Source organism: Electrona antarctica (genome assembly GCF_951216825.1).
Source record: "Electrona antarctica genome assembly, contig: scaffold_25, whole genome shotgun sequence".
Classification (NCBI taxonomy): domain Eukaryota; kingdom Metazoa; phylum Chordata; class Actinopteri; order Myctophiformes; family Myctophidae; genus Electrona; species Electrona antarctica.
Window position 1 is genome coordinate 2,437,257 of NW_027637034.1, and position 131,403 is coordinate 2,568,659.

General features: G+C 43.1%; 18 protein-coding genes and 1 long non-coding RNA gene across 19 annotated transcripts; 1 reads left to right on the plus strand and 18 right to left on the minus strand.

The window, feature by feature from the left end:
* The first annotated feature begins 7,520 nt into the window (after positions 1–7,520).
* Positions 7,521–11,055, plus strand: LOC306919447. The gene is made up of 2 exons (XR_013789528.1): positions 7,521–7,703; positions 9,146–11,055. It is a non-coding gene; the product is annotated as an uncharacterized lncRNA (long non-coding RNA).
* A 5,868-nt stretch (positions 11,056–16,923) lies between these two features.
* On the minus strand, positions 16,924–24,535 carry LOC306919381 (cysteine/serine-rich nuclear protein 3-like; the record flags this gene model as incomplete). Its single annotated transcript, XM_079532171.1, has 4 exons — positions 16,924–16,957; positions 19,878–20,215; positions 20,471–20,642; positions 23,454–24,535. 4 exons carry the CDS (start codon positions 24,533–24,535, stop codon positions 16,924–16,926), a joined length of 1,626 nt encoding a protein of 541 aa, XP_079388297.1.
* A 2,592-nt stretch (positions 24,536–27,127) lies between these two features.
* LOC306919382 (cysteine/serine-rich nuclear protein 3-like) lies at positions 27,128–28,249 on the minus strand (the record flags this gene model as incomplete). The annotated part of the gene is made up of 1 exon (XM_079532172.1): positions 27,128–28,249. One exon carries the CDS (start codon positions 28,247–28,249, stop codon positions 27,128–27,130), a length of 1,122 nt encoding a protein of 373 aa, XP_079388298.1.
* Positions 28,250–35,996: 7,747 nt separating this feature from the next.
* LOC306919383 (cysteine/serine-rich nuclear protein 3-like) lies at positions 35,997–39,650 on the minus strand (the record flags this gene model as incomplete). Its single annotated transcript, XM_079532173.1, has 3 exons — positions 35,997–36,002; positions 36,553–36,559; positions 38,707–39,650. 3 exons carry the CDS (start codon positions 39,648–39,650, stop codon positions 35,997–35,999), a joined length of 957 nt encoding a protein of 318 aa, XP_079388299.1.
* A 2,592-nt stretch (positions 39,651–42,242) lies between these two features.
* Positions 42,243–43,364, minus strand: LOC306919385 (cysteine/serine-rich nuclear protein 3-like; the record flags this gene model as incomplete). The annotated part of the gene is made up of 1 exon (XM_079532174.1): positions 42,243–43,364. The coding sequence occupies one exon, from the start codon at positions 43,362–43,364 to the stop codon at positions 42,243–42,245; it is 1,122 nt and encodes a 373-aa protein (XP_079388300.1).
* Positions 43,365–46,156: 2,792 nt separating this feature from the next.
* On the minus strand, positions 46,157–47,077 carry LOC306919386 (cysteine/serine-rich nuclear protein 3-like; the record flags this gene model as incomplete). The annotated part of the gene is made up of 1 exon (XM_079532175.1): positions 46,157–47,077. A coding segment is annotated over one exon (921 nt), but the record flags the coding sequence as incomplete, so codon positions are not given.
* Positions 47,078–49,709: 2,632 nt separating this feature from the next.
* LOC306919387 (cysteine/serine-rich nuclear protein 3-like) lies at positions 49,710–50,792 on the minus strand (the record flags this gene model as incomplete). The annotated part of the gene is made up of 1 exon (XM_079532176.1): positions 49,710–50,792. One exon carries the CDS (start codon positions 50,790–50,792, stop codon positions 49,710–49,712), a length of 1,083 nt encoding a protein of 360 aa, XP_079388302.1.
* A 2,791-nt stretch (positions 50,793–53,583) lies between these two features.
* LOC306919388 (cysteine/serine-rich nuclear protein 3-like) lies at positions 53,584–54,504 on the minus strand (the record flags this gene model as incomplete). The annotated part of the gene is made up of 1 exon (XM_079532177.1): positions 53,584–54,504. A coding segment is annotated over one exon (921 nt), but the record flags the coding sequence as incomplete, so codon positions are not given.
* A 6,508-nt stretch (positions 54,505–61,012) lies between these two features.
* On the minus strand, positions 61,013–61,933 carry LOC306919389 (cysteine/serine-rich nuclear protein 3-like; the record flags this gene model as incomplete). Its single annotated transcript, XM_079532178.1, has 1 exon — positions 61,013–61,933. A coding segment is annotated over one exon (921 nt), but the record flags the coding sequence as incomplete, so codon positions are not given.
* Positions 61,934–64,725: 2,792 nt separating this feature from the next.
* On the minus strand, positions 64,726–65,646 carry LOC306919390 (cysteine/serine-rich nuclear protein 3-like; the record flags this gene model as incomplete). Its single annotated transcript, XM_079532179.1, has 1 exon — positions 64,726–65,646. A coding segment is annotated over one exon (921 nt), but the record flags the coding sequence as incomplete, so codon positions are not given.
* A 2,593-nt stretch (positions 65,647–68,239) lies between these two features.
* LOC306919391 (cysteine/serine-rich nuclear protein 3-like) lies at positions 68,240–69,361 on the minus strand (the record flags this gene model as incomplete). The annotated part of the gene is made up of 1 exon (XM_079532180.1): positions 68,240–69,361. The coding sequence occupies one exon, from the start codon at positions 69,359–69,361 to the stop codon at positions 68,240–68,242; it is 1,122 nt and encodes a 373-aa protein (XP_079388306.1).
* Positions 69,362–72,153: 2,792 nt separating this feature from the next.
* LOC306919392 (cysteine/serine-rich nuclear protein 3-like) lies at positions 72,154–73,074 on the minus strand (the record flags this gene model as incomplete). Its single annotated transcript, XM_079532181.1, has 1 exon — positions 72,154–73,074. A coding segment is annotated over one exon (921 nt), but the record flags the coding sequence as incomplete, so codon positions are not given.
* A 4,027-nt stretch (positions 73,075–77,101) lies between these two features.
* On the minus strand, positions 77,102–78,223 carry LOC306919393 (cysteine/serine-rich nuclear protein 3-like; the record flags this gene model as incomplete). The annotated part of the gene is made up of 1 exon (XM_079532182.1): positions 77,102–78,223. One exon carries the CDS (start codon positions 78,221–78,223, stop codon positions 77,102–77,104), a length of 1,122 nt encoding a protein of 373 aa, XP_079388308.1.
* A 2,605-nt stretch (positions 78,224–80,828) lies between these two features.
* On the minus strand, positions 80,829–81,950 carry LOC306919394 (cysteine/serine-rich nuclear protein 3-like; the record flags this gene model as incomplete). The annotated part of the gene is made up of 1 exon (XM_079532183.1): positions 80,829–81,950. The coding sequence occupies one exon, from the start codon at positions 81,948–81,950 to the stop codon at positions 80,829–80,831; it is 1,122 nt and encodes a 373-aa protein (XP_079388309.1).
* A 2,591-nt stretch (positions 81,951–84,541) lies between these two features.
* Positions 84,542–85,663, minus strand: LOC306919396 (cysteine/serine-rich nuclear protein 3-like; the record flags this gene model as incomplete). The annotated part of the gene is made up of 1 exon (XM_079532184.1): positions 84,542–85,663. The coding sequence occupies one exon, from the start codon at positions 85,661–85,663 to the stop codon at positions 84,542–84,544; it is 1,122 nt and encodes a 373-aa protein (XP_079388310.1).
* Positions 85,664–88,254: 2,591 nt separating this feature from the next.
* LOC306919397 (cysteine/serine-rich nuclear protein 3-like) lies at positions 88,255–89,376 on the minus strand (the record flags this gene model as incomplete). Its single annotated transcript, XM_079532185.1, has 1 exon — positions 88,255–89,376. The coding sequence occupies one exon, from the start codon at positions 89,374–89,376 to the stop codon at positions 88,255–88,257; it is 1,122 nt and encodes a 373-aa protein (XP_079388311.1).
* A 2,591-nt stretch (positions 89,377–91,967) lies between these two features.
* LOC306919398 (cysteine/serine-rich nuclear protein 3-like) lies at positions 91,968–93,089 on the minus strand (the record flags this gene model as incomplete). Its single annotated transcript, XM_079532186.1, has 1 exon — positions 91,968–93,089. The coding sequence occupies one exon, from the start codon at positions 93,087–93,089 to the stop codon at positions 91,968–91,970; it is 1,122 nt and encodes a 373-aa protein (XP_079388312.1).
* LOC306919399 (cysteine/serine-rich nuclear protein 3-like) lies at positions 93,086–96,802 on the minus strand (the record flags this gene model as incomplete). The annotated part of the gene is made up of 2 exons (XM_079532187.1): positions 93,086–93,104; positions 95,859–96,802. 2 exons carry the CDS (start codon positions 96,800–96,802, stop codon positions 93,086–93,088), a joined length of 963 nt encoding a protein of 320 aa, XP_079388313.1.
* Positions 96,803–99,393: 2,591 nt separating this feature from the next.
* Positions 99,394–100,515, minus strand: LOC306919400 (cysteine/serine-rich nuclear protein 3-like; the record flags this gene model as incomplete). Its single annotated transcript, XM_079532188.1, has 1 exon — positions 99,394–100,515. One exon carries the CDS (start codon positions 100,513–100,515, stop codon positions 99,394–99,396), a length of 1,122 nt encoding a protein of 373 aa, XP_079388314.1.
* Between the last annotated feature and the right edge of the window lie 30,888 nt (positions 100,516–131,403).

Below are 131,403 nucleotides of genomic sequence, written 5' to 3' on the forward strand. Positions count from 1 at the left end.
GGTTCACAGAAGAGGAACATGAACTGATGGAGCAAGAACAGATTGAAGATGATGAACAAAGTGAACATGAATGTGAACAGACAGCAGACTATGATGGACAGAATGCAGAACATGAACATGACCAAGCCAGGTATGACACTAACCATGACAGTCCTGAATCCCCTCAGTGTGATCCAGGCAGGAGGCCAGTGCGAGACAGGAGACCACCCAGGACACTGACATATGAGTCTCTTGGTCAGCCATCCTACCAGCCAATGGGGTCAGTCAACAGTATTGGACCTGGGGGACCACTAACATTGCCAGCATGGGGAATACAGTCAGGCCCAACACCACACTTCCCACCATATCCCACACACTACCCAATACTGCCATACACTGTCATGATGCCATACACTGTCCCTTCCTTTGCATACTGACTTACACACAGACATGTACATACAAGGTTTGATTTGAAAAGAAAAAGTGTACATTTTGAGAAGAGTATTTTGTATTTTGAATGCCGGGAGTCATTTTCTTTGTCGGGGAGCATGTGACCCACCTAGAATGTAGTCACATTATTGTGTTGTTTTATTTATTTTATTGTGTGATTTGAATTCGTTTTGAGAGCTGTCACAATGTATCTGTATGAGTATTGAGTTCACCTTGGACAGTAGGGGGCAGTATAGGAGCGTTCTACCTTCTCTTCCCCATGGGTTGGTATTACCTGCAGACCGGAAGCTCACCGTCATTCTATCGAGAGCAACCAGTCTGGAAACAACTATAACGTTCTGTGTGCTTCCTTCTCCTGTTTATCAGGTTGGTTTTGGTGCATCAACTCACTGAACGATATCTATGTGATTTATAATAACATTAAGTACACGTTCTGATGGTGGAGCCTTACTTTAATGTGTTTGCGAGTGCATCCAGGGCAGAACACACTAGTTTGGCTGTGGCAATTAATACAAAATGGCGATGTCCATGTGCAATGTTTTACAAGGGAACTAATCCTAGTTTACACTCCCGTTTTTGAGCTCCCGTTTTTGTATATGATTTGGTGAATGATGATGAATGTGTTTTGGTGAATTATTTGTGTTTTGTAAGAAGTGTGACCAGCTATTTTATTGTATTTGGACATGGTTATGAATAAGTTCAGCTCTCAGGATTAATAATAAGAATATGTACAGTAGGTACAGTAACTCAAAGGTGTTATTGAATAACTAAGGAAGTATAAGAAGGGTATATTTACTTAAATGAGCATTATTAAAGTGCACTGAGTTAAAGGTGAATATTCCTGAGACAAACAAGACAATGAATGAGGGTCTATTATGGTACTTTATTGTATGTTTTGAAGTGATGAAGTGTACCAGGTTTGCTATGTAAAAGAATATGGGAAGAACATGCAGTATTGTAACGGTGATAATAACTCCAGTGATACAAAATGGTTTATTGTGTATTTTGATGAAAACAGAGTTGAAGATGAAGTAAAATACATTGAAATAATAATACCAGAAACAAAAGAAATGGGAAACAAAGTGAATTTGTGGATTTGTGATCTGTGAAAATAAATTCTATCGAGAGCAACCAGTCTGGAAACAACTATAACGTTCTGTGTGCTTCTTTCTCCTGTTTATCAGGACAATATTATCTGCATGCTTGTCCTAGCTACCTGGGACCTGCAACACACGGCAGCCTGGCAGCCAGATCCGGTGACGGTAGCGGCAGACGGCATCAATGTTAAAATATTTAATCTTTTTACCGTGCCGTCCAGCAGGTTTTGCCGTTTGCCGTCTACCGCTTGCCCGATTCCATGTGAATGCAGCATTAGATCACCCACTATTTCTAATTATACATATTTTCTTATGTCAGCGCTCCAGGCCAAACCATGCAGTTGTTTTTCACGAAATGTGGAAATATGTTAGAGGGCTATGTCACCCTGCTTAGACACAAAGCCCACAACCATTGGACAAAGGGTGGCACTGTAGCACTCAATTGAAAATCAGGCATAGCTCATGAACCACCAGCTGATGAACCACCAGTAATAATTACTAGGTAATTAGTACTAATACATAGATAATAATTTAGACTACCTGATGTTGGTGTCCAGTTATCGGTGGTGGACAAAGTAGCCTACGTATGCTCAAGTATTCCTTTTAATGACAAATTAGTGAAATGATAAAGTACCTTTTCCATTTAATATCAATGCATCATGGATTCAAATTGTCAAAAGTGTGCAAATAGCTTATCTGTCTGTCTGTCTGTCTGTCTGTCTATCTGTAGCCCAGCCCCTGTAGTTGGCCTACTAGGGCCTGTGTGTATTCCTATAGGCCTAGGTCTTTGCTTCCCACAGGTCCTGAGCAATTGCCAATCAGTGCATTGGGAGCACCTGGCCAGTGGTCCCACTGTGTTCTATAAAGGGCTGGGAGTTGGCCGGTCTAACTCAATTAAATTAAATTCATAGGAGCTTTATTGGCATGAGAAAACATAAACACAAACGTTTACATTGCCAAAGCAAAGTGGAACAAAACAATCAAGATAAAACAATACAATACACATGTAAACAGAGCTGTGTTATATTAACACTTTGAGTGAGACTATAAAAGATTGTGCATTTTCTGTCAGAGATAGTTAGCCTATACATCCGAGACGTTTTATACTTTTGAAAGTTAACAGCAGTATTTCAATGTTTTAAACATGTTGTTTAGGCCTAAACATTTGGTGGTTTTGAAACTCTCCTTGGGTGATTGTAATCTGTGCAGGGAAGTACATGTCTCTGATGTCTTGGTACAGTGGACAGACGGTTAGGAAGTGTAGCTCAGTCTCTACCTCGTTTTGTGTGCAGTGTGTGCATAGTCTTCTCTTGGGAGCCAGGTCTCTCTCTCTCTCCTTCCATGAGAGCAGCAGCATTTGTTTGCACCATTCAACACGCTACATTACATTTACCACACATCCACTCACTTACACTACTGATCTACTGATTAACACAAGCCACTTAATACTTTAGTATTGTTTGATGCATACGTTTATTATATTGTAAATCAATATTGGTTTGTGCACTTTTAAACAGCTGTGTGTCTTCCTCCTTTGTTATGGCCCAAGAGCCAGGTCATAACACTATCTATCTATCTATCTATCTATCTATCTATCTATCTATCTATCTATCTATCTATCTATCTGACAGTTACACACCTCCACCACCAGGGGGCGAAAGGCATTAAGGCAACAGTGCCTGAATTCTTTATTGCGCATGCGTGGAAACTTTGACCCGGTCGGAAGTACTTGTTTGCATCACGTGGCCACGCCAGTTGTTTTCCACGGTAATGTTGTTGAACAAACATGTTGTCGTGCCTCTCGGGAATTGTTGATATTTCTGCCTTCATTACACATTCTATATTACAGTAGGAACAGCTTGGTGGAAATGTCTCCTAAAGGAGGTGACAAGCGTCAAATGGAGTCTGTACGGCTGAAGATAAATGAACAGCTAGCGTCGGTGGGAGAGGAGATATTGTTTGTTGTGGACAAACAGCGTGGCGCTGCTGATGTTTGTAGTGTGGAGCTCAGCGTCAGAGTGTTTGTGTTGGAGCGCCTCAGCGCGGTGGGAGAGTTCATGGTCAAACTCTTCCAGAGAGAGATGGAGACACTAGAAACTCTGCTGGAGACACAAAACAAACGGCTGGTCATTGATTTTGATATGGACATCGATCTACACACTGCAGGTTAGTAGACTCTGAACAACACCAGCTTAGCTACAAGTAGCATTAAGCTAGCTAAACTAAACTACATTTACCAGTAGTTATACTTAAACTAGCCCTAGAATGTCTGTGATCATACATAAATTACATATTCCTGTAAACACAGCCATAGATCGGAGGCCTCTGCTCCCAGTGAGCAAGGAGACATGGGCGGCATAAATGTGCTCCACGCTCTGTTTGTACCCAATACATAATTCCAAAGACGTGGAGTGAGATATTGTACTCTAGTTTCACATCCATGTAAAAGTTCAGGCAGAAAACGCTTGTTTATTCAAATATCTGATCTTTTCAAACATCTCTCATATATTTTCCCGGGCTGCACACGGACAACATTTTCTCAGGGCGAGGGGTCCGGAATGACAGCTGGACTTCCATGTATGACAGTCACTCGTAGGGCAGGGTTTTCTGCTCTAGCCTAGGCTCCAGAGTCACAGGCACGGTGCGCACAGTGCCTTTTAAATCCATTCTCTGCAGCTGCAAGAAATTTATATCAAACCAAAAGAGCGCGTTTCATAAGGGCGTATTATATTCTAAAAGACAAGTGTAGGTTACATTAATGATGATAAAAAAAACTTCGGCCACATCAGTGAAATAATGTCCGATGTCGGGCATCGGTGCCTAAAATTACGGATACATCGGTGAGACCGATGTCAGGCTCTACTCACAACGCCTTGCTCTGCCAGGCGTTGTGAAGAGATTCAAGACACTTATTTTTTAAACGATGGTTATCCTGACAAAACAAATAGGAGAATAAATGTCATCTTTGAGTTGACAAAAACACTTTGAGTTCCTCTGCTGATGCTACCTTCTCTCACCTCCTTCTGTCTGTGTGTAAAGAGGTTTCATCTGAATATGAGGAGAGGAGATCCATTCTGGCCCAGGAGGAACAACAACATCCACAGATTAAAGAGGAACAGGAAGAGGAGACTGGTGAGTCAACTTTGACATTACTACGTAGGAAGATGTGGTGCAATACTCTCTCAGGTAACAACTCAAAAACAACTACAAAAACTGTTACCCAATAAAAGCATTACACTTGTTTACCAGAGGGTCCATCTTGTTCAATTCATCAAAACATTTAGAGATGTACATATATACACTTCTATTTTTCCAAAGAACACAACAGGAATTCATCATAAAGGAGGTAAAAAGGGAAATATACAGTGAGGGGGAAAAAGGGTGGTTGTGGGTAGATTACATTAATGATGATTAAAAAATTTTTTTGGCCACATCGGTGAAATAATGTCCGATGTCGGGCATCGGCGCCAACAATGACGGATACATCGTTGAGACCGATGTCGGGCTCTACTCAACACCTTGCTCTGCGAGGCATTGTGAAGAGACTCGAGACACTCGTTTTTTAAACGATCTTGACAAAACGAATAGGAGAATAATCTTTGAGTTGACAAAAGCACTTTGAGTTGCTCTGCTGATGCTACCGTCTATGCTACCGTCTCTCCCCTCCTCCTGTCTGTGTGTAAAGAGGTTTCATCTGAATGTGAGGAGAGGAGATCCAGTCTGGTCCTGGAGGAACCACACCCTCCACAGATTAAAGAGGAACAACAGGAGAGGAGATCCAGTCTGGTCCTGGAGGAACCACAACCTCCACAGATTAAAGAGGAACAGGAAGAGGAGACTGGTGAGTCAACTTTGACATTACTACGTAGGAAGATGTGGTGCAATACTCTCTCAGGTAAAACACAATGATGTTTTTATTAGTATTATTCTAACAAGACAGAAACTGTAAGGATAAAAATATAGTTTGGTAACTCATGGTCCCCTAAAAGACACAGACACACAGCATGTTTCCGCTTGTGCCACTACATAAGTATAGAACAACAAGTTTGAACCCATAATCATGTTTAGCTATTAAGATATTTGTGCGTGAGACTTTTAAGATTTTAAGCACGAGATATGGTACTGGTCCACTCAAAGGGTTAAGTGATCTGTCCAGGAAGGTTCTAATCATCAATCAGCACCAGACACTTCATTCAGGAGTGGTGGATTCTTGAGCCACAATGGTTCTGCAGGCTCCACCTGGGCAACGGTGGTGCTGCAGGCTCCACCTGGGCAACGGTGGTGCTGCAGGCTCCACCTGGGCAACGGTGGTGCTGCAGACTCCGCTTGCAGCTTGAATGGCCCTCCTAAAGGCCTCACCATGGGTGTGTTGGGCTTCCTCCTCACGGAAGACACAGGCTGGGGCGCCAACCCATACTGCTCCCGGGTGCCGTCTACATTCCGGCTTTCACCCGTCTCTCCGGTGGTCACCAGACTACTCCTGGTTGTTCAGTTGTTCAGTAAACCCTTATTGAATGATAAGTACAAGTTGTTTTTACTGGTGATTTCCACAGAGCACCACAGGGAGAGGTCTACAGTATCTAGAGAGATGGCCTCCAAAAGACATTCAACGTTGTCAGAGGAACAGCCAGAGGTGGACCAGAGACGTGGACTGTTTGATGCGAAGATGCAACCTGTAGTAAAGTTGTACCGTATAGGTATGTGCTGTTTTGTTTACTTACTTACATAAAGGGATATTTCACTTTCAAAATAATTGTGGGTAATGTTATCGTCTACTATATTTATTTTTTATCAGACAAGCCCATTGTAACTTCAAACTCCATTTTAACCATCGTAGATACACAGAAAACACCCATCCCTGGTTCTAGTGAATGATATTGTCCTTCCTTAGAGCAGGGGTTCTCAACCTGTGGGCCGGGACCCCTCGGGGGGTCGCCAAATTATTATGGGGGGTCCCCAAATTATTAAAAAAATAATAATAATCTTTTTTTTGCAACTGAATGGCTGGAAAATGGAAATGAAGAGTTTACATGGTACACATAGTGCATGCATACACCTCCCTAATGATTATATCTGGTTTCAGTATTTATTTATGGTGTATTGTCTCTATTATTAAGGTTATTGTAGCAGTCAATTTATATTGGGGGTCGGGAGGGGGCGGGGCGGGGTCCCGAGACATTGCCAAAGCATTTCCGGGGGTCCCCGGCCAAAAACGTTGAGTACCCCTGCCTTAGAGGGGGACAGCCATAGCTGAATGGGTAGAGAGCCTGTCTAGGAAACAGAATGTACCACAGTGATGTTGTTAGGTCTGCAGTGGGTCCCAGGACCCACGGGTGGGAGTCCTAGTAAAAATGGTATATATATATATATATTTTTTTTTTTAAATTGTAATTGTTTGATATTATTGCATTTATACAAATCATGCATCAATTCAAGATTGAGACCTGGAGTCACCACTCCACACTATATGTATGACACACTCAAAAATCATTGTATTATTGGAACATGTTTGTTGAAACTTCCAACAACCAGTTTGAGTTTGTGTCAATTGTTTCAGTTGTCTTTTATTTTTTTCTTGTAGTGTAATTTTGTCATAACCTTCTGTTGAACACGTATTACTTATTTGTAACTATTTAAATGCAACATTATAATCAATACAAACAAAAGATGTCTTCTAAAATCTTTACTTGGACAAGTAAGTAAATGTAATGCTCAAAAATGTAATGTCAAGCCCTGCAAACTGTCTTTGATTAGAAAGGGAGAAGATGATGTTCCTCCAAAAATGCAAACATTCAATCTCTCTTTGTGTCTTTTTTCTAGCCGTCCCGCACCTCCCTGTGTGTAAAGAGGAGGTTTTCACTGAACAACCGGAGAGGACCTCCAGTCTGGTCCAGGAGGAACCACAACCACCACAGATTAAAGAGGATCTACTTCAAAGACCAATGGAGGCTGATTTGTCAAACTTGACATTACTAGCAGTGAAAAGTGAAGATGATCATGATGATGAAAACAGAGAGACAGAGCCTGTAGCCGGCACCTCAACCGAACACATGAAAACACAAGCTGATGTAGAGGACTGTGGAACATCACAACCAACTAGTGACAACCAGCTCCTCTCTTCACACTGTTCTGTATCTGACACTGAAGACAGTGATGAGTGGCAGGAGCCCAGTGAAGGTCAGTCAACTTTAAACACACTGAAGTCACACAAGACACAACATGTGGAAGGACAAAGATTGTCTTTGAACAGCAAGCTGTCCAAGGACTTAAAATCATCAAAACATATTCACTCCATGAGGAGCCACACAGGGAAGAAACGCTTTAGTTGTACAGACTGTGGCAAATGTTTTTTATCTTAAGGCAAATCTGACTAAGCACTCAAGGATTAATACAGGGGAAAAGCCATTCACTTGTACAGTTTGTGGTAAAGGCTTTATTCAGAGTGGTGATCTAAAAACACACATGAGGACTCATACAGGGGAAAAGCCCTTTACATGTAACGTGTGTGGTAAAGGCTTTGCTCTGGGTGTTAATCTAAAAAGACACATGAGGACTCATACAGGGGAAAAACCATTTACTTGTAAAGTGTGTGGCAAAGGCTTTGCTATGAGTGGTCATCTAAAAACACACATGATGACTCATACAGGGGAAAAGCCCTTTACTTGTAACGTGTGTGGTAAAGGCTGTCTTCACATCGGTAATCTAAAATTACACATGAGGACTCATACAGGGGAAAAGCCCTTTACTTGTAATGTGTGTATTAAAGGCTTCATTCATAGTGGTGATCTAAAAAACCACATGAGGACTCATACAGGTGAAAAGCCCTTTACTTGTAACGTATGTGGTAAAGCCTTTGCTAGGAGTGCTACTCTAAAATCACACACAAGGACTCATGAAAGGGGAAAGCCCATAGACACATGAGGACTCATACAGGGAGGAAACCCTTTAGTTGCAGTTAGTGCCAAATGCTTGGTCAAAATGCACATCTGAGGATAATGAGGAGGAATCATACAGGGAAGAAGTGGTTAGTTGTAATAGTAATAAATGCACATTTTCCCCATGAACCCATTTGAGTTGACACATGATATAAGATCATTCATTCTATTCCAGGATGACAATGACAGTTAGATACTAAAGCAGTGGAATCGCATAATCTGACAATAGAGCGTCACAGTCCCGCCCCTTTCAGAACGAAGAGGGCATCAGAAGAGAAGTTCCCATTCATTACTGTACTGTAACAGCATGCTGGATGGAAACCGTGCATGTCAAAAACTGTAAAAGTAGCAAATCTACAATCTCTAAATGTGTTGTGCTGCGTCTGGAGCTTGCAGATCTGCTATGTGTTTATACCAGTTTTAGTCTTCTTAACGCTAGACCACAAACCCTACAACACTAACCCCAGAACTCTTAACAAACGTTAAAGGTAGACAATAACTGTCTGTTGGATACATAGCATTTGTGCCATGATGGAGTGCCAGGAGGGATAGCGAGGGAATTGTAAAATAAAATGATAAATGGCTGGTAACATTGTCAACTGTGTACATTAACGTCAAATTAGTTTATGCAAGTCCATGAAGTACCTCTAAACAATATGTACATTGTCTTTGTTTCCAATTCAGTGTTGCATCATCAGTCTGGCTTCCCTGTTCTACCAGAGGTGAATGAACAACGAAGATTGGCTAAAAAAAAATGCCACTGCTGTGATCAGTGTGGTAAACGCTTCCCTACAATGTCCAGACTTAAAATACACCAGCGAATGCACACTGGAGAGAAACCCTATGGATGTGATCAGTGTGGACAAAACTTCTCTCATATGTCAAGCCTTAAAATACACCAGCGAATGCACACTGGAGAGAAACCCTATGGATGTGATCAGTGTGGACAAAACTTCTCTCATATGTCAAGCCTTAAAAAACACCAGATAATTCACACTGGAGAGAAACCCTATGGATGTGATCAGTGTGGACAACACTTCTCTCGAATGGACAAACTTAAAAGCCATCAGAAGGTTCACACTGGAGAGAAACCATATGGATGTGATCAGTGTGGGCAACACTTCTCTCGAATAGACAGCCTTAAAACACACCAGATAATTCACACTGGAGAGAAACCATATGGATGTGATGTGTGTGGACAACACTTCTCTCATATGTCAAGCCTTAAAACACACCAGAGAATTCATACTGGAGAGAAACCCTATGGATGTGATCAGTGTGGGCACCACTTCTCTCAAATGGCAAGCCTTAAAAGCCACCAGATAATTCACACTGGAGAGAAACCCTATGGATGTGATCAGTGTGGACAACACTTCTCTCAAATGTCATACCTTAAAATCCACCAGCGGATTCACACTGGAGAGAAACCCTATGGATGTGATCAGTGTGGACAACACTTCTCTCGAATGGACAAACTTAAAAGCCATCAGAAGGTTCACACTGGAGAGAAACCATATGGATGTGATCAGTGTGGGCAACACTTCTCTCGAATAGACAGCCTTAAAACACACCAGATAATTCACACTGGAGAGAAACCTTATGGATGTGATCAGTGTGGACAACACTTCTCTCAAATGGCAAACCTTAAAACACACCAGAAAGTTCACACTGGAGAGAAACCATATGGATGTGATCAGTGTGGACAACACTTCTCTCGAATAGACAGCCTTAAAAGCCACCAGCGAATTCACACTGGAGAGAAACCCTATGGATGTGACCAGTGTGGACAATGCTTCTCTCACATGCAGAGTCTTAAAATCCACGAGAGAATTCACACTGGGGAGAAACCCTAATGATACTGATGTATGTGGAAAATCATTTTGTAATTCAAATAATGTTTGAATTTCCAGGTTGTACACACTGAATTGAATTTGTTCCCTTCTTGTCAGTGTGGAAAGAGATGTATTAATTCACATCATGAACGCACATATATTTGAAATATAAATATGTTTAGTGTTTTATATAGCTTCATTAGAGCGGGTGAGAAACATCAGCAAATCCACAAACCAAGTGTTGCATGATGAGCATTATGGCATTTGTTAAGCAATTGTTTTTTAAGAAGGGTAATATAATAACCCACAAGTTGATGTGTTGATTAATTGCAAGTAAACTTAACATACTGTTTTTGTACTATTTCTCATTCACGGTTAGACCAAATGTGCTGCCATTGTGCTGATTTCCCACTACATCTTTCTATCTAGATTCTGTATTTCTGCTTCATTACATTCATTACATCTGACCTTACCATGTTTATTATTGTCATCCTTTTGTTATGCTGCATTGTCTTTGCAGAGCATAACCACTTTCCACTTACATTTAGCTGCAGGCAGAAATCTCAAGTATCTCAAGTCTCAATATTAATGTTATTCTCAATGCTATTGTTTCGCCATACCTGTAGGCTACATTTAGATTTATTTTTATTTTGTCTTTTGTTCTTTTTGTTACCATGGTGTGTTACTTTTCTTAGTAGACTATATCATAAAAAATGTAAATAATGGTTGTGCAGTCACAAATAAAGACAAACATTCAAAGTCGAGAGGTGTTTTTTGGAAGGCAATAACACACCTTGTAATGTAGGAGCACAACAGTTTTGCAACACTAAGTAAAATGTTGTTATCAACAACCACATATTGTATTTAACACAATATCACAAACACCTGTTCCTTCACCAAAGCTGAAAGATTTGGAGCAATCATGTGCAAATTAGGTTTATATAGGGACCTGATTGTCCAATCTATCGAATGGTTCTGCTTGAATAACAAGATGGAGATGAGAGGGACTCATTCATACAAGGACATTTTTGATTTTTTTTCCACCCTTAAACATGATCATCAGGTGTTATTGTTATATAAGGAGGTATAATTTTTTCAACAAAAGTGTACAGTATTTGTTAAAATTATGGTTTTATGTGGACACACCCACCAGTTCATTAGGTATGCGTGAGTTTAACCTTAGCACCACCAACCTGATCCAGTCCCTCCGCCTTCTCCTTTAAGACCACCCACTTGTCCTAGTCCCTCCCCCTCCTTATAAAAGGACAGCCCATGGCTCTGCCCTTTTGTTTACAAAATGACAAATTGTTGTCTGTAATGTAACAAATTTTGTGAATGTTAGAAGTTAACACTTCCCATATTTCTGAGATGTCGGATAAGCATCATTATGCACTTATACTGCCACCATTTATCCATGTATAGGCCTATAATCCACGCATCCATACCATATCAGACCTGTTTTTTCTGATTTGTTTTAATCATTTATTTATTTCCTCCAATTAAATTGACCCTATTGTCACAATCAGCTCATATCATCATCCAATTAAATCATAGTTTAACAGCAGAAACAATTTTTCTGCCAGGTTTAAAGAAACAAGCGGCCAGGTCCACGAAAATAAGTCACATAAATTGCCTTGAATATTTATGAAAACCAATCCTTTTAACAACATATTAATCTGAGGGCCATTCACATGAACCATTGGTCAAGTCAACCACATCTCTCCTGCAAGTTACTTATATGAAAACAAGCCCAAGTCGCTTGTAATAGCCAGACATGGCAACATTGCCTTCCAGCGCGACACAACAGATACTTCGAATTCTTGACTTTACAGCCTTGTTTAAGTATTATTAGGACCTACATATTGACTACAACAGCCAACAAGAATGCACACTGTGACACTACACTCTGTATCAAAGCCTGGCCACTGTGATTATAAAATAAACAACCTGAACTGAGAACAGCAAGAGCAACTGGACAGAAGTGGTTTCCTTGATTAATCCTGAGGACCCGACCCGAATTTCTCAATATCTCGCCTCCTAGATGACCCAAAATCAAGATTGCAGTGGTTAAATCTACATTTTTGGGGGCAAGGAATCAAATGGAGCTGATTACATTCCATATGAGGCATATATGGGTGGGTATTTCTCTTTTTTTTTTAAATAATTTTTATCCCACGATTTTGTAACCCATTTTTCACCCCTTTGTCAATTATCTAATGTGATCCTGGGCTCTACACACCCTCCGCCAACCTAGTCCCCATATATGGGGGACATGGGGAGAGCAACGGACTTGAACTCATGCTTCCTTCATGCCTGAGTGTCCAAGTTGCTCCTTTACACCTGACAGGGGGGGAGTTTCCCTGGTTGGACGTAGCGCGTGGAAGGAACACGTTATTCCAACCAGTTCCTTTCCCCTCGCTTCAGGCGCCCCGGCTGGCCATGGGGAGGCAGTTTAGAGACCAGGATTACTGCATGTTTTTTGTGAGGGTAGCCTATACCTACCCTAGGGGACACGGGGAGAACATGCAAACTCCACACAGAAAGGCCCTTTCGCCAACCCAGCCTCGGGTATGGGCACTGATGACGCGGAGGAGGAAACGCCGCCAGCACCCACAGCGTCCCGAGCGGGAATCGAACCCAGGACCTTCTAGCTGTGAGGTGACAGCACTACCAACTGTCTATGACCCAGTAGGAACACAACCTATATGGACAAACCAGTCTACTTGCTGCTGGAAATCCAATATGGCCACCTCAATATTGGCCCCTATCAGAAAGTACAGTAGCTTTGGCAATAACTTTTGAACCAGATGGAATAGAAATGTCTATTTCATAATTTATGAGCATGAGAAACTCAATGGAATACTTACCTTTATGATTGGGTGTGTCTGGACCCCTAATTTGCATATTTCCAAGATGGACGCCACACAAAAATGAGTTGACCGTTATGGCAAAAAGTCTGCTTTTTAAGCAATTTGAGCACATTTGGTCAGTTTGAACTTTCATTTCTATATTGACAATATGTCTGCAGTCATAACCCAGCTAACATGTCCAAGTGGGCCCCATATGGGGTGCATGTGTGCGTATGGGTACCAAGTGGGCATGGGCTAGAACTGGGCAATTATACTGGGTTCCAGGTAGGTTCTATGTGGGCTAAGTGGGCATGGGCTTGAACTGGGCAAATATCGTGGGTTCGATATGGGTTACAGATGGGCCAAGTGGGCGTGGGTTAGAACTGGTCACCCATGTATGGGTCCCTTGTGGGTTATATATGGGCTAAGTGGGCATGGGTTAGAACTGGGCTCCCATGTCTGGGTCCTATATAGGTTACGTATGGGCTAAGTGGGCATGGGTTAGAACTGGTCACCCATATATGGGTCCCTTGTGGGTTATATATGGGCTAAGTGGGCATGGTTTAGAACTGGTCACGCATGTCTGGGTCCTATATAGGTTATGTATGGGCTAAGTGGGCATGGGTTAGAACTGGGCACGCATGTCTGTGTCCCATATGGGTTACGTATGGGCTAAGTTGGCATGGGTTAGAACTGGTCACCCATCTATGGGTCCCTTGTGGGTTATATATGGGCTAAGTGGGCATGGGTTAGAACTGGGCACCCATGTCTGGGTCCTATATAGGTTACGTATGGGCTAAGTGGGCATGGGTTAGAACTGGTCACCCATCTATGGGTCCCTTGTGGGTTATATATGGGCTAAGTGGGCGTGGGTTAGAACTGGTCACGCATGTCTGGGTCCTATATAGGTTATGTATGGGCTAAGTGGGCATGGGTTAGAACTGGGCACGCATGTCTGTGTCCCATATGGGTTATATATGGGCTAAGTGGGCATGGGTTAGAACTGGTCACCCATCTATGGGTCCCTTGTGGGTTATATATGGGCTAAGTGGGCGTGGGTTGGACTGGTCATGCATGTATGGGTCCCTTTTGGGTTATATATGGGCTAAGTGGGCATGGGTTAGAACTGGTCATGGATGTATGGGTCCCTTGTGGGTTATATATGGGCTAAGTGGGCATGGTTTAGAACTGGTCACGCATGTCTGGGTCCTATATAGGTTATGTATGGGCTAAGTGGGCATGGGTTAGAACTGGGCACGCATGTCTGTGTCCCATATGGGTTAAGTATGGGCTAAGTTGGCATGGGTTAGAACTGGTCACCCATCTATGGGTCCCTTGTGGGTTATATATGGGCTAAGTGGGCGTGGGTTAGAACTGGTCATGCATTTATGGGTCCCTTGTGGGTTATATATGGGCTAAGTGGGCATGGGTTAGAACTGGTCATGCATGTATGGGTCCCTTGTGGGTTATATATGGGCTAAGTGGGCATGGTTTAGAACTGGTCACGCATGCCTGGGTCCTATATAGGTTATGTATGGGCTAAGTGGGCATGGGTTAGAACTGGGCACACATGTCTATGTCCCATATGGGTTACGTATGGGCTAAGTGGGCATGGGTTTGAACTGGTCACCCATCTGTTGGTCCCTTGTGGGTTATATATGGGCTAAGTGAGCGTGGGTTAGAACTGGTCATGCATGTATGGGTCCCTTGTGGGTTATATATGGGCTAAGTGGGCATGGGTTAGAACTGGTCACGCATGTCTGGGTCCTATATAGGTTATGTATGGGCTAAGTGGGCATGGGTTAGAACTGGGCACGCATGTCTGTGTCCCATATGGGTTACTTATGGGCTAAGTGGGCATGGGTTAGAACTGGTCACGCATGTCTGGGTCCCTTGTGGGTTATATATGGGCCAAGTGGGCATGGGTTAGAACTGGTCACCCATGTCTGGGTCCTATATAGGTTATGTATGGGCTAAGTGGGCATGGGTTAGAACTGGTCATGCATGTATGGGTCCCTTGTGGGTTATATATGGGCTAAGTGGGCAAGGTTTAGAACTGGTCACGCATGCCTGGGTCCTATATAGGTTATGTATGGGCTAAGTGGGCATGGGTTAGAACTGGGCACGCATGTCTATGTCCCATATGGGTTACGTATGGGCTAAGTGGGCATGGGTTTGAACTGGTCACCCATCTGTTGGTCCCTTGTGGGTTATATATGGGCTAAGTGAGCGTGGGTTAGAACTGGTCATGCATGTATGGGTCCCTTGTGGGTTATATATGGGCTAAGTGGGCATGGGTTAGAACTGGTCATGCTTGTCTGGGTCCTATATAGGTTATGTATGGGCTAAGTGGGCATGGGTTAGAACTGGGCACGCATGTCTGTGTCCCATATGGGTTACTTATGGGCTAAGTGGGCATGGGTTAGAACTGGTCACGCATGTCTGGGTCCCTTGTGGGTTATATATGGGCCAAGTGGGCATGGGTTAGAACTGGTCACCCATGTCTGGGTCCTATATAGGTTATGTATGGGCTAAGTGGGCATGGATTAGAACTGGGCACGCATGTCTGTGTCCCATATGGGTTACGTATGGGCTAAGTGGGCATGGGTTAGAACTGGTCACCCATCTATGGGTCCCTTGTGGGTTATATATGGGCTAAGTGTGCGTGGGTTAGAACTGGTCATGCATGTATGGGTCCCTTGTGGGTTATATATGGGCTAAGTGGGCATGGGTTAGAACTGGTCACACATCTATGGGTCCCTTGTGGGTTATATATGGGCTAAGTGGGCGTGGGTTAGAACTGGTCATGCATGTATGGGTCCCTTGTGGGTTATATATGGGCTAAGTGGGCATGGGTTAGAACTGGTCATGCATGTATGGGTCCCTTGTGGGTTATATATGGGCTAAGTGGGCATGGGTTAGAACTGGTCATGCATGTATGGGTCCCTTGTGGGTTATATATGGGCTAAGTGGGCATGGTTTAGAACTGGTCACGCATGTCTGGGTCCTATATAGGTTATGTATGGGCTAAGTGGGCATGGGTTAGAACTGGGCACGCATGTCTGTGTCCCATATGGGTTACGTAAAAGTGTCACAAATGCACCCAGAAACGATATATTTCCAATGTTTTAAAATAATCAATGGGTATGTATCCCCACTTACTTTTTCGACCCGATTTCAACGGTGGTGGTCTCATCTCTCTACGATGTTAGGAAGTGGGTGTAAACGCCTCCTATCGGTCCCTAGCCCTCGAAACATGTCTGGAAAAAAGTGAGACCATTTTCGGACTCAGCACGACGAGCTGAACACGCTGATATGCGTTTCCCAGCACACGGAATTACGGTTCTCTTAATTGGCTAGTTAATTGGTTCGTTTTCGACGCGTGATAGCTCGGTAACGATAGGTCCGCCAGCCAAGTAATTTACATGGGCGCGTACAGCACTCCGAGATCTACGCTCCGATTGGTCCGCCATTCTTGTGCGACACCCGTAGCAAGAGTTCTCCAACTCTGACCTGTCATCCACAAGCGTTATAGACATGATAAACCTTAGAGTGTATTGAATGGTGAAATGCTAACCCTAATTTTGAGAACCACACGTCCGTGAGCGGGGAGACACATATTGGCGCGATTGTCGCATCGATAGCTAAGCGTGGATGTAAAGCACGCCCATTTTCGACCCTTGTGGGCGGAGCTATCGCGCGTCAAAGTCTAACCCTAGTTTTCTGAACCGCATGACCGTGTGCGAGGAAACGCATATATGCGTGTGCGCATCATCGAGCCCTACGTGTGGATGTGAGCCACGCCCCTGTGCGACCTTTGTGGGCGGAGTTAACCACTCTTAATTAGGTGTGCTATGGACTTTATCCCTATTTTTTTTAAAAGACCACTTGGCCGGACTTACCTTTCCACGCTGAATCCAACGGTACCATCCCCGTTCCTGTGCGACGTCGGGAAAGTTCCGAAAGGTGGCGCCAAATTTCCCAAAAAACATAATCCTATATAGGACCCATAGGGAAAGTACTGGGTCCTATATAGGACCCAGACATGAGTGACCAGTTCTAACCCATGCCCACTTAGCCCATACATAACCTATATAGGACCCAGACATGAGTGACCAGTTCTAACCCATGCCCACTTAGCCCATACATAACCTATATAGGACCCAGACATGAGTGACCAGTTCTAACCCATGCCCACTTAGCCCATACATAACCTATATAGGACCCATACATGAGTGACCAGTTCTAACCCATGCCCACTTAGCCCATACATAACCTATATAGGATCCAGACATGAGTGACCAGTTCTAACCCATGCCCACTTAGCCCATACATAACCTATATAGGACCCAGACATGAGTGACCAGTTTTAACCCATGCCCACTTAGCCCATACATAACCCATACAGGACCCATACAAGGGTGACCAGTTTTGCCTTGCCAAAAATAACTGAACGTATAAAGGTTTAAGCATGGGATAAGTCGGCTACGCGCCACACACACACACACACACACACACACACACACACACACACACACACACACACACACACACACACACACACACACACACACAGTTAGAGCATATCTGGGTAAAGAACTGCAGAAAGTAAGCAGCTGACAGCAAGTTATCATAAATGAAATCTGTACCAGCTTTTTTCTTGAAAGTAATGATAAGTTACAATAAGTGTAAGTGTTCCTTTGATGATCTTGGATGTGAACAACAGTGTATAAAGTCTTGATAGATATGGATGGACGAACAGTCGGACGGACGGACAAAGAGAGAGAGTACCGGCCATTGTATAAAATTGTGTTGCAGATGGAAGCTTTTCATTGATTTCATGAGCTTGTAGAGCTGCTATTCTGGGCAAAATGGGCGGATATTTCCCTAGGGAGGGAATTATGTATAAGATTATTATCGGAAGTAGGCAGCCCATGCACACATTATCTATATTTACAGTGAAATCCCATTGTGTAATGTGTAGGCCTGTGTGCAGAAACATGTGTCCATAGTATTAATAAATGATCAGGATAAGTCAAGATAAATCAGGATATATCATTATACTTATTCAATTATATCCTATATTAATTATTTGTTTGTTCAGTAACAGAGGTTACTGTCTCCATATCCAGTCATATAAGTCATAGTGAAACTGGAAGGGATTGAATGAAAATACACTGAACAAAAACATAAGCTGATACATTTTTGCAGGGTTCTCTCTCAATATGGTGGTGATGAATGCACTTTTATTCAATGTTTTTCAAATGCTAAATAATGAACAAACCCCACATTCTTTCCCCATGTTAAAATGTACACATGCTAAATGATGATGGCTGATGCTTCATTCACTATATGCATTCAAATGCAGAGATTAACGTGTTAATGGTCACTCGTTGTCTGGCATTGGACAGATCACCTGCTAATGATCACATTTTGGATGAACTGAGACCATTTCACACCTCTTTGACTCTGATGAGTTTCAGCAGAACTACAGTAAAAACAAATCTTGACTTTAAACATTTATTAAAAACAAGAAAACGGAAGTAAAACAGTTAGGCCTATTTGTTTCAAACAATATTTATAAATAGTAGACAAGCCTTCACATCTTGTCTTTTACAAGTAGCCTATATACAGCACCCCTTGTATTTTATGTGTTAGGTTGTAATGTAGGTTCAATTTGTTTCCACTTTAGTATAGAAGACAGTGGTCTGGTTTCTGTACAGGACTGGAACAGCAAATAAGTATATTGTCAAATCAAAGTCTCATATCCTATTGTGCGCTATTGGTTTCATTTCATTTCTTATCTATATTTACAGTGAAATCCCATTGTGTAATGTGTAGGCCTGTGTGCAGAAACATGTGTCCATAGTATTAATAAATGATCAGGATAAGTCAAGATAAATCAGGATATATCATTATACTTATTCAATTATATCCTATATTAATTATTTGTTTGTTCAGTAACAGAGGTTACTGTCTCCATATCCAGTCATATAAGTCATAGTGAAACTGGAAGGGATTGAATGAAAATACACTGAACAAAAACATAAGCTGATACATTTTTGCAGGGTTCTCTCTCAATATGGTGGTGATGAATGCACTTTTATTCAATGTTTTTCAAATGCTAAATAATGAACAAACCCCACATTCTTTCCCCATGTTAAAATGTACACATGCTAAATGATGATGGCTGATGCTTCATTCACTATATGCATTCAAATGCAGAGATTAACGTGTTAATGGTCACTCGTTGTCTGGCATTGGACAGATCACCTGCTAATGATCACATTTTGGATGAACTGAGACCATTTCACACCTCTTTGACTCTGATGAGTTTCAGCAGAACTACAGTAATAGGTCTATCATCACATGGAACTGTTATCACTCTTTCAGCTTTCTAGTGTGCAATGTTTCAGGTGTGTTAAAATGGCTATATGTTCTTGTAACAATCATTGCTATTATTGTTTGTGGTGACAATGTTAAAGTGCAATGTTTACTTACAGTGAGTGCACAACATGCTGCTGTTTGTTTTAAAAGGCTTTATACCCTGCTGTATATCAGTGGTTCCCAAACGTCACGCCAAGGACCCCCAAATACCTCAAAAAACCTGGACTGAAATGGTAGGAAGGGGTGGGGGGCATGGTGAGAGGACGCCCTTCGTCCTCGGCGGAAAACCCGAAGGGACAGCTTTTTTCCGGGGCATCCCCTGCTGGGGGTCCCTGGTCCACATCCAACTGGAGATCTTCTGGAGCCGCGCTCTGGTGGTCCAGTTGGTCAGGCGTATCATCTTGTAGTAGCCTCTCTAGTTCTAGCCTCATGGCGGTGTCGATGTAGTGGGTCTGCGCGCGTCTGGAGTTGAACTCTACGCGTCCCTGAATGTTTGCGCAGCCGTCTTTAGTGCAGCATGGGAGGCATGCGTTCATCTGGCACTTGATTCCTGCCAGACTGCATTCACAAGTCTCTGGCTCACAGAAACCCTGGCAATTGCATCCAGAGTCCTCCCTGAAGACACGCAGGGAATGCAGCTGTCTCTTCTCCTCTTTGTCAATGTGCTTCACACCTGCTGCTCGCAGGAGTGCCTGTCTGTGCTTGTAGGAGTACCGCTGCAGGAAGCTGTTCCCATCCTCCAGCTCGGCGTCGGTGATGTGGACGTCAGTGTCTCCGTCTGGGACCTGGTCTGCAGTCAGTCGCTCAGATTCTCTCTGGTCAATGGTACCATTGGCCATCAACTGGTGTCTCAAAGCCTCAAGCTTCTCCTCTCTCCGTCTCTCTCGTAGTCTCTCTCTGCGCCAACTCCGTTGTTCCAGGGCGTGCTCTGCCATTGTGTACCTGCGGAGAGTGCTGTGCCTGTGCAACATGCCCAGACTGGCACCCCCGCGAGAGGGTACGCTAGTGAAACCCTGGCATTGTGGGAAGTAGAACACCGTCACCAGATCAAAGCGCACGTTGCTCTGCCTCCCTTCCAGCTTTGGCCTCTTCAGAATAGACTGGATGGGTTGACTGGCAGCAGGTGAAGCAGAACCATTAGTTGTAAAGTCCTGGCTTTCTGAGGAGCTGCTCTCCCCATCAGAATCCCATTCCGTGGAGGCAGGAGAAGGCAGGGACGGTGATGGAGGTGAGGAGTAGAATGGATCTTCATCGTCGACCTCCTCAAACTTTCTTTTCAGAATACCTCTCATGACTCGACGGTGGCGCTTCACTCACGACGGAATCAAATATAAAGGAGAGCTGGAAAAGTAGACGTTTCGGACTGGTTGGTCCTTCCTCAGGCAAGATTCTGTTAGAAGAATGATTAGTTGTGATGGGGCCCTGGTTTTATGTGTTCTCAATGGTGGGCGTGACTCATAGTCATTCGGCCAATTAGCTTTGTTGATGGGTGTGGTTTACTTGGCCATTGTTTCATTCCGTCCAATCAGAATCAATGGGTGTGTGTTCTCTTGTTCTGGTTTCTTTCATTTGTAGTGTGGTTTTTGTAGAGGCAACATGTCTTTACTGGAGAATCAGTAATAATTATAATAGACTTCCCCCAAGTTACAGGTACAAGCTCGCAACATATGTAAGTGTATGTAAGTACATTGCAAGGAATGAGTGCATTCGCCATGTACTTGAAGGAAGCCTAATCCAATCACTCTTAGATTATCTCCAGTTTAAGTTTAAGAGTTTAAGTTTACCTTATTGTTGTAGGACTTTTGGTTTATTTAGCCTTATTGGGGTTAATTCACCCCATGGCTCCATTTCAACAAAGAAAAATGTACATGTGTTTCTCTTTTGTTTCCTGAGCCCGGTGTCTAATGGCCCATTTGGTGTCAGTGACACCTCTATGCTTCTTGTCCCAGGCTGGTTTGGAATGTGCTAATGTGTCCCCTATTCAAAGTCTGATTTCCATTGAGTGTTGGCTTTGTCTATGTGGCTGGGGAGTTTTGGTACAAAATCAAAACAACTTGTCTAATATTTTGGCATGTTTAATGCAGCTCTAAGGTATATAATGACATAGTGAAATGTTGAAAATGAGTGGAATGCCCCTTTAAGAACTGGTTTTCCAGTTAATCTGGAGAAAAACCATTCAATGGTCGAAAACAGAGTCCACTTGAACATAACAGTCCACTTTGGTTGAACAATATTTAGTCTACTAGTCTAGTGATCCATTGAGGAGTTTCTTAAAGTCAAAGCAGGAGCCAGCATAAATATAAAATAACGTTATTGGTATAGCAAATTCCAACAAGGCATTTCAATGTGCTTTGCACACATCAGGAAACATATATAAAATCACAACTAAAACAAAAATACATAAAACATTACAGTGCAGAAGAGAAAGAAAAACTCAATCAAATGCAGTGGGAAACAGAACAGTATTTCATTGTGATGTAAAATAAATAAGAGTGCCAGCATACCTGCTGTTTTCTGGGAGTTCTTCCACATGTGGTGCATAACAACTGCTGGTTTATAATAAACCTTAAAAAGCAGTATAGTAGTTCATCCAAAAATGACGTACTCAGTATCTGGATAAATATGTACAATCTAACTATTGAATAAGTGGATATGAATTCATTGTTACTGCAGCAGAGCCATTCATCTTGAGGATTTCTCCACATTATTTCAGTAACATCAGAACCAAGGAGAACCAGCTCTGGTGAAGAAACAACTGCTCATACTGTGATTTACATCCCATTTATCTTAATTTATCTTGGAACACTTACAAACCACAGACAAAAAACAAATCTTGACTTTAAACATTTATTAAAAACAAGAAAACGGAAGTAAAACAGTTAGGCCTATTTGTTTCAAACAATATTTATAAATAGTAGACAAGCCTTCACATCTTGTCTTTTACAAGTAGCCTATATACAGCACCCCTTGTATTTTATGTGTTAGGTTGTAATGTAGGTTCAATTTGTTTCCACTTTAGTATAGAAGACAGTGGTCTGGTTTCTGTACAGGACTGGAACAGCAAATAAGTATATTGTCAAATCAAAGTCTCATATCCTATTGTGCGCTATTGGTTTCATTTCATTTCTTATCTATATTTACAGTGAAATCCCATTGTGTAATGTGTAGGCCTGTGTGCAGAAACATGTGTCCATAGTGTTAATAATTGATCAGGATAAGTCAAGATAAATCAGGATATATCATTATACTTATTCAATTATATCCTATATTAATTATTTGTTTGTTCAGTAACAGAGGTTACTGTCTCCATATCCAGTCATATAAGTCATAGTGAAACTGGAAGGGATTGAATGAAAATACACTGAACAAAAACATAAGCTGATACATTTTTGCAGGGTTCTCTCTCAATATGGTGGTGATGAATGCACTTTTATTCAATGTTTTTCAAATGCTAAATAATGAACAAACCCCACATTCTTTCCCCATGTTAAAATGTACACATGCTAAATGATGATGGCTGATGCTTCATTCACTATATGCATTCAAATGCAGAGATTAACGTGTTAATGGTCACTCGTTGTCTGGCATTGGACAGATCACCTGCTAATGATCACATTTTGGATGAACTGAGACCATTTCACACCTCTTTGACTCTGATGAGTTTCAGCAGAACTACAGTAATAGGTCTATCATCACATGGAACTGTTATCACTCTTTCAGCTTTCTAGTGTGCAATGTTTCAGGTGTGTTAAAATGGCTATATGTTCTTGTAACAATCATTGCTATTATTGTTTGTGGTGACAATGTTAAAGTGCAATGTTTACTTACAGTGAGTGCACAACATGCTGCTGTTTGTTTTAAAAGGCTTTATACCCTGCTGTATATCAGTGGTTCCCAAACGTCACGCCAAGGACCCCCAAATACCTCAAAAAACCTGGACTGAAATGGTAGGAAGGGGTGGGGGGCATGGTGAGAGGACGCCCTTCGTCCTCGGCGGAAAACCCGAAGGGACAGCTTTTTTCCGGGGCATCCCCTGCTGGGGGTCCCTGGTCCACATCCAACTGGAGATCTTCTGGAGCCGCGCTCTGGTGGTCCAGTTGGTCAGGCGTATCATCTTGTAGTAGCCTCTCTAGTTCTAGCCTCATGACGGTGTCGATGTAGTGGGTCTGCGCGCGTCTGGAGTTGAACTCTACGCGTCCCTGAATGTTTGCGCAGCTGTCTTTAGTGCAGCATGGGAGGCATGCGTTCATCTGGCACTTGATTCCTGCCAGACTGCATTCACAAGTCTCTGGCTCACAGAAACCCTGGCAATTGCATCCAGAGTCCTCCCTGAAGACACGCAGGGAATGCAGCTGTCTCTTCTCCTCTTTGTCAATGTGCTTCACACCTGCTGCTCGCAGGAGTGCCTGTCTGTGCTTGTAGGAGTACCGCTGCAGGAAGCTGTTCCCATCCTCCAGCTCGGCGTCGGTGATGTGGACGTCAGTGTCTCCGTCTGGGACCTGGTCTGCAGTCAGTCGCTCAGATTCTCTCTGGTCAATGGTACCATTGGCCATCAACTGGTGTCTCAAAGCCTCAAGCTTCTCCTCTCTCCGTCTCTCTCGTAGTCTCTCTCTGCGCCAACTCCGTTGTTCCAGGGCGTGCTCTGCCATTGTGTACCTGCGGAGAGTGCTGTGCCTGTGCAACATGCCCAGACTGGCACCCCCGCGAGAGGGTACGCTAGTGAAACCCTGGCATTGTGGGAAGTAGAACACCGTCACCAGATCAAAGCGCACGTTGCTCTGCCTCCCTTCCAGCTTTGGCCTCTTCAGAATAGACTGGATGGGTTGACTGGCAGCAGGTGAAGCAGAACCATTAGTTGTAAAGTCCTGGCTTTCTGAGGAGCTGCTCTCCCCATCAGAATCCCATTCCGTGGAGGCAGGAGAAGGCAGGGACGATGATGGAGGTGAGGAGTAGAATGGATCTTCATCGTCGACCTCCTCAAACTTTCTTTTCAGAATACCTCTCATGACTCGACGGTGGCGCTTCACTCACGACGGAATCAAATATAAAGGAGAGCTGGAAAAGTAGACGTTTCGGACTGGTTGGTCCTTCCTCAGGCAAGATTCTGTTAGAAGAATGATTAGTTGTGATGGGGCCCTGGTTTTATGTGTTCTCAATGGTGGGCGTGACTCATAGTCATTCGGCCAATTAGCTTTGTTGATGGGTGTGGTTTACTTGGCCATTGTTTCATTCCGTCCAATCAGAATCAATGGGTGTGTGTTCTCTTGTTCTGGTTTCTTTCATTTGTAGTGTGGTTTTTGTAGAGGCAACATGTCTTTACTGGAGAATCAGTAATAATTATAATAGACTTCCCCCAAGTTACAGGTACAAGCTCGCAACATATGTAAGTGTATGTAAGTACATTGCAAGGAATGAGTGCATTCGCCATGTACTTGAAGGAAGCCTAATCCAATCACTCTTAGATTATCTCCAGTTTAAGTTTAAGAGTTTAAGTTTACCTTATTGTTGTAGGACTTTTGGTTTATTTAGCCTTATTGGGGTTAATTCACCCCATGGCTCCATTTCAACAAAGAAAAATGTACATGTGTTTCTCTTTTGTTTCCTGAGCCCGGTGTCTAATGGCCCATTTGGTGTCAGTGACACCTCTATGCTTCTTGTCCCAGGCTGGTTTGGAATGTGCTAATGTGTCCCCTATTCAAAGTCTGATTTCCATTGAGTGTTGGCTTTGTCTATGTGGCTGGGGAGTTTTGGTACAAAATCAAAACAACTTGTCTAATATTTTGGCATGTTTAATGCAGCTCTAAGGTATATAATGACATAGTGAAATGTTGAAAATGAGTGGAATGCCCCTTTAAGAACTGGTTTTCCAGTTAATCTGGAGAAAAACCATTCAATGGTCGAAAACAGAGTCCACTTGAACATAACAGTCCACTTTGGTTGAACAATATTTAGTCTACTAGTCTAGTGATCCATTGAGGAGTTTCTTAAAGTCAAAGCAGGAGCCAGCATAAATATAAAATAACGTTATTGGTATAGCAAATTCCAACAAGGCATTTCAATGTGCTTTGCACACATCAGGAAACATATATAAAATCACAACTAAAACAAAAATACATAAAACATTACAGTGCAGAAGAGAAAGAAAAACTCAATCAAATGCAGTGGGAAACAGAACAGTATTTCATTGTGATGTAAAATAAATAAGAGTGCCAGCATACCTGCTGTTTTCTGGGAGTTCTTCCACATGTGGTGCATAACAACTGCTGGTTTATAATAAACCTTAAAAAGCAGTATAGTAGTTCATCCAAAAATGACGTACTCAGTATCTGGATAAATATGTACAATCTAACTATTGAATAAGTGGATATGAATTCATTGTTACTGCAGCAGAGCCATTCATCTTGAGGATTTCTCCACATTATTTCAGTAACATCAGAACCAAGGAGAACCAGCTCTGGTGAAGAAACAACTGCTCATACTGTGATTTACATCCCATTTATCTTAATTTATCTTGGAACACTTACAAACCACAGACAAAAAACAAATCTTGACTTTAAACATTTATTAAAAACAAGAAAACGGAAGTAAAACAGTTAGGCCTATTTGTTTCAAACAATATTTATAAATAGTAGACAAGCCTTCACATCTTGTCTTTTACAAGTAGCCTATATACAGCACCCCTTGTATTTTATGTGTTAGGTTGTAATGTAGGTTCAATTTGTTTCCACTTTAGTATAGAAGACAGTGGTCTGGTTTCTGTACAGGACTGGAACAGCAAATAAGTATATTGTCAAATCAAAGTCTCATATCCTATTGTGCGCTATTGGTTTCATTTCATTTCTTATCTATATTTACAGTGAAATCCCATTGTGTAATGTGTAGGCCTGTGTGCAGAAACATGTGTCCATAGTGTTAATAATTGATCAGGATAAGTCAAGATAAATCAGGATATATCATTATACTTATTCAATTATATCCTATATTAATTATTTGTTTGTTCAGTAACAGAGGTTACTGTCTCCATATCCAGTCATATAAGTCATAGTGAAACTGGAAGGGATTGAATGAAAATACACTGAACAAAAACATAAGCTGATACATTTTTGCAGGGTTCTCTCTCAATATGGTGGTGATGAATGCACTTTTATTCAATGTTTTTCAAATGCTAAATAATGAACAAACCCCACATTCTTTCCCCATGTTAAAATGTACACATGCTAAATGATGATGGCTGATGCTTCATTCACTATATGCATTCAAATGCAGAGATTAACGTGTTAATGGTCACTCGTTGTCTGGCATTGGACAGATCACCTGCTAATGATCACATTTTGGATGAACTGAGACCATTTCACACCTCTTTGACTCTGATGAGTTTCAGCAGAACTACAGTAATAGGTCTATCATCACATGGAACTGTTATCACTCTTTCAGCTTTCTAGTGTGCAATGTTTCAGGTGTGTTAAAATGGCTATATGTTCTTGTAACAATCATTGCTATTATTGTTTGTGGTGACAATGTTAAAGTGCAATGTTTACTTACAGTGAGTGCACAACATGCTGCTGTTTGTTTTAAAAGGCTTTATACCCTGCTGTATATCAGTGGTTCCCAAACGTCACGCCAAGGACCCCCAAATACCTCAAAAAACCTGGACTGAAATGGTAGGAAGGGGTGGGGGGCATGGTGAGAGGACGCCCTTCGTCCTCGGCGGAAAACCCGAAGGGACAGCTTTTTTCCGGGGCATCCCCTGCTGGGGGTCCCTGGTCCACATCCAACTGGAGATCTTCTGGAGCCGCGCTCTGGTGGTCCAGTTGGTCAGGCGTATCATCTTGTAGTAGCCTCTCTAGTTCTAGCCTCATGACGGTGTCGATGTAGTGGGTCTGCGCGCGTCTGGAGTTGAACTCTACGCGTCCCTGAATGTTTGCGCAGCCGTCTTTAGTGCAGCATGGGAGGCATGCGTTCATCTGGCACTTGATTCCTGCCAGACTGCATTCACAAGTCTCTGGCTCACAGAAACCCTGGCAATTGCATCCAGAGTCCTCCCTGAAGACACGCAGGGAATGCAGCTGTCTCTTCTCCTCTTTGTCAATGTGCTTCACACCTGCTGCTCGCAGGAGTGCCTGTCTGTGCTTGTAGGAGTACCGCTGCAGGAAGCTGTTCCCATCCTCCAGCTCGGCGTCGGTGATGTGGACGTCAGTGTCTCCGTCTGGGACCTGGTCTGCAGTCAGTCGCTCAGATTCTCTCTGGTCAATGGTACCATTGGCCATCAACTGGTGTCTCAAAGCCTCAAGCTTCTCCTCTCTCCGTCTCTCTCGTAGTCTCTCTCTGCGCCAACTCCGTTGTTCCAGGGCGTGCTCTGCCATTGTGTACCTGCGGAGAGTGCTGTGCCTGTGCAACATGCCCAGACTGGCACCCCCGCGAGAGGGTACGCTAGTGAAACCCTGGCATTGTGGGAAGTAGAACACCGTCACCAGATCAAAGCGCACGTTGCTCTGCCTCCCTTCCAGCTTTGGCCTCTTCAGAATAGACTGGATGGGTTGACTGGCAGCAGGTGAAGCAGAACCATTAGTTGTAAAGTCCTGGCTTTCTGAGGAGCTGCTCTCCCCATCAGAATCCCATTCCGTGGAGGCAGGAGAAGGCAGGGACGATGATGGAGGTGAGGAGTAGAATGGATCTTCATCGTCGACCTCCTCAAACTTTCTTTTCAGAATACCTCTCATGACTCGACGGTGGCGCTTCACTCACGACGGAATCAAATATAAAGGAGAGCTGGAAAAGTAGACGTTTCGGACTGGTTGGTCCTTCCTCAGGCAAGATTCTGTTAGAAGAATGATTAGTTGTGATGGGGCCCTGGTTTTATGTGTTCTCAATGGTGGGCGTGACTCATAGTCATTCGGCCAATTAGCTTTGTTGATGGGTGTGGTTTACTTGGCCATTGTTTCATTCCGTCCAATCAGAATCAATGGGTGTGTGTTCTCTTGTTTTGGTTTCTTTCATTTGTAGTGTGGTTTTTGTAGAGGCAACATGTCTTTACTGGAGAATCAGTAATAATTATAATAGACTTCCCCCAAGTTACAGGTACAAGCTCGCAACATATGTAAGTGTATGTAAGTACATTGCAAGGAATGAGTGCATTCGCCATGTACTTGAAGGAAGCCTAATCCAATCACTCTTAGATTATCTCCAGTTTAAGTTTAAGAGTTTAAGTTTACCTTATTGTTGTAGGACTTTTGGTTTATTTAGCCTTATTGGGGTTAATTCACCCCATGGCTCCATTTCAACAAAGAAAAATGTACATGTGTTTCTCTTTTGTTTCCTGAGCCCGGTGTCTAATGGCCCATTTGGTGTCAGTGACACCTCTATGCTTCTTGTCCCAGGCTGGTTTGGAATGTGCTAATGTGTCCCCTATTCAAAGTCTGATTTTCATTGAGTGTTGGCTTTGTCTATGTGGCTGGGGAGTTTTGGTACAAAATCAAAACAACTTGTCTAATATTTTGGCATGTTTAATGCAGCTCTAAGGTATATAATGACATAGTGAAATGTTGAAAATGAGTGGAATGCCCCTTTAAGAACTGGTTTTCCAGTTAATCTGGAGAAAAACCATTCAATGGTCGAAAACAGAGTCCACTTGAACATAACAGTCCACTTTGGTTGAACAATATTTAGTCTACTAGTCTAGTGATCCATTGAGGAGTTTCTTAAAGTCAAAGCAGGAGCCAGCATAAATATAAAATAACGTTATTGGTATAGCAAATTCCAACAAGGCATTTCAATGTGCTTTGCACACATCAGGAAACATATATAAAATCACAACTAAAACAAAAATACATAAAACATTACAGTGCAGAAGAGAAAGAAAAACTCAATCAAATGCAGTGGGAAACAGAACAGTATTTCATTGTGATGTAAAATAAATAAGAGTGCCCGTGTGACGCACACAAAATGTATGGTCACAATTATGTTGTGTAATTTATTTTGTTATGATTTTGAAGATGTTATTTGTTTTTGTGAAAAGAATATTGCTATATGAGCAAGAATGGACAATGCATGAGCAAGATTGGACAATGCATTTATATCTTGGTTTATTCCAAGCTCAATGACACTACATAGTGGAACTTTCCTAGTGTTTCCACCACTAGGGGGCAGTGTGGCGACTCGCTTCGTTTTCAGAGGCACTTGTTGAATGGACTGACCCACTTCCTCATTCTGCATGAGGAGGCTAAAAGGACAACACCGTCGTCACCTGTCCTATTCATTTTATTCCTGTTTTATCAGGCATAGGAGGGCTTCCCAGCAGCAAAACTCATCTGCATATGGGTCTTACAACTGAGACCTGTAACAGATTTGTGGGGGCTGATCCGGGATCGGCGCCACCTGATGGTCGGAGTAGGACGTCGATCCAGTGATTCCTGAACCTGTGGGCCAGGGTGCTTCATCGTCAGAGCGAGGAGCTGTGATAGTCGAGAGCGTCTGACTGCGGCCAGAGCAAGGACTTCACAAGCTGAGGGTGTCTGATTGATGTTCACGATGGCAGACAACGAGAGGAAAACGCTGACCTGGACCATAAAGAAGAAGCTATTCAACCTTTCTTCAGATGAACTGCTACAGCTTGCCAAAGTCGTTTCACGAGGGCCTACTCAAGCTAAGTTGGTCAACCAGGATGAAGAGAGCTGTATTGATTTTTTGTGTTCCTACATGGAGAGCACCGATTTGCTAGAGTCAGATGATCAGGGCATTTCGGAGTTAAGATGTATGCTAGACATTATTGCTGAAATTATTGATAAGCGTACTAAGAGTGATTTTAGTACCGGCGCTGGAGCAGATGTTGATGTATCTGTTGTATCTGATGCTGTTTCTGATGCTAATGTTTCATCACACTTATCTGAGAGTGTCCACACTGACACACATGTTACGGGTACACACTCTGACATTGCACCATTTGATTTGGCCGCTCAAACTGATGCCCTTGAATTACAAATCAGTAAGCTGATGTCTACTTATGATGATTTGCGCAAAAAGGTTAAACAGGGTGGGGCTTCACTTACTCCACACACCTTAACTGACACCATTCCCACTGATTCACACCAGTCCACACACCACAGCCCACACACCATAACCCACACTCAACCCACTGTTTCTCACCAGTCCCACAGTCCATACACCACAACTGACACACAACACACTTACCAGTCCCGCAGTCCACATGTCATAACACCCTCCCATCCCAACCATGATCACCATACTGGAAGTATGATTGCCCTCAAAGACCTCCCCTTCCTCCAGAAGAAGGAATTCAAGGTGCATGGTGGACAGATTGGTGATAATGCATCCGAAGTAACCTACAGCAATATCAGCAAGCAGATTGACCAAGGACTAAGAGAAATGCACACTGAGGGTGAAATCATACGAGCAGTGTTTCGCATCATAAAGCCTGGAAACTTCAAGGATATGCTCTGCAGCAAGGATGACATGACCATAGCCGAGCTGAAGAGCTTCCTACAGTCTCATCTGGGAGAGAAAAGCAGTACTGAGCTGTTCCAGGAACTGATAAGTGCCAAACAACATGAACATGAAACACCACAGCAGTTTCTCTACAGGATGATGGGACTCAAACAAAAAGTGATCTTCATGTCAAAACAGACAGACTCTGAAATCAAGTACGAAGCACAAACAGCCCAGAATGTCTTCCTTCGCACAGTTTATCAGGGCCTGAATGAGAAACATGATGATATCAGGAGGGAGTTGAAGCCACTCCTCTCAGACCCTGCAGTCACAGATGATGCACTTCTAAGGCAAGTCAACAAAACGACAAGTGAAGAAAGTGAGAGGAAGCGACGCTTGGGACGCAGCAATCGCCCCAAGACAGCTCAAGCTCACAGTGGGGAAGTGACCACCAATGAAGTGAACAAAGAGAAGCCTGCTCCTGACACGCAAGTTAAAGATGAGCTCATCCAAAAACTCAGCGCTCAAGTACAGGCTCTGACGGAAGTCGTAACCTCCCTACAGTCAAAAGCGGCATCAAATCAGTCAAGACCTGAGCCTCAGCCCCAGTCCACCTGTCAGTGCTTTACTAAACAGATTCAGAATCGACAAGTAAGGAAAGAAAGACCATATGGTTGCCCTAACTGTGTTGCAAATGGCCGCCCCAACTGCAACCACTGTTTCGCCTGTGGAGAAGAGGGACACCGTGCTTTTGGGTGCCTGAAGAGACCTAAGCCGTCGGGAAACTCCCCCCGGTCACAGCAGAGGGACCACCTGTGACCGGCACCAGCCTTCAGTCCCATCCAGACAGTACCAAACCAGCAGCAGTGCAGGTCAATCACCATCTTGCCACCCCTTCTCACTCATCGGCTGATGACAAGTCACCATCGCAGCGAGTAGCTAAGCTAATTGGAAAGAAGTGTTTATTGAAATGCAATCTAAGTGGATACGCTGTGACGGTTCTGCTCGACTCTGGGGCCCAAGTCAGTATTATTGACAAGCCATGGAAACACAAATACCTACCTCAACAGGAAGTGCGCCCTCTCAGTGAACTCATAGGAAGCAGACCACTGGATCTCACTGCAGCCAATGGAGGACAGATCCCATATGATGGATGGGTGGAACTCACCTTTAACCTACCTGGCAACGATGATCCAAATCTCGCCATCAGAGTACCCTTCCTGGTCAGCCGTGTGAGCCTTGTGAGACCGATATTGGGCTTCAACGTCATTGAAGAGCTCATCCTAGGGCAGGAGAGTGACATTGAAGTTGTTGCGATTATTGGCAAGTTGCTGGGAGAGGCCATACAGATTGAAAATGACCAAGCAGAGACAATTGTGAACTTGATACAGACCCAGGAACCCGACCAGCACCATGCAGTGGTGAGAGTTGGACGTCAAGACATTGTCGTCCGCCCAGGCCATGTCGCTCGCATCAAGTGCAAGGTGCCTGCTGATTTCACGTCCTCTGTGGCACTGTTCGAGGTCAACCATCCAGACCCGAGACTGGAGGAGCTAGATATTGGTGATGGCTTGGTCGAAATCCACCACGTCAGGCAGCCCTATGTGGAGATTCCTGTGGGTAACCACACCCAACACGATGTGACATTGAACAACTTCACAATGTTGGGCAGTATTCAGCCGATCGACAAGATTGTGGAGACAGATCAGATGGATAGCGTCGAGATCAGCAACGTCGACTTACCTGTTCCTGTCGATGGAGACAACAGTAACCAACAAGAACAACCATTCAAGCGGTGGTCTCCTCCTGTCGATATAAGCCACCTAAGTGACGAACACCAAGCTGTAGTCCAACAAATGCTCTACGAGGAGTCAAATGCGTTTGCTCAGGATGAAGATGACATGGGGTGCATTCCAAGCCTCCAAATGGGGATAACCCTGAAGGATGACATCCCAGTACAGAGGAGCTATACAGCAATTCCCAAACCACTGTACAAGGAAGTTAAGGAGTACATCCAAGACTTACTGGCAAAGAAGTGGATTGTAAAGTCCAAATCCCCATACTCCGCACCAGTGGTTTGTGTCCGCAAGAAGGATGGAAGTTTGCGGCTATGCATAGATTACAGGCTCCTGAACCAAAAGACAGTTCCAGATAGACACCCACTTCCCCGTATTCAAGACCTCATTGACACGCTGGGTGGCTACAACCTGTTCTCAATTTTGGATCAGGGAAAAGCCTATCATCAAGGCTTCATCACAGAAGGGTCGAGACACATGACCGCCTTCATCACTCCATGGGGCTTGTATGAGTGGGTGCGCATCCCCTTTGGGCTTTCAAACGCCCCAGCTGCTTTTCAGAGAAGCATGGAGGAAATGCTTGACTCCTTGCGAGACGAATGCTGCATACCATATTTGGATGACGTTCTCTGTTATAGTAAGACCTTTGAAGACCATGTAGAGTCGCTGAGACGAGTGCTGAGGGCGCTCCAACGCCACGGCGTAAAGCTCAGGCCAAACAAGTGCGAGCTCTTCAAAAAGGAAGTTCGTTATTTGGGGAAGCTGGTCTCTGCTGAGGGAGTGCGGCTAGACCCCAAGGACCTGGAAGCCATTCAGGCCTTGAGGAGTAAAACCCCCAACACCGTCGGAGAGGTCCGTAAGCTTCTAGGATTCTTAAGCTACTACAGAACGTACATTCAAGATTTCTCTAAAATTGCCAAACCGATGTATGAGCTCTTGCAATCCAAAAACCCTGTCACCACCGTGCCTCAGCCCAGACAGAAACGGGGAAAAGGAGCCCAAATGTCATCCAGGACCCCGATACAGTGGACTGAAGAGCACCAAAGAACCCTTGACCAGCTCATCCATACTCTGTCCAACCCCCCAGTACTAGCGTATCCTGATTTTGATCTCCCTTACGTGCTGCACACAGACGCGTCACAACAAGGTCTTGGTGCGGTGCTATACCAGCGCCAGGGAGGGAAGCTCAGAATCATTGCATACGGGTCCAGGACGCTGACGCCAGCAGAGCGGAACTACAACCTTCATTCAGGGAAACTTGAGTTCCTGGCTTTAAAGTGGTCCATATGCGAAAAGTTCAGAGACTACCTCTTCTACGCGCCCCACTTTTTGGTGTACACGGATAACAACCCATTAACCTACGTGTTGAGCACCGCTAAGCTCAATGCTGTCGGCCACCGATGGGTTGGTGAGCTAGCGGACTTCCGGTTTGAAATCAAGTATCGACCGGGCAAGATTAATGTGGATGCCGACACCTTGTCCCGCATGCCATTAGACATTGACAACTACGTTGACGCCTGCACAGAGGAGCTGTCCAAAGACATCATACTGGCAACGTGGGAAGGCAGTCACGCCGCCAAGCAGAAGGATGTTGCTTATGTGGCAGTCCTGAACCTGTCACAAGATAGCTCAACCTCACAGTCAACAGGGCTACTCCCAACCATCCCCCATGATGAGCTCATTAAATCTCAACGAGATGATCCTGCCATCAGTCAAGTCATCCAGCTGAAAGAGACCACTAACACACTGACCAACGACATGAAAAAGGGAGTTAGTGGCCTTGCGAGAAAGATGCTACACCAATGGGAGAAACTCCATCTGGAAAATGGTCTGCTGTACCGGCGAACAAGCCAGAGGAGTCAGCTCGTCTTGCCTGACCAGTACCGACCTCTGGTGTTGAGACACCTCCATGACGAGATGGGCCATATGGGGACAGAAAGGGTCTTGGGACTAGCCAGGGACCGGTTCTACTGGCCATACATGAAGCAAGATGTTGAAGCTTATGTAACAAGAAAATGTCCCTGCATCAAGCAGAAGAAGCCGGTCTCACATATCAGGGCTCCAATGGGAAGCATTACCACTACATCACCCCTAGAGTTGGTTTGCATCGACTATCTTCACTTGGAGCAAAGCAAGGGAGGCTTCGAATACATTCTGGTTGTTATTGACCATTTTACAAGGTACGCCCAAGCCTACGCCACCAGAAATAAATCCGGAAAGACTGCTGCAGAGAAAATCTTTGAGGACTTCATTCCACGGTTTGCGTACCCTTGGAAATTGCACCATGACCAGGGTCGAGAATTTGAAAATGAACTCTTCAAGACCCTGCAACAACTCAGTGGAGTCTGTCACTCCAGGACCACGCCCTACCATCCTCAGGGTAATCCCGTGGAAAGATTCAACCGAACCTTGCTCCAAATGCTCAGAACTCTCGGAGAAAAGGAGAAGGAAAGATGGAGAGACCACTTACCACAAGTCATCCACGCCTATAATTGTACCAGGCATGAGGCAACAGGGTTTTCGCCTTTCTATTTAATGTATGGACGTCACCCACGCCTGCCCGTGGACATGATATTTGGCCTGGCAAAGGAAGAGGAAGCCACTTCTCCAAGAGGCTATGCTGAGAAGTGGGCTCAAAGGATGAAGGACGCTTACCGACTGGCCTCTGAGAATAGTCAACAGTCAAGTGCTCGAGGGAAGAGATACTATGACCGCCACATGAAGGGTGTTGTTGTCCTTGAACCAGGTGATCGTGTTCTGGTGCGTAATCTGAGTGAGAGAGGAGGCCCTGGTAAATTGAGGTCGTACTGGGAAAACACAGTCCATGTTGTGAAGGAGAGAATTGCTGATGGACCTGTTTACAGGGTGACACCGGAAACGGGTGGGAACAGGATCCGAACACTACACCGCAACCTGCTCCACGTGGTCAACGACTTACCTGTAGACTTACCTCCGCAGCCACAACCTGGAAGGAAAAGAGACTCACCTAGAGCCCTACCTGAATCCCAAGCTCAACAGAGAACAAGGAACAGACAGTCAACTTCAAGGAGACAGAATGAACGAAGCCTCAGCAGCGAGTCCTCAGATTCAGATGATGATGGACCACGATACTGGCTGAGAGTGCCAATAACGAGAGAACCTGAGACTTCACAAGCACAGCCCCGTTGTGAGCCTCAGAGAAACACTGATCATGTAACATACACTCAGAGATTTGAACAAACCAGACCACTCATACCTGAAAGAGAAACCAGAGGATATCCTATCCAGGAAAGGAGAGTGGAAATGCCTGTGGAAGAGAACAGAGATGATGTTGTTGACATGGTACCAACAGAAGATGAGCAGTTACCTGCCGATACAAGACATTCAGATAATGAGCATGAAGAAGTGGGCCAACACAGGGAAAGTTCAGTAGACCCTCAGACAATTGGTGTGCAACCTACCTGTGATCAACCCAGTAGTCCACAACCACGGAGATCCGAACGTGAAAGGAGGCCTACCCAGATGTTCACGTACGGCTCATTGGGCCAACCCTCTTACCAACCTCAACCCATGATCAACACAGTGGGAGCCTATGAAACGTCATCGATGCCAATCTGGGAGATGGGACCACATCCCATGACATACCCACCTTTCCAGACACTACCATACCCCATCCCATACCAAATGCTACCTTACCCCTCAACCATGCCATACAGTCGACCACTCTTTGTGTACTGATTGACACACACAAACAACTACAAACACTTACACTGACACGAACATACCTACCTCGATACAGTACTTACCTTGAACCTATGGGGAAACGCACACACACAAACACACACACGTACACTTGAGGTTTTTTGTTTTGATACTTACCTTTAAACTTACCTTTGAGTATTGAGAATTTGAGAATGTATTTTGAATTTAGTAGTTTAAGAGTTGAATGTCTGGAGCCATTTTCTTTTGTCGGGGAGCGTGTGACGCACACAAAATGTATGGTCACAATTATGTTGTGTAATTTATTTTGTTATGATTTTGAAGATGTTATTTGTTTTTGTGAAAAGAATATTGCTATATGAGCAAGAATGGACAATGCATGAGCAAGATTGGACAATGCATTTATATCTTGGTTTATTCCAAGCTCAATGACACTACATAGTGGAACTTTCCTAGTGTTTCCACCACTAGGGGGCAGTGTGGCGACTCGCTTCGTTTTCAGAGGCACTTGTTGAATGGACTGACCCACTTCCTCATTCTGCATGAGGAGGCTAAAAGGACAACACCGTCGTCACCTGTCCTATTCATTTTATTCCTGTTTTATCAGGCATAGGAGGGCTTCCCAGCAGCAAAACTCATCTGCATATGGGTCTTACAACTGAGACCTGTAACACCAGCATACCTGCTGTTTTCTGGGAGTTCTTCCACATGTGGTGCATAACAACTGCTGGTTTATAATAAACCTTAAAAAGCAGTATAGTAGTTCATCCAAAAATGACGTACTCAGTATCTGGATAAATATGTACAATCTAACTATTGAATAAGTGGATATGAATTCATTGTTACTGCAGCAGAGCCATTCATCTTGAGGATTTCTCCACATTATTTCAGTAACATCAGAACCAAGGAGAACCAGCTCTGGTGAAGAAACAACTGCTCATACTGTGATTTACATCCCATTTATCTTAATTTATCTTGGAACACTTACAAACCACAGACAAAAAACAAATCTTGACTTTAAACATTTATTAAAAACAAGAAAACGGAAGTAAAACAGTTAGGCCTATTTGTTTCAAACAATATTTATAAATAGTAGACAAGCCTTCACATCTTGTCTTTTACAAGTAGCCTATATACAGCACCCCTTGTATTTTATGTGTTAGGTTGTAATGTAGGTTCAATTTGTTTCCACTTTAGTATAGAAGACAGTGGTCTGGTTTCTGTACAGGACTGGAACAGCAAATAAGTATATTGTCAAATCAAAGTCTCATATCCTATTGTGCGCTATTGGTTTCATTTCATTTCTTATCTATATTTACAGTGAAATCCCATTGTGTAATGTGTAGGCCTGTGTGCAGAAACATGTGTCCATAGTATTAATAAATGATCAGGATAAGTCAAGATAAATCAGGATATATCATTATACTTATTCAATTATATCCTATATTAATTATTTGTTTGTTCAGTAACAGAGGTTACTGTCTCCATATCCAGTCATATAAGTCATAGTGAAACTGGAAGGGATTGAATGAAAATACACTGAACAAAAACATAAGCTGATACATTTTTGCAGGGTTCTCTCTCAATATGGTGGTGATGAATGCACTTTTATTCAAGGTTTTTCAAATGCTAAATAATGAACAAACCCCACATTCTTTCCCCATGTTAAAATGTACACATGCTAAATGATGATGGCTGATGCTTCATTCACTATATGCATTCAAATGCAGAGATTAACGTGTTAATGGTCACTCGTTGTCTGGCATTGGACAGATCACCTGCTAATGATCACATTTTGGATGAACTGAGACCATTTCACACCTCTTTGACTCTGATGAGTTTCAGCAGAACTACAGTAATAGGTCTATCATCACATGGAACTGTTATCACTCTTTCAGCTTTCTAGTGTGCAATGTTTCAGGTGTGTTAAAATGGCTATATGTTCTTGTAACAATCATTGCTATTATTGTTTGTGGTGACAATGTTAAAGTGCAATGTTTACTTACAGTGAGTGCACAACATGCTGCTGTTTGTTTTAAAAGGCTTTATACCCTGCTGTATATCAGTGGTTCCCAAACGTCACGCCAAGGACCCCCAAATACCTCAAAAAACCTGGACTGAAATGGTAGGAAGGGGTGGGGGGCATGGTGAGAGGACGCCCTTTGTCCTCGGCGGAAAACCCGAAGGGACAGCTTTTTTCCGGGGCATCCCCTGCTGGGGGTCCCTGGTCCACATCCAACTGGAGATCTTCTGGAGCCGCGCTCTGGTGGTCCAGTTGGTCAGGCGTATCATCTTGTAGTAGCCTCTCTAGTTCTAGCCTCATGACGGTGTCGATGTAGTGGGTCTGCGCGCGTCTGGAGTTGAACTCTACGCGTCCCTGAATGTTTGCGCAGCCGTCTTTAGTGCAGCATGGGAGGCATGCGTTCATCTGGCACTTGATTCCTGCCAGACTGCATTCACAAGTCTCTGGCTCACAGAAACCCTGGCAATTGCATCCAGAGTCCTCCCTGAAGACACGCAGGGAATGCAGCTGTCTCTTCTCCTCTTTGTCAATGTGCTTCACACCTGCTGCTCGCAGGAGTGCCTGTCTGTGCTTGTAGGAGTACCGCTGCAGGAAGCTGTTCCCATCCTCCAGCTCGGCGTCGGTGATGTGGACGTCAGTGTCTCCGTCTGGGACCTGGTCTGCAGTCAGTCGCTCAGATTCTCTCTGGTCAATGGTACCATTGGCCATCAACTGGTGTCTCAAAGCCTCAAGCTTCTCCTCTCTCCGTCTCTCTCGTAGTCTCTCTCTGCGCCAACTCCGTTGTTCCAGGGCGTGCTCTGCCATTGTGTACCTGCGGAGAGTGCTGTGCCTGTGCAACATGCCCAGACTGGCACCCCCGCGAGAGGGTACGCTAGTGAAACCCTGGCATTGTGGGAAGTAGAACACCGTCACCAGATCAAAGCGCACGTTGCTCTGCCTCCCTTCCAGCTTTGGCCTCTTCAGAATAGACTGGATGGGTTGACTGGCAGCAGGTGAAGCAGAACCATTAGTTGTAAAGTCCTGGCTTTCTGAGGAGCTGCTCTCCCCATCAGAATCCCATTCCGTGGAGGCAGGAGAAGGCAGGGACGATGATGGAGGTGAGGAGTAGAATGGATCTTCATCGTCGACCTCCTCAAACTTTCTTTTCAGAATACCTCTCATGACTCGACGGTGGCGCTTCACTCACGACGGAATCAAATATAAAGGAGAGCTGGAAAAGTAGACGTTTCGGACTGGTTGGTCCTTCCTCAGGCAAGATTCTGTTAGAAGAATGATTAGTTGTGATGGGGCCCTGGTTTTATGTGTTCTCAATGGTGGGCGTGACTCATAGTAATTCGGCCAATTAGCTTTGTTGATGGGTGTGGTTTACTTGGCCATTGTTTCATTCCGTCCAATCAGAATCAATGGGTGTGTGTTCTCTTGTTCTGGTTTCTTTCATTTGTAGTGTGGTTTTTGTAGAGGCAACATGTCTTTACTGGAGAATCAGTAATAATTATAATAGACTTCCCCCAAGTTACAGGTACAAGCTCGCAACATATGTAAGTGTATGTAAGTACATTGCAAGGAATGAGTGCATTCGCCATGTACTTGAAGGAAGCCTAATCCAATCACTCTTAGATTATCTCCAGTTTAAGTTTAAGAGTTTAAGTTTACCTTATTGTTGTAGGACTTTTGGTTTATTTAGCCTTATTGGGGTTAATTCACCCCATGGCTCCATTTCAACAAAGAAAAATGTACATGTGTTTCTCTTTTGTTTCCTGAGCCCGGTGTCTAATGGCCCATTTGGTGTCAGTGACACCTCTATGCTTCTTGTCCCAGGCTGGTTTGGAATGTGCTAATGTGTCCCCTATTCAAAGTCTGATTTCCATTGAGTGTTGGCTTTGTCTATGTGGCTGGGGAGTTTTGGTACAAAATCAAAACAACTTGTCTAATATTTTGGCATGTTTAATGCAGCTCTAAGGTATATAATGACATAGTGAAATGTTGAAAATGAGTGGAATGCCCCTTTAAGAACTGGTTTTCCAGTTAATCTGGAGAAAAACCATTCAATGGTCGAAAACAGAGTCCACTTGAACATAACAGTCCACTTTGGTTGAACAATATTTAGTCTACTAGTCTAGTGATCCATTGAGGAGTTTCTTAAAGTCAAAGCAGGAGCCAGCATAAATATAAAATAACGTTATTGGTATAGCAAATTCCAACAAGGCATTTCAATGTGCTTTGCACACATCAGGAAACATATATAAAATCACAACTAAAACAAAAATACATAAAACATTACAGTGCAGAAGAGAAAGAAAAACTCAATCAAATGCAGTGGGAAACAGAACAGTATTTCATTGTGATGTAAAATAAATAAGAGTGCCAGCATACCTGCTGTTTTCTGGGAGTTCTTCCACATGTGGTGCATAACAACTGCTGGTTTATAATAAACCTTAAAAAGCAGTATAGTAGTTCATCCAAAAATGACGTACTCAGTATCTGGATAAATATGTACAATCTAACTATTGAATAAGTGTATATGAATTCATTGTTACTGCAGCAGAGCCATTCATCTTGAGGATTTCTCCACATTATTTCAGTAACATCAGAACCAAGGAGAACCAGCTCTGGTGAAGAAACAACTGCTCATACTGTGATTTACATCCCATTTATCTTAATTTATCTTGGAACACTTACAAACCACAGATAAAAAACAAATCTTGACTTTAAACATGTATTAAAAACAAGAAAACGGAAGTAAAACAGTTAGGCCTATTTGTTTCAAACAATATTTATAAATAGTAGACAAGCCTTCACATCTTGTCTTTTACAAGTAGCCTATATACAGCACCCCTTGTATTTTATGTGTTAGGTTGTAATGTAGGTTCAATTTGTTTCCACTTTAGTATAGAAGACAGTGGTCTGGTTTCTGTACAGGACTGGAACAGCAAATAAGTATATTGTCAAATCAAAGTCTCATATCCTATTGTGCGCTATTGGTTTCATTTCATTTCTTATCTATATTTACAGTGAAATCCCATTGTGTAATGTGTAGGCCTGTGTGCAGAAACATGTGTCCATAGTATTAATAAATGATCAGGATAAGTCAAGATAAATCAGGATATATCATTATACTTATTCAATTATATCCTATATTAATTATTTGTTTGTTCAGTAACAGAGGTTACTGTCTCCATATCCAGTCATATAAGTCATAGTGAAACTGGAAGGGATTGAATGAAAATACACTGAACAAAAACATAAGCTGATACATTTTTGCAGGGTTCTCTCTCAATATGGTGGTGATGAATGCACTTTTATTCAATGTTTTTCAAATGCTAAATAATGAACAAACCCCACATTCTTTCCCCATGTTAAAGTGTACACATGCTAAATGATGATGGCTGATGCTTCATTCACTATATGCATTCAAATGCAGAGATTAACGTGTTAATGGTCACTCGTTGTCTGGCATTGGACAGATCACCTGCTAATGATCACATTTTGGATGAACTGAGACCATTTCACACCTCTTTGACTCTGATGAGTTTCAGCAGAACTACAGTAATAGGTCTATCATCACATGGAACTGTTATCACTCTTTCAGCTTTCTAGTGTGCAATGTTTCAGGTGTGTTAAAATGGCTATATGTTCTTGTAACAATCATTGCTATTATTGTTTGTGGTGACAATGTTAAAGTGCAATGTTTACTTACAGTGAGTGCACAACATGCTGCTGTTTGTTTTAAAAGGCTTTATACCCTGCTGTATATCAGTGGTTCCCAAACGTCACGCCAAGGACCCCCAAATACCTCAAAAAACCTGGACTGAAATGGTAGGAAGGGGTGGGGGGCATGGTGAGAGGACGCCCTTCGTCCTCGGCGGAAAACCCGAAGGGACAGCTTTTTTCCGGGGCATCCCCTGCTGGGGGTCCCTGGTCCACATCCAACTGGAGATCTTCTGGAGCCGCGCTCTGGTGGTCCAGTTGGTCAGGCGTATCATCTTGTAGTAGCCTCTCTAGTTCTAGCCTCATGACGGTGTCGATGTAGTGGGTCTGCGCGCGTCTGGAGTTGAACTCTACGCGTCCCTGAATGTTTGCGCAGCCGTCTTTAGTGCAGCATGGGAGGCATGCGTTCATCTGGCACTTGATTCCTGCCAGACTGCATTCACAAGTCTCTGGCTCACAGAAACCCTGGCAATTGCATCCAGAGTCCTCCCTGAAGACACGCAGGGAATGCAGCTGTCTCTTCTCCTCTTTGTCAATGTGCTTCACACCTGCTGCTCGCAGGAGTGCCTGTCTGTGCTTGTAGGAGTACCGCTGCAGGAAGCTGTTCCCATCCTCCAGCTCGGCGTCGGTGATGTGGACGTCAGTGTCTCCGTCTGGGACCTGGTCTGCAGTCAGTCGCTCAGATTCTCTCTGGTCAATGGTACCATTGGCCATCAACTGGTGTCTCAAAGCCTCAAGCTTCTCCTCTCTCCGTCTCTCTCGTAGTCTCTCTCTGCGCCAACTCCGTTGTTCCAGGGCGTGCTCTGCCATTGTGTACCTGCGGAGAGTGCTGTGCCTGTGCAACATGCCCAGACTGGCACCCCCGCGAGAGGGTACGCTAGTGAAACCCTGGCATTGTGGGAAGTAGAACACCGTCACCAGATCAAAGCGCACGTTGCTCTGCCTCCCTTCCAGCTTTGGCCTCTTCAGAATAGACTGGATGGGTTGACTGGCAGCAGGTGAAGCAGAACCATTAGTTGTAAAGTCCTGGCTTTCTGAGGAGCTGCTCTCCCCATCAGAATCCCATTCCGTGGAGGCAGGAGAAGGCAGGGACGATGATGGAGGTGAGGAGTAGAATGGATCTTCATCGTCGACCTCCTCAAACTTTCTTTTCAGAATACCTCTCATGACTCGACGGTGGCGCTTCACTCACGACGGAATCAAATATAAAGGAGAGCTGGAAAAGTAGACGTTTCGGACTGGTTGGTCCTTCCTCAGGCAAGATTCTGTTAGAAGAATGATTAGTTGTGATGGGGCCCTGGTTTTATGTGTTCCTAATGGTGGGCGTGACTCATAGTCATTCGGCCAATTAGCTTTGTTGATGGGTGTGGTTTACTTGGCCATTGTTTCATTCCGTCCAATCAGAATCAATGGGTGTGTGTTCTCTTGTTCTGGTTTCTTTCATTTGTAGTGTGGTTTTTGTAGAGGCAACATGTCTTTACTGGAGAATCAGTAATAATTATAATAGACTTCCCCCAAGTTACAGGTACAAGCTCGCAACATATGTAAGTGTATGTAAGTACATTGCAAGGAATGAGTGCATTCGCCATGTACTTGAAGGAAGCCTAATCCAATCACTCTTAGATTATCTCCAGTTTAAGTTTAAGAGTTTAAGTTTACCTTATTGTTGTAGGACTTTTGGTTTATTTAGCCTTATTGGGGTTAATTCACCCCATGGCTCCATTTCAACAAAGAAAAATGTACATGTGTTTCTCTTTTGTTTCCTGAGCCCGGTGTCTAATGGCCCATTTGGTGTCAGTGACACCTCTATGCTTCTTGTCCCAGGCTGGTTTAGAATGTGCTAATGTGTCCCCTATTCAAAGTCTGATTTCCATTGAGTGTTGGCTTTGTCTATGTGGCTGGGGAGTTTTGGTACAAAATCAAAACAACTTGTCTAATATTTTGGCATGTTTAATGCAGCTCTAAGGTATATAATGGCATAGTGAAATGTTGAAAATGAGTGGAATGCCCCTTTAAGAACTGGTTTTCCAGTTAATCTGGAGAAAAACCATTCAATGGTCGAAAACAGAGTCCACTTGAACATAACAGTCCACTTTGGTTGAACAATATTTAGTCTACTAGTCTAGTGATCCATTGAGGAGTTTCTTAAAGTCAAAGCAGGAGCCAGCATAAATATAAAATAACGTTATTGGTATAGCAAATTCCAACAAGGCATTTCAATGTGCTTTGCACACATCAGGAAACATATATAAAATCACAACTAAAACAAAAATACATAAAACATTACAGTGCAGAAGAGAAAGAAAAACTCAATCAAATGCAGTGGGAAACAGAACAGTATTTCATTGTGATGTAAAATAAATAAGAGTGCCAGCATACCTGCTGTTTTCTGGGAGTTCTTCCACATGTGGTGCATAACAACTGCTGGTTTATAATAAACCTTAAAAGCAGTATAGTAGTTCATCCAAAAATGACGTACTCAGTATCTGGATAAATATGTACAATCTAACTATTGAATAAGTGGATATGAATTCATTGTTACTGCAGCAGAGCCATTCATCTTGAGGATTTCTCCACATTATTTCAGTAACATCAGAACCAAGGAGAACCAGCTCTGGTGAAGAAACAACTGCTCATACTGTGATTTACATCCCATTTATCTTAATTTATCTTGGAACACTTACAAACCACAGATAAAAAACAAATCTTGACTTTAAACATGTATTAAAAACAAGAAAACGGAAGTAAAACAGTTAGGCCTATTTGTTTCAAACAATATTTATAAATAGTAGACAAGCCTTCACATCTTGTCTTTTACAAGTAGCCTATATACAGCACCCCTTGTATTTTATGTGTTAGGTTGTAATGTAGGTTCAATTTGTTTCCACTTTAGTATAGAAGACAGTGGTCTGGTTTCTGTACAGGACTGGAACAGCAAATAAGTATATTGTCAAATCAAAGTCTCATATCCTATTGTGCGCTATTGGTTTCATTTCATTTCTTATCTATATTTACAGTGAAATCCCATTGTGTAATGTGTAGGCCTGTGTGCAGAAACATGTGTCCATAGTATTAATAAATGATCAGGATAAATCAAGATAAATCAGGATATATCATTATACTTATTCAATTATATCCTATATTAATTATTTGTTTGTTCAGTAACAGAGGTTACTGTCTCCATATCCAGTCATATAAGTCATAGTGAAACTGGAAGGGATTGAATGAAAATACACTGAACAAAAACATAAGCTGATACATTTTTGCAGGGTTCTCTCTCAATATGGTGGTGATGAATGCACTTTTATTCAATGTTTTTCAAATGCTAAATAATGAACAAACCCCACATTCTTTCCCCATGTTAAAATGTACACATGCTAAATGATGATGGCTGATGCTTCATTCACTATATGCATTCAAATGCAGAGATTAACGTGTTAATGGTCACTCGTTGTCTGGCATTGGACAGATCACCTGCTAATGATCACATTTTGGATGAACTGAGACCATTTCAAACCTCTTTGACTCTGATGAGTTTCAGCAGAACTACAGTAATAGGTCTATCATCACATGGAACTGTTATCACTCTTTCAGCTTTCTAGTGTGCAATGTTTCAGGTGTGTTAAAATGGCTATATGTTCTTGTAACAATCATTGCTATTATTGTTTGTGGTGACAATGTTAAAGTGCAATGTTTACTTACAGTGAGTGCACAACATGCTGCTGTTTGTTTTAAAAGGCTTTATACCCTGCTGTATATCAGTGGTTCCCAAACGTCACGCCAAGGACCCCCAAATACCTCAAAAAACCTGGACTGAAATGGTAGGAAGGGGTGGGGGGCATGGTGAGAGGACGCCCTTCGTCCTCGGCGGAAAACCCGAAGGGACAGCTTTTTTCCGGGGCATCCCCTGCTGGGGGTCCCTGGTCCACATCCAACTGGAGATCTTCTGGAGCCGCGCTCTGGTGGTCCAGTTGGTCAGGCGTATCATCTTGTAGTAGCCTCTCTAGTTCTAGCCTCATGACGGTGTCGATGTAGTGGGTCTGCGCGCGTCTGGAGTTGAACTCTACGCGTCCCTGAATGTTTGCGCAGCCGTCTTTAGTGCAGCATGGGAGGCATGCGTTCATCTGGCACTTGATTCCTGCCAGACTGCATTCACAAGTCTCTGGCTCACAGAAACCCTGGCAATTGCATCCAGAGTCCTCCCTGAAGACACGCAGGGAATGCAGCTGTCTCTTCTCCTCTTTGTCAATGTGCTTCACACCTGCTGCTCGCAGGAGTGCCTGTCTGTGCTTGTAGGAGTACCGCTGCAGGAAGCTGTTCCCATCCTCCAGCTCGGCGTCGGTGATGTGGACGTCAGTGTCTCCGTCTGGGACCTGGTCTGCAGTCAGTCGCTCAGATTCTCTCTGGTCAATGGTACCATTGGCCATCAACTGGTGTCTCAAAGCCTCAAGCTTCTCCTCTCTCCGTCTCTCTCGTAGTCTCTCTCTGCGCCAACTCCGTTGTTCCAGGGCGTGCTCTGCCATTGTGTACCTGCGGAGAGTGCTGTGCCTGTGCAACATGCCCAGACTGGAACCCCCGCGAGAGGGTACGCTAGTGAAACCCTGGCATTGTGGGAAGTAGAACACCGTCACCAGATCAAAGCGCACGTTGCTCTGCCTCCCTTCCAGATTTGGCCTCTTCAGAATAGACTGGATGGGTTGACTGGCAGCAGGTGAAGCAGAACCATTAGTTGTAAAGTCCTGGCTTTCTGAGGAGCTGCTCTCCCCATCAGAATCCCATTCCGTGGAGGCAGGAGAAGGCAGGGACGATGATGGAGGTGAGGAGTAGAATGGATCTTCATCGTCGACCTCCTCAAACTTTCTTTTCAGAATACCTCTCATGACTCGACGGTGGCGCTTCACTCACGACGGAATCAAATATAAAGGAGAGCTGGAAAAGTAGACGTTTCGGACTGGTTGGTCCTTCCTCAGGCAAGATTCTGTTAGAAGAATGATTAGTTGTGATGGGGCCCTGGTTTTATGTGTTCCTAATGGTGGGCGTGACTCATAGTCATTCGGCCAATTAGCTTTGTTGATGGGTGTGGTTTACTTGGCCATTGTTTCATTCCGTCCAATCAGAATCAATGGGTGTGTGTTCTCTTGTTCTGGTTTCTTTCATTTGTAGTGTGGTTTTTGTAGAGGCAACATGTCTTTACTGGAGAATCAGTAATAATTATAATAGACTTCCCCCAAGTTACAGGTACAAGCTCGCAACATATGTAAGTGTATGTAAGTACATTGCAAGGAATGAGTGCATTCGCCATGTACTTGAAGGAAGCCTAATCCAATCACTCTTAGATTATCTCCAGTTTAAGTTTAAGAGTTTAAGTTTACCTTATTGTTGTAGGACTTTTGGTTTATTTAGCCTTATTGGGGTTAATTCACCCCATGGCTCCATTTCAACAAAGAAAAATGTACATGTGTTTCTCTTTTGTTTCCTGAGCCCGGTGTCTAATGGCCCATTTGGTGTCAGTGACACCTCTATGCTTCTTGTCCCAGGCTGGTTTAGAATGTGCTAATGTGTCCCCTATTCAAAGTCTGATTTCCATTGAGTGTTGGCTTTGTCTATGTGGCTGGGGAGTTTTGGTACAAAATCAAAACAACTTGTCTAATATTTTGGCATGTTTAATGCAGCTCTAAGGTATATAATGACATAGTGAAATGTTGAAAATGAGTGGAATGCCCCTTTAAGAACTGGTTTTCCAGTTAATCTGGAGAAAAACCATTCAATGGTCGAAAACAGAGTCCACTTGAACATAACAGTCCACTTTGATTGAACAATATTTAGTCTACTAGTCTAGTGATCCATTGAGGAGTTTCTTAAAGTCAAAGCAGGAGCCAGCATAAATATAAAATAACGTTATTGGTATAGCAAATTCCAACAAGGCATTTCAATGTGCTTTGCACACATCAGGAAACATATATAAAATCACAACTAAAACAAAAATACATAAAACATTACAGTGCAGAAGAGAAAGAAAAACTCAATCAAATGCAGTGGGAAACAGAACAGTATTTCATTGTGATGTAAAATAAATAAGAGTGCCAGCATACCTGCTGTTTTCTGGGAGTTCTTCCACATGTGGTGCATAACAACTGCTGGTTTATAATAAACCTTAAAAAGCAGTATAGTAGTTCATCCAAAAATGACGTACTCAGTATCTGGATAAATATGTACAATCTAACTATTGAATAAGTGTATATGAATTCATTGTTACTGCAGCAGAGCCATTCATCTTGAGGATTTCTCCACATTATTTCAGTAACATCAGAACCAAGGAGAACCAGCTCTGGTGAAGAAACAACTGCTCATACTGTGATTTACATCCCATTTATCTTAATTTATCTTGGAACACTTACAAACCACAGATAAAAAACAAATCTTGACTTTAAACATGTATTAAAAACAAGAAAACGGAAGTAAAACAGTTAGGCCTATTTGTTTCAAACAATATTTATAAATAGTAGACAAGCCTTCACATCTTGTCTTTTACAAGTAGCCTATATACAGCACCCCTTGTATTTTATGTGTTAGGTTGTAATGTAGGTTCAATTTGTTTCCACTTTAGTATAGAAGACAGTGGTCTGGTTTCTGTACAGGACTGGAACAGCAAATAAGTATATTGTCAAATCAAAGTCTCATATCCTATTGTGCGCTATTGGTTTCATTTCATTTCTTATCTATATTTACAGTGAAATCCCATTGTGTAATGTGTAGGCCTGTGTGCAGAAACATGTGTCCATAGTATTAATAAATGATCAGGATAAGTCAAGATAAATCAGGATATATCATTATACTTATTCAATTATATCCTATATTAATTATTTGTTTGTTCAGTAACAGAGGTTACTGTCTCCATATCCAGTCATATAAGTCATAGTGAAACTGGAAGGGATTGAATGAAAATACACTGAACAAAAACATAAGCTGATACATTTTTGCAGGGTTCTCTCTCAATATGGTGGTGATGAATGCACTTTTATTCAATGTTTTTCAAATGCTAAATAATGAACAAACCCCACATTCTTTCCCCATGTTAAAATGTACACATGCTAAATGATGATGGCTGATGCTTCATTCACTATATGCATTCAAATGCAGAGATTAACGTGTTAATGGTCACTCGTTGTCTGGCATTGGACAGATCACCTGCTAATGATCACATTTTGGATGAACTGAGACCATTTCACACCTCTTTGACTCTGATGAGTTTCAGCAGAACTACAGTAATAGGTCTATCATCACATGGAACTGTTATCACTCTTTCAGCTTTCTAGTGTGCAATGTTTCAGGTGTGTTAAAATGGCTATATGTTCTTGTAACAATCATTGCTATTATTGTTTGTGGTGACAATGTTAAAGTGCAATGTTTACTTACAGTGAGTGCACAACATGCTGCTGTTTGTTTTAAAAGGCTTTATACCCTGCTGTATATCAGTGGTTCCCAAACGTCACGCCAAGGACCCCCAAATACCTAAAAAAAACCTGGACTGAAATGGTAGGAAGGGGTGGGGGGCATGGTGAGAGGACGCCCTTCGTCCTCGGCGGAAAACCCGAAGGGACAGCTTTTTTCCGGGGCATCCCCTGCTGGGGGTCCCTGGTCCACATCCAACTGGAGATCTTCTGGAGCCGCGCTCTGGTGGTCCAGTTGGTCAGGCGTATCATCTTGTAGTAGCCTCTCTAGTTCTAGCCTCATGACAGTGTCGATGTAGTGGGTCTGCGCGCGTCTGGAGTTGAACTCTACGCGTCCCTGAATGTTTGCGCAGCCGTCTTTAGTGCAGCATGGGAGGCATGCGTTCATCTGGCACTTGATTCCTGCCAGACTGCATTCACAAGTCTCTGGCTCACAGAAACCCTGGCAATTGCATCCAGAGTCCTCCCTGAAGACACGCAGGGAATGCAGCTGTCTCTTCTCCTCTTTGTCAATGTGCTTCACACCTGCTGCTCGCAGGAGTGCCTGTCTGTGCTTGTAGGAGTACCGCTGCAGGAAGCTGTTCCCATCCTCCAGCTCGGCGTCGGTGATGTGGACGTCAGTGTCTCCGTCTGGGACCTGGTCTGCAGTCAGTCGCTCAGATTCTCTCTGGTCAATGGTACCATTGGCCATCAACTGGTGTCTCAAAGCCTCAAGCTTCTCCTCTCTCCGTCTCTCTCGTAGTCTCTCTCTGCGCCAACTCCGTTGTTCCAGGGCGTGCTCTGCCATTGTGTACCTGCGGAGAGTGCTGTGCCTGTGCAACATGCCCAGACTGGCACCCCCGCGAGAGGGTACGCTAGTGAAACCCTGGCATTGTGGGAAGTAGAACACCGTCACCAGATCAAAGCGCACGTTGCTCTGCCTCCCTTCCAGCTTTGGCCTCTTCAGAATAGACTGGATGGGTTGACTGGCAGCAGGTGAAGCAGAACCATTAGTTGTAAAGTCCTGGCTTTCTGAGGAGCTGCTCTCCCCATCAGAATCCCATTCCGTGGAGGCAGGAGAAGGCAGGGACGATGATGGAGGTGAGGAGTAGAATGGATCTTCATCGTCGACCTCCTCAAACTTTCTTTTCAGAATACCTCTCATGACTCGACGGTGGCGCTTCACTCACGACGGAATCAAATATAAAGGAGAGCTGGAAAAGTAGACGTTTCGGACTGGTTGGTCCTTCCTCAGGCAAGATTCTGTTAGAAGAATGATTAGTTGTGATGGGGCCCTGGTTTTATGTGTTCCTAATGGTGGGCGTGACTCATAGTCATTCGGCCAATTAGCTTTGTTGATGGGTGTGGTTTACTTGGCCATTGTTTCATTCCGTCCAATCAGAATCAATGGGTGTGTGTTCTCTTGTTCTGGTTTCTTTCATTTGTAGTGTGGTTTTTGTAGAGGCAACATGTCTTTACTGGAGAATCAGTAATAATTATAATAGACTTCCCCCAAGTTACAGGTACAAGCTCGCAACATATGTAAGTGTATGTAAGTACATTGCAAGGAATGAGTGCATTCGCCATGTACTTGAAGGAAGCCTAATCCAATCACTCTTAGATTATCTCCAGTTTAAGTTTAAGAGTTTAAGTTTACCTTATTGTTGTAGGACTTTTGGTTTATTTAGCCTTATTGGGGTTAATTCACCCCATGGCTCCATTTCAACAAAGAAAAATGTACATGTGTTTCTCTTTTGTTTCCTGAGCCCGGTGTCTAATGGCCCATTTGGTGTCAGTGACACCTCTATGCTTCTTGTCCCAGGCTGGTTTAGAATGTGCTAATGTGTCCCCTATTCAAAGTCTGATTTCCATTGAGTGTTGGCTTTGTCTATGTGGCTGGGGAGTTTTGGTACAAAATCAAAACAACTTGTCTAATATTTTGGCATGTTTAATGCAGCTCTAAGGTATATAATGACATAGTGAAATGTTGAAAATGAGTGGAATGCCCCTTTAAGAACTGGTTTTCCAGTTAATCTGGAGAAAAACCATTCAATGGTCGAAAACAGAGTCCACTTGAACATAACAGTCCACTTTGGTTGAACAATATTTAGTCTACTAGTCTAGTGATCCATTGAGGAGTTTCTTAAAGTCAAAGCAGGAGCCAGCATAAATATAAAATAACGTTATTGGTATAGCAAATTCCAACAAGGCATTTCAATGTGCTTTGCACACATCAGGAAACATATATAAAATCACAACTAAAACAAAAATACATAAAACATTACAGTGCAGAAGAGAAAGAAAAACTCAATCAAATGCAGTGGGAAACAGAACAGTATTTCATTGTGATGTAAAATAAATAAGAGTGCCAGCATACCTGCTGTTTTCTGGGAGTTCTTCCACATGTGGTGCATAACAACTGCTGGTTTATAATAAACCTTAAAAAGCAGTATAGTAGTTCATCCAAAAAGACGTACTCAGTATCTGGATAAATATGTACAATCTAACTATTGAATAAGTGGATATGAATTCATTGTTACTGCAGCAGAGCCATTCATCTTGAGGATTTCTCCACATTATTTCAGTAACATCAGAACCAAGGAGAACCAGCTCTGGTGAAGAAACAACTGCTCATACTGTGATTTACATCCCATTTATCTTAATTTATCTTGGAACACTTACAAACCACAGATAAAAAACAAATCTTGACTTTAAACATGTATTAAAAACAAGAAAACGGAAGTAAAACAGTTAGGCCTATTTGTTTCAAACAATATTTATAAATAGTAGACAAGCCTTCACATCTTGTCTTTTACAAGTAGCCTATATACAGCACCCCTTGTATTTTATGTGTTAGGTTGTAATGTAGGTTCAATTTGTTTCCACTTTAGTATAGAAGACAGTGGTCTGGTTTCTGTACAGGACTGGAACAGCAAATAAGTATATTGTCAAATCAAAGTCTCATATCCTATTGTGCGCTATTGGTTTCATTTCATTTCTTATCTATATTTACAGTGAAATCCCATTGTGTAATGTGTAGGCCTGTGTGCAGAAACATGTGTCCATAGTATTAATAAATGATCAGGATAAGTCAAGATAAATCAGGATATATCATTATACTTATTCAATTATATCCTATATTAATTATTTGTTTGTTCAGTAACAGAGGTTACTGTCTCCATATCCAGTCATATAAGTCATAGTGAAACTGGAAGGGATTGAATGAAAATACACTGAACAAAAACATAAGCTGATACATTTTTGCAGGGTTCTCTCTCAATATGGTGGTGATGAATGCACTTTTATTCAATGTTTTTCAAATGCTAAATAATGAACAAACCCCACATTCTTTCCCCATGTTAAAATGTACACATGCTAAATGATGATGGCTGATGCTTCATTCACTATATGCATTCAAATGCAGAGATTAACGTGTTAATGGTCACTCGTTGTCTGGCATTGGACATATCACCTGCTAATGATCACATTTTGGATGAACTGAGACCATTTCACACCTCTTTGACTCTGATGAGTTTCAGCAGAACTACAGTAATAGGTCTATCATCACATGGAACTGTTATCACTCTTTCAGCTTTCTAGTGTGCAATGTTTCAGGTGTGTTAAAATGGCTATATGTTCTTGTAACAATCATTGCTATTATTGTTTGTGGTGACAATGTTAAAGTGCAATGTTTACTTACAGTGAGTGCACAACATGCTGCTGTTTGTTTTAAAAGGCTTTATACCCTGCTGTATATCAGTGGTTCCCAAACGTCACGCCAAGGACCCCCAAATACCTCAAAAAACCTGGACTGAAATGGTAGGAAGGGGTGGGGGGCATGGTGAGAGGACGCCCTTCGTCCTCGGCGGAAACCCGAAGGGACAGCTTTTTTCCGGGGCATCCCCTGCTGGGGGTCCCTGGTCCACATCCAACTGGAGATCTTCTGGAGCCGCGCTCTGGTGGTCCAGTTGGTCAGGCGTATCATCTTGTAGTAGCCTCTCTAGTTCTAGCCTCATGACGGTGTCGATGTAGTGGGTCTGCGCGCGTCTGGAGTTGAACTCTACGCGTCCCTGAATGTTTGCGCAGCCGTCTTTAGTGCAGCATGGGAGGCATGCGTTCATCTGGCACTTGATTCCTGCCAGACTGCATTCACAAGTCTCTGGCTCACAGAAACCCTGGCAATTGCATCCAGAGTCCTCCCTGAAGACACGCAGGGAATGCAGCTGTCTCTTCTCCTCTTTGTCAATGTGCTTCACACCTGCTGCTCGCAGGAGTGCCTGTCTGTGCTTGTAGGAGTACCGCTGCAGGAAGCTGTTCCCATCCTCCAGCTCGGCGTCGGTGATGTGGACGTCAGTGTCTCCGTCTGGGACCTGGTCTGCAGTCAGTCGCTCAGATTCTCTCTGGTCAATGGTACCATTGGCCATCAACTGGTGTCTCAAAGCCTCAAGCTTCTCCTCTCTCCGTCTCTCTCGTAGTCTCTCTCTGCGCCAACTCCGTTGTTCCAGGGCGTGCTCTGCCATTGTGTACCTGCGGAGAGTGCTGTGCCTGTGCAACATGCCCAGACTGGCACCCCCGCGAGAGGGTACGCTAGTGAAACCCTGGCATTGTGGGAAGTAGAACACCGTCACCAGATCAAAGCGCACGTTGCTCTGCCTCCCTTCCAGCTTTGGCCTCTTCAGAATAGACTGGATGGGTTGACTGGCAGCAGGTGAAGCAGAACCATTAGTTGTAAAGTCCTGGCTTTCTGAGGAGCTGCTCTCCCCATCAGAATCCCATTCCGTGGAGGCAGGAGAAGGCAGGGACGATGATGGAGGTGAGGAGTAGAATGGATCTTCATCGTCGACCTCCTCAAACTTTCTTTTCAGAATACCTCTCATGACTCGACGGTGGCGCTTCACTCACGACGGAATCAAATATAAAGGAGAGCTGGAAAAGTAGACGTTTCGGACTGGTTGGTCCTTCCTCAGGCAAGATTCTGTTAGAAGAATGATTAGTTGTGATGGGGCCCTGGTTTTATGTGTTCCTAATGGTGGGCGTGACTCATAGTCATTCGGCCAATTAGCTTTGTTGATGGGTGTGGTTTACTTGGCCATTGTTTCATTCCGTCCAATCAGAATCAATGGGTGTGTGTTCTCTTGTTCTGGTTTCTTTCATTTGTAGTGTGGTTTTTGTAGAGGCAACATGTCTTTACTGGAGAATCAGTAATAATTATAATAGACTTCCCCCAAGTTACAGGTACAAGCTCGCAACATATGTAAGTGTATGTAAGTACATTGCAAGGAATGAGTGCATTCGCCATGTACTTGAAGGAAGCCTAATCCAATCACTCTTAGATTATCTCCAGTTTAAGTTTAAGAGTTTAAGTTTACCTTATTGTTGTAGGACTTTTGGTTTATTTAGCCTTATTGGGGTTAATTCACCCCATGGCTCCATTTCAACAAAGAAAAATGTACATGTGTTTCTCTTTTGTTTCCTGAGCCCGGTGTCTAATGGCCCATTTGGTGTCAGTGACACCTCTATGCTTCTTGTCCCAGGCTGGTTTGGAATGTGCTAATGTGTCCCCTATTCAAAGTCTGATTTCCATTGAGTGTTGGCTTTGTCTATGTGGCTGGGGAGTTTTGGTACAAAATCAAAACAACTTGTCTAATATTTTGGCATGTTTAATGCAGCTCTAAGGTATATAATGACATAGTGAAATGTTGAAAATGAGTGGAATGCCCCTTTAAGAACTGGTTTTCCAGTTAATCTGGAGAAAAACCATTCAATGGTCGAAAACAGAGTCCACTTGAACATAACAGTCCACTTTGGTTGAACAATATTTAGTCTACTAGTCTAGTGATCCATTGAGGAGTTTCTTAAAGTCAAAGCAGGAGCCAGCATAAATATAAAATAACGTTATTGGTATAGCAAATTCCAACAAGGCATTTCAATGTGCTTTGCACACATCAGGAAACATATATAAAATCACAACTAAAACAAAAATACATAAAACATTACAGTGCAGAAGAGAAAGAAAAACTCAATCAAATGCAGTGGGAAACAGAACAGTATTTCATTGTGATGTAAAATAAATAAGAGTGCCAGCATACCTGCTGTTTTCTGGGAGTTCTTCCACATGTGGTGCATAACAACTGCTGGTTTATAATAAACCTTAAAAAGCAGTATAGTAGTTCATCCAAAAATGACTTACTCAGTATCTGGATAAATATGTACAATCTAACTATTGAATAAGTGGATATGAATTCATTGTTACTGCAGCAGAGCCATTCATCTTGAGGATTTCTCCACATTATTTCAGTAACATCAGAACCAAGGAGAACCAGCTCTGGTGAAGAAACAACTGCTCATACTGTGATTTACATCCCATTTATCTTAATTTATCTTGGAACACTTACAAACCACAGATAAAAAACAAATCTTGACTTTAAACATTTATTAAAAACAAGAAAACGGAAGTAAAACAGTTAGGCCTATTTGTTTCAAACAATATTTATAAATAGTAGACAAGCCTTCACATCTTGTCTTTTACAAGTAGCCTATATACAGCACCCCTTGTATTTTATGTGTTAGGTTGTAATGTAGGTTCAATTTGTTTCCACTTTAGTATAGAAGACAGTGGTCTGGTTTCTGTACAGGACTGGAACAGCAAATAAGTATATTGTCAAATCAAAGTCTCATATCCTATTGTGCGCTATTGGTTTCATTTCATTTCTTATCTATATTTACAGTGAAATCCCATTGTGTAATGTGTAGGCCTGTGTGCAGAAACATGTGTCCATAGTATTAATAAATGATCAGGATAAGTCAAGATAAATCAGGATATATCATTATACTTATTCAATTATATCCTATATTAATTATTTGTTTGTTCAGTAACAGAGGTTACTGTCTCCATATCCAGTCATATAAGTCATAGTGAAACTGGAAGGGATTGAATGAAAATACACTGAACAAAAACATAAGCTGATACATTTTTGCAGGGTTCTCTCTCAATATGGTGGTGATGAATGCACTTTTATTCAATGTTTTTCAAATGCTAAATAATGAACAAACCCCACATTCTTTCACCATGTTAAAATGTACACATGCTAAATGATGATGGCTGATGCTTCATTCACTATATGCATTCAAATGCAGAGATTAACGTGTTAATGGTCACTCGTTGTCTGGCATTGGACAGATCACCTGCTAATGATCACATTTTGGATGAACTGAGACCATTTTCACACCTCTTTGACTCTGATGAGTTTCAGCAGAACTACAGTAATAGGTCTATCATCACATGGAACTGTTATCACTCTTTCAGCTTTCTAGTGTGCAATGTTTCAGGTGTGTTAAAATGGCTATATGTTCTTGTAACAATCATTGCTATTATTGTTTGTGGTGACAATGTTAAAGTGCAATGTTTACTTACAGTGAGTGCACAACATGCTGCTGTTTGTTTTAAAAGGCTTTATACCCTGCTGTATATCAGTGGTTCCCAAACGTCACGCCAAGGACCCCCAAATACCTCAAAAAACCTGGACTGAAATGGTAGGAAGGGGTGGGGGGCATGGTGAGAGGACGCCCTTCGTCCTCGGCGGAAAACCCGAAGGGACAGCTTTTTTCCGGGGCATCCCCTGCTGGGGGTCCCTGGTCCACATCCAACTGGAGATCTTCTGGAGCCGCGCTCTGGTGGTCCAGTTGGTCAGGCGTATCATCTTGTAGTAGCCTCTCTAGTTCTAGCCTCATGACGGTGTCGATGTAGTGGGTCTGCGCGCGTCTGGAGTTGAACTCTACGCGTCCCTGAATGTTTGCGCAGCCGTCTTTAGTGCAGCATGGGAGGCATGCGTTCATCTGGCACTTGATTCCTGCCAGACTGCATTCACAAGTCTCTGGCTCACAGAAAACCTGGCAATTGCATCCAGAGTCCTCCCTGAAGACACGCAGGGAATGCAGCTGTCTCTTCTCCTCTTTGTCAATGTGCTTCACACCTGCTGCTCGCAGGAGTGCCTGTCTGTGCTTGTAGGAGTACCGCTGCAGGAAGCTGTTCCCATCCTCCAGCTCGGCGTCGGTGATGTGGACGTCAGTGTCTCCGTCTGGGACCTGGTCTGCAGTCAGTCGCTCAGATTCTCTCTGGTCAATGGTACCATTGGCCATCAACTGGTGTCTCAAAGCCTCAAGCTTCTCCTCTCTCCGTCTCTCTCGTAGTCTCTCTCTGCGCCAACTCCGTTGTTCCATGGCGTGCTCTGCCATTGTGTACCTGCGGAGAGTGCTGTGCCTGTGCAACATGCCCAGACTGGCACCCCCGCGAGAGGGTACGCTAGTGAAACCCTGGCATTGTGGGAAGTAGAACACCGTCACCAGATCAAAGCGCACGTTGCTCTGCCTCCCTTCCAGCTTTGGCCTCTTCAGAATAGACTGGATGGGTTGACTGGCAGCAGGTGAAGCAGAACCATTAGTTGTAAAGTCCTGGCTTTCTGAGGAGCTGCTCTCCCCATCAGAATCCCATTCCGTGGAGGCAGGATAAGGCAGGGACGATGATGGAGGTGAGGAGTAGAATGGATCTTCATCGTCGACCTCCTCAAACTTTCTTTTCAGAATACCTCTCATGACTCGACGGTGGCGCTTCACTCACGACGGAATCAAATATAAAGGAGAGCTGGAAAAGTAGACGTTTCGGACTGGTTGGTCCTTCCTCAGGCAAGATTCTGTTAGAAGAATGATTAGTTGTGATGGGGCCCTGGTTTTATGTGTTCCTAATGGTGGGCGTGACTCATAGTCATTCGGCCAATTAGCTTTGTTGATGGGTGTGGTTTACTTGGCCATTGTTTCATTCCGTCCAATCAGAATCAATGGGTGTGTGTTCTCTTGTTCTGGTTTCTTTCATTTGTAGTGTGGTTTTTGTAGAGGCAACATGTCTTTACTGGATAATCAGTAATAATTATAATAGACTTCCCCCAAGTTACAGGTACAAGCTCGCAACATATGTAAGTGTATGTAAGTACATTGCAAGGAATGAGTGCATTCGCCATGTACTTGAAGGAAGCCTAATCCAATCACTCTTAGATTATCTCCAGTTTAAGTTGAAGAGTTTAAGTTTACCTTATTGTTGTAGGACTTTTGGTTTATTTAGCCTTATTGGGGTTAATTCACCCCATGGCTCCATTTCAACAAAGACAAATGTACATGTGTTTCTCTTTTGTTTCCTGAGCCCGGTGTCTAATGGCCCATTTGGTGTCAGTGACACCTCTATGCTAATTGTCCCAGGCTGGTTTGGAATGTGCTAATGTGTCCCCTATTCAAAGTCTGATTTCCATTGAGTGTTGGCTTTGTCTATGTGGCTGGGGAGTTTTGGTACAAAATCAAAACAACTTGTCTAATATTTTGGCATGTTTAATGCAGCTCTAAGGTATATAATGACATAGTGAAATGTTGAAAATGAGTGGAATGCCCCTTTAAGAACTGGTTTTCCAGTTAATCTGGAGAAAAACCATTCAATGGTCGAAAACAGAGTCCACTTGAACATAACAGTCCACTTTGGTTGAACAATATTTAGTCTACTAGTCTAGTGATCCATTGAGGAGTTTCTTAAAGTCAAAGCAGGAGCCAGCATAAATATAAAATAACGTTATTGGTATAGCAAATTCCAACAAGGCATTTCAATGTGCTTTGCACACATCAGGAAACATATATAAAATCACAACTAAAACAAAAATACATAAAACATTACAGTGCAGAAGAGAAAGAAAAACTCAATCAAATGCAGTGGGAAACAGAACAGTATTTCATTGTGATGTAAAATAAATAAGAGTGCCAGCATACCTGCTGTTTTCTGCGAGTTCTTCCACATGTGGTGCATAACAACTGCTGGTTTATAATAAACCTTAAAAAGCAGTATAGTAGTTCATCCAAAAATGACGTACTCAGTATCTGGATAAATATGTACAATCTAACTATTGAATAAGTGGATATGAATTCATTGTTACTGCAGCAGAGCCATTCATCTTGAGGATTTCTCCACATTATTTCAGTAACATCAGAACCAAGGAGAACCAGCTCTGGTGAAGAAACAACTGCTCATACTGTGATTTACATCCCATTTATCTTAATTTATCTTGGAACACTTACAAACCACAGATAAAAAACAAATCTTGACTTTAAACATTTATTAAAAACAAGAAAACGGAAGTAAAACAGTTAGGCCTATTTGTTTCAAACAATATTTATAAATAGTAGACAAGCCTTCACATCTTGTCTTTTACAAGTAGCCTATATACAGCACCCCTTGTATTTTATGTGTTAGGTTGTAATGTAGGTTCAATTTGTTTCCACTTTAGTATAGAAGACAGTGGTCTGGTTTCTGTACAGGACTGGAACAGCAAATAAGTATATTGTCAAATCAAAGTCTCATATCCTATTGTGCGCTATTGGTTTCATTTCATTTCTTATCTATATTTACAGTGAAATCCCATTGTGTAATGTGTAGGCCTGTGTGCAGAAACATGTGTCCATAGTATTAATAAATGATCAGGATAAGTCAAGATAAATCAGGATATATCATTATACTTATTCAATTATATCCTATATTAATTATTTGTTTGTTCAGTAACAGAGGTTACTGTCTCCATATCCAGTCATATAAGTCATAGTGAAACTGGAAGGGATTGAATGAAAATACACTGAACAAAAACATAAGCTGATACATTTTTGCAGGGTTCTCTCTCAATATGGTGGTGATGAATGCACTTTTATTCAATGTTTTTCAAATGCTAAATAATGAACAAACCCCACATTCTTTCACCATGTTAAAATGTACACATGCTAAATGATGATGGCTGATGCTTCATTCACTATATGCATTCAAATGCAGAGATTAACGTGTTAATGGTCACTCGTTGTCTGGCATTGGACAGATCACCTGCTAATGATCACATTTTGGATGAACTGAGACCATTTCACACCTCTTTGACTCTGATGAGTTGCAGCAGAACTACAGTAATAGGTCTATCATCACATGGAACTGTTATCACTCTTTCAGCTTTCTAGTGTGCAATGTTTCAGGTGTGTTAAAATGGCTATATGTTCTTGTAACAATCATTGCTATTATTGTTTGTGGTGACAATGTTAAAGTGCAATGTTTACTTACAGTGAGTGCACAACATGCTGCTGTTTGTTTTAAAAGGCTTTATACCCTGCTGTATATCAGTGGTTCCCAAACGTCACGCCAAGGACCCCCAAATACCTCAAAAAACCTGGACTGAAATGGTAGGAAGGGGTGGGGGGCATGGTGAGAGGACGCCCTTCGTCCTCGGCGGAAAACCCGAAGGGACAGCTTTTTTCCGGGGCATCCCCTGCTGGGGGTCCCTGGTCCACATCCAACTGGAGATCTTCTGGAGCCGCGCTCTGGTGGTCCAGTTGGTCAGGCGTATCATCTTGTAGTAGCCTCTCTAGTTCTAGCCTCATGACGGTGTCGATGTAGTGGGTCTGCGCGCGTCTGGAGTTGAACTCTACGCGTCCCTGAATGTTTGCGCAGCCGTCTTTAGTGCAGCATGGGAGGCATGCGTTCATCTGGCACTTGATTCCTGCCAGACTGCATTCACAAGTCTCTGGCTCACAGAAACCCTGGCAATTGCATCCAGAGTCCTCCCTGAAGACACGCAGGGAATGCAGCTGTCTCTTCTCCTCTTTGTCAATGTGCTTCACACCTGCTGCTCGCAGGAGTGCCTGTCTGTGCTTGTAGGAGTACCGCTGCAGGAAGCTGTTCCCATCCTCCAGCTCGGCGTCGGTGATGTGGACGTCAGTGTCTCCGTCTGGGACCTGGTCTGCAGTCAGTCGCTCAGATTCTCTCTGGTCAATGGTACCATTGGCCATCAACTGGTGTCTCAAAGCCTCAAGCTTCTCCTCTCTCCGTCTCTCTCGTAGTCTCTCTCTGCGCCAACTCCGTTGTTCCAGGGCGTGCTCTGCCATTGTGTACCTGCGGAGAGTGCTGTGCCTGTGCAACATGCCCAGACTGGCACCCCCGCGAGAGGGTACGCTAGTGAAACCCTGGCATTGTGGGAAGTAGAACACCGTCACCAGATCAAAGCGCACGTTGCTCTGCCTCCCTTCCAGCTTTGGCCTCTTCAGAATAGACTGGATGGGTTGACTGGCAGCAGGTGAAGCAGAACCATTAGTTGTAAAGTCCTGGCTTTCTGAGGAGCTGCTCTCCCCATCAGAATCCCATTCCGTGGAGGCAGGAGAAGGCAGGGACGATGATGGAGGTGAGGAGTAGAATGGATCTTCATCGTCGACCTCCTCAAACTTTCTTTTCAGAATACCTCTCATGACTCGACGGTGGCGCTTCACTCACGACGGAATCAAATATAAAGGAGAGCTGGAAAAGTAGACGTTTCGGACTGGTTGGTCCTTCCTCAGGCAAGATTCTGTTAGAAGAATGATTAGTTGTGATGGGGCCCTGGTTTTATGTGTTCCTAATGGTGGGCGTGACTCATAGTCATTCGGCCAATTAGCTTTGTTGATGGGTGTGGTTTACTTGTCCATTGTTTCATTCCGTCCAATCAGAATCAATGGGTGTGTTCTCTTGTTCTGGTTTCTTTCATTTGTAGTGTGGTTTTTGTAGAGGCAACATGTCTTTACTGGAGAATCAGTAATAATTATAATAGACTTCCCCCAAGTTACAGGTACAAGCTCGCAACATATGTAAGTGTATGTAAGTACATTGCAAGGAATGAGTGCATTCGCCATGTACTTGAAGGAAGCCTAATCCAATCACTCTTAGATTATCTCCAGTTTAAGTTTAAGAGTTTAAGTTTACCTTATTGTTGTAGGACTTTTGGTTTATTTAGCCTTATTGGGGTTAATTCACCCCATGGCTCCATTTCAACAAAGAAAAATGTACATGTGTTTCTCTTTTGTTTCCTGAGCCCGGTGTCTAATGGCCCATTTGGTGTCAGTGACACCTCTATGCTTCTTGTCCCAGGCTGGTTTGGAATGTGCTAATGTGTCCCCTATTCAAAGTCTGATTTCCATTGAGTGTTGGCTTTGTCTATGTGGCTGGGGAGTTTTGGTACAAAATCAAAACAACTTGTCTAATATTTTGGCATGTTTAATGCAGCTCTAAGGTATATAATGACATAGTGAAATGTTGAAAATGAGTGGAATGCCCCTTTAAGAACTGGTTTTCCAGTTAACCTGGAGAAAAACCATTCAATGGTCGAAAACAGAGTCCACTTGAACATAACAGTCCACTTTGGTTGAACAATATTTAGTCTACTAGTCTAGTGATCCATTGAGGAGTTTCTTAAAGTCAAAGCAGGAGCCAGCATAAATATAAAATAACGTTATTGGTATAGCAAATTCCAACAAGGCATTTCAATGTGCTTTGCACACATCAGGAAACATATATAAAATCACAACTAAAACAAAAATACATAAAACATTACAGTGCAGAAGAGAAAGAAAAACTCAATCAAATGCAGTGGGAAACAGAACAGTATTTCATTGTGATGTAAAATAAATAAGAGTGCCAGCATACCTGCTGTTTTCTGCGAGTTCTTCCACATGTGGTGCATAACAACTGCTGGTTTATAATAAACCTTAAAAAGCAGTATAGTAGTTCATCCAAAAATGACGTACTCAGTATCTGGATAAATATGTACAATCTAACTATTGAATAAGTGGATATGAATTCATTGTTACTGCAGCAGAGCCATTCATCTTGAGGATTTCTCCACATTATTTCAGTAACATCAGAACCAAGGAGAACCAGCTCTGGTGAAGAAACAACTGCTCATACTGTGATTTACATCCCATTTATCTTAATTTATCTTGGAACACTTACAAACCACAGATAAAAAACAAATCTTGACTTTAAACATTTATTAAAAACAAGAAAACGGAAGTAAAACAGTTAGGCCTATTTGTTTCAAACAATATTTATAAATAGTAGACAAGCCTTCACATCTTGTCTTTTACAAGTAGCCTATATACAGCACCCCTTGTATTTTATGTGTTAGGTTGTAATGTAGGTTCAATTTGTTTCCACTTTAGTATAGAAGACAGTGGTCTGGTTTCTGTACAGGACTGGAACAGCAAATAAGTATATTGTCAAATCAAAGTCTCATATCCTATTGTGCGCTATTGGTTTCATTTCATTTCTTATCTATATTTACAGTGAAATCCCATTGTGTAATGTGTAGGCCTGTGTGCAGAAACATGTGTCCATAGTATTAATAAATGATCAGGATAAGTCAAGATAAATCAGGATATATCATTATACTTATTCAATTATATCCTATATTAATTATTTGTTTGTTCAGTAACAGAGGTTACTGTCTCCATATCCAGTCATATAAGTCATAGTGAAACTGGAAGGGATTAAATGAAAATACACTGAACAAAAACATAAGCTGATACATTTTTGCAGGGTTCTCTCTCAATATGGTGGTGATGAATGCACTTTTATTCAATGTTTTTCAAATGCTAAATAATGAACAAACCCCACATTCTTTCACCATGTTAAAATGTACACATGCTAAATGATGATGGCTGATGCTTCATTCACTATATGCATTCAAATGCAGAGATTAACGTGTTAATGGTCACTCGTTGTCTGGCATTGGACAGATCACCTGCTAATGATCACATTTTGGATGAACTGAGACCATTTTCACACCTCTTTGACTCTGATGAGTTTCAGCAGAACTACAGTAATAGGTCTATCATCACATGGAACTGTTATCACTCTTTCAGCTTTCTAGTGTGCAATGTTTCAGGTGTGTTAAAATGGCTATATGTTCTTGTAACAATCATTGCTATTATTGTTTGTGGTGACAATGTTAAAGTGCAATGTTTACTTACAGTGAGTGCACAACATGCTGCTGTTTGTTTTAAAAGGCTTTATACCCTGCTGTATATCAGTGGTTCCCAAACGTCACGCCAAGGACCCCCAAATACCTCAAAAAACCTGGACTGAAATGGTAGGAAGGGGTGGGGGGCATGGTGAGAGGACGCCCTTCGTCCTCGGCGGAAAACCCGAAGGGACAGCTTTTTTCCGGGGCATCCCCTGCTGGGGGTCCCTGGTCCACATCCAACTGGAGATCTTCTGGAGCCGCGCTCTGGTGGTCCAGTTGGTCAGGCGTAACATCTTGTAGTAGCATCTCTAGTTCTAGCCTCATGACGGTGTCGATGTAGTGGGTCTGCGCGCGTCTGGAGTTGAACTCTACGCGTCCCTGAATGTTTGCGCAGCCGTCTTTAGTGCAGCATGGGAGGCATGCGTTCATCTGGCACTTGATTCCTGCCAGACTGCATTCACAAGTCTCTGGCTCACAGAAACCCTGGCAATTGCATCCAGAGTCCTCCCTGAAGACACGCAGGGAATGCAGCTGTCTCTTCTCCTCTTTGTCAATGTGCTTCACACCTGCTGCTCGCAGGAGTGCCTGTCTGTGCTTGTAGGAGTACCGCTGCAGGAAGCTGTTCCCATCCTCCAGCTCGGCGTCGGTGATGTGGACGTCAGTGTCTCCGTCTGGGACCTGGTCTGCAGTCAGTCGCTCAGATTCTCTCTGGTCAATGGTACCATTGGCCATCAACTGGTGTCTCAAAGCCTCAAGCTTCTCCTCTCTCCGTCTCTCTCGTAGTCTCTCTCTGCGCCAACTCCGTTGTTCCAGGGCGTGCTCTGCCATTGTGTACCTGCGGAGAGTGCTGTGCCTGTGCAACATGCCCAGACTGGCACCCCCGCGAGAGGGTACGCTAGTGAAACCCTGGCATTGTGGGAAGTAGAACACCGTCACCAGATCAAAGCGCACGTTGCTCTGCCTCCCTTCCAGCTTTGGCCTCTTCAGAATAGACTGGATGGGTTGACTGGCAGCAGGTGAAGCAGAACCATTAGTTGTAAAGTCCTGGCTTTCTGAGGAGCTGCTCTCCCCATCAGAATCCCATTCCGTGGAGGCAGGAGAAGGCAGGGACGATGATGGAGGTGAGGAGTAGAATGGATCTTCATCGTCGACCTCCTCAAACTTTCTTTTCAGAATACCTCTCATGACTCGACGGTGGCGCTTCACTCACGACGGAATCAAATATAAAGGAGAGCTGGAAAAGTAGACGTTTCGGACTGGTTGGTCCTTCCTCAGGCAAGATTCTGTTAGAAGAATGATTAGTTGTGATGGGGCCCTGGTTTTATGTGTTCCTAATGGTGGGCGTGACTCATAGTCATTCGGCCAATTAGCTTTGTTGATGGGTGTGGTTTACTTGGCCATTGTTTTATTCCGTCCAATCAGAATCAATGGGTGTGTGTTCTCTTGTTCTGGTTTCTTTCATTTGTAGTGTGGTTTTTGTAGAGGCAACATGTCTTTACTGGAGAATCAGTAATAATTATAATAGACTTCCCCCAAGTTACAGGTACAAGCTCGCAACATATGTAAGTGTATGTAAGTACATTGCAAGGAATGAGTGCATTCGCCATGTACTTGAAGGAAGCCTAATCCAATCACTCTTAGATTATCTCCAGTTTAAGTTTAAGAGTTTAAGTTTACCTTATTGTTGTAGGACTTTTGGTTTATTTAGCCTTATTGGGGTTAATTCACCCCATGGCTCCATTTCAACAAAGAAAAATGTACATGTGTTTCTCTTTTGTTTCCTGAGCCCGGTGTCTAATGGCCCATTTGGTGTCAGTGACACCTCTATGCTTCTTGTCCCAGGCTGGTTTGGAATGTGCTAATGTGTCCCCTATTCAAAGTCTGATTTCCATTGAGTGTTGGCTTTGTCTATGTGGCTGGGGAGTTTTGGTACAAAATCAAAACAACTTGTCTAATATTTTGGCATGTTTAATGGAGCTCTAAGGTATATAATGACATAGTGAAATGTTGAAAATGAGTGGAATGCCCCTTTAAGAACTGGTTTTCCAGTTAATCTGGAGAAAAACCATTCAATGGTCGAAAACAGAGTCCACTTGAACATAACAGTCCACTTTGGTTGAACAATATTTAGTCTACTAGTCTAGTGATCCATTGAGGAGTTTCTTAAAGTCAAAGCAGGAGCCAGCATAAATATAAAATAACGTTATTGGTATAGCAAATTCCAACAAGGCATTTCAATGTGCTTTGCACACATCAGGAAACATATATAAAATCACAACTAAAACAAAAATACATAAAACATTACAGTGCAGAAGAGAAAGAAAAACTCAATCAAATGCAGTGGGAAACAGAACAGTATTTCATTGTGATGTAAAATAAATAAGAGTGCCAGCATACCTGCTGTTTTCTGCGAGTTCTTCCACATGTGGTGCATAACAACTGCTGGTTTATAATAAACCTTAAAAAGCAGTATAGTAGTTCATCCAAAAATGACGTACTCAGTATCTGGATAAATATGTACAATCTAACTATTGAATAAGTGGATATGAATTCATTGTTACTGCAGCAGAGCCATTCATCTTGAGGATTTCTCCACATTATTTCAGTAACATCAGAACCAAGGAGAACCAGCTCTGGTGAAGAAACAACTGCTCATACTGTGATTTACATCCCATTTATCTTAATTTATCTTGGAACACTTACAAACCACAGATAAAAAACAAATCTTGACTTTAAACATTTATTAAAAACAAGAAAACGGAAGTAAAACAGTTAGGCCTATTTGTTTCAAACAATATTTATAAATAGTAGACAAGCCTTCACATCTTGTCTTTTACAAGTAGCCTATATACAGCACCCCTTGTATTTTATGTGTTAGGTTGTAATGTAGGTTCAATTTGTTTCCACTTTAGTATAGAAGACAGTGGTCTGGTTTCTGTACAGGACTGGAACAGCAAATAAGTATATTGTCAAATCAAAGTCTCATATCCTATTGTGCGCTATTGGTTTCATTTCATTTCTTATCTATATTTACAGTGAAATCCCATTGTGTAATGTGTAGGCCTGTGTGCAGAAACATGTGTCCATAGTATTAATAAATGATCAGGATAAGTCAAGATAAATCAGGATATATCATTATACTTATTCAATTATATCCTATATTAATTATTTGTTTGTTCAGTAACAGAGGTTACTGTCTCCATATCCAGTCATATAAGTCATAGTGAAACTGGAAGGGATTAAATGAAAATACACTGAACAAAAACATAAGCTGATACATTTTTGCAGGGTTCTCTCTCAATATGGTGGTGATGAATGCACTTTTATTCAATGTTTTTCAAATGCTAAATAATGAACAAACCCCACATTCTTTCACCATGTTAAAATGTACACATGCTAAATGATGATGGCTGATGCTTCATTCACTATATGCATTCAAATGCAGAGATTAACGTGTTAATGGTCACTCGTTGTCTGGCATTGGACAGATCACCTGCTAATGATCACATTTTGGATGAACTGAGACCATTTTCACACCTCTTTGACTCTGATGAGTTTCAGCAGAACTACAGTAATAGGTCTATCATCACATGGAACTGTTATCACTCTTTCAGCTTTCTAGTGTGCAATGTTTCAGGTGTGTTAAAATGGCTATATGTTCTTGTAACAATCATTGCTATTATTGTTTGTGGTGACAATGTTAAAGTGCAATGTTTACTTACAGTGAGTGCACAACATGCTGCTGTTTGTTTTAAAAGGCTTTATACCCTGCTGTATATCAGTGGTTCCCAAACGTCACGCCAAGGACCCCCAAATACCTCAAAAAACCTGGACTGAAATGGTAGGAAGGGGTGGGGGGCATGGTGAGAGGACGCCCTTCGTCCTCGGCGGAAAACCCGAAGGGACAGCTTTTTTCCGGGGCATCCCCTGCTGGGGGTCCCTGGTCCACATCCAACTGGAGATCTTCTGGAGCCGCGCTCTGGTGGTCCAGTTGGTCAGGCGTATCATCTTGTAGTAGCCTCTCTAGTTCTAGCCTCATGACGGTGTCGATGTAGTGGGTCTGCGCGCGTCTGGAGTTGAACTCTACGCGTCCCTGAATGTTTGCGCAGCCGTCTTTAGTGCAGCATGGGAGGCATGCGTTCATCTGGCACTTGATTCCTGCCAGACTGCATTCACAAGTCTCTGGCTCACAGAAACCCTGGCAATTGCATCCAGAGTCCTCCCTGAAGACACGCAGGGAATGCAGCTGTCTCTTCTCCTCTTTGTCAATGTGCTTCACACCTGCTGCTCGCAGGAGTGCCTGTCTGTGCTTGTAGGAGTACCGCTGCAGGAAGCTGTTCCCATCCTCCAGCTCGGCGTCGGTGATGTGGACGTCAGTGTCTCCGTCTGGGACCTGGTCTGCAGTCAGTCGCTCAGATTCTCTCTGGTCAATGGTACCATTGGCCATCAACTGGTGTCTCAAAGCCTCAAGCTTCTCCTCTCTCCGTCTCTCTCGTAGTCTCTCTCTGCGCCAACTCCGTTGTTCCAGGGCGTGCTCTGCCATTGTGTACCTGCGGAGAGTGCTGTGCCTGTGCAACATGCCCAGACTGGCACCCCCGCGAGAGGGTACGCTAGTGAAACCCTGGCATTGTGGGAAGTAGAACACCGTCACCAGATCAAAGCGCACGTTGCTCTGCCTCCCTTCCAGCTTTGGCCTCTTCAGAATAGACTGGATGGGTTGACTGGCAGCAGGTGAAGCAGAACCATTAGTTGTAAAGTCCTGGCTTTCTGAGGAGCTGCTCTCCCCATCAGAATCCCATTCCGTGGAGGCAGGAGAAGGCAGGGACGATGATGGAGGTGAGGAGTAGAATGGATCTTCATCGTCGACCTCCTCAAACTTTCTTTTCAGAATACCTCTCATGACTCGACGGTGGCGCTTCACTCACGACGGAATCAAATATAAAGGAGAGCTGGAAAAGTAGACGTTTCGGACTGGTTGGTCCTTCCTCAGGCAAGATTCTGTTAGAAGAATGATTAGTTGTGATGGGGCCCTGGTTTTATGTGTTCCTAATGGTGGGCGTGACTCATAGTCATTCGGCCAATTAGCTTTGTTGATGGGTGTGGTTTACTTGGCCATTGTTTCATTCCGTCCAATCAGAATCAATGGGTGTGTGTTCTCTTGTTCTGGTTTCTTTCATTTGTAGTGTGGTTTTTGTAGAGGCAACATGTCTTTACTGGAGAATCAGTAATAATTATAATAGACTTCCCCCAAGTTACAGGTACAAGCTCGCAACATATGTAAGTGTATGTAAGTACATTGCAAGGAATGAGTGCATTCGCCATGTACTTGAAGGAAGCCTAATCCAATCACTCTTAGATTATCTCCAGTTTAAGTTTAAGAGTTTAAGTTTACCTTATTGTTGTAGGACTTTTGGTTTATTTAGCCTTATTGGGGTTAATTCACCCCATGGCTCCATTTCAACAAAGAAAAATGTACATGTGTTTCTCTTTTGTTTCCTGAGCCCGGTGTCTAATGGCCCATTTGGTGTCAGTGACACCTCTATGCTTCTTGTCCCAGGCTGGTTTGGAATCTGCTAATGTGTCCCCTATTCAAAGTCTGATTTCCATTGAGTGTTGGCTTTGTCTATGTGGCTGGGGAGTTTTGGTACAAAATCAAAACAACTTGTCTAATATTTTGGCATGTTTAATGCAGCTCTAAGGTATATAATGACATAGTGAAATGTTGAAAATGAGTGGAATGCCCCTTTAAGAACTGGTTTTCCAGTTAATCTGGAGAAAAACCATTCAATGGTCGAAAACAGAGTCCACTTGAACATAACAGTCCACTTTGGTTGAACAATATTTAGTCTACTAGTCTAGTGATCCATTGAGGAGTTTCTTAAAGTCAAAGCAGGAGCCAGCATAAATATAAAATAACGTTATTGGTATAGCAAATTCCAACAAGGCATTTCAATGTGCTTTGCACACATCAGGAAACATATATAAAATCACAACTAAAACAAAAATACATAAAACATTACAGTGCAGAAGAGAAAGAAAAACTCAATCAAATGCAGTGGGAAACAGAACAGTATTTCATTGTGATGTAAAATAAATAAGAGTGCCAGCATACCTGCTGTTTTCTGGGAGTTCTTCCACATGTGGTGCATAACAACTGCTGGTTTATAATAAACCTTAAAAGCAGTATAGTAGTTCATCCAAAAATGACGTACTCAGTATCTGGATAAATATGTACAATCTAACTATTGAATAAGTGGATATGAATTCATTGTTACTGCAGCAGAGCCATTCATCTTGAGGATTTCTCCACATTATTTCAGTAACATCAGAACCAAGGAGAACCAGCTCTGGTGAAGAAACAACTGCTCATACTGTGATTTACATCCCATTTATCTTAATTTATCTTGGAACACTTACAAACCACAGATAAAAAACAAATCTTGACTTTAAACATGTATTAAAAACAAGAAAACGGAAGTAAAACAGTTAGGCCTATTTGTTTCAAACAATATTTATAAATAGTAGACAAGCCTTCACATCTTGTCTTTTACAAGTAGCCTATATACAGCACCCCTTGTATTTTATGTGTTAGGTTGTAATGTAGGTTCAATTTGTTTCCACTTTAGTATAGAAGACAGTGGTCTGGTTTCTGTACAGGACTGGAACAGCAAATAAGTATATTGTCAAATCAAAGTCTCATATCCTATTGTGCGCTATTGGTTTCATTTCATTTCTTATCTATATTTACAGTGAAATCCCATTGTGTAATGTGTAGGCCTGTGTGCAGAATCATGTGTCCATAGTATTAATAAATGATCAGGATAAGTCAAGATAAATCAGGATATATCATTATACTTATTCAATTATGTCCTATATTAATTATTTGTTTGTTCAGTAACAGAGGTTACTGTCTCCATATCCAGTCATATAAGTCATAGTGAAACTGGAAGGGATTGAATGAAAATACACTGAACAAAAACATAAGCTGATACATTTTTGCAGGGTTCTCTCTCAATATGGTGGTGATGAATGCACTTTTATTCAATGTTTTTCAAATGCTAAATAATGAACAAACCCCACATTCTTTCCCCATGTTAAAATGTACACATGCTAAATGATGATGGCTGATGCTTCATTCACTATATGCATTCAAATGCAGAGATTAACGTGTTAATGGTCACTCGTTGTCTGGCATTGGACAGATCACCTGCTAATGATCACATTTTGGATGAACTGAGACCATTTCACACCTCTTTGACTCTGATGAGTTTCAGCAGAACTACAGTAATAGGTCTATCATCACATGGAACTGTTATCACTCTTTCAGCTTTCTAGTGTGCAATGTTTCAGGTGTGTTAAAATGGCTATATGTTCTTGTAACAATCATTGCTATTATTGTTTGTGGTGACAATGTTAAAGTGCAATGTTTACTTACAGTGAGTGCACAACATGCTGCTGTTTGTTTTAAAAGGCTTTATACCCTTCTGTATATCAGTGGTTCCCAAACGTCACGCCAAGGACCCCCAAATACCTCAAAAAACCTGGACTGAAATGGTAGGAAGGGGTGGGGGGCATGGTGAGAGGACGCCCTTCGTCCTCGGCGGAAAACCCGAAGGGACAGCTTTTTTCCGGGGCATCCCCTGCTGGGGGTCCCTGGTCCACATCCAACTGGAGATCTTCTGGAGCCGCGCTCTGGTGGTCCAGTTGGTCAGGCGTATCATCTTGTAGTAGCCTCTCTAGTTCTAGCCTCATGACGGTGTCGATGTAGTGGGTCTGCGCGCGTCTGGAGTTGAACTCTACGCGTCCCTGAATGTTTGCGCAGCCGTCTTTAGTGCAGCATGGGAGGCATGCGTTCATCTGGCACTTGATTCCTGCCAGACTGCATTCACAAGTCTCTGGCTCACAGAAACCCTGGCAATTGCATCCAGAGTCCTCCCTGAAGACACGCAGGGAATGCAGCTGTCTCTTCTCCTCTTTGTCAATGTGCTTCACACCTGCTGCTCGCAGGAGTGCCTGTCTGTGCTTGTAGGAGTACCGCTGCAGGAAGCTGTTCCCATCCTCCAGCTCGGCGTCGGTGATGTGGACGTCAGTGTCTCCGTCTGGGACCTGGTCTGCAGTCAGTCGCTCAGATTCTCTCTGGTCAATGGTACCATTGGCCATCAACTGGTGTCTCAAAGCTTCAAGCTTCTCCTCTCTCCGTCTCTCTCGTAGTCTCTCTCTGCGCCAACTCCGTTGTTCCAGGGCGTGCTCTGCCATTGTGTACCTGCGGAGAGTGCTGTGCCTGTGCAACATGCCCAGACTGGCACCCCCGCGAGAGGGTACGCTAGTGAAACCCTGGCATTGTGGGAAGTAGAACACCGTCACCAGATCAAAGCGCACGTTGCTCTGCCTCCCTTCCAGCTTTGGCCTCTTCAGAATAGACTGGATGGGTTGACTGGCAGCAGGTGAAGCAGAACCATTAGTTGTAAAGTCCTGGCTTTCTGAGGAGCTGCTCTCCCCATCAGAATCCCATTCCGTGGAGGCAGGAGAAGGCAGGGACGATGATGGAGGTGAGGAGTAGAATGGATCTTCATCGTCGACCTCCTCAAACTTTCTTTTCAGAATACCTCTCATGACTCGACGGTGGCGCTTCACTCACGACGGAATCAAATATAAAGGAGAGCTGGAAAAGTAGACTATTCGGACTGGTTGGTCCTTCCTCAGGCAAGATTCTGTTAGAAGAATGATTAGTTGTGATGGGGCCCTGGTTTTATGTGTTCCTAATGGTGGGCGTGACTCATAGTCATTCGGCCAATTAGCTTTGTTGATGGGTGTGGTTTACTTGGCCATTGTTTCATTCCGTCCAATCAGAATCAATGGGTGTGTGTTCTCTTGTTCTGGTTTCTTTCATTTGTAGTGTGTTTTTTGTAGAGGCAACATGTCTTTACTGGAGAATCAGTAATAATTATAATAGACTTCCCCCAAGTTACAGGTACAAGCTCGCAACATATGTAAGTGTATGTAAGTACATTGCAAGGAATGAGTGCATTCGCCATGTACTTGAAGGAAGCCTAATCCAATCACTCTTAGATTATCTCCAGTTTAAGTTTAAGAGTTTAAGGCCCAGGCCACACGTATATGGGTCTTTTGCAAAACGCACATTTCTCTGTGCGTTTGGGCCTTTCAGCCACACGCAAACGGCGTTTTCGGCCACTCAAACGGAGGTTTTTTTAAACGGATAAATAAGTGAAGATTTTTGAAAATATCCGGATCAGTGGAGCGGTGTAGTCATGCGAAACGGAGTTTTTGAGAAACGATGATGTCACCGCCACCGCCCACATGCAGCTTGTCAAGCAGAGGTCCTCACAAGTATAGGTAAAAAAAACACTGCCAGCCCAGTCCTCAGCGCAATGGCCCGTTGCGCAAAGAGGTTGAGATTTGACTCGTGCTATATTCAGATAATCTTCAACCGATTGTTATAATTCGAAGTGGTATATATTCCGTGAAGTTTATATTTTCATTGGGTGTACAAGTCATGTTTTTAATATGCCTTCATCAAATGATATAGAGAGATGGTAGGGTAGTGCCCAAGCCCGTATAGCCATGCAGCCTATATGAGCTGTGGTGCGCTTGCTAGGTCTACACTCTCAATTAGGGATTTTCCCAGAGGTTAATTTCACTGATGTGTACAACCTTTATTCAAATAGTTTCATTTGTATTGGTGCCGAGTGCGAAGCCAATATGGTTCATTGCGGACCGCTACAGATAAACTGTGGATATTAACCTACCAATAAGGACCCAGGCCAAATGCCATTGCGCAGTAGCCTACACCAACAAGTCTATGCGTGGTGTGTGCATAGCCGCATGTGAAACTATATCGTGCTGTATTTTGCATCATGGTCATGCGAGGAGAGAGAGAGAGAGGGTGCAGAGAGAGAGAGAGAGAGAGGTGTGAATGGGATCGCATCGTGCGTGCGCATTATGGCACATCTCTCTCATGTTTAGGGCGCACCATTGACTGCATGTCACTGTGCCTACATGCTGACAATGTGCGCGTGAACTTGTATTAGCCTAAAATATAGCCACTCTACAAGCTCACAACTGGTTGTGGACACTTCTATAGGTCTGACTCTGCTATTAATTTCTGTGCAGGACTTGCCAGGTCGCCAGAGCAATGGTAAAGTGTATATCATTTTTAAATTATATGGAGAGAAAAGTCGAGAGTCGGGATCTGGAGATTTACGCACATAGTGTGACATGCTGACAGACAATGAAAGTAACATATACTTCCACTCACAATTTAGGTGGCTTTTAAAATGCGGTACTTATTCCTTCATTCAAAATATGATTGGCACCTCATAAGTGTAAATATAAAATCAAATATAATATAGCCTACAATTGAAACCTGCTACTGCAGTGATTTTATCCAGTGTTCAATGCGTTTCTGCGTTTGGGTGTGGACATAGATATCTCTGTCGTATGGCCAGGGATTTTTTCTAAAACGGAGGACGAAAATATCCGTTTTGCAAAAGATCCAGAGTGGTGTGGCCTGGGCCTTAGTTTACCTTATTGTTGTAGGACTTTTGGTTTATTTAGCCTTATTGGGGTTAATTCACCCCATGGCTCCATTTCAACAAAGAAAAATGTACATGTGTTTCTCTTTTGTTTCCTGAGCCCGGTGTCTAATGGCCCATTTGGTGTCAGTGACACCTCTATGCTTCTTGTCCCAGACTGGTTTGGAATGTGCTAATGTGTCCCCTATTCAAAGTCTGATTTCCATTGAGTGTTGGCTTTGTCTATGTGGCTGGGGAGTTTTGGTACAAAATCAAAACAACTTGTCTAATATTTTGGCATGTTTAATGCAGCTCTAAGGTATATAATGACATAGTGAAATGTTGAAAATGAGTGGAATGCCCCTTTAAGAACTGGTTTTCCAGTTAATCTGGAGAAAAACCATTCAATGGTCGAAAACAGAGTCCACTTGAACATAACAGTCCACTTTGGTTGAACAATATTTAGTCTACTAGTCTAGTGATCCATTGAGGAGTTTCTTAAAGTCAAAGCAGGAGCCAGCATAAATATAAAATAACGTTATTGGTATAGCAAATTCCAACAAGGCATTTCAATGTGCTTTGCACACATCAGGAAACATATATAAAATCACAACTAAAACAAAAATACATAAAACATTACAGTGCAGAAGAGAAAGAAAAACTCAATCAAATGCAGTGGGAAACAGAACAGTATTTCATTGTGATGTAAAATAAATAAGAGTGCCAGCATACCTGCTGTTTTCTGCGAGTTCTTCCACATGTGGTGCATAACAACTGCTGGTTTATAATAAACCTAAAGCAGTATAGTAGTTCATCCAAAAATGACGTACTCAGTATCTGGATAAATATGTACAATCTAACTATTGAATAAGTGGATATGAATTCATTGTTACTGCAGCAGAGCCATTCATCTTGAGGATTTCTCCACATTATTTCAGTAACATCAGAACCAAGGAGAACCAGCTCTGGTGAAGAAACAACTGCTCATACTGTGATTTACATCCCATTTATCTTAATTTATCTTGGAACACTTACAAACCACAGATAAAAAACAAATCTTGACTTTAAACATTTATTAAAAACAAGAAAACGGAAGTAAAACAGTTAGGCCTATTTGTTTCAAACAATATTTATAAATAGTAGACAAGCCTTCACATCTTGTCTTTACAAGTAGCCTATATACAGCACCCCTTGTATTTTATGTGTTAGGTTGTAATGTAGGTTCAATTTGTTTCCACTTTAGTATAGAAGACAGTGGTCTGGTTTCTGTACAGGACTGGAACAGCAAATAAGTATATTGTCAAATCAAAGTCTCATATCCTATTGTGCGCTATTGGTTTCATTTCATTTCTTATCTATATTTACAGTGAAATCCCATTGTGCAATGTGTAGGCCTGTGTGCAGAAACATGTGTCCATAGTATTAATAAATGATCAGGATAAGTCAAGATAAATCAGGATATATCATTATACTTATTCAATTATATCCTATATTAATTATTTGTTTGTTCAGTAACAGAGGTTACTGTCTCCATATCCAGTCATATAAGTCATAGTGAAACTGGAAGGGATTGAATGAAAATACACTGAACAAAAACATAAGCTGATACATTTTTGCAGGGTTCTCTCTCAATATGGTGGTGATGAATGCACTTTTATTCAATGTTTTTCAAATGCTAAATAATGAACAAACCCCACATTCTTTCCCCATGTTAAAATGTACACATGCTAAATGATGATGGCTGATGCTTCATTCACTATATGCATTCAAATGCAGAGATTAACGTGTTAATGGTCACTCGTTGTCTGGCATTGGACAGATCACCTGCTAATGATCACATTTTGGATGAACTGAGACCATTTCACACCTCTTTGACTCTGATGAGTTTCAGCAGAACTACAGTAATAGGTCTATCATCACATGGAACTGTTATCACTCTTTCAGCTTTCTAGTGTGCAATGTTTCAGGTGTGTTAAAATGGCTATATGTTCTTGTAACAATCATTGCTATTATTGTTTGTGGTGACAATGTTAAAGTGCAATGTTTACTTACAGTGAGTGCACAACATGCTGCTGTTTGTTTTAAAAGGCTTTATACCCTGCTGTATATCAGTGGTTCCCAATCGTCACGCCAAGGACCCCCAAATACCTCAAAAAACCTGGACTGAAATGGTAGGAAGGGGTGGGGGGCATGGTGAGAGGACGCCCTTCGTCCTCGGCGGAAAACCCGAAGGGACAGCTTTTTTCCGGGGCATCCCCTGCTGGGGGTCCATGGTCCACATCCAACTGGAGATCTTCTGGAGCCGCGCTCTGGTGGTCCAGTTGGTCAGGCGTATCATCTTGTAGTAGCCTCTCTAGTTCTAGCCTCATGACGGTGTCGATGTAGTGGGTCTGCGCGCGTCTGGAGTTGAACTCTACGCGTCCCTGAATGTTTGCGCAGCCGTCTTTAGTGCAGCATGGGAGGCATGCGTTCATCTGGCACTTGATTCCTGCCAGACTGCATTCACAAGTCTCTGGCTCACAGAAACCCTGGCAATTGCATCCAGAGTCCTCCCTGAAGACACGCAGGGAATGCAGCTGTCTCTTCTCCTCTTTGTCAATGTGCTTCACACCTGCTGCTCGCAGGAGTGCCTGTCTGTGCTTGTAGGAGTACCGCTGCAGGAAGCTGTTCCCATCCTCCAGCTCGGCGTCGGTGATGTGGACGTCAGTGTCTCCGTCTGGGACCTGGTCTGCAGTCAGTCGCTCAGATTCTCTCTGGTCAATGGTACCATTGGCCATCAACTGGTGTCTCAAAGCCTCAAGCTTCTCCTCTCTCCGTCTCTCTCGTAGTCTCTCTCTGCGCCAACTCCGTTGTTCCAGGGCGTGCTCTGCCATTGTGTACCTGCGGAGAGTGCTGTGCCTGTGCAACATGCCCAGACTGGCACCCCCGCGAGAGGGTACGCTAGTGAAACCCTGGCATTGTGGGAAGTAGAACACCGTCACCAGATCAAAGCGCACGTTGCTCTGCCTCCCTTCCAGCTTTGGCCTCTTCAGAATAGACTGGATGGGTTGACTGGCAGCAGGTGAAGCAGAACCATTAGTTGTAAAGTCCTGGCTTTCTGAGGAGCTGCTCTCCCCATCAGAATCCCATTCCGTGGAGGCAGGAGAAGGCAGGGACGATGATGGAGGTGAGGAGTAGAATGGATCTTCATCGTCGACCTCCTCAAACTTTCTTTTCAGAATACCTCTCATGACTCGACGGTGGCGCTTCACTCACGACGGAATCAAATATAAAGGAGAGCTGGAAAAGTAGACGTTTCGGACTGGTTGGTCCTTCCTCAGGCAAGATTATGTTAGAAGAATGATTAGTTGTGATGGGGCCCTGGTTTTATGTGTTCCTAATGGTGGGCGTGACTCATAGTCATTCGGCCAATTAGCTTTGTTGATGGGTGTGGTTTACTTGGCCATTGTTTCATTCCGTCCAATCAGAATCAATGGGTGTGTGTTCTCTTGTTCTGGTTTCTTTCATTTGTAGTGTGGTTTTTGTAGAGGCAACATGTCTTTACTGGAGAATCAGTAATAATTATAATAGACTTCCCCCAAGTTACAGGTACAAGCTCGCAACATATGTAAGTGTATGTAAGTACATTGCAAGGAATGAGTGCATTCGCCATGTACTTGAAGGAAGCCTAATCCAATCACTCTTAGATTATCTCCAGTTTAAGTTTAAGAGTTTAAGTTTACCTTGTGTTGTAGGACCTTGTGTTGTAGGACTTTTGGTTTATTTAGCCTTATTGGGGTTAATTCACCCCATGGCTCCATTTCAACAAAGAAAAATGTACATGTGTTTCTCTTTTGTTTCCTGAGCCCGGTGTCTAATGGCCCATTTGGTGTCAGTGACACCTCTATGCTTCTTGTCCCAGGCTGGTTTGGAATGTGCTAATGTGTCCCCTATTCAAAGTCTGATTTCCATTGAGTGTTGGCTTTGTCTATGTGGCTGGGGAGTTTTGGTACAAAATCAAAACAACTTGTCTAATATTTTGGCATGTTTAATGCAGCTCTAAGGTATATAATGACATAGTGAAATGTTGAAAATGAGTGGAATGCCCCTTTAAGAACTGGTTTTCCAGTTAATCTGGAGAAAAACCATTCAATGGTCGAAAACAGAGTACACTTAAACATAACAGTCCACTTTGGTTGAACAATATTTAGTCTACTAGTCTAGTGATCCATTGAGGAGTTTCTTAAAGTCAAAGCAGGAGCCAGCATAAATATAAAATAACGTTATTGGTATAGCAAATTCCAACAAGGCATTTCAATGTGCTTTGCACACATCAGGAAACATATATAAAATCACAACTAAAACAAAAATACATAAAACATTACAGTGCAGAAGAGAAAGAAAAACTCAATCAAATGCAGTGGGAAACAGAACAGTATTTCATTGTGATGTAAAATAAATAAGAGTGCCAGCATACCTGCTGTTTTCTGGGAGTTCTTCCACATGTGGTGCATAACAACTGCTGGTTTATAATAAACCTTAAAAGCAGTATAGTAGTTCATCCAAAAATGACGTACTCAGTATCTGGATAAATATGTACAATCTAACTATTGAATAAGTGGATATGAATTCATTGTTACTGCAGCAGAGCCATTCATCTTGAGGATTTCTCCACATTATTTCAGTAACATCAGAACCAAGGAGAACCAGCTCTGGTGAAGAAACAACTGCTCATACTGTGATTTACATCCCATTTATCTTAATTTATCTTGGAACACTTACAAACCACAGATAAAAAACAAATCTTGACTTTAAACATGTATTAAAAACAAGAAAACGGAAGTAAAACAGTTAGGCCTATTTGTTTCAAACAATATTTATAAATAGTAGACAAGCCTTCACATCTTGTCTTTTACAAGTAGCCTATATACAGCACCCCTTGTATTTTATGTGTTAGGTTGTAATGTAGGTTCAATTTGTTTCCACTTTAGTATAGAAGACAGTGGTCTGGTTTCTGTACAGGACTGGAACAGCAAATAAGTATATTGTCAAATCAAAGTCTCATATCCTATTGTGCGCTATTGGTTTCATTTCATTTCTTATCTATATTTACAGTGAAATCCCATTGTGTAATGTGTAGGCCTGTGTGCAGAAACATGTGTCCATAGTATTAATAAATGATCAGGATAAGTCAAGATAAATCAGGATATATCATTATACTTATTCAATTATATCCTATATTAATTATTTGTTTGTTCAGTAACAGAGGTTACTGTCTCCATATCCAGTCATATAAGTCATAGTGAAACTGGAAGGGATTGAATGAAAATACACTGAACAAAAACATAAGCTGATACATTTTTGCAGGGTTCTCTCTCAATATGATGGTGATGAATGCACTTTTATTCAATGTTTTTCAAATGCTAAATAATGAACAAACCCCACATTCTTTCCCCATGTTAAAATGTACACATGCTAAATGATGATGGCTGATGCTTCATTCACTATATGCATTCAAATGCAGAGATTAACGTGTTAATGGTCACTCGTTGTCTGGCATTGGACAGATCACCTGCTAATGATCACATTTTGGATGAACTGAGACCATTTCACACCTCTTTGACTCTGATGAGTTTCAGCAGAACTACAGTAATAGGTCTATCATCACATGGAACTGTTATCACTCTTTCAGCTTTCTAGTGTGCAATGTTTCAGGTGTGTTAAAATGGCTATATGTTCTTGTAACAATCATTGCTATTATTGTTTGTGGTGACAATGTTAAAGTGCAATGTTTACTTACAGTGAGTGCACAACATGCTGCTGTTTGTTTTAAAAGGCTTTATACCCTGCTGTATATCAGTGGTTCCCAAACGTCACGCCAAGGACCCCCAAATACCTCAAAAAACCTGGACTGAAATGGTAGGAAGGGGTGGGGGGCATGGTGAGAGGACGCCCTTCGTCCTCGGCGGAAAACCCGAAGGGACAGCTTTTTTCCGGGGCATCCCCTGCTGGGGGTCCCTGGTCCACATCCAACTGGAGATCTTCTGGAGCCGCGCTCTGGTGGTCCAGTTGGTCAGGCGTATCATCTTGTAGTAGCCTCTCTAGTTCTAGCCTCATGACGGTGTCGATGTAGTGGGTCTGCGCGCGTCTGGAGTTGAACTCTACGCGTCCCTGAATGTTTGCGCAGCCGTCTTTAGTGCAGCATGGGAGGCATGCGTTCATCTGGCACTTGATTCCTGCCAGACTGCATTCACAAGTCTCTGGCTCACAGAAACCCTGGCAATTGCATCCAGAGTCCTCCCTGAAGACACGCAGGGAATGCAGCTGTCTCTTCTCCTCTTTGTCAATGTGCTTCACACCTGCTGCTCGCAGGAGTGCCTGTCTGTGCTTGTAGGAGTACCGCTGCAGGAAGCTGTTCCCATCCTCCAGCTCGGCGTCGGTGATGTGGACGTCAGTGTCTCCGTCTGGGACCTGGTCTGCAGTCAGTCGCTCAGATTCTCTCTGGTCAATGGTACCATTGGCCATCAACTGGTGTCTCAAAGCCTCAAGCTTCTCCTCTCTCCGTCTCTCTCGTAGTCTCTCTCTGCGCCAACTCCGTTGTTCCAGGGCGTGCTCTGCCATTGTGTACCTGCGGAGAGTGCTGTGCCTGTGCAACATGCCCAGACTGGCACCCCCGCGAGAGGGTACGCTAGTGAAACCCTGGCATTGTGGGAAGTAGAACACCGTCACCAGATCAAAGCGCACGTTGCTCTGCCTCCCTTCCAGCTTTGGCCTCTTCAGAATAGACTGGATGGGTTGACTGGCAGCAGGTGAAGCAGAACCATTAGTTGTAAAGTCCTGGCTTTCTGAGGAGCTGCTCTCCCCATCAGAATCCCATTCCGTGGAGGCAGGAGAAGGCAGGGACGATGATGGAGGTGAGGAGTAGAATGGATCTTCATCGTCAACCTCCTCAAACTTTCTTTTCAGAATACCTCTCATGACTCGACGGTGGCGCTTCACTCACGACGGAATCAAATATAAAGGAGAGCTGGAAAAGTAGACGTTTCGGACTGGTTGGTCCTTCCTCAGGCAAGATTCTGTTAGAAGAATGATTAGTTGTGATGGGGCCCTGGTTTTATGTGTTCCTAATGGTGGGCGTGACTCATAGTCATTCGGCCAATTAGCTTTGTTGATGGGTGTGGTTTACTTGGCCATTGTTTCATTCCGTCCAATCAGAATCAATGGGTGTGTGTTCTCTTGTTCTGGTTTCTTTCATTTGTAGTGTGGTTTTTGTAGAGGCAACATGTCTTTACTGGAGAATCAGTAATAATTATAATAGACTTCCCCCAAGTTACAGGTACAAGCTCGCAACATATGTAAGTGTATGTAAGTACATTGCAAGGAATGAGTGCATTCGCCATGTACTTGAAGGAAGCCTAATCCAATCACTCTTAGATTATCTCCAGTTTAAGTTTAAGAGTTTAAGTTTACCTTATTGTTGTAGGACTTTTGGTTTATTTAGCCTTATTGGGGTTAATTCACCCCATGGCTCCATTTCAACAAAGAAAAATGTACATGTGTTTCTCTTTTGTTTCCTGAGCCCGGTGTCTAATGGCCCATTTGGTGTCAGTGACACCTCTATGCTTCTTGTCCCAGGCTGGTTTGGAATGTGCTAATGTGTCCCCTATTCAAAGTCTGATTTCCATTGAGTGTTGGCTTTGTCTATGTGGCTGGGGAGTTTTGGTACAAAATCAAAACAACTTGTCTAATATTTTGGCATGTTTAATGCAGCTCTAAGGTATATAATGACATAGTGAAATGTTGAAAATGAGTGGAATGCCCCTTTAAGAACTGGTTTTCCAGTTAATCTGGAGAAAAACCATTCAATGGTCGAAAACAGAGTCCACTTGAACATAACAGTCCACTTTGGTTGAACAATATTTAGTCTACTAGTCTAGTGATCCATTGAGGAGTTTCTTAAAGTCAAAGCAGGAGCCAGCATAAATATAAAATAACGTTATTGGTATAGCAAATTCCAACAAGGCATTTCAATGTGCTTTGCACACATCAGGAAACATATATAAAATCACAACTAAAACAAAAATACATAAAACATTACAGTGCAGAAGAGAAAGAAAAACTCAATCAAATGCAGTGGGAAACAGAACAGTATTTCATTGTGATGTAAAATAAATAAGAGTGCCAGCATACCTGCTGTTTTCTGGGAGTTCTTCCACATGTGGTGCATAACAACTGCTGGTTTATAATAAACCTTAAAAGCAGTATAGTAGTTCATCCAAAAATGACGTACTCAGTATCTGGATAAATATGTACAATCTAACTATTGAATAAGTGGATATGAATTCATTGTTACTGCAGCAGAGCCATTCATCTTGAGGATTTCTCCACATTATTTCAGTAACATCAGAACCAAGGAGAACCAGCTCTGGTGAAGAAACAACTGCTCATACTGTGATTTACATCCCATTTATCTTAATTTATCTTGGAACACTTACAAACCACAGATAAAAAACAAATCTTGACTTTAAACATGTATTAAAAACAAGAAAACGGAAGTAAAACAGTTAGGCCTATTTGTTTCAAACAATATTTATAAATAGTAGACAAGCCTTCACATCTTGTCTTTTACAAGTAGCCTATATACAGCACCCCTTGTATTTTATGTGTTAGGTTGTAATGTAGGTTCAATTTGTTTCCACTTTAGTATAGAAGACAGTGGTCTGGTTTCTGTACAGGACTGGAACAGCAAATAAGTATATTGTCAAATCAAAGTCTCATATCCTATTGTGCGCTATTGGTTTCATTTCATTTCTTATCTATATTTACAGTGAAATCCCATTGTGTAATGTGTAGGCCTGTGTGCAGAAACATGTGTCCATAGTATTAATAAATGATCAGGATAAGTCAAGATAAATCAGGATATATCATTATACTTATTCAATTATATCCTATATTAATTATTTGTTTGTTCAGTAACAGAGGTTACTGTCTCCATATCCAGTCATATAAGTCATAGTGAAACTGGAAGGGATTGAATGAAAATACACTGAACAAAAACATAAGCTGATACATTTTTGCAGGGTTCTCTCTCAATATGGTGGTGATGAATGCACTTTTATTCAATGTTTTTCAAATGCTAAATAATGAACAAACCCCACATTCTTTCCCCATGTTAAAATGTACACATGCTAAATGATGATGGCTGATGCTTCATTCACTATATGCATTCAAATGCAGAGATTAACGTGTTAATGGTCACTCGTTGTCTGGCATTGGACAGATCACCTGCTAATGATCACATTTTGGATGAACTGAGACCATTTCACACCTCTTTGACTCTGATGAGTTTCAGCAGAACTACAGTAATAGGTCTATCATCACATGGAACTGTTATCACTCTTTCAGCTTTCTAGTGTGCAATGTTTCAGGTGTGTTAAAATGGCTATATGTTCTTGTAACAATCATTGCTATTATTGTTTGTGGTGACAATGTTAAAGTGCAATGTTTACTTACAGTGAGTGCACAACATGCTGCTGTTTGTTTTAAAAGGCTTTATACCCTGCTGTATATCAGTGGTTCCCAAACGTCACGCCAAGGACCCCCAAATACCTCAAAAAACCTGGACTGAAATGGTAGGAAGGGGTGGGGGGCATGGTGAGAGGACGCCCTTCGTCCTCGGCGGAAAACCCGAAGGGACAGCTTTTTTCCGGGGCATCCCCTGCTGGGGGTCCCTGGTCCACATCCAACTGGAGATCTTCTGGAGCCGCGCTCTGGTGGTCCAGTTGGTCAGGCGTATCATCTTGTAGTAGCCTCTCTAGTTCTAGCCTCATGACGGTGTCGATGTAGTGGGTCTGCGCGCGTCTGGAGTTGAACTCTACGCGTCCCTGAATGTTTGCGCAGCCGTCTTTAGTGCAGCATGGGAGGCATGCGTTCATCTGGCACTTGATTCCTGCCAGACTGCATTCACAAGTCTCTGGCTCACAGAAACCCTGGCAATTGCATCCAGAGTCCTCCCTGAAGACACGCAGGGAATGCAGCTGTCTCTTCTCCTCTTTGTCAATGTGCTTCACACCTGCTGCTCGCAGGAGTGCCTGTCTGTGCTTGTAGGAGTACCGCTGCAGGAAGCTGTTCCCATCCTCCAGCTCGGCGTCGGTGATGTGGACGTCAGTGTCTCCGTCTGGGACCTGGTCTGCAGTCAGTCGCTCAGATTCTCTCTGGTCAATGGTACCATTGGCCATCAACTGGTGTCTCAAAGCCTCAAGCTTCTCCTCTCTCCGTCTCTCTCGTAGTCTCTCTCTGCGCCAACTCCGTTGTTCCAGGGCGTGCTCTGCCATTGTGTACCTGCGGAGAGTGCTGTGCCTGTGCAACATGCCCAGACTGGCACCCCCGCGAGAGGGTACGCTAGTGAAACCCTGGCATTGTGGGAAGTAGAACACCGTCACCAGATCAAAGCGCACGTTGCTCTGCCTCCCTTCCAGCTTTGGCCTCTTCAGAATAGACTGGATGGGTTGACTGGCAGCAGGTGAAGCAGAACCATTAGTTGTAAAGTCCTGGCTTTCTGAGGAGCTGCTCTCCCCATCAGAATCCCATTCCGTGGAGGCAGGAGAAGGCAGGGACGATGATGGAGGTGAGGAGTAGAATGGATCTTCATCGTCGACCTCCTCAAACTTTCTTTTCAGAATACCTCTCATGACTCGACGGTGGCGCTTCACTCACGACGGAATCAAATATAAAGGAGAGCTGGAAAAGTAGACGTTTCGGACTGGTTGGTCCTTCCTCAGGCAAGATTCTGTTAGAAGAATGATTAGTTGTGATGGGGCCCTGGTTTTATGTGTTCCTAATGGTGGGCGTGACTCATAGTCATTCGGCCAATTAGCTTTGTTGATGGGTGTGGTTTACTTGGCCATTGTTTCATTCCGTCCAATCAGAATCAATGGGTGTGTGTTCTCTTGTTCTGGTTTCTTTCATTTGTAGTGTGGTTTTTGTAGAGGCAACATGTATTTACTGGAGAATCAGTAATAATTATAATAGACTTCCCCCAAGTTACAGGTACAAGCTCGCAACATATGTAAGTGTATGTAAGTACATTGCAAGGAATGAGTGCATTCGCCATGTACTTGAAGGAAGCCTAATCCAATCACTCTTAGATTATCTCCAGTTTAAGTTTAAGAGTTTAGGTTTACCTTATTGTTGTAGGACTTTTGGTTTATTTAGCCTTATTGGGTTTAATTCACCCCATGGCTCCATTTCAACAAAGAAAAATGTACATGTGTTTCTCTTTTGTTTCCTGAGCCCGGTGTCTAATGGCCCATTTGGTGTCAGTGACACCTCTATGCTTCTTGTCCCAGGCTGGTTTGGAATGTGCTAATGTGTCCCCTATTCAAAGTCTGATTTCCATTGAGTGTTGGCTTTGTCTATGTGGCTGGGGAGTTTTGGTACAAAATCAAAACAACTTGTCTAATATTTTGGCATGTTTAATGCAGCTCTAAGGTATATAATGACATAGTGAAATGTTGAAAATGAGTGGAATGCCCCTTTAAGAACTGGTTTTCCAGTTAATCTGGAGAAAAACCATTCAATGGCCGAAAACAGAGTCCACTTGAACATAACAGTCCACTTTGGTTGAACAATATTTAGTCTACTAGTCTAGTGATCCATTGAGGAGTTTCTTAAAGTCAAAGCAGGAGCCAGCATAAATATAAAATAACGTTATTGGTATAGCAAATTCCAACAAGGCATTTCAATGTGCTTTGCACACATCAGGAAACATATATAAAATCACAACTAAAACAAAAATACATAAAACATTACAGTGCAGAAGAGAAAGAAAAACTCAATCAAATGCAGTGGGAAACAGAACAGTATTTCATTGTGATGTAAAATAAATAAGAGTGCCAGCATACCTGCTGTTTTCTGGGAGTTCTTCCACATGTGGTGCATAACAACTGCTGGTTTATAATAAACCTTAAAAGCAGTATAGTAGTTCATCCAAAAATGACGTACTCAGTATCTGGATAAATATGTACAATCTAACTATTGAATAAGTGGATATGAATTCATTGTTACTGCAGCAGAGCCATTCATCTTGAGGATTTCTCCACATTATTTCAGTAACATCAGAACCAAGGAGAACCAGCTCTGGTGAAGAAACAACTGCTCATACTGTGATTTACATCCCATTTATCTTAATTTATCTTGGAACACTTACAAACCACAGATAAAAAACAAATCTTGACTTTAAACATGTATTAAAAACAAGAAAACGGAAGTAAAACAGTTAGGCCTATTTGTTTCAAACAATATTTATAAATAGTAGACAAGCCTTCACATCTTGTCTTTTACAAGTAGCCTATATACAGCACCCCTTGTATTTTATGTGTTAGGTTGTAATGTAGGTTCAATTTGTTTCCACTTTAGTATAGAAGACAGTGGTCTGGTTTCTGTACAGATCTGGAACAGCAAATAAGTATATTGTCAAATCAAAGTCTCATATCCTATTGTGCGCTATTGGTTTCATTTCATTTCTTATCTATATTTACAGTGAAATCCCATTGTGTAATGTGTAGGCCTGTGTGCAGAAACATGTGTCCATAGTATTAATAAATGATCAGGATAAGTCAAGATAAATCAGGATATATCATTATACTTATTCAATTATATCCTATATTAATTATTTGTTTGTTCAGTAACAGAGGTTACTGTCTCCATATCCAGTCATATAAGTCATAGTGAAACTGGAAGGGATTGAATGAAAATACACTGAACAAAAACATAAGCTGATACATTTTTGCAGGGTTCTCTCGCAATATGATGGTGATGAATGCACTTTTATTCAATGTTTTTCAAATGCTAAATAATGAACAAACCCCACATTCTTTCCCCATGTTAAAATGTACACATGCTAAATGATGATGGCTGATGCTTCATTCACTATATGCATTCAAATGCAGAGATTAACGTGTTAATGGTCACTCGTTGTCTGGCATTGGACAGATCACCTGCTAATGATCACATTTTGGATGAACTGAGACCATTTCACACCTCTTTGACTCTGATGAGTTTCAGCAGAACTACAGTAATAGGTCTATCATCACATGGAACTGTTATCACTCTTTCAGCTTTCTAGTGTGCAATGTTTCAGGTGTGTTAAAATGGCTATATGTTCTTGTAACAATCATTGCTATTATTGTTTGTGGTGACAATGTTAAAGTGCAATGTTTACTTACAGTGAGTGCACAACATGCTGCTGTTTGTTTTAAAAGGCTTAATACCCTGCTGTATATCAGTGGTTCCCAAACGTCACGCCAAGGACCCCCAAATACCTCACAAAACCTGGACTGAAATGGTAGGAAGGGGTGGGGGGCATGGTGAGAGGACGCCCTTCGTCCTCGGCGGAAAACCCGAAGGGACAGCTTTTTTCCGGGGCATCCCCTGCTGGGGATCCCTGGTCCACATCCAACTGGAGATCTTCTGGAGCCGCGCTCTGGTGGTCCAGTTGGTCAGGCGTATCATCTTGTAGTAGCCTCTCTAGTTCTAGCCTCATGACGGTGTCGATGTAGTGGGTCTGCGCGCGTCTGGAGTTGAACTCTACGCGTCCCTGAATGTTTGCGCAGCCGTCTTTAGTGCAGCATGGGAGGCATGCGTTCATCTGGCACTTGATTCCTGCCAGACTGCATTCACAAGTCTCTGGCTCACAGAAACCCTGGCAATTGCATCCAGAGTCCTCCCTGAAGACACGCAGGGAATGCAGCTGTCTCTTCTCCTCTTTGTCAATGTGCTTCACACCTGCTGCTCGCAGGAGTGCCTGTCTGTGCTTGTAGGAGTACCGCTGCAGGAAGCTGTTCCCATCCTCCAGCTCGGCGTCGGTGATGTGGACGTCAGTGTCTCCGTCTGGGACCTGGTCTGCAGTCAGTCGCTCAGATTCTCTCTGGTCAATGGTACCATTGGCCATCAACTGGTGTCTCAAAGCCTCAAGCTTCTCCTCTCTCCGTCTCTCTCGTAGTCTCTCTCTGCGCCAACTCCGTTGTTCCAGGGCGTGCTCTGCCATTGTGTACCTGCGGAGAGTGCTGTGCCTGTGCAACATGCCCAGACTGGCACCCCCGCGAGAGGGTACGCTAGTGAAACCCTGGCATTGTGGGAAGTAGAACACCGTCACCAGATCAAAGCGCACGTTGCTCTGCCTCCCTTCCAGCTTTGGCCTCTTCAGAATAGACTGGATGGGTTGACTGGCAGCAGGTGAAGCAGAACCATTAGTTGTAAAGTCCTGGCTTTCTGAGGAGCTGCTCTCCCCATCAGAATCCCATTCCGTGGAGGCAGGAGAAGGCAGGGACGATGATGGAGGTGAGGAGTAGAATGGATCTTCATCGTCAACCTCCTCAAACTTTCTTTTCAGAATACCTCTCATGACTCGACGGTGGCGCTTCACTCACGACGGAATCAAATATAAAGGAGAGCTGGAAAAGTAGACGTTTCGGACTGGTTGGTCCTTCCTCAGGCAAGATTCTGTTAGAAGAATGATTAGTTGTGATGGGGCCCTGGTTTTATGTGTTCCTAATGGTGGGCGTGACTCATAGTCATTCGGCCAATTAGCTTTGTTGATGGGTGTGGTTTACTTGGCCATTGTTTCATTCCGTCCAATCAGAATCAATGGGTGTGTGTTCTCTTGTTCTGGTTTCTTTAATTTGTAGTGTGGTTTTTGTAGAGGCAACATGTCTTTACTGGAGAATCAGTAATAATTATAATAGACTTCCCCCAAGTTACAGGTACAAGCTCGCAACATATGTAAGTGTATGTAAGTACATTGCAAGGAATGAGTGCATTCGCCATGTACTTGAAGGAAGCCTAATCCAATCACTCTTAGATTATCTCCAGTTTAAGTTTAAGAGTTTAAGTTTACCTTATTGTTGTAGGACTTTTGGTTTATTTAGCCTTATTGGGGTTAATTCACCCCATGGCTCCATTTCAACAAAGAAAAATGTACATGTGTTTCTCTTTTGTTTCCTGAGCCCGGTGTCTAATGGCCCATTTGGTGTCAGTGACACCTCTATGCTTCTTGTCCCAGGCTGGTTTGGAATGTGCTAATGTGTCCCCTATTCAAAGTCTGATTTCCATTGAGTGTTGGCTTTGTCTATGTGGCTGGGGAGTTTTGGTACAAAATCAAAACAACTTGTCTAATATTTTGGCATGTTTAATGCAGCTCTAAGGTATATAATGACATAGTGAAATGTTGAAAATGAGTGGAATGCCCCTTTAAGAACTGGTTTTCCAGTTAATCTGGAGAAAAACCATTCAATGGTCGAAAACAGAGTCCACTTGAACATAACAGTCCACTTTGGTTGAACAATATTTAGTCTACTAGTCTAGTGATCCATTGAGGAGTTTCTTAAAGTCAAAGCAGGAGCCAGCATAAATATAAAATAACGTTATTGGTATAGCAAATTCCAACAAGGCATTTCAATGTGCTTTGCACACATCAGGAAACATATATAAAATCACAACTAAAACAAAAATACATAAAACATTACAGTGCAGAAGAGAAAGAAAAACTCAATCAAATGCAGTGGGAAACAGAACAGTATTTCATTGTGATGTAAAATAAATAAGAGTGCCAGCATACCTGCTGTTTTCTGGGAGTTCTTCCACATGTGGTGCATAACAACTGCTGGTTTATAATAAACCTTAAAAGCAGTATAGTAGTTCATCCAAAAATGACGTACTCAGTATCTGGATAAATATGTACAATCTAACTATTGAATAAGTGGATATGAATTCATTGTTACTGCAGCAGAGCCATTCATCTTGAGGATTTCTCCACATTATTTCAGTAACATCAGAACCAAGGAGAACCAGCTCTGGTGAAGAAACAACTGCTCATACTGTGATTTACATCCCATTTATCTTAATTTATCTTGGAACACTTACAAACCACAGATAAAAAACAAATCTTGACTTTAAACATGTATTAAAAACAAGAAAACGGAAGTAAAACAGTTAGGCCTATTTGTTTCAAACAATATTTATAAATAGTAGACAAGCCTTCACATCTTGTCTTTTACAAGTAGCCTATATACAGCACCCCTTGTATTTTATGTGTTAGGTTGTAATGTAGGTTCAATTTGTTTCCACTTTAGTATAGAAGACAGTGGTCTGGTTTCTGTACAGGACTGGAACAGCAAATAAGTATATTGTCAAATCAAAGTCTCATATCCTATTGTGCGCTATTGGTTTCATTTCATTTCTTATCTATATTTACAGTGAAATCCCATTGTGTAATGTGTAGGCCTGTGTGCAGAAACATGTGTCCATAGTATTAATAAATGATCAGGATAAGTCAAGATAAATCAGGATATATCATTATACTTATTCAATTATATCCTATATTAATTATTTGTTTGTTCAGTAACAGAGGTTACTGTCTCCATATCCAGTCATATAAGTCATAGTGAAACTGGAAGGGATTGAATGAAAATACACTGAACAAAAACATAAGCTGATACATTTTTGCAGGGTTCTCTCTCAATATGGTGGTGATGAATGCACTTTTATTCAATGTTTTTCAAATGCTAAATAATGAACAAACCCCACATTCTTTCCCCATGTTAAAATGTACACATGCTAAATGATGATGGCTGATGCTTCATTCACTATATGCATTCAAATGCAGAGATTAACGTGTTAATGGTCACTCGTTGTCTGGCATTGGACAGATCACCTGCTAATGATCACATTTTGGATGAACTGAGACCATTTCACACCTCTTTGACTCTGATGAGTTTCAGCAGAACTACAGTAATAGGTCTATCATCACATGGAACTGTTATCACTCTTTCAGCTTTCTAGTGTGCAATGTTTCAGGTGTGTTAAAATGGCTATATGTTCTTGTAACAATCATTGCTATTATTGTTTGTGGTGACAATGTTAAAGTGCAATGTTTACTTACAGTGAGTGCACAACATGCTGCTGTTTGTTTTAAAAGGCTTTATACCCTGCTGTATATCAGTGGTTCCCAAACGTCACGCCAAGGACCCCCAAATACCTCAAAAAACCTGGACTGAAATGGTAGGAAGGGGTGGGGGGCATGGTGAGAGGACGCCCTTCGTCCTCGGCGGAAAACCCGAAGGGACAGCTTTTTTCCGGGGCATCCCCTGCTGGGGGTCCCTGGTCCACATCCAACTGGAGATCTTCTGGAGCCGCGCTCTGGTGGTCCAGTTGGTCAGGCGTATCATCTTGTAGTAGCCTCTCTAGTTCTAGCCTCATGACGGTGTCGATGTAGTGGGTCTGCGCGCGTCTGGAGTTGAACTCTACGCGTCCCTGAATGTTTGCGCAGCCGTCTTTAGTGCAGCATGGGAGGCATGCGTTCATCTGGCACTTGATTCCTGCCAGACTGCATTCACAAGTCTCTGGCTCACAGAAACCCTGGCAATTGCATCCAGAGTCCTCCCTGAAGACACGCAGGGAATGCAGCTGTCTCTTCTCCTCTTTGTCAATGTGCTTCACACCTGCTGCTCGCAGGAGTGCCTGTCTGTGCTTGTAGGAGTACCGCTGCAGGAAGATGTTCCCATCCTCCAGCTCGGCGTCGGTGATGTGGACGTCAGTGTCTCCGTCTGGGACCTGGTCTGCAGTCAGTCGCTCAGATTCTCTCTGGTCAATGGTACCATTGGCCATCAACTGGTGTCTCAAAGCCTCAAGCTTCTCCTCTCTCCGTCTCTCTCGTAGTCTCTCTCTGCGCCAACTCCGTTGTTCCAGGGCGTGCTCTGCCATTGTGTACCTGCGGAGAGTGCTGTGCCTGTGCAACATGCCCAGACTGGCACCCCCGCGAGAGGGTACGCTAGTGAAACCCTGGCATTGTGGGAAGTAGAACACCGTCACCAGATCAAAGCGCACGTTGCTCTGCCTCCCTTCCAGCTTTGGCCTCTTCAGAATAGACTGGATGGGTTGACTGGCAGCAGGTGAAGCAGAACCATTAGTTGTAAAGTCCTGGCTTTCTGAGGAGCTGCTCTCCCCATCAGAATCCCATTCCGTGGAGGCAGGAGAAGGCAGGGACGATGATGGAGGTGAGGAGTAGAATGGATCTTCATCGTCGACCTCCTCAAACTTTCTTTTCAGAATACCTCTCATGACTCGACGGTGGCGCTTCACTCACGACGGAATCAAATATAAAGGAGAGCTGGAAAAGTAGACGTTTCGGACTGGTTGGTCCTTCCTCAGGCAAGATTCTGTTAGAAGAATGATTAGTTGTGATGGGGCCCTGGTTTTATGTGTTCCTAATGGTGGGCGTGACTCATAGTCATTCGGCCAATTAGCTTTGTTGATGGGTGTGGTTTACTTGGCCATTGTTTCATTCCGTCCAATCAGAATCAATGGGTGTGTTTTCTCTTGTTCTGGTTTCTTTCATTTGTAGTGTGGTTTTTGTAGAGGCAACATGTCTTTACTGGAGAATCAGTAATAATTATAATAGACTTCCCCCAAGTTACAGGTACAAGCTCGCAACATATGTAAGTGTATGTAAGTACATTGCAAGGAATGAGTGCATTCGCCATGTACTTGAAGGAAGCCTAATCCAATCACTCTTAGATTATCTCCAGTTTAAGTTTAAGAGTTTAAGTTTACCTTATTGTTGTAGGACTTTTGGTTTATTTAGCCTTATTGGGGTTAATTCACCCCATGGCTCCATTTCAACAAAGAAAAATGTACATGTGTTTCTCTTTTGTTTCCTGAGCCCGGTGTCTAATGGCCCATTTGGTGTCAGTGACACCTCTATGCTTCTTGTCCCAGGCTGGTTTGGAATGTGCTAATGTGTCCCCTATTCAAAGTCTGATTTCCATTGAGTGTTGGCTTTGTCTATGTGGCTGGGGAGTTTTGGTACAAAATCAAAACAACTTGTCTAATATTTTGGCATGTTTAATGCAGCTCTAAGGTATATAATGACATAGTGAAATGTTGAAAATGAGTGGAATGCCCCTTTAAGAACTGGTTTTCCAGTTAATCTGGAGAAAAACCATTCAATGGTCGAAAACAGAGTCCACTTGAACATAACAGTCCACTTTGGTTGAACAATAATTAGTCTACTAGTCTAGTGATCCATTGAGGAGTTTCTTAAAGTCAAAGCAGGAGCCAGCATAAATATAAAATAACGTTATTGGTATAGCAAATTCCAACAAGGCATTTCAATGTGCTTTGCACACATCAGGAAACATATATAAAATCACAACTAAAACAAAAATACATAAAACATTACAGTGCAGAAGAGAAAGAAAAACTCAATCAAATGCAGTGGGAAACAGAACAGTATTCCATTGTGATGTAAAATAAATAAGAGTGCCAGCATACCTGCTGTTTTCTGGGAGTTCTTCCACATGTGGTGCATAACAACTGCTGGTTTATAATAAACCTTAAAAAGCAGTATAGTAGTTCATCCAAAAAGACGTACTCAGTATCTGGATAAATATGTACAATCTAACTATTGAATAAGTGGATATGAATTCATTGTTACTGCAGCAGAGCCATTCATCTTGAGGATTTCTCCACATTATTTCAGTAACATCAGAACCAAGGAGAACCAGCTCTGGTGAAGAAACAACTGCTCATACTGTGATTTACATCCCATTTATCTTAATTTATCTTGGAACACTTACAAACCACAGATAAAAAACAAATCTTGACTTTAAACATGTATTAAAAACAAGAAAACGGAAGTAAAACAGTTAGGCCTATTTGTTTCAAACAATATTTATAAATAGTAGACAAGCCTTCACATCTTGTCTTTTACAAGTAGCCTATATACAGCACCCCTTGTATTTTATGTGTTAGGTTGTAATGTAGGTTCAATTTGTTTCCACTTTAGTATAGAAGACAGTGGTCTGGTTTCTGTACAGGACTGGAACAGCAAATAAGTATATTGTCAAATCAAAGTCTCATATCCTATTGTGCGCTATTGGTTTCATTTCATTTCTTATCTATATTTACAGTGAAATCCCATTGTGTAATGTGTAGGCCTGTGTGCAGAAACATGTGTCCATAGTATTAATAAATGATCAGGATAAGTCAAGATAAATCAGGATATATCATTATACTTATTCAATTATATCCTATATTAATTATTTGTTTGTTCAGTAACAGAGGTTACTGTCTCCATATCCAGTCATATAAGTCATAGTGAAACTGGAAGGGATTGAATGAAAATACACTGAACAAAAACATAAGCTGATACATTTTTGCAGGGTTCTCTCTCAATATGGTGGTGATGAATGCACTTTTATTCAATGTTTTTCAAATGCTAAATAATGAACAAACCCCACATTCTTTCCCCATGTTAAAATGTACACATGCTAAATGATGATGGCTGATGCTTCATTCACTATATGCATTCAAATGCAGAGATTAACGTGTTAATGGTCACTCGTTGTCTGGCATTGGACAGATCACCTGCTAATGATCACATTTTGGATGAACTGAGACCATTTCACACCTCTTTGACTCTGATGAGTTTCAGCAGAACTACAGTAATAGGTCTATCATCACATGGAACTGTTATCACTCTTTCAGCTTTCTAGTGTGCAATGTTTCAGGTGTGTTAAAATGGCTATATGTTCTTGTAACAATCATTGCTATTATTGTTTGTGGTGACAATGTTAAAGTGCAATGTTTACTTACAGTGAGTGCACAACATGCTGCTGTTTGTTTTAAAAGGCTTTATACCCTGCTGTATATCAGTGGTTCCCAAACGTCACGCCAAGGACCCCCAAATACCTCAAAAAACCTGGACTGAAATGGTAGGAAGGGGTGGGGGGCATGGTGAGAGGACGCCCTTCGTCCTCGGCGGAAAACCCGAAGGGACAGCTTTTTTCCGGGGCATCCCCTGCTGGGGGTCCCTGGTCCACATCCAACTGGAGATCTTCTGGAGCCGCGCTCTGGTGGTCCAGTTGGTCAGGCGTATCATCTTGTAGTAGCCTCTCTAGTTCTAGCCTCATGACGGTGTCGATGTAGTGGGTCTGCGCGCGTCTGGAGTTGAACTCTACGCGTCCCTGAATGTTTGCGCAGCCGTCTTTAGTGCAGCATGGGAGGCATGCGTTCATCTGGCACTTGATTCCTGCCAGACTGCATTCACAAGTCTCTGGCTCACAGAAACCCTGGCAATTGCATCCAGAGTCCTCCCTGAAGACACGCAGGGAATGCAGCTGTCTCTTCTCCTCTTTGTCAATGTGCTTCACACCTGCTGCTCGCAGGAGTGCCTGTCTGTGCTTGTAGGAGTACCGCTGCAGGAAGCTGTTCCCATCCTCCAGCTCGGCGTCGGTGATGTGGACGTCAGTGTCTCCGTCTGGGACCTGGTCTGCAGTCAGTCGCTCAGATTCTCTCTGGTCAATGGTACCATTGGCCATCAACTGGTGTCTCAAAGCCTCAAGCTTCTCCTCTCTCCGTCTCTCTCGTAGTCTCTCTCTGCGCCAACTCCGTTGTTCCAGGGCGTGCTCTGCCATTGTGTACCTGCGGAGAGTGCTGTGCCTGTGCAACATGCCCAGACTGGCACCCCCGCGAGAGGGTACGCTAGTGAAACCCTGGCATTGTGGGAAGTAGAACACCGTCACCAGATCAAAGCGCACGTTGCTCTGCCTCCCTTCCAGCTTTGGCCTCTTCAGAATAGACTGGATGGGTTGACTGGCAGCAGGTGAAGCAGAACCATTAGTTGTAAAGTCCTGGCTTTCTGAGGAGCTGCTCTCCCCATCAGAATCCCATTCCGTGGAGGCAGGAGAAGGCAGGGACGATGATGGAGGTGAGGAGTAGAATGGATCTTCATCGTCGACCTCCTCAAACTTTCTTTTCAGAATACCTCTCATGACTCGACGGTGGCGCTTCACTCACGACGGAATCAAATATAAAGGAGAGCTGGAAAAGTAGACGTTTCGGACTGGTTGGTCCTTCCTCAGGCAAGATTCTGTTAGAAGAATGATTAGTTGTGATGGGGCCCTGGTTTTATGTGTTCCTAATGGTGGGCGTGACTCATAGTCATTCGGCCAATTAGCTTTGTTGATGGGTGTGGTTTACTTGGCCATTGTTTCATTCCGTCCAATCAGAATCAATGGGTGTGTGTTCTCTTGTTCTGGTTTCTTTCATTTGTAGTGTGGTTTTTGTAGAGGCAACATGTCTTTACTGGAGAATCAGTAATAATTATAATAGACTTCCCCCAAGTTACAGGTACAAGCTCGCAACATATGTAAGTGTATGTAAGTACATTGCAAGGAATGAGTGCATTCGCCATGTACTTGAAGGAAGCCTAATCCAATCACTCTTAGATTATCTCCAGTTTAAGTTTAAGAGTTTAAGTTTACCTTATTGTTGTAGGACTTTTGGTTTATTTAGCCTTATTGGGGTTAATTCACCCCATGGCTCCATTTCAACAAAGAAAAATGTACATGTGTTTCTCTTTTGTTTCCTGAGCCCGGTGTCTAATGGCCCATTTGGTGTCAGTGACACCTCTATGCTTCTTGTCCCAGGCTGGTTTGGAATGTGCTAATGTGTCCCCTATTCAAAGTCTGATTTCCATTGAGTGTTGGCTTTGTCTATGTGGCTGGGGAGTTTTGGTACAAAATCAAAACAACTTGTCTAATATTTTGGCATGTTTAATGCAGCTCTAAGGTATATAATGACATAGTGAAATGTTGAAAATGAGTGGAATGCCCCTTTAAGAACTGGTTTTCCAGTTAATCTGGAGAAAAACCATTCAATGGTCGAAAACAGAGTCCACTTGAACATAACAGTCCACTTTGGTTGAACAATATTAGTCTACTAGTCTAGTGATCCATTGAGGAGTTTCTTAAAGTCAAAGCAGGAGCCAGCATAAATATAAAATAACGTTATTGGTATAGCAAATTCCAACAAGGCATTTCAATGTGCTTTGCACACATCAGGAAACATATATAAAATCACAACTAAAACAAAAATACATAAAACATTACAGTGCAGAAGAGAAAGAAAAACTCAATCAAATGCAGTGGGAAACAGAACAGTATTTCATTGTGATGTAAAATAAATAAGAGTGCCAGCATACCTGCTGTTTTCTGCGAGTTCTTCCACATGTGGTGCATAACAACTGCTGGTTTATAATAAACCTTAAAAAGCAGTATAGTAGTTCATCCAAAAATGACGTACTCAGTATCTGGATAAATATGTACAATCTAACTATTGAATAAGTGGATATGAATTCATTGTTACTGCAGCAGAGCCATTCATCTTGAGGATTTCTCCACATTATTTCAGTAACATCAGAACCAAGGAGAACCAGCTCTGGTGAAGAAACAACTGCTCATACTGTGATTTACATCCCATTTATCTTAATTTATCTTGGAACACTTACAAACCACAGATAAAAAACAAATCTTGACTTTAAACATTTATTAAAAACAAGAAAACGGAAGTAAAACAGTTAGGCCTATTTGTTTCAAACAATATTTATAAATAGTAGACAAGCCTTCACATCTTGTCTTTTACAAGTAGCCTATATACAGCACCCCTTGTATTTTATGTGTTAGGTTGTAATGTAGGTTCAATTTGTTTCCACTTTAGTATAGAAGACAGTGGTCTGGTTTCTGTACAGGACTGGAACAGCAAATAAGTATATTGTCAAATCAAAGTCTCATATCCTATTGTGCGCTATTGGTTTCATTTCATTTCTTATCTATATTTACAGTGAAATCCCATTGTGTAATGTGTAGGCCTGTGTGCAGAAACATGTGTCCATAGTATTAATAAATGATCAGGATAAGTCAAGATAAATCAGGATATATCATTATACTTATTCAATTATATCCTATATTAATTATTTGTTTGTTCAGTAACAGAGGTTACTGTCTCCATATCCAGTCATATAAGTCATAGTGAAACTGGAAGGGATTGAATGAAAATACACTGAACAAAAACATAAGCTGATACATTTTTGCAGGGTTCTCTCTCAATATGGTGGTGATGAATGCACTTTTATTCAATGTTTTTCAAATGCTAAATAATGAACAAACCCCACATTCTTTCCCCATGTTAAAATGTACACATGCTAAATGATGATGGCTGATGCTTCATTCACTATATGCATTCAAATGCAGAGATTAACGTGTTAATGGTCACTCGTTGTCTGGCATTGGACAGATCACCTGCTAATGATCACATTTTGGATGAACTGAGACCATTTCACACCTCTTTGACTCTGATGAGTTTCAGCAGAACTACAGTAATAGGTCTATCATCACATGGAACTGTTATCACTCTTTCAGCTTTCTAGTGTGCAATGTTTCAGGTGTGTTAAAATGGCTATATGTTCTTGTAACAATCATTGCTATTATTGTTTGTGGTGACAATGTTAAAGTGCAATGTTTACTTACAGTGAGTGCACAACATGCTGCTGTTTGTTTTAAAAGGCTTTATACCCTGCTGTATATCAGTGGTTCCCAAACGTCACGCCAAGGACCCCCAAATACCTCAAAAAACCTGGACTGAAATGGTAGGAAGGGGTGGGGGGCATGGTGAGAGGACGCCCTTCGTCCTCGGCGGAAAACCCGAAGGGACAGCTTTTTTCCGGGGCATCCCCTGCTGGGGGTCCCTGGTCCACATCCAACTGGAGATCTTCTGGAGCCGCGCTCTGGTGGTCCAGTTGGTCAGGCGTATCATCTTGTAGTAGCCTCTCTAGTTCTAGCCTCATGACGGTGTCGATGTAGTGGGTCTGCGCGCGTCTGGAGTTGAACTCTACGCGTCCCTGAATGTTTGCGCAGCCGTCTTTAGTGCAGCATGGGAGGCATGCGTTCATCTGGCACTTGATTCCTGCCAGACTGCATTCACAAGTCTCTGGCTCACAGAAACCCTGGCAATTGCATCCAGAGTCCTCCCTGAAGACACGCAGGGAATGCAGCTGTCTCTTCTCCTCTTTGTCAATGTGCTTCACACCTGCTGCTCGCAGGAGTGCCTGTCTGTGCTTGTAGGAGTACCGCTGCAGGAAGCTGTTCCCATCCTCCAGCTCGGCGTCGGTGATGTGGACGTCAGTGTCTCCGTCTGGGACCTGGTCTGCAGTCAGTCGCTCAGATTCTCTCTGGTCAATGGTACCATTGGCCATCAACTGGTGTCTCAAAGCCTCAAGCTTCTCCTCTCTCCGTCTCTCTCGTAGTCTCTCTCTGCGCCAACTCCGTTGTTCCAGGGCGTGCTCTGCCATTGTGTACCTGCGGAGAGTGCTGTGCCTGTGCAACATGCCCAGACTGGCACCCCCGCGAGAGGGTACGCTAGTGAAACCCTGGCATTGTGGGAAGAAGAACACCGTCACCAGATCAAAGCGCACGTTGCTCTGCCTCCCTTCCAGCTTTGGCCTCTTCAGAATAGACTGGATGGGTTGACTGGCAGCAGGTGAAGCAGAACCATTAGTTGTAAAGTCCTGGCTTTCTGAGGAGCTGCTCTCCCCATCAGAATCCCATTCCGTGGAGGCAGGAGAAGGCAGGGACGATGATGGAGGTGAGGAGTAGAATGGATCTTCATCGTCGACCTCCTCAAACTTTCTTTTCAGAATACCTCTCATGACTCGACGGTGGCGCTTCACTCACGACGGAATCAAATATAAAGGAGAGCTGGAAAAGTAGACGTTTCGGACTGGTTGGTCCTTCCTCAGGCAAGATTCTGTTAGAAGAATGATTAGTTGTGATGGGGCCCTGGTTTTATGTGTTCCTAATGGTGGGCGTGACTCATAGTCATTCGGCCAATTAGCTTTGTTGATGGGTGTGGTTTACTTGGCCATTGTTTCATTCCGTCCAATCAGAATCAATGGGTGTGTGTTCTCTTGTTCTGGTTTCTTTCATTTGTAGTGTGGTTTTTGTAGAGGCAACATGTCTTTACTGGAGAATCAGTAATAATTATAATAGACTTCCCCCAAGTTACAGGTACAAGCTCGCACAATCTCACACCCTACTCGTCCTTTTTTGAAGATCTGTCAGTACCCCTATGCTTCAAATTATGAAGCCTTTGGTTCCTCCAGCCGCTTCATTTTTGGACGCTTCAGTCTGACGCGTCCATATAGCAATGGTGAACACAGTACGCATGCGCGAAACAACTAATCCAATTCGTATTGAAACGTAATGAAATTAAATTACATTAAAATAGGATTTGTCTCACATCCAACTAGAAAATATAAGTTCTGTTAAATGTAGGTCCATTAAGATTTGTATTTGTGGAGAATAGGATAAAAAAGACTATTATTTATTATGAGAGCAGTCGTGATGCATTCTGGGTAATGATTTGTACTGGCTGGCTTGATATTAAATATAAAATAATGTTATACAGTAATTTGTGACGCAACCCTCATCTCTTCACTCTGTGTAAAACATAACATGATTTTACACTTCCAAATGGTGTGCAATGCATGCGCAAAAGTTATATTTTGAGTGGATAAAGTACCAAAACATTATTTTATTTTATTGTTTGATGAATGACGTCAGTCACGTCAGTCACGTGACTATCTGTCAAAACAAAACAGTGTAAATGCGATATTTATAGATGATTTCAGCATCGAAACGCATTTGGATAACACTTTCTAACAAGATGTGTGTATTCTATCATAACAACCTTCGTTCAGTGAGGGTATTTTAGAACGACGATGTTTTCCTGGTTAATAGTTTGTTGTTTATTGTTACTGGTTGCTAGGGCGTTGCTATGAACGCTTGTTGCAGTATCCGGTCCGAAAGGAAACGGAAACTGTCTGGGGGGAGGGCTTTCGCGTCCCTACTCTAAGGTCCCTAGTCATTTGAGCAAGCGACGCATAGTGGAAAGCAACCTGTGTCTTCACTGTATTGTTTTTGTTTCACAATCACCAATTTGTCGGATTATCATCATATTATTATCCCGGAATCTACAGGCACGCAGCTAAAGTTAAAGGTAAGACAGAGTCTGTGATTTTAATCTAATACACTTTTGTTGAATTGAGCTAATCCATGTCCTTGCTATGCTAGCATGGCTAGCTAGCATTGGCTAACGTTAGTCTGCAGTGTTTGATTTGTTGTACATATTATTATTATTATAAAAGCCAGAAGGGCTTGTTTCCATTGTGGTGCTATTGAAAAATCACCAAAACATTTATAGACCTACATTAGCCTGAATCCCCCACCCACCCCTTTTCCCCTCACTGTATGTATGTTTGTTTATTTCCTCTTTTTTTTTTTACCTCCTATGATGTTATAGTCAGTGTATATTTGTACGTCTCTAATTGTTATGATGAATAGAACATGGTGGGCCCTATTGTAAACAAGGGTAATGCTTTATGGTGTCGTCCACAGTTAACAGTTTTGTTTTGAGATGTGCTTGAAATGTACTGTAATTCTCCAATCTGTTAATACATTCATCAATCAAAGCCGCAATTTGCAATTCTAGATTTTTTTTATAATGGGATGAATCTAGATTCATGATCCCATGTGTACAGTAGTTCATAGCCATAATTAATATGTACATTACTATGTGCTCATTGTGCTTGGGACATGTAGGTTTAGCTAGCTGAGCCTGAGAATTGTCACCTCCAGGCTTTCCCAAAAGCCAGTAATCTCTTATCTCTCCTTTGAAGCTTGTGTGAGGTGTTGACCAAATTAACATTATATTGTTCTGTATGTAGGGGGGGGGGGGGGGGGGGGGGGGGGTGCAGGAGCTCCCTTCCTGCTTCAAACTTATGTTTTAATCTGCACTCTGTCTCTTCAAGGGGGCTAGCCAACAACCTGTATTCATGCCAATGCTTGAATGTTTTACTGTAACTGTTAAATAGCCTAGTTGCCTAGAACTGTGGAAATAGCAGTCTTGTTGGCCGCATTTCTCATGTCAAGCTAGAAGACCTGCCTAGGTCGAGTTGCAGACACGCTAGACGGTGTCACATTTTGGTGGGTTGAACAAGATCAGTAGAGCTCGCTTTGTCTGGTGTTGTGAAGTAGTCCCTTGAGTATCTTGAAGACTGGGCCCATAACCATTGCCCTCCACTAGTTGTGGCAGCAATCACCACAGCTAGGAAGCTAACTGTATTTACTTTTTGTTCTTAGTATGAGTGCAGAAGATGATGCAATACTGCAAAGCTTGGATGAGCTTGTTGGACAGCAGGCACCTCCTGCACAAGCAGTGAGAGCACAACCACTGAACGTGAGCGAGACAAGGAGAGATGCAGAAGGCGCTGAGATACTGCAAAGCTTGGATGAGCTTGTTGGACCGCAAGCACCTCCCGCACGTCCTGCACCTGCACGACCACTGACAGTCAGGTGGACAAAGAGAGATGCAGAGGGCAATGTGATAAGGAAGAGGCCAGCAGTTGGTCGGAGACAATCTAGTCATGGTTAGTGTTACTGTTATGTTCTTCCAAATATTTTAAATGTTTAATTGTTTCAGTCCTTTTTCTATGATGCCCCACACACACACGGACGGACGGACCGTCTGACTGACTGACTGACTTCCGTCAGTCTGACTGACTGACTTCCGTCAGTCTGACTGACTGACTGATGGACCGTCTGACAGACTGACTGACGGACGGACCGTCTGACTGACCGTCTGACTGACTGACGGACGGACCGTCTGACTGACCGTCTGACTGACTGACTTCCGTCAGTCGGACGGACTGACTCACTGACGGACGGACTGTCTGACTGACTGACTGACGGACGGACCGTCTGACTGACGGACGGACCGTCTGACCGTCTGACTGACTGACTGACCGTCTGACTGACTGACTACCGTCAGTCAGTCGGACGGACTGACCGTCTGACCGTCTGACTGACTGACTGACCGTCTGACTGACTGACTACCGTCAGTCAGTCGGACGGACTGACCGTCTGACTGACTGACTGCCGTCAGTCAGTCGGACTGACGGACGGACTGACTGACGGACGGGGAGTTGTTTTGGGTTTCAATGTTAGTGAACTTAAGTATCATTGCCAAACATTACATGCATCACTATAAATGTGCTATGGGGTTAAACCAATTTTATTAAAATTGACTGACTGACTTCTGTCAGTCTGACTGACTGACTGATGGACCGTCTGACTGACTGACTGACGGACGGACCGTCTGACTGACCGTCTGACGGACCGTCTGACTGACCGTCTGACTGACTGACTTCCGTCAGTCGGACGGACTGACTCACTGACGGACGGACGGACTGTCTGACTGACTGACTGACGGACGGACCGTCTGACTGACGGACGGACCGTCTGACTGACTGACTGACCGTCTGACTGACTGACTACCGTCAGTCGGACGGTCTGACTGACTGACTGCCGTCAGTCAGTCAGTCGGACTGACGGACCGTCTGACTGACGGACGGACCGTCTGACCGTCTGACTGACTGACTGACCGTCTGACTGACGACTGCCGTCAGTCAGTCAGTCAGTCAGTCGGACTGACGGACGGACTGACTGACGGACGGGGAGTTGTTTTGGGTTTCAATGTTAGTGAACTTAAGTATCATTGCCAAACATTACATGCATCACTATAAATGTGCTATGGGGTTAAACCAATTTTATTAAAATTGATTATTTGAATAATTATTTGATTATTTTGATTATATGGAGTTAACAGCTCGATATATTGATAGTAATCATTCCTTATAGGGTGTTTGTTCAGTAACGGGTTCTCCCTGTCTCTCAGCTGTGTAGTAAACAGAAAATACATTTTCAGGATACCAATTTTATCCAATCAGTTGAGAAAACTAACAGGATACCTGATAAAGTGACATGTCATGAAGAAATGAGCAAACAAAATTGATAACAATGTAATTCTTAATGACACTAGACAAACTAGATTCAACACTTGGGATTCGATGAGTAGCACTGCTTGGGTAAGATGTGCGGTAAGGTCAGGGAGCTGACGGTAGGTCTCAGCAATACATTACCAGGGGTCTAGCGTCTTGAAAAGGGGATAGACACCCTCGTTCCTGGTCGTTGCTGACAATAATGATATAGCCGGCGTTTAATTGGTCCAGAAACCTCTTACAAAAGTCAAAGCAACATACATTTGATGTTAACGATCCAAAAACTGATATGGTCTGTATCAAAGCATACGAAACCATCCAAAACATCTATGAATGTAGATTGTGCACATGCATTTTCAAAACAAATGTAATGGTACATTATAATAAATACTGCTTTAATTGGTAGATGTTCTCTGCATTACAGCTAAACCAGGCCATTCCAAGTCTGCTCCCCCCGCTCCCCCTAATGTAGATGTTCCAGAGACTCCTCGAGAGACTGCTTCAGATGGTAGGTCATTCAATGTATAATGTTGTGTATATTGTATCTGCAAAATAAACTTGGAGCCTTCTGTTTTTAGTTTTTTAGCTACTGATCAGCAATCGACAAACATTATTCACAATGTTAACATGGTTACAATTTAATTTCTGTTTTGGTTAATGTCTATACACATGTTGAAATGGTGCCCCCAAAAAATATTAGTAGACCTCATACATACTGTCTTTTACAACTGCAATAGAACATCTTCTGCGAGATCTGATGCAGTACCTGAGTAGCTCAGATGATGAGGCAGAAGAAGAAGTTCAAAGAGCTCCTCAGGCAAACGTGGATTGGAGCACTCGTAATGCTCTTTATGCAGAAAGATGGAGGGAGAAGAGACAGTCCCATGTCAACAGCATGCTGGCACAGGGTAACGTGGCAACACACGTCTGCAGCCAGTGTGGGACCAACACGGCAGCTGTCAGGTGCAGAGACTGCCTCCCATGTCCATACCTCTGTGCTGATTGTGATGTCAGCAGGCACAACAAAACCTGTGTGCTCCACAACAGGGATGCCATGTCTGCTGGTTTCTTCCAGCCCCTGGCTCCAACCAGTTGTGTTGTGGACAAGGCTATTAGACCCTGTGGTAAGTTACAATTAGTTAGTTACTTAGTTACAATATAGGCATTTAGCAGATGCTGTTATCCAGAGCAACTTACAAAATCAAAATAACTGAACCCTAGTCAGCAAACATGATGCATAGTCACATAAGTAGATTGCAATTTTTTTATTATAATGCTGCCATTTTGAAGAGCATCCAGATAATGAGTGATATCTGGAAAATATAAAACCGTTGATTAGTTAAACAACTGGTTCTCAGTATGAGGGAGTTACAGGGGCCTCCAGCTAAATGATTCGTAGTTGGGAACCAAAGGGACATTAAAGAAACTGGGTGAACAAATTATTTTCTACACCTTGGGTGAAATGTGTAGTTTGGGGTCCTAGCGATTAAAGTTTATGAAATGGGTTTCCTTGGTCTAATCAAACTGGGGGTTCTTTAAATTAAAACGTTTAGAGAATCACTGTTAACTATAGAATAGTTAATTAACATAAAATGATAACCTGTGAAGGGACTGGGACTGCTTTATGGGAGTGTTTTCATATGCTATGCACGAAGATTCTTATGCACACCAAATCCTTGTAGCGGTGCCGGCCCACGGGAGAATAAACTGACAAGTAAATCTTGCAAAAACAAAGTGGCCGTCCTAATAAAAAGTTTGGCACTTTGACGTGTGCGGCCACTTTCTTGTGTTTGCAAGATTTTCTTCTCAGTGTTTTGATATGAACATTTCTGTTAAACTGTTTTGTTGTGTTTTTTCATAGACTGGGAAAATCATACCGGACAGCTTTCAAAAGAGCTTCTTTGAGTGGGCTGCGGTAAGACACGAAGTCGATTCTATCTGCAAGGAGAAGCCATTCAGTTGTCCTGCTTGCACACCATCAATGCTTGCAGCCTCTGTTGACGGTAACCGCAAGCTTTACCGTTTCAAGAATACAGCAAGGTATTGTAAACACCTATCGTGGTGAACGTTTGAGTGATCCCACATGATTTGTCTGGAAATGCCAGGCTACTTACACCGTTTAAAATCTTAAATTGAACATCTATTTTTTAGATCTAAGGAGCAAGCCATCTTTGACCGTGTCTTCGTGGCTAATGATGAGGATGTGGGCAGATTTGTGGATCACATACGCAGCAAAACCAAACATGTAATTGCAGACTTGCACTTCTATGTCAATATTTAACGTAAATAACAGTATACTATGTCTTAGATTGAGTACTGCCATGTAAAATGGACTCAATGTACTCAATATCATTATTTTCTACCATAGGTCCCTGGAAGGGGTGTGTGTGGTGGCGAGTGGTCAGCAGCCAGAGAAACCTCCCAAAGGTCCAAGAGTAACGTGGAGGAGGAGGGCCTGGAACTGGCTGTCTGTAGACATGGTGCCCTTTCACCCCTTAACATGTTTAGGGGTGAAATATTTGCATACCCCATGTTTTTACAGAAACAACTGGCATCCAAGAATGACATCACGTTCTTTTGTATGGACGTTTCCTGTAAATACTGGCCATACCTACAGAGAGTCTGTACTGACAGTCCAGAGCTCCAGCCGCTTCTGACCATGAGGCCGTTTCTCTCCGTTCTACATGCAAAAGGCCATGACTACAAATGTGAGGTTAGTGTATTGCAATTAGGACTAGGACTCGATTAAAAAAAAATATCTAATTAATTTGAATCATTGTAATTAATCACATATTTGGTCAATTAAAAGATTTTGGTATACAATCAAATCAATGAATGATCAATACATTTCCCATCATCCACTGGGCCAAGCAAAGGTGTGTGTGTGTGTGTGTGTGTGTGTGTGTGTGTGTGTGTGTGTGTGTGTGTGTGTGTGTGTGTGTGTGTGTGTGTGTGTGGGGAGATTTGTCTTTCATTGAATTAAAGGGCCTTTTGAAACTGGCTGAAGGTATTGGCTGTAATGAATGATTGATATTCAGGTTTGTCTATCTCTGTCCAGGTGAAATGGGGCGGGTCAAATCAAGAAGGTGCTGGCTCCACACTAGGGGAGGAGGTGGAACAGTGTAATGCAGGGGTCGGCAACTGAGATTGTCCTCGGGCCAATATTATTCCCAGACATTCCATCGCGGGCCGGCCGTCTGGCGCGTGCGCGCGCACAGCGCGCGTGCGCCCGTGAAGGCGCGCACGCGTGCGTGCGCATCTAATTCGGGTCTAATTCGGGTCTAATTCGGTCTAATTCGTTTGCATCTAATTCGGGTCTAATTCGGTCTAATTCGGGTCTAATTCGGGTCTATTTGACCAATATAAATCAACTTTTTTCTTTTTTTTTTGCTGGAAAAATATGGTGTCTTTTTTTTTTTTCTCCATTTTCCTCTAATCTAGCTATAACATTTTAGAAATCATTTAAAATGCATCGTGTTTATGATCACTTCAAAAGTGGGTTCAGTCTGTTGCTTGATTGCAGAAAACATTTCAGCTGCTGCTAGTGAGCGAAATACAGACAACAACAATGGCGCTATCGAAAAGTCTGAAGAGGAAAGTTGACAGTGAAAACAGAGTTTTTAGAGAGGAGTGGACAGATCGGTATGTGTTCATCTTACCTGGTTTCACTAATGCAAATCCCATGTGTTTGATCTGCAACAGACCAGTGTCTGTTTGCAAAGAATATAACATTAGACGGCACCACGATACGGAGCATCCCACCTTCAAAGTGAATTTCCCACCAAAATCAGAGACACGAAAGAAAGAAATTGAAAGACTGAAAGCATCTTATGCACGCAGCAGCAGTATCCTGGTGCGAGGCCTCACATCGCAACAGAAAGTGACCAGTGCTTCTCTAAAGGCGTCCTGGGTGCTCGCAAAGCACAACAAGGAGATGATGGTGACAGTTTTGGAGGAACTCGCTACCGACAAGTCTACTGATGGTATCATTGCGTCAGTCAAACAGCTGTCCCTGTCTGCTAGGTCCGCCACCCGCCGTGTCGAGGCACTGTCGGACGCGGTGCGGGGTGTAATTATCGACAGTCTCCGTAATGCAAATTACTTTTCCATGGCCATAGATGAGAGCACTGACACTGACTTTTTTTTCTTCTTCATGTCATTGAGCGAGCGCCGCCCACGTTATACCCCGCTGCCGTGCCTGTCATTCACTCTCAACATGGAGTAATATAATAGTCATTATTTAGGTGGGGATAGTTTCTGTATTTGGACATAATAATTATAATAGCCTATATGTGAGACTATCGGTCTGATACTGTATAAAAAAAATCCCTCCCCCCCAAAAAAATTCAAAAAATATTAAAAAAAAAAAAAAAAAATCTCACGGGCCAGATATTATTTCTGGGGGGCCAATTTTGGCCCGCGGGCCGCCTGTTGCCGACCCCTGGTGTAATGCTTTTCTCTCCAGGATAGGAGTCACAACTAAGCACATGTCAAAAGAAGGTGCTTTTTCTTTTTTTTAACTATATATATCAAAGCTATTGAATACCCTTTACCTCTGTGTGTTGGTTAAACACATATTGAACCAATGAAAAGTATTAAAGGGTACTTGTGCTTCTAGTTTGTTAAAACTGCAGTGTAACTATAGAGAGAGAGAGAGAATGTCATGCAGCGTCAGGACATTAATTCACACGTGATGCATTGTGAGCTTGAAGGTCCAGCTGTTCTTATCAATAATGGCCAAAACCTACTAACTCCACTTGAGCTGGATTGGGATAAAGTGCTGATAATATAATGACGTGCAAGTATCTGACAATATATACAGTCACAATACCAACTTTGATGAGGCTATATTGCTTTTTTTTCTTTTTAAATGTAAGCTTTTCTTTTCCTAAATAATGAATATTTTTGAGTTAGCCGGTTTCTGCCCGGCAGGAGAGAGAAACTAGTATGAAAGGAATGACATTATTAGAATTACTTGGGAATTGTTGCTGAACTATTCTCAGTGTGCTTGCAGGACGGAATGACATGTTGACCCTATTGTCCATGAAATGGAACCAGCAGAAATGTGACAACCTGGCTAATTCACTTGCACAAAGATACCAGAAGGTATATAGAAATGTGCCATGTGATAAATTCCACACAGACAGCTTTGTGCAATTGCTTATAGCCTTTCGACATGTAACGTTTGCATCTTGACTTGAGTTGCTGTTATAAACTTTGTGTAATGTCAAAAATCTTGTCATTTTAGACTTCTAAAGCTTTAGATGTCAAGTTGGCAGACCTGGAAGCCCTGAAAGCCAAACTTCTTCTGGAAGAAGACAAACTGGAAGAATTTGTGCAAGATGTCAAAGAATGGGCAGCTGGTAAGACAATTATAAACATTATCTGATATGAATATATTTTTTCCCTATTATTGTGACAGTAACCGAGTGTTGGGTCACTTTTATCAGGAGAAACTGACCAACAAGGCACACCACATACGTTGTGTCAGAAGATGGAAGCCCTCTTGAGTAGTATTAAAACAAGAGATCAACGCCTCTACCGACAAAATGGTATGTTATTATACTTTAGGCATATTCAGACCTGTCTGAAACTATTTCTATACTATTACAATGTCCCTACAATAGTAAAAATGTACAGTTTCATGTGTTGTACCTCCCCAAGTGAATTCTCTCTCTCTCTCTCTCTCTCTCTCTCTCTCTCTCCCTCTCTGTTTTATTTTAATTTATTTTTGTATTTTTTAACAAAGGACGTCATAGAATCCGCAAGAAACTAAGGCAAGAGAAGAGCACTTTGAAGGCCATGGTAGAAGAGTATAACGGTCTCGTTCCACCTGAGCAAGCAGTGTGCTTCGATCCTATCGTGGACACCGAACATCCCTGGCCGTGGCAGATTACACAAAGTGGTACGCATTTAATGTCCTATGGAATTGTTCATGTTGTTACACTGTACATTATTTCATACTGATAAATCATACATATGAAGGACAGACTATCTAAGGACAGATTATCTATGCAGCTACATTCTTTGTGCAGTTGTCTCAAACTTCCATGTCTATGTATTACAGGTTCTGTAGATTACAGCACTAAAAAGGAAGTCTTTGACAAGGTCATGGCTGTTCGAAGGCTTCAAGAAGAGAAGGTCATCCTTGTGAAAGAAATGAAGCAGCACTGGGATTCTCTCAAGGCCCGTGCCAGTGTCTTGTCAGAGCTGTCTCGCCATCAGAGTGAAGACATGTTGCAAAGTAAATATGTACCTCTACTTTAGGTTTTCACATCTTATGATTATGTTGTAAATGATGTGTTGCTTCCCTGTATAGTGACACATACTGTTCCTTTTTAAGGTGATCTACCAGAGGATGCCAGGAAGGGTCTCACCTGCCTCCTACGCAGAAAGCAGATGGAAGTAAGAGAGCTGCAGAGGCGTGCAAGGACATTGTATCGGCATGACATATCAGAAGACAGTCCTGTTGTGGATACAGAGATATCAGATGAAGTTCAGTTCTTGAGTTCTGATTCTGAAAGTTCTGATTCAGATGGTGATGCTCTGTGATGGACTCTGGTGCAATGCACGCACGCACGCACACAGGCACACACACACATATATGTGCGCACGCACACACACACACACACACACACACACACACACACACACACACACACACACACACACACACACACACACACACACACAGCAGCAGCAGCGTACATCCGATTTCTGAAGAGCTTCTGTTTTCTACCGGACTACCATCAGACTATTGAACAAGGCCTGAACACCATCTGTCGCCAAGCTGGCCTACCACACTGGGACCGGTGGGTGGAAATGGAAGTTATTGGACTAGTATGTACTCCCTCTGTCTGCCCCCCATATTTTGAGAGGTGGTAGCCCCTCTTATGTCCAGCTTTGAGTGTGCGTGTAAACACAAACTTTGTTCTAACATGGCCAGTTTTAAGTGTTTGTCTTATCTTGAATTGATCACTGAATACATTTTACTTGCAAACAGTGTTTTTATCTCCACAATCAACTTGAACATTAGAGAGAATATAATGTAATTTATTGCTCTCCTGGTGTAAATGCATGTGTCAGAAGTAACAGCAGTAAGAACAGGACAATGGACATCATAGGTCTTCAGTATCAAAAGTGTTCGTACAATGTATTGGCAGGGATTATATGAATTAATATAGTACACAGTGGATCAACAAGGATTGTATGAATGAATAAATGTTGATTATATCAACAATAGTACTGTCTCATTATATCAACAACAGTACTGTCTCATCTCAGCTGTCAGCCAGATATGTAAAATCTAAGTCTAATCTAAGAAATATAAATTGAAGGATATAATCACATTTGGTCTATGACTATGTAATAGCTTAGCTACACATGCACTTTAAGTACATGAGTTGTAGTTATATATATTTACTTAAGTACAGTACGACTAGAGTCCAGTTTGGTGAAATGTATGAAAGTCATTAGAGATTTAAGTTCAAGTTTGATAACTCCATCTCATGTATATGGACATTGTACACATTTGCTCAGAGGACAGTCATTTTGTGGAGAATTCAGATGAGGTTCAGTTCTTCTTGAGTTCTGATTCTGAAAGTCAGTGGCCAGTCAGTGTTTATCATGCAGCAACTGTCTACACACTGCCTACATGAGGCCAGGGGATTGACCTGCACCAACGGGAAGCCATGGACGCAGTGGACGCAGTCTCATAATCACTCGGAGGATGTTATGCCAGTATACAGCAGTCAAGCTGGCTTCTGGTACAATATATCTGCACTGGGTCTGAATGGGTGGGTTAATGTACAGTCAGGCAGGCAGTAAGGCTATTGATTTTCTATCTAGCATCAATGAATCAACTAAATGAAGATATTAAATATATACATCTATATCCAATGAATATATATATATGAATGGATATGTGCAAACTAGCAACAGTGCATGTAAGAATGAATAAATGTACAGTGTCAACAGACCTTCAACTGAGTATCTAGATGAGGTTGGCTACTGTACAGGGTTAAGCTCTGGCTACACTGTACACTGTTACAGTGTAGCCAGAGCTTAACCCTAAATTAAAGACATTGAACCACTATGGCCTCACATACTGTACAGAGGTACATTTTATGAACGGGCAAAGTATAGTACCTATAGGTCTCATTTGGAGTTAGGTCAGGGGAATGACACAGCCAAATGAATTGTCTACTGGCTACATAAGGCCATAGAATTGCACCAGTTTATGTTTACACAACCACTGAGGATTTCATCCCAGTACCTAAGAGCAGCCAGGGTACTATGCTATGACATGCAGCTCTGTGGAACCCTCCCCAGGCCATCAATGCATCAAAGGGAAACTGGTCACATCAGACTCTTTAATCACATTCTGTCACGTTCTGAATTAGGCTCACATCTGTGAAGAGAATGAGGTACCAATGGTGGAACTGCCAAATCTGGTGTTCTCTAGTTTACGGTGCTGGGCTATGAGCACAGGCCCTCGATCATGCCACCTTCATGGAGTCTGTTAGACGGTTTCTGATAGTTTGGTCAGAAACATGCACACCATAGCATGCTGGAGTTCAATTTGTCACCTGTCCTAGGCTATGGGCAGTGGCCTCCCCTTCTCGCACAAAGGAGCAGATACAAGGTCCTGCAGTTGGGTTGATAATCTTCAATGGTCCTTTCATGCTGTACAGTAGCTCTATCCTTAACACGCTATGTCACAGAGTTATACTGCAGAGACTACATCTACAACCTAATAGGGCCACATGTACCACTTCATGCTAAGAACACTATCAAAACAAAACTAGAGAAGGAACAGAGAGAACAATTCTCTACTCTGTGGGCACTACATTAACCTATTCTCTTTTGTCTTGCTTTTGCCTTCCAATTGGACCTGGTGTCATGTCTGTTTGCACTAAAAGAGGGGAAATTGATTGTCAAATAGCCTGCAGTAGGCCTATTTGTTATGCCTACAGTAAGCTAAATTCACAACTGGTTGTTTATGGCACATATCCCATAGTCCATAGAGGTTTGATGTAGGCTGTGTGTCAGGCTTTAAAATCCATCTCATGTCAAGTGGTTCTATAATGCATGTTTGTTTGTTGATTTAGCACTGTGGGCGAAGGCCCTTGAAGTCAGTGTTTTCCTTGACAATGTTTATATACAGTATATAAGCTTATGCCATTTTAGCCTATAGGCCACACACACACACACACACACACACACACACACACACACACACACACACACACACACACACACACACACACACACACACACACACACACACACACACACACACATTCCACTGAGTGGGCGTGGAGGGAGGATAGAAGGGGGTCAGACACCAGCAGCATTGAGGAGCCGGATAGCCATGGGGAAAAAGTGGTTTGAGTTTCGGGCCTTTTGCAGTCTTTAGGGAATGCAACCTCCTGCCTGAGGAGAGCGGGGTAAAAAGACTGCGGCCTGGGTGTGCGGGGTCACTAGCCATGATCTTCCTGGCCCTCCACAAAGCCCTACTCCTAAACAGGACCCCCCCCCCACACACACACATATATACATATTCTCACTCCCACACGCACGCACGCACGCACGCACGCACGCACGCACTCTCTCTCTCTCACACACACACACACACACACACACACACACACACACACACACACACACACACACACTACGAAAAAAATGTCACTGTTCTCAGGTCAAATAAAGATGCGATTAAAATGTGATTAATTGAAATTAATTAATTACAAAGCCTCTAATTAATTAGATTATTTTTAGAGTCCAAGTGTGTGTATTATATTATATTATATTATATTATATTATATTATATTATATTATATTATATTATATTATATTATAATATATTATATTATATTATATTATATTATATTATATTTGTGTGTGTGTGTGGGGGGGGGTTGAATGTCAGGCATCTTTTGGTAAAAAGTGCTGTTCAGGGCTTCAGGCATTGTTAAGGACTCCAAATAGATCAGTGCTCAGGGGGCGTCTCCAGGGGAGCAGTGAGGAGAGGCACCAAACGCTAATCACCAGAGCATTGAACCCACCTGGTCTACTCTCTACCGGAGGAATAGCTGGAATACATTTCTGCGTAGAGACCTACCTGTAAACTTGGAACTTTGGAAGGTAAGTTGGCATTTTGAGGATGTACTTTAGTAAAATGCAAGACACGCAATTAGGGTGCAAACATGTTTTGGTTACATTAGAGTGTAATGTTTTTAAATAATTGTGTTTAGTTTTATTCTCAGCCAGGGTCAGGCCTAGCAAGTCAGGCCTAATCCTACCTATATCGAACTTGTTAGCTAAAAAACTATTTATTTTCTTCTTGTTATGCAAAACGGTGTCGTGGTGAAACAAAGCAGATATACAATCAGTGTGAATGTGTGATACACTCCATCCTATCTCCTTATGAGAGGTTCCAAACGGAGCTATAACTACATGATCCATGAAGCTTGTAGGCCGAGGCTGTTTTGCTTCGCAACAACACCGTGATCATGAATTAACATTACTGAACTCATCATGTCTTTGTGTCAAACGCTGATTTAGTTTTTTTTTATCCATGTTTCTCCGTAAGCCATGACAAAACCCAAGAAAAAGACCTGCCAGTGTGGCCAAATCAACAATGCAAACAAAAGATTCTGTGACCGCTGCTACCTTTCCCTCACACAAGGGAAAAAGAAGGCCAAAGAAAAGGAGTTCCAGGCAGACAAATATGCTGCAAAAATAAAAAAAACACAGGAACGGCAGCAGAGTTGTTGCCTCGGCCCATAAAATGGTAGGCATAATGGCTTTTTAAATTGTACTTTTAATAATGAATGTTTAACACAGGGTCTTATACAGTTTGGTACATACAATGTGAGAAACATTCGTGGGCAGGGTCCACTACCTCAGTGGTTCCCAATTATTGTTCTCACGTCAAAGACCCCCAAATTGAGACTAATTAGCCCGTGGACCCCCCATTTGAAAACATGCCAGGGAGTCGGGGACCCCTCAAAGAGAACATGTTTATAGCAGTGATTCTCAACCAGTTAAATTTGAAGGACCCCTAGTTTGACATGCATTAGTCCATGGACCCCCATTTAATGGAATTTCTATCTCTGGGACCCCCAATGTATATTGTAAAGTCAATGTTAATTTAACTGAGTGTACAAATGGAACCAAATGGACAGTTACAGACCCATAAGGGTCAATTTGGTTACAAGCTATCATTTAGCTGGGGACCCCTGGAACTCCCTCAAGGACCCCCTTTGGGAACCCCTGCTCTACCTCATTGGTTCTCAAAGGGTCCTTGAGGGAGTTGCAGGGGGTCCCCAGCTAAATGATAGTTAGGAACCAAATGGATACTTATGGGTCTGTAACTCAGAGTGTACAAATGGACCTGTTAGCCATTTGGTTCCATTTGTACACTCAGAGCTACATTAACATTGAAATATAAATTGGAGTCCCAGAGATAGTAATGATATTTTACAGGGGTCCTGGCCTAATGAATGTCAAACTGGGGATCCTTGAAACTAAAATGGTTGAAAATCCCTGCGTCTTAATGGGGTCTGTGGGATAATAAGTGTCAAACGTGTTAATAGATATCATGGATACAGCACTATCATCAGTGTCTTAACACTTTGATTCCTACAAGATCTCGGCAGGCCTATTTGGATGTTGCTACCGTTTAACATTGCACAAAGGCCTTGTTCGGGGGCCCACAGCAAAATGTTCTCTTATAGCAAGAATCACACGCATACATCAAAAGAAAGCTGAACTTGTCCACTTCAATTAAAAAAATACATTTTGATTTTACCATGTTCCATTCTGGAGATATTGACCTTTTTGCAACACCTGCATTTGCCTGGAAGTGGTTATGTTTCATTCCTTACTGACTGCCAGTAGGCAGTAAACAATAGTGAATATACCTCTCGCGCTCCGCGTAGGTCGAGTCTTAATATAAACAAAGTCATGTGACGTGTAGGCTGACCGTGCGTCCCGGTAGGCTATATAAGCACGTGACAGCCCACACCCGGCCTCTTTTTTCTTCTCGCTACCTGACGTGAGTATCGTAGGTAAGTGTAGCTCCTAGAATCTGTACATCAGTTCTGTATTGCAGGTCCAAAGAGTTGTTAAGACACTATATGTGTCGTGGTGTTGACATCCTGCCTGTGGCTATTGCCGAGAGCGCAAATTGTTGTCCTCTCAAGGCTGTGGTTGTCAAAATTATCACCATTTCTCTTTGTTTGTCTTGAGGATCCCTAGCTACAAACACTCTCATGTATTGTTGTTAAAGGGCTTCCTCCACACACTGGGTGTTGGCCGCGTGCTGCCGGTTTCCCACAGCACTCGCCTAATTTACCTAGTTATATTGTTTGTTTGATAATTAAACTAATATTAATTAATTCTTAATTTGATTAAGAATATATAATTAGATTCAGATTACTGGAGGTTCCCACACGGTCTGTGCCTGCACAGTCCTCGCTGGGATTGCCTAGTTAAATATCTGACGGACATTTGTTGTTTGATGATTAATCTAATCAATTAATTCATCTAAATGACTGAATTTGTTTAAAAAATTCAGATTACTGGAGGTTCCCACATGGTCTGTGCCTGCACAGTCCTCGCTGGGATTGCCTAGTTGAATATCTGATTGACATTTTTGTTTGCTGATTAATCTAATTAATTAGTTAATCTAAATAACTTAATTTGTTTAAAGACAATTCAGATTACTAGAGGTTCCCACATGGTCTGTGCCTGCACAGTCCTCGCTGGGATTGCCTAGTTAAATATCTGATTGACATTTGTTTGATTAATCTAATTAATTAATTAATCAATCTAAATAACTTAAAAAAAAAAAAAAACGTTGGTTACTGGAGGTTCACACGCATTCTGTGGCTGCACAGCTCTCGCGGGGATTGCCCAGTTAAGTGTCAAATTGACATTAAGCTAACAGCAGGCCATCTTAGCCTGACCGGTTAGCTACTCTGTTTGCTGGAGGTTACTGACGCGTTCTGTGATCGTACAGTTCTCGCTGGTATTGCCTGGCTATACAACTGGCTTGAGACTACTGAGCTATGGCGTGTACGTCCTGTAGCGCTCAGCTCCAAGTCGACGATGGACATGACTTGTGTCCGACATGCTTGGGGGTCGGTCATCTCAGGGAAGCCCTGACTGACCCATGTATGAACTGTGGCACTCTACCACTCTCTGTGAGAGAGGCTAGGCTGCGTGAGGTGGAGAACCTCCTGGTCAAAGGGAACCTCCCACCTTCTGGGGTCCCCGCTGGGGTCCCTTCTGATGGGAAGGTGAAGCGCAAACGCGGGTCTCGCGCCGAGCGCGGTCACCTGGCCCAGAAGAGGTAAACGGTGGCTGTCACGACTGCTCCATATCGCCAAGAAATGGACGATTTGCGGGCTGAAATAGAACGCCTTAAGGCAATAGTACGGCCACCGCCTCCCCCGCCACAGGCGGTCCAGCAGCCACCGCCTCCTCCGCCACAGGCGGTCCAGGAGCCGGAGGGCGATGATGATCTAGAATTAGATTACGATTATGAGGAGGATGACGCCATGTCAACTAGAGCTTCAGACTCTATGTTCCATGACGAGGATGATCCCCAGGTGAATAGTGTGCAGGCTGAGGATGGCTCAGAGACTTCCCGCAGAAGCTCGGGAAGCACTGAGCTGGGGATCGGGCCCTGCAATCTTAGCCCTGGCTAAGATTGAGCTGGACGACCCGTCAGCTGCTCGTGGGGCGAGTAACCCGTTCTTCAAACGGGCTGCCGCTGCTAAAATGCCACCCTTTGCTGTCCCACCCTCGCCTGACTACCTAAGTCAGCTGAAGGAGTGCTGGGCTGAGCCGGGTGCATCTGCCCACCGAGGCAAGGATGCAAGGACCCTGGCCTCCATGGACAAGGCAGAAGCGCATGGACTGGTTCGCATGCCTCCTGTAGACCAGTGCATTGCGGCGCTGGTTCTCTCCCCAGATGAGGCACTGAAGGCAAGAACCCGCTGTCCCAGTGCGCAGTGTGCAGTCACTGACGACCTGCTGACAAAGGCATATGCTTCTGCTGCCACAATGGCCCGTTTGGGGAACTCTCTCTCTGTGCTCCTCCTCGCCCAGTCCAAGATCCTGGAGAGTGGGCCAGGGAGTGAGTTGGGCGACTTTAATGATGTGGCTCTTGAGTCCTTCGCCCTAATGTCAAGCGAACTTGGCCGTGTGATGTCCACCTTGGTCGTGGCACGACGTCAGGTGTGGCTTGCTCAGGCGCCTATGTCTGACAGTTGCAGACAGGCGCTACGGAAGCTTCCGGTGGTACCCGGCCAGTTGTTTGGCCCGGAGGCCAACGAGGCACTGCAGCGTAGGCAGCAGTCAAGGCAGGCCTCAGAGGACTGGGGTCAACGGGCCAGAGGCTCGATGGCACCGCCCGGTCGACCCGCTAAGCCACGTGGCGCACGGGATCCGCGACGCCTGGGCTACTTGAATCCTCAGCCTCAGACCTGGCAACGTGACCAGGCGGCTGCAGGCAGAGGGCAACATCAGCCCAGAGGTGGGCAGCGGCTTCGCCAGCCCCAGCGTGGGCGAGGGCATAGCCGGCGCCCCCCCAAGCCCCCATATAACCCCCCAGGCACAGCCTGAGGGTCTGGGGCCGGCGATGGGCAGATTTTCACAGCAGCACCTGAATTACTGGGCAGACCATGCCAGGGATGCATGGGTCGTTACAACAATGTCCCAAGGTTACAGGCTGCAGTTCCGCCGCCGACCCCCACCACCTTCACGGGTCAGGGTGACTTCAGTCACAGACCCCGTGAAGGCCCAGTGTTTGTCTCAAGAGGTAGCCAAGCTCTTGGACAAACGAGCAATAACAGCGGTTCACCCAGGTTCACAGAACGATGGGTTCTACTCCACCTACTTTCTGATCCCAAAGAAAGATGGGTCTCTCAGGCCTATACTAGACCTAAGAGGGTTAAATGTGTACCTCAAGGTCCTTCCGTTTCGGATGCTTCGCACAGTCGACGTCCTACAGGCTATCACACAGGGGGAGTGGTTCACCACAATAGACCTCAAAGATGCCTACTTTTTATGTGCCTATACATCCAGAGCACAGAAAGTACGTACGCTTTGCCTTTCAAGGCAAAGTCTACCATCTTCACAAGGTGTATGAGGGCAGCCTTAACGTCGCTATGCCTGTCGGGAGTGAAGATACTTCCCTACCTAGACGATTGGCTCATTTGCGCCCCCTCGTTCAGGGAGGCGGAACAGGTGACGTCCAGAGTCCTCGCTCACATCGAGGCACTGGGCATGACCGTAAACCTCGAAAAGAGCTCGTTGCTCCCAACGCAACAGACCACCTTCCTCGGCATGTCCCTAGCTTCGGTATCGATGCAGGCACGACCGACTGCACAGAGGGTGGGGAGAATTCAGAACCTCCTGCGGTCTTTCCGCCTGGGGGCGAGGTTGACCGTCCTAACATGGCTCAGACTGCTCGGCATGCTGACTGCAGTCTCAGCAATCACTCCTCTGGGGCTGCTACATCTACGCCCATTACAGAGGTGGTTCAATGGCCTTCACATGGACCCCTGTCTACACAGGGGGGTCAAGGTCAGAGTCACTCGCAGGTGCCTTGGTTATCTCCGCCGCTGGCGGGACAATGCATTCCTGCTAAGTGGAGTCCCTCTCGGCTTGGTCCCGGCGAGACGAGAGGTGGTGACAACAGATGCCTCGCCTCAAGGTTGGGGCGTGGTATGGCAGAGAAGGTCATTCCAGGGGGTATGGCGCTCTCGATGGAGAGGACGCCATATCAATGTGCTAGAACTCCGGACTGTTTACCTGGCGCTGAAGCACTTCTTGCCCTTTCTCAGGGGGAAGCACGTGCTCATTCGGACAGACAGCACCTCAGTGGTGTTTCATGTCAAGCATCAGGGAGGGACCAGGTCTCTGGAGTCCCTGAGGGAAGCCCATCGCCTGTGGACGTGGGCTTATCCTCTACTTTCCTCGATGAGGGCTATGCACCTGCCAGGCAGATTAAACTCTGTGGCAGATTATCTGTCTCGTCAGAGACTGCCCCCTGGGGAGTGGAGATTGCACCCCCAGGTGGTACAGTTGATTTGGGATCGGCACGGGGTAGCCTACGTAGATCTATTCGCCTCAGAAGGCACGACTCATTGTCCTCAGTGGTTCAGCCTGGCAGAGACCAGTGCCCCACTCGGGATGGACGCTCTCGCCAACGCTTGGCCGAGAGCGCTCCTTTATGCATTTCCCCCGATCCCCCTGTTGTTGCCTGTGCTTCACAGGGTGAGATCGTCAGATCACAGAGTTCTCTTGGTGGCCCCCAGGTGGCCCTCGAGAATATGGTATTCAACGCTCCTCAGTCTGTTGGACGGGGATCCATGGCAGCTTCCAGTGAGGATAGACCTCCTGTCCCAGCTGGACGGGAAGGTGTGGCATCCATCGCCGAGCCTCCTTCAGCTTTGGGTATGGCCACTGAAAGGGATCAGTCACTCTTGAGTGGGCTAGGCCCCTCAATATGTGAGACCTTGCGGAATGCAAGGGCCCCTTCCACAAGGTTGGTGTACTCGAATTGCTGGGCTGCTTTCTCATTATGGTGCAGTCTCTTGCCCTATACAACACGTACTACATTATTTACAGTGTCTACTGGATGCCGGCCGTGCAGCCTCCACCTTGAAGGTGCACACGGCCGCTATATCCTTCAATCATAGCCATATTGATGGCAGGTCAGTTGGTGCGCATTACTGGGTGACACAGTTTCTGCGCGGTGCCAAGAGGTTACGCCCCCCTAGGGTGAGGCGTACTGCAGCTTGGGACCTGCCTCTGGTCCTGCAGGCATTGAGCAGGGCGCCCTTTGAGCCTATGGCTGGGTCGTCCTTGAGCTCGTTATCGATTAAGACTGCCTTTCTGTTGGCAGTTACGACAGCTAAGCGTGTGAGTGAGCTCCACGCACTTTCTATTAGCCCCACATGCCTTCGGTGGAAGGCTAGTGGCACTGGGGTCACACTTTGGCCAAATGTGTCATTCATGCCTAAGGTTCTGCCCCCTGATTATGTTAACCAGGCCATAGAGTTGGCGGCATTCCATCCTCCCCCGTTTACATCCGAGGTGGAGGAAAGGGCCCACTTACTGTGTCCAGTCCGTGCGTTGCAACTGTACATTCAGGCAACACGGGATATTAGACGCTCAGAGCAACTGTTTGTGTGCTACGGCGGAAAGAATAGAGGAGGCGCGCTGTCTAAACAGCGGCTATCCCACTGGGTAGTGGATGCGATTAAGAAGGCTTATGAAGCATCTGGTAAACCTGCCCCCTCCGAGGTCATCTGCCATTCTACCAGGGGCATTGCCACGTCCTGGGTGGCGATGAGAGGGGTGTCACTGGCGGACATCTGTGCGGCGGCGTCTTGGACAGCCCCTTGCACGTTCTCGAGGTTCTATCGCCTTGATGTGGCCTCTGGATCCTCACTGACGTCAGCGATCCTGCCACTGGCTGCTACGGCAGTTTAGTAGGTGGGTTCGATTCCTCGTGACACTTCTGGTATGAGTCATCCACTATTGTTTACTGCCTACTGGCAGTCAGTAAGGAATGAAACATAACGCAAGTTACGAATGTAACTATGGTTATGTGAATTCCTGGATGACTGCCAGTAATAACGGTCACTCGGAATCTTTCAGGGCGAGAAGATTCTTAAGAGGCCGGGAGTGGGCTGTCACGTGCTTATATAGCCTACCGGGACGCACGGTCAGCCTACACGTCACATGACTTTGTTTATATTAAGACTCGACCTACGCGGAGCGCGAGAGCTATATTCACTATTGTTTACTGCCTACTGGCAGTCATCCAGGAATTCACATAACCATAGTTACATTCGTAACTTGCGTTATCTTGAACAGTGAGCAGAGTTATGGATGGTTTAAAGTCAGAGACATTGACAGGCAGATATACAATTGAACCCAATAAATATCCTATACATCCTATACACCGAATGAAAGCCCTGAATGTGTACTTTTACCAGGAAAAGAGTAAACATTGATCCCATGTACAGTTAGACAGTAATTGGTTATTGAATGCAGCTTGTGCCCACCAGATAACTTCAGAGAAGACATGGACGTGAACTCCTCAATATTCACAAAATAAGGCCTATAGCGACATATAAATACTATATACCGTATGAAACAGAAGACTCTCTGCTTTCATAAGAAAAAAACTTCTACTGTAGTAATAATAAAAATCACACCCATGTGAAGTGAGTGGTGCAACTCTGTCCCATATTCTGTTCTCTGCTTATTCAATACAGCTCGCTATATACGGACTGATAATAATAAAAATCACACCCCTGTGAAGTGAGCGGTGCAACTGTTCTCTACAGTTGCGCAGTGCAACTGTAGAGAACAGTTGCACCGCTCACTTCACAGGGGTGTGATTTTTATTATTACAGTAGAAGTTTACAGACCAAACTGTAAATAAAAGGTTTACATGACTTTCTGTCTCAGTCCGTATATAGCGAGCTGTAGTGAATAAGTACAGAACAGTTGCAACGCTCACTTCACAGGGGTGTGATTTGTATTATTACAGTAGAAGTTTACAGACCAAACTGTAAATAAAAGGTTTACATGACTTTCTGCCTCAGTCCGTATATAGCGAGCTGTATTGAATAAGCAGAGAACAGAATATGGGACAGAGTTGCACCACTCACTTCACATGGGTGTGATTTTTATTATTACTACAGTAGAAGTTTTTTTCTTATGAAAGCAGAGAGTCTTCTGTTTCATACGGTATATAGTATTTATATGTCGCTATAGGCCTTATTTTGTGAATATTGAGTTCGGGTCCATGTCTTCTCTGCAGTTATATCTGGTGGGCGCAATGTGCAATGTAACCAATTTATGACAAACTGTACATGGGATCAATGTTTACTCTTTTCCTCGTAAAAGTACACATTCAGGGCTTTCATTCGGTGTATAGGATGTATAGCATATTTATTGTGTTTATTGTTATATCTGCCTGTCAATGTCTGACTATAAATCTTCATAACTCTGCTTTCTTTAGATGATGATGATGATTGCCTCATTGTCTTGATCGCAAAACATTGGGGGGGGGGGGTTCATGGGCACATTAAGCAGCAAAAGTCTTGATCCGTACGGCTATAAAAAGTCCCATTCCACCGTTCGGTTCAGAACTATAGTATAACGGTGAGACGCGTTGTCATTGTCATCAGCTGATTTTGTTTTTCAAGCTAGTATAGGGTTGGGGGCGATGGAGAAAAAAAAAAGATTCACCCGGCTGTGATGTCGACGACAACGGATCACAACACCACGGTTTAGGACGCGGAAAAGTTCGTTATACATTACACCCGGGTCGATTACGTCCCCGATGCGTTCATTGCGGTCTTATCACTACAATTATAATGAATAAAAAAGCGTTACAATCACACGTCCGAGCGATCTCCGATTATGACGGCTCTGCATGGCGATACGTGATCTCCCAACGGTAGACTGTCTGTTGTCATGGCGGCCCCTCTCGATACTGTAGTTCGTTTGTTAGTTCGTAGTATTGTAGGCTCGGGGATCGTTTGGTCGCTACAGTATGAAGAAGGAAACATGCATCTGTCCATGTGTGTTGCAGACGTTATGCAATGCAATGCCGATCGGATCCGGTGCATATGTGTTTAGGCAGCGATCCGTTCAACATGTTTTTTTCCGAGAGACAGAGCCAGGACAGAGCCCCCATCTCGCAAGGCCCTCCTCCTGCAGGAGAAACAGGAGGGGAGGGGGGAATCGAGTACTATAGTGTTGGGTAAAAGCCAATAGGTGGAGGAAAGCCTGGTGAGGCGAGGTTAGGTGAAATTTGATTCTTTTCACACACCGACTAGACTAGATCGGCATGGGCACATCCATTTTACACTGGCTTATACACGTAAAGTGGCCCGCCCTCCTGTTTTCAGGAGGGGAGGGTTTTTTTTTGGGGGGGGGGGGGTTTCTGATCACGTGAGCGGGACAAAGCAGCAATGATAGGGGGATGGTTCTTCATTGTCCGGGTGGGTAAAAAGATGAATGAAAGTATGCTATAAAAAAGTGATTAGAACGTATGGATACGTGGTTCGCACCGGACGTTTGATTAATTGATAACGTATTGATACGCGATTAGCGTCGGCTGTGTTAACTAGTGTATCTTTTGTTTGTTTACACAATATATTTTATATACATTTTTGGATATACAAGATCTTAATATTTTGTAATTGTATATTAAGAGATTTAACCACTTCAGTCATTATATACTTCACCTTGGTCTACTCTTATTTCTCTCCACACACAACTACCGTGGAGTACTAATTCGTGTTTATATCACACAAAGATATGGCAGCTCCCCTGTAGTAGCTTTGAGGACCCCCTAGGGCTTCCAAACACCCTTTTGAAAACCTATGTTCTTGAGAACACTTTGGACATAGTTTCTTATGTGCTTGAAGATGCTAGGTTATCAGTGTCTAATTATAAACATTTGGAAGCAAGGAGTGTTCTAATGTGTGCATGTTAACCTTTTGTGTACTTGTAGGTGAGCAAGCTTCATGCCCTCGGTTACCACCCAATACTGTTTATTGGGAGGAAAACGGGGGTCAACAACACCTTCAATGCTGAGACCATAACCAAGATCTGTCCTGGAGGCGATGGTCCAACCAAACCCTTCTTAGAGAAGATGACCAGGGCATATGTGCACGTCATAAGTAAGGCACAATTCAATTAAATTGATTTTGAGTGTGCTGTGGGTGTGCTGTCATTGTTGGTCACTAGACCGGTGCCCGGCTGTACAGAACTTTCTATGAAGTGTGTTACGTAATCTCAATGTGACGTCATGGAATCTACAGGTGAGGGGACTTGGGCTCATTAGGTCTACTGGTAGAGCCTGAACCGAACCTTAGGTGCGCATCTCGTGCTTGTTCTGACTCCGCTCCATGTGCACGGTGTTGTGCATCTGTTTGCAGTAGGCTCGGGTACCTTTGAGCATGTTGGCATGAACAAAGGTGTTCTGTAACTAGTACCAGTAAGACGCACCCTAAAGGGCGAGGTCGTGCATACATACACACGTACAGAGACTTTGTGCATTTATAGATTGATAGATATACATGCTGTAGTTAAATCTGTTGTGTATTGTCAAATTCACATCCCTTTGTATCTGTGTTGCATTGTGAGCTTGCCAATTGGCTATTTTCGCTGCATGGCATGCTCACTGCTCACGCCACTGTTCTAAATTAACCCCATAATGGAGTGATTCAATCACCCCAAATGTTCATGTCTTTCCATTTTCTATACTAAATGTACAGTGTTATTTTACATTGATGTCTAACAGATGTTAATTATTTACCTGTTATCCTAGTTTCTTTGAGGCTCTACATTATTCTCTCTGCACTCTTATGTGATCATTTAACATTATGTCAGTTGACTTGAGTTCATGCTTATTCTGCTTATTCGAGTACAGGCTTTAGTTTCAACATACTATTGGTCTGACTGTCCTTGGACCGACAACCTACCTCAAACATTCACCTAACCATAACTGCACGCGGGAGCAGTGCATGTCCGGCCGCTGTTTCCGCATGTCGGACCTTTGGTGTGTCTGATCTGCGTCTGCATCCTGAGCATTCTAATCTTGCACCTCTGCATGAAAAGCATCTGCTAAATGCACTAATTGTAAATGATTGAATGATGATTGATATGCTTTATTTGTATGTATTGTATTTATTTCAGCTTCCGAAAATATGCAGCGACCATCCACCAGTCAGCCAAGTGGAGCCTCCTCCTCCCCCCCTTCTCATCCTCAGGAGACCGAAAATATACAGCTACCATCCACCAGTCAGCCAAGTGGAGCCTCCTCCTCCCCTTCTCATCCTCAGGAGACCGAATATATACAGCTACCATCCACCAGTCAGCCAAGTGGAGCCTTCTCCCCCCCTTCTCATCCTCCGGAGACCATCACTCTGACCACTGTTCCCTCATCTCCTCAAACCAGTAAGTATTAAGGCACTAAGTCAAAACTTTTTTCATTGTCGGCAGGTCAATAAGAACAAAATTGTGTAATTGCAGAGAAAACAAATGTAGCGCTTTGCAGAAGTTCATTTTGGCATGATTTTTATGTCAGCTCGTACGTGATCAAACCCTTATTTTGTAGCATTTAAGTTTTCACTATATCAGCATGTCATTCAATAAATTCATAGAATATTATAAATGCAATATAATTGTAATAAACTGACTTGCATACAAAACATTTCAGATTCTCACAGGACGCAGTGGGCAGAAGTAACTTCTCTCTCTCCCTCCTCTCCTCTAACAGCTCCACAGTCTCCTTCTCCCTCCTCTCCTCCTCCACACTCCACACTAGAGAACTACCTGGAGAACTTCTCCACAACCCACGCCTCACCGTCACCCACGCCTCACAGTACGTATTATTAATTACCCACACTTTGTTTGTCAAGCAGTGATGTGCAGCAAAACTAGGTGGTGTTTTCAAATTCTGGGTTATTGGCTGATTATCTGCAAAATACATCATAATACATGTAGACCACTGGAATTTGTTACTTTGTACAACACAGGCGTGTCTCCAGAACCCTCCCCCAGACCCAGTAAGCTTGTGAGAGGATGTCGGCAACGCAAGAGGAAGCGAGGTATGTTGGTGAAGAGATTAAAGTGTTGCTGCTGAGCTTGACCACCTGTCCCACTGAGCAATAGCCGGCTATTAGACGTGCGTCTAAAATTGCGACAAACGGCTAAAAATGAACATTTTAGATGTTTATTATCGTATTTTTAGATGGCCCTTTAGACTAATATTAGACATCTATTAGACCAAAAAATGCTCAGTGGGCTGGTATTCCAGCAGTCTGTTCAAGATTCTTTGCGTTGATGGAAATGGTCATCCGAAGACCTCTGGTTACGAGCCGGGACATAATTGAATTGGGAGCTCAGTTAACAGTAGGTAGCTCTGTGCCACTTAAAAGAAAGCAAGCCTTAAAATGGATTCTAAAGGTTATTGGAAAATTGTGAAGAATGATGACGTATGCTGTGGAAAATGGTTGGAAATCACATATACATGATTTGAACATAGAAGGTACATCATTATCAGACCTAACTTTGTACCACTGAAATACTAGGCCTTAAGTATCAGATCGGGTTCTCGGGTGGCGCAGTGGTAAAGAACCGTGTTCTAGCATTTTTAAAGCATGTACTGTATGAAAATGTGGGAAACAATGGCCAATTTAACATTAAGGTGCCCAGACTTCTCAGGTACCCACTCTTCCAGGTACCTTACTCAAGATGTGAGTGATCCACAGATTTAAATAGACACCCACGGGTCACGTTACTAGTCAGTGGGTGGAACCAACACAACATGGTCATCACATGGTCAACACATCATGGACCATGTTGTGTTGGTTCCACCTGCTCGAAACGTTGTCAATAAATAAACCTTTTGGAGCATATGAGTGTGCGGGTTCCCTTCTCTTTTCCTGTTCTACAGTATAAACCATGAGAAATATTGACCACTGGGATTTAAGTTTATACAACCTCTGTTACAGGCGAGTCTCCAGAGCACCCACCTTCAACCAGATCCACTAACCCTGAGAGTGGAAGGAAGAGGAACAAGAGGAAGCAGGGTGCGTTGGTTTTTAAGAGATTTAAAAGTGGTATTCGATCACACTAGGGCATTTCAGACGACACACTAAAGTGCCGCGGCACACGGGTTGGGAATCACTGCTCTAATTAAGGAAGATACACAATTCAGATTGTTGTCACTAGAGGCAACATGGTATACAAATGTTTCCTAAGTGGGCGACGGCGTTGGATGCCGAAGCTTGTGAACGTCCAATGGTTACTGTTGCCACGGAAACGGTTGACAGCGTGATGTCAGGCCATGACGTCACGTCACTCTATATAGTATGGCGAGCAGAGCAGAATTAGTATATCATTAAGACTATAATAAAGGAGGTATCTAGAGATAGGCTTTAGACTCAAACGTGACCAGCCCCGTTCCCTCCCCAGCTCCTAAGAAGACAGATCCTTAGGCCATAAGGCCTCCCTGAACGCCAACCCTTATAGACTCCCCTGACCGTCCCCTATAAGAAGACATACAGATCCTTAGGCCATAAGGCCTCCCTGAACGCCAACCCTTATAGACTCCCCTGACCGTCCCCTATAAGAAGACATACAGATCCTTAGGCCATAAGGCCTCCCTGAACGCCAACCCTTATAGACTCCCCTGACCGTCCCCTATACGTACAGGAGATCTCGGTTACAGTTACTGTGCTAGATCCCGCAAGAGTGTTGCTGGGACAGAGAAAGGTTAATAGTGTAGTATAAGTTTGGATATAATACAGATGTTTTAAATTTACACTCAAATCAAAGATTAGGATGAAATTCCTGTTCTTCCAGTAGAGCTGGATACACAAACGCACCATTGCTCTTCACCACTGGATGAATTGGTGACATATTTTGTGTGCATTTGTAGCTCTTTTTGTCCAGTTCAAAGAGAAACAAAAACATTTGCATTGATCAGATCTAGCTTTCCTGGATCCTGTTACCATTAAGTAACTATAAAAAACGGATTTCTCAATGACTTGTGTAAGAGGAAGACTGACTATATATTTTCTTACCTGGCAGATATCAAACCCTCAGCTTTCGTTAGCTAACTTTTATTTTTTACATCCTTTTAGGCTGCAGAGCATGCTTTAAAATGGAGAAACTGAAAAACTGGATATGGGATCGCGTGGTGGACCGAAGGACAACGGAGGTAAGTCATGTTTCTTTTGTTTTGTTAACGTGTAGTGTATAAGCCTCAGTTGTTGTTACAATGGCTAACACTTATTTTCTTTCTGTTTGTATGGGTGTCTGCTGTCTGTAGAAAGGAAAAGAGGTCAAGGTCGTGTGGCTGCCTTGTGTTTCATGGTAAGAACTCATCTAATTTTGGTCAGCTTTGGCTGTTTTCAGTGCTCCTTAATATTTTAGTATGTGGTTTTGCTAAACTAAGTTTGATCCCATTCATATGAAATAATCTTGTGATATATGAAGTGATCTTACAGCTGTGCATTTATGGTGTTTTCAGTGGCAGGACGTGGGACGACACCTGTGAGCCAGACACTGCACAATTTTCCTGATCACTACATTTTGCAGAATTACAGTACATTACAAGCACAACTGAATAAAATACTTAACTGAGTGGACGACTAATAAAGCATTACATTGTTTACAAGAGGTTCCACCTTGTTCAATTCATCAAAACAGGAATTCATCATACAGGAGGGAAAATAAACAGTGAGGGGGGGGGGAAGGGGTGGGGGGGGGGATTCAGATTTTATGGGTGCCCTTTGAGAGCGGTTTTGAAGGACTCAAGGGATTCACATGTCTTAATGTTGGTAGGGTGTTCCACATCGTGGCATAGGAGCGAAAATAATTTAGTCCCTTGTTTGTGCCGAATCTGGGTTGCACATGGTTTGTTGGCCAAGGGCCACTGCTGAGAGAGAGAGATTAAATGGGGACCTCTATACTGTTTTATTGTGTATACCGGTAACATTGTTTTATAGTGTTGACTGTTTACACAGTACTGTATGTTCTAAGTAACTAAAGTTCAAACAACCAGTCTTGTGATCACATGACTCAGTCCACAATAGAGTTGGCCTACCCATCTTTTTTTCTCTTTTCACTGTTTGAAATGCATTATGTTTTTGTATGCTGTGTCCTCATGTAAGTTTTGTTTAGGGTTCAAGGTTCAGGGAGCATCTCTGCTAAATCTACTATGCTGATGTTCCCCCAGAATAGGATTTGATATACCTTATTAATCTCAGACAGTTCAACCCTGGGCAGATGAATATATCTTTTACCCTCCTGCTCAGCTCTTCATCTGTGTGGAACGGGTGAGAGGAGTTTGCCATGCTGGTATCCCTTGCTGTGTGTTCCCAAAATAATTTGGGATCCACTGCCCTAGGAATCCTGGACCTGCTGTTGACACACTAATCAAAAAATGGTTTTATTGCAATTGGTGTTGCCTATTTATAATTTCCTTTAAGTATATAATTTGTTGCCTTAGTCTCTAATTGCTCCATATTGTTATCGTCTTTCTTGCAGTTTAATTCAAATAAATCCCATATAGGACTCTGATCATAGAGTTATGATATATCGACTCGGATACTTTCTCCCAACTTTTTCTAATACATAGATAATAATTTAGACTACCTGATGTTGGTGTCCAGTTATCGGTGTTGGACAAAGTAGCCTACGTATGCTCAAGTATTCTTTTTAATGACAAATTAGTGAAATTACAAAGTACCTTTTCCATTTAATATCGATGCATCATGGATTCAAATCTGTTGTCACAGCCACTGTAGTTGGCCTACTAGGGCCTGTGTGTATTCCTATAGGCCTAGGTCTTTGCTTCCCACAGGTCCTGAGCAATTGCCAATCAGTGCATTGGGAGCACCTGGCCAGTGGTCCCAGTGTGTTCTATAAAGGACTGGGAGTTGGCCGGCCTAACTCAATTAAATTAAATTCATAGGAGCTTTATTGGCATGAGAAAACATAAACACAAACATTTACATTGCCAAAGCAAAAGTGGAACAAAACAATCAAGATAAAACAATACAATAAACATGTAAACAGAGCTGTGTTATATTAACACTTTGAGTAATACTATCTTGTGAGACTATAAAAGATTGT